This window comes from Phaethon aethereus, assembly GCF_964289735.1.
Source record: "Phaethon aethereus genome assembly, chromosome: 9".
NCBI lineage: Eukaryota > Metazoa > Chordata > Aves > Phaethontiformes > Phaethontidae > Phaethon > Phaethon aethereus.
The window spans coordinates 25,142,831-25,287,009 of record NC_138585.1 but is presented as its reverse complement, the minus strand read 5'-3'; the positions used below and the strand labels follow the sequence as shown (position 1 = coordinate 25,287,009).

Below are 144,179 nucleotides of genomic sequence, written 5' to 3'. Positions count from 1 at the left end.
AAGGATTACATGAAATAAATAATCTTTTCATATATTTAAATGACCCGTTTAATCCCAGGATTCATCATTTCAAACTCTTGCTGTAAAAACTGCTGGTTTATGGTTTTAATTTCCTTGAAACGTCCTTTTTTCCTAACAGCAAGAATGTGCTAAAATGTTTATCGAGTCTTGCTCTATTCCCTGAGAAATTTGAAGTATAATTACATTTCATAATTATCTGCCTTTGCCTATAACAGCATTGTTCACCCTCTGGACCTGTTGTTCTGTTGCTATTCTATCTCACGCAGTGAAATTCTCTTCAGCTTACTTAAACGATATTAATCCCATCAAAAGTGACTCAGATAATGTCATCAGCTATGACACAGTGTTCTCAAAATGTCTTGCTTATGCTGTGGTATAATGTCCTCTTAGGTGTAATCAAATTATGTCAAGAGGATTTTGTTAGCGTGAATGGAACCAGAGCTTTTAGGTACAAGGTAGTTTAATTTTAGCCTAAGCCCTGACTGCCGGTTTAGACGACTGTTTGTCTTTGCTGCCTTGCTCAGCGTGCCGTGAGCTCCTTCCTCTCCGAACCCAAGGTGCCGGTGGCCGGAACGAGGGGTCAGGGCAGGGAGCAGCGGCCGCAGCCGCCTCCCGCGGGGACAGCGCTGCCCTGGCTGGGCAGGGAGGCTCCGGCGGGACCTGCGAACGCTGTCCTGCTTCGGGAAGGTTTGGTGCGCTGCTCCGAAAGCCCTGACCGTCTGTCCCCACTCGCAAAATCAGTTATTCTGCACAAAGGGGAGTAATAGCATTTTGGCTTATATTTGACTCTAATAGTCCAAGTTTTGACATTGTCTTACTAATGGGAATAGGCCCACTGACTTCAGTGAGAGAATATCACGCCGTGCAACCAACGGTGTGAGTAAGAGAGCCGTAATTTGGTCATCTGTTAGTTTTATTAGCATACTAAATAATAATGCAGTAACCTGTTATTTATGTAGTACTGAGTGCATTAACTGCAAGATATATTGCCTCTAGTTGCTTCATTATCTAAGGTGCAAAAGAAAACTGTTACATTTGTTGGATTATCTTCTTCAAACTTTATTACTTTTGTAGTTCGCAAGAGCTTACACCATGCCTATGTCAGCAATAATTCTTCACGTTTTTTCTAGGTCTCTACTTTTTTCAAAATGCTGTGGACGCGTAATAACAGCAATAGTCGCGCTTACTAAATCATGAATTTAACCTAAAATATTATTGAAAGAATGTCTTCATTTTAACAAAGTCTTTGTCGTCTTTTCTGTAGGCAGCTTTTGTTTAAAAGCATTTCAGAAAGGAAATACTTACACATTTGTGAGAAATTAGACCTGTTTAAACTTTGCTTTGCAAATGAAAGCTGTCTTCTGCTGGTTGTCTTTAGATGAATCCACTTAAAAAAGAAAAGAGGCCTTGAAATCTAGATGTGATCTAGATAGATATCCCCAGAATTTGAGGCGAATCTGGAGGTTGAGTTCTTCCCTGTCCATGGTACGGTTATTCTTTGTAAGTGAAATGAGTCTGTACCCCATGTGTTCACTTCTCAAAGACAACCATGATTTCTACTTATGGGAGCAAGTTTTTGAATTTGCATTGAAGGCAAACAAAAGTTCTCAGTGTATGATAGACTCTTGTCCATCTCCTTTTTGAAACACAAGTTTTTATTCACCTAAAATGAGCGAGATCTACATGAACTTCTGTGGGTTGCATTTCAAAATAATGTACCCAAACTGAAGTTAGCTTTCGTTATTGTTAATTGCCTCCCACAGAAGTTCAAGTGGGTTTTGAATTGTGTGAAGAAGGTACGAGAATATCTGAAGTGTTCTGGTATTTAAAAAAAAATGATTGACAAATTGCATTTGTACATCAGGAGCCCTAACATTTCTTCATCAATCATGTAGACTTACTCTTTATTGTGCTTTTCAGAAATGGAACTTAGTTTTCGACTGTGAATCTACTATTGCTTCATCATCTAAGACAATTCATAATTCTTTCCCTCCAGAATAGTTTATTAAAATGATGGAAAACAGTCAAACACTTAGCATATTATGACTATGAATAGGGAAAAACTATTAATATTTGATGATAATATTTCTGCAGTAGACCAAAGAAAGTTCTCTGCAAAGTGAAATAAAATGCATAATAGCTGAGCCTGCAAAGGAAACGCCCCGAACGCAGTATGTAATTGTCTTATTTTTAGTAATTTGTTGAATTGTGTGATTACTATAGCAAATAATGTACACGGCAAACTTGAATGCTCCATAAATCATTTTTAGACGCAAAATATGTGATCTTTAGGTAGGAGGGAAAGGTGGGAAATGTCCAGAGAAGGACTGGGACGACAGGAGGGTGGGTCCTGTGTGGCTGCGGCAGGGATGCCCACAGCACGCGGGGCTTCCCAAAGAGGCAATGAAAAGAGTTCAAACTTCCACGCAGGACCTCTTTCCCCCACAGACGTGGCCTTTTCCTGAAAGCTTCTCACGGCTCTCATGGGAAAATCATCACACCTGCTCAGGGCAGCTGTGGTCTGCAGCGATGGCAGGCACAGTAAGAACGTGTCAGCGTTCCCACGAGCAAGGTCTATTTTATAGCATTTCTAGCATAGCCAAAAGGGTCGGTTGTAGCTTGAAACCTAGCACTAAAGTTTCTACCAGTGCATTTTGTTTTCTATTATTGTCTTCGAGGTGATAAGTTCATGGAAGATTGTTTTTGGGGTAGAGAGGAATAAAAGTGCGGAGAACGAAAAAGGTATTACTGTTAAGTTCGAGGAAAACAAGTAGAAGAGTACAAGGACGTTTACTTGTAAGATAAAGCTGTACAAATCTACTTCATTAAAAAGTTTGAAGAGAGAAAATGCAAAAAAGTTAGAGCAGAAAATACAGCCTGATTCAGAAAGGTCCATACACGGGTGTCTGTGCAAACATGCCCCTGCCCAGTGGCGAGAGGCTGGGAGGAACCATCCCGGTCGCCTTCGACAGAGTCACATCACACCTTGCGCAGTTTTCCTGCTCAGGAAAGGCATTTTCCCTTGTAGATTTTCTCCACTCAGACTAATAACGTCCCAACTTTCTCCAGGAGAATTATTTCAGTCGTCGGCAAAGACTCTCAATTTGCCAATTCGGCTGCCGATCTCGTAGCAGAAGCAAGTCAGGCAGTGGAGCAGAAACACAAAAGTGTCCTCGTGAAGGAGTCTGGTGACAGCTTTTGTACGTATAAGGTCTGTAGCTTGGGTAAAAATTCAAATTTACTTGTAAAAATATTTTCTCCCAGATTTAGTTTCCCCAGAGGGTCACCTTTTCCATGTCTTTTCTCTTTATTATTTAAGAATAGCCAGTAGGAGACTGCCTTTAATCTTTAATTTCTTTTAATCTGTTTTGCAGTCATTTTAGCCAAAATTTCTAGTGTAGCATATAAAACCTAAGGCTGTTTCATGATTGAGTAGAGAATGTGTTAGAAGAGGGTTAATAAAATACCCAATGTTTTTCAGACTTTGTGTCATTTACAGAAGACAACTTTGGCAGCTATAATAGCGGAATGATTAAAGAACTCTATAACAAGCATATCAAATAATTGCTGATTTGACAATACCAAGAAAAAATTCACCATATTTAGGAGAAAAGCAGTAGGATTTACCACTACCAAAACCAATGAGTCAGCATAACAAGCCTGCACAGATCTCTTGATCACATAACCCAATGTTCCTGTAAGTAAACGTGTCCTCTGAGGTCAGCATTTGTTCTCGTGATGCTGCTTTAAACTGCAAGTTCAACCTTTATGTGAGGTTGAGTTTAGGTTTACATTACTAATTTGTTCACCAATTTTCCAGCCTGCTCAAATTGCTTGGCTGCTAGCTTGCCCCTCACCAACGGGCCAGGAGAACTGCGCAACTCTTCAGAGCAGCGACTGCCCGGGGAGCCTCTCTGCAAGATTCGTGGGGAACCGTGGAGGATCTTCAGCACTGGAAATGACGTGTTATCGATGTTCACCTGCACGTATTAGAGGTGCCTGGGGAGAGCCAGGAGGTGTGATGGATTTTGTTATAGGGGCTAAGCGCAGGTCCTCACTCGTGTACATAAGGGATTTGAAGCTGTTCTGCAATAACATGTGAAAACTGTTGGGGTCAGTTGTTATTTGGTGGGCTTATGTGTGGCTTTTTTCCTTTTTCTTTCCCCCTTATTTTTAGTGGTCACTGATGTGTGCAGTTATTTATTAACTCTGTAGGAGTTATTAGGGAAAAAAGTGAGAAAGGGCTAGAGTATCTCACGGCAGGCTACTTACCCAGTGCTCAGGAGTTACCAAGGGACAGTGGTGGAAAGATTTTTTCTTTCTTCTTTTGCCAGTGGAAAATACCATCAAACGAGAAGTAGAAAGTTCCCACAGGAGGGAGAAGGAAGTTGTCTGGAAAAGGCTGATGGAGACAGAGGGATGTGCTATAACACCTAGAGAAACTAAACCAACTTGTCACCATCAAATGTGCATGGTTTTCATTCATTCCCTTAGAAATCTTTATCTCTGCTCTTAAATTAGACAATAGTTTTGTTGTGGGTGGTTTTGCCGCTAGGCTGTTGGATCAGCCAAGCAAAATGGCATTTGCTGTTCTGATTGCCTTCGGAGGTTAATTCTTTTCAGTCACTTTCTAATAAGTATAAATTTTGAAGAGAAGGCAAACTCTGACTTGATATATACATATTTTTAGATACACTCACATTGGAATCAGTTCTTTTGATTGTGCTCCCTTCTGCAAAGGAAGGCTCTAATACAGCTACGTACCGTCTCTGACTGTGGGCACATGTTCTCAACGATCCCTCCATCCCCTGGAGGCCCATGACACTGATTTCTGCTAAGCCAAGCTCAGCTAGACTTCACTTTAGTCTCTGCTAATCAGTTAACCTATTTGGGAAGTCAGACCTTCACCTGTAGAGGGAAATAACCATTGCGGTTAACCGCATGTTAATTTTGGCATAACCAAAGCAGTCACTGCTGGAAAGTTAATAGGAATTCGGTCTCTTGCATGGACCTCCCCCTGAGCAAAGGTGTCTCCAGTTTTAAGCTGCAATTTGTACTTCAATGCTATGTTGGGTGAGCATATCACCATTAACTTGTGTAAACTCGCATGAAAGTCAGGAGAAGATTTTTCTTTTTAAAGATGTGTCATATGCTGCAGTATCATGGTGAAGGTTATTGCTGAAGGAAATAGAAGGTCTTCACCAGTGTGTAAATAAACCAGATGCTTCTGACTTTCAGTGCTATTTTAATACTATCTAAAGCAGAAAAAAAAAACCACCTGACAATTCAGGTTTTGCCCATTATTTCTCAAAATCAGACAAATGCCTAATTAAAAATAACAGATACTGTAAATCTGCTGTGCAATAGCAGAAGACTGTCCACTGAGGACATCACAGGCAATACAACAAATGCTTGAAACCCATTTTTTTGTTTGTTTGAACACAACCGTAGACAAATCAAAATAAAAAGGCATTTTGCCATTTACTTCTTCAAGTATTAGTGGTAAAATCCTGGAAAGTATAACTCAACTCTCAAGCTAATGTCAGTTGTAAAGTTCCATTATTATTGTCTCACAGTATTTTTACCTTCCTCAAAATAAAAATGTGTTACGGACACAGAGACATTGAACTTGAGTAAAGATCCTGGACCCAGTCAGTAGGAAAGTTATCTGACATCAGTAATGCTGAGGTTTCACCATCTCCGTTTGTGGTGGTACTTGCACAAATGCAGGACAATAGCATTGAAATTTTGTTTGTTCTTTCTGCACGCATTTATGATTATACAATTAACTGTGTAAGAAATAAGATAATAATGCATGCAATTTTTTTAGGATTTTAACATTTTATTTCACATTTATTGAGGTTTCTAGAGTTGTATGAGAGAAATATGGAGCAGGAAATCGTCCTGACAGAAACGTTATCTGCGCCGCTTTCCCTTTGTTTGCACCACAGACCACTGTAGTAGGGGCCTGAAAACCAGGTGGCTAATCACAGAATCACAGAATCACAGAATCACTAGGTTGGAAAGGACCTTTAAGATCATCAAGTCCAACCATTAATCCAGAACCACCATGTCCCCTAAACCATGTCCTGAAGCGCCACATCCACACGTTTTTTGAACATTTCCAGGGATGGCGACTCCACCACCTCCCTGGGCAGCCTGTTCCAATGCCTGACCACCCTCTCAGTGAAGAAATTTTTCCTAATATCCAATCTAAACCTCCCCTGGCGCAACTTGAGGCCATTTCCTCTTGTCCTATCACTAGTTACTTGGGAGAAGAGACCAACACCCTCATCGCCACAACCCCCTTTCAGGTAGTTGTAGAGAGCGATAAGGTCTCCCCTCAGCCTCCTCTTCTCCAGACTAAACAACCCCAGTTCCCTCAGCCGCTCCTCATAAGACATGTGCTCCAGACCCCTCACCAGCTCCGTTGCCCTTCTCTGGACACGCTCCAGCACCTCAACGTCCGTCTTGTAGTGAGGGGCCCAAAACTGAACACAGTATTCAAGGTGCGGCCTCACCAGTGCCGAGTACAGGGGCACAATCACTTCCCTACTCCTGCTGGCCACACTATTCCTGATACAGGCCAGGATGCTGTTGGCCTTCTTGGCCACCTGGGCACACTGCTGGCTCATGTGCAGCCGGGTGTCAACCAGCACCCCCAGGTCCCTTTCCGCCGGGCTGCTCTCCAGCCACTCCTCCCCAAGCCTGTAGCATTGCATGGGGTTGTTGTGGCCAAAGTGCAGGACCCTGCACTTGGCCTTGTTAAACCTCATACAGTTGACCTCTGCCCATCGATCCAGCCTGTCCAGATCCCTCTGCATAGCCCTCCTACCCTCCAGCAGATCAACACTCCCACCCAGCTTGGTGTCATCTGCAAACTTACTGAGGGAGCACTCAATTCCCTCATCCAGATCATCTATAAAGATATTGAACAAGACTGGTCCCAGAACCGAGCCCTGGGGAACACCACTCGTGACCGGCCGCCAGCCGGATTTAACGCCATTCACCACAACTCTCTGGGCTCGGCCATCCAGCCAGTTCCTCACCCAGCGAAGAGTAAACCTGTCTAAGCCACGAGCCGCCAGTTTCTCCCGGAGATGCTGTGGGAGACGCTGTCAAAGGCTTTACTAAAGTCCAGGTAGACAACGTCCACAGCCTTTCCCTCATCCACTAGGCGGGTCATCTGGTCATAGAAGGAGATCAGGTTGGTCAAGCAGGACCTGCCTTTCATGAACCCATGCTGGCTGGGCCTGATCCTTTGGCTGTTCTGCAGATGCCCTGTGAGCACTCTCAAAACCAACCGCTCCATAATCTTCCCTGGAACAGAGGTCAGGCTGACAGGCCTGTAGTTCCCAGGATCCTCCTTCCGGCCTTTCTTGTAGACGGGCATCACATTGGCAAGCCTCCAGTCTTCTGGGACCTCCCCTAAAAATTGAATTTTTAGGGACCTCCCTAAAAAATGAAATTGAATTTTAGGAATTAATTTGATCTTATGCTGAATCCCCCAAAATATTTGCATATTTGATTTCAGAGTGGGAGAGTGGTCATAACCTTATTAGTGGTTTCAATTTTTAATTGAAATTAAATTGTCGTATTTTCTTCTCTGCACTTTTTAAAGGGATTTTATTATATTCTTTTCCTTCTTTCCCATTTCTATCTTGTAGTAATACTTTATTGGTTTCATTAATAAGTTATGGGATGTTGCATTTATTACATTATTTTCCCTTTTCCTTAACTCCTTAATTTTTGTCTTTAAAAGTGGGTGCAGTGGGAGGACTTTTGCAGAGGGATCTGGACAGGCTGGATCAATGGGCAGAGGTCAACTGTATGAGGTTTAAGAAGGCCAAGTGCCGGGTTCTGCACTTCGGCCACAACAACCCCAGGCAACGCTACAGGCTTGGGGAGGAGTGGCTGGAGAGCTGCCCGGTGGAAAGGGACCTGGGGGTGCTGGTTGACAGCCGGCTGAACATGAGCCGGCAGTGTGCCCAGGTGGCCAAGGAGGCCAACAGCGACCTGGGCTGTATCAGCAATAGTGTGGCCAGCAGGAGCAGGGCAGGGATCGTGCCCCTGTACTCAGCACTGGTGAGCCCGCACCTCGAATCCTGTGTTCAGTGTTGGGCCCCTCACTACAAGAAGGACGTTGAGGTGCTGGAGCGTGTCCAGAGAAGGGCAACAGAGCTGGTGAGGGGTCTGGAGCACAAGTCTGATGAGGGGCGACTGAGGGAACTGGGGTTGTTCAGTCTGGAGAAGAGGAGGCTGAGGGGAGACCTCATCGCTCTCTACAACTACCTGAAAGGGGGTTGTGGTGAGGTGGGTGTTGGTCTCTTCTCCCAACTAACTAGTGATAGGACGAGAGGAAATGGCCTCAAGTTGCACCAGGGGAGGTTTAGATTGGATATTAGGAAAAATTTCTTCACCGAGAGGGTGGTCAAGCATTGGCACAGGCTGCCCAGGGAGGTGGTGGAGTCACCATCCCTGGAAATGTTCAAAAAACGTGTGGACGTGGCACTTCAGGACATGTGAAGTGGGTTTAGTGGATGTGGTGGTGTTGGGTTGATGGTTGGACTTGACGATCTTAAAGGTCTTTTCAGCCTTAATGATTCTGTGATTCTGTGACTTTCAGAGCTGGTAGATCTTCTTAGGGTAAAACTGCTAAGAACAGAGGTGTTGGCAGGGACTAGTGACATTCAAAATACACGGGTGTTTTAGTGGTTTGGGGTAGGCTTGCATCTAACATGGGCTATGAAGTGAACAGCACTCCTGCTGCTGGATGGCAATTTTGGGGATGATCTAGGAGATTTCCAGCTCCTCATTTCCACAGGACTGCCAGGACAGTAAGACGAGGAAACAGTTTCATGAAATTTGGTTGGGTCCGAAACACTTGACATCAAATGCCAAATTTCTGAATTTTTCTCCAAACACAACTCTCGGAGGTGGTCTCTAATCTGAACTGTACTGTCCTGAATCCAGAGTCATTCGAGTGGCTGAGTGATGCCTTTAACATATTATTCTCCCAACTTCCCATCTTGAAGTTATCTCCAACTCAGCTGTAATATACGCAGCCCTGCTAAGCTGTTAAATAAGAAAGAAGCTGCAGAGCACTAAAAATACTTAAATTGCTGCCTTTTCAGGTTCTCTCGCTGCTGTCTAATGGGCCTTCAAACGCCCTTCATTGTTTCTCCAAGCGCATTGTGCTGCGAGCCCTTGCAGATAGATTCCTTCTGCTTCCAGAGCTCGTCTCGGTACCCTGCCTGAGATCAAAATGAATGCTTATTTCGAACTAATAAACAGGCTGCATTTTCTGACAGGCTGTATTCACTAGAGTAATATCATAATGTATTTCTTTTCTTTTGATGTGTTTGTTTCCCAAGTTGTCAATTAGCGGGAGAGAAAGTGTCACTCTCCCCACCATCCTTATTTCTGTGACCAGATCTTTTTTGGTATATCATTTGTCAAAATGTCAGCCACGGAAGCTTGCTGGGGGTTTTTATGTGTCTGGAAATATTCTTAAAAGATGTTCTTTCATTATCTAGTGTACATTTAAACCAAATGCTTTTGAAGTAATGTTGTTAGGCTTTGGAAACTTCTGAAGTTGACAACAAAAAAGATGACTGGGAAGTTGAAGTTCTTTAGTTTCAACAATAATGGGTTGGGGTTTTTTTTCCTATTGTTAAAATATGAGACTTGGAATTTTTTAACAAAACAAGTTTTCCTATTTTCTACAGTACTACATGGAAAATTTCCCCCCCCACCCTGTTTGCAGCTATGGGGGCACAGGGCAGTGCTGCTCCTCTTCTCGTGGCCTCAGGGATGAGGTTTCCCAGCCACATCCCTCCTGGCTGTCCCGGGAGCCGCAGGCATGGAGGGATATAGGAGCCTCCACCGAGGCTCAACCTCCTCCTCTCGCATATTCTGTGCTCTTTCAGTAGGATGGCAAGAAAAGCTTTAATTGTACCTGAAAGTTAAACCAAATAACCACTTGGTCACCTTGTACTAAAAGCTCGTCTTATTCCATGGGTCCTGTTAAAATAAAGTGTTTATAAGCTACCTATAAAGTAAATAAGAGTAAAAGCATGATACTTGGGGACTGAGGGACTGAGGTTTCTCAGCAGCGTTTTCTCAGAGGGCACCACAGGTCTCTCCACCCTTCGGCTGCAGCGTGTTTGGAAACTGCTGCGGATTTGCTGCAGCACAACCGTATTTTCATTTAGAGCAGCACTATCTCCAGTGAACACCTAAGCATGATGATGATGTTCTCAGACACATTTTGCAGTAAGTGAAACAAACTGAAGGGTTTTTTGTAATGTTTTATTTTTAAAAAATTAAAAAACAATCATACAGTATCAGGCTATAGGAAACGTAGTATTTATTTTGTCATCATTCTTGAAGGTAATTGCCAAAATATTAAGAATATAATATTTTAAGCCCTGCTATTACAGATATACTGATTTTGTGATTATTTAAAATTATCTCAAGAAACCACAGGAAGCAGACTGCTTATATCCATACATCGACACAGCTGAGCAGATGGCTGGACAGGTATGTATGTGCATACAGGGCACATAGGTAGCTGCAGGTTTTCTAAGCATAAATGTCCATAAAACCAAATGTGCACAATCTCTAAACATGTTCACTTCTTGCAGACTTGCCATAGTATGAAAATAGTATTCTTCATAGATGCTGGAAAGCATGTTAAAATATGTTATATTTTATTACATGCTTCTATATTAAAACAGAGAAAAAATGCTATATTCTGTCAAGTAACTAAGTATTTTCCTGTTGACACAATCAGTTCTGCATAATATGTAGATGTACGTCCATGTATGTAAATATTTGTCATAATAGACACATTCTGTATTAGGTATATACTCTATATGAATGTGAAAGCCACATTTCTAGGAGCTGAAAATATTTCCTCTCTGGGGTGTTTTTTCTACGCAACCACAGCAGCAAAAAGAATATTATGATTCACTACCCAATAGGTAGAGGAACTTTGGCTCAGTCTATGTTAGAAATATATACCCTCAAAGTTTGACATTTTCAATGCGTAGTCATTAAAGAAAAGCTTCCTTTGGTGTTGCTCCCCCTTCATTTAAGGAAAAAACAATTTCCTTTTTGACCCATATATGTACTTGTGTTCTCATAAATATGCTTTATGATATGATGGAAAGTATATTCCCTGTCTATCATCTATTAGTAATAAATTAAAAAAATCTCCTAGGAATTATCTAGCACTAGGAAGAGAATTCCAGCGTTTGTTCTTCTCTTCTAAGGAAATATTGAATAGAAGGAAAGTATGAATTGCCTCTCCAGAACTGTAATGGCAGACTCAATAAGAAATGCATTAAAATGCATTATGAGAGGCAAAAAGCCTGACCCAAAATTCTTCTCATAAGATATTAATGAATGGTTCTATTTTCTAGGTACTGCGAGAGTATTTAAATAATCGCTCTGGTCATGCATGTGGCGCTGCCGGCAAAAGCCTGCACTGGCTGATGGCAATATTCGGGTTTTGAAAGTTATAAAAGCAGAAGAATGGCTGCAGAAATTTAAAAAACTTAAGCTTGTTGGCAGTCAGTATGACAGGGTGTAAGATGCAGCCCGTAAGGGGGATGCTGATCTGAAAAATGTTTTCAGTATAGAGATGAGAAACAACAAACTTTAAGAAACAGTCAGAACAGTCCGCTGCTAGAAAAGATACAGGCATCTTCTGCCGGTAGATTTTCTCAGGGTAATTCCAGCAATTTCAGTGAAGTCCTACCTGACTTACACCCTATGAGAAAATCCAAGCCCCCAAAAAGCAGAGAAGACGCAGAGATATTTTTATCGATCCCGTGAAAGACACACGTTTAGCTGCTCTTATATTAACACTGGGGGAATTTAACCTGCTGGGGCTTTGGGGAATCTCTTTTGGTGAATGTTTGCTGCCTTTTCTCACCAACCCTTCCGAACTCCTCTTTGCAGCGCCGGTCACCTCTGCCAGTGCAGGGAAGGAAAGGAAAAGGGTTTTCCACGATACTCAGTCATTTACCATGGCAACAAGTATATAACGGCATGTCAGCGTAGTTGTGTAGTGCTGGTGTGGAGTAATAATACTGATACATTTGTGTATCAGCGTGGGATATATGTGTACGTGCATGTACGTATATGCGTAATTTTTTAAAATTATTTGCAAATTAGTTTTTTAACGGGACCATCAAAGCAAAATCAAATGCACTGAGACTTAGATTGTCTCGTTAGTTTGAACTATGCAAATGTTCGTTTTCTCTCATGGACACATTATCCAGTGCTATAAATTATTCTAGCCTGTTGAATGCCTCCGTGCTGCAGTTGATTTGGGGGTTAGGTCGTTACCCGTGGCTGGAGGATCCACACCAGATGTCGATGACATGAGGAGATCGCCCTTAGCCCCGTGCTTGTCCGCTCCCGCTCCTGGGGCCTTCACGTAGTCGCGAGAAAAAGCACTAACCAGCCTATTTTTCATCTTGGAGAATAAAGAAAAAAAAAGTCTGAGGTGTTCTTCAAGCTCCCTGTTATAAAACAATATACAGGGGCTCACAGCCTGCTTCATCTTAACACGTAACTTTTGCTTGACGTGAGCCTGGCTAAATCACGTTTACAAGCTTGTCCTTGGGTGTAAAAATCACCGGGTCAGGTAAAATATTTTAACTAGGGATATTTTTATAACTGCAAATCAACATTCCTCACACTCTCGTGCACTTTTTACAGCCTTCAGTTATAAAGGCAGATTTTTCTGACTGAAATGTCACCCAGTTCTACCATACTTGAGCAATGTTAGCATACTTGATTCATATTTAAAGCACGCTATGAAATATTGCGTGAGCACAGAGGTATTGCCCCAGCGAAGTAAGGCCCGTGAACTAGCAGTCTCTTGAGTTTTTCATGCACAATAGAACCGACATAAAGATGCTCAAAAAAAGGATTTAACTGAACTTTGTGGTCCCAGATGCTCCTGAGTCTCGTCTCACTTAACCCTCCTAGAAGTATTATTTATCATGAATTTTTAGTTTCAATAAGATGACCCTTCTTTATGACCATCTTGGTAACGTCCCCTAGTTCAGAATCAATTTCATTTCAGATTATTTTGTTAAAACCCTTTCTTTTTGCCTTGTTTGCTAGGTGTTGCCATGCAGAACATGGCGAGACGGAGAGAGCCTGCAAGAAGCTGAGCATCCCCGGGAACCCCGACAGTGAGGAACCAGCACACCCTTCCTCGGTGGCAACCAGCCTCACCCCGAGGCCGGCTCCAGCACTGTCATTCATTAATGTCATGGTTTTCTGGTGAACTTCCCACTGAATAGAGGGAAAATGAGGTTAATCTATGGAGAAACAGCTCTCAAAATGAACCAAACCTTTGGGTTATTTCAGCAGCAGAACTTTTTCTCCGTGTTCCCGTTGCAAAGTTTGGAGACTTTGAAGTAAGATCTGTGTGTTAATGCTGCAGTTAATGGAGAAACGCACAGGGAATAACTTGTCCTTGGGAGTGTCCCATAGGCTGAGGCACGTTCATGTCAGTGGGAGAAAAGGAAGACGCCTACAGAGGGAATGAATGGTGGTATCTCCAGCTGTATTCAGTGTATGTTTTAAAAAAGAATATGTAGCCTTGCCTGTTACAGGCTCAGTGCCAAAATACGCCGTGAACCGAGACTCTAGTCAGCGGCTTCATTTCAGGTCTTTCCATCCTTCCAGGTATCTTGCCCTTACGTGCAACTCTACTCTCTGATTTTCCTAGATGAATCCCGATGCGGAAAGATTCATGAGTAATTTTATAATCACTTTTTCACTTCTTTCTATATGCACACTAGGTAAGAAAATATTTACTCTTCATTTGGGATATGACAGTGAAAGAAATGGGATGGGATGTGTGATGAAAAAGGATATTTTAAAATAAAAATTTAAAAAAACCCTTTATATGTGCTCCAAGTCTGCAAGTGCCATATGAATTATATATCGCTCAGATCTGTATAGTTTGAGACTATTTGGAGAAAAAGAAATTGCTGTTTACTAGTTTATACATTATGAATACAGAAATTCAACTCTCTGTTCTGAATCCATTTGGAGACAAGTATTAATAAGGAAGATTGTTACCTGCATCTGTCCTGAAGTAAGAAATCATTTAATGCAAGCACTTCAAACAAGGTAATTAATAATTTAGAACATTCAAAGTCATGCAGCGCTGATATTAAAAAAATTCAGACCATACCACAGTTTTTAACATGTTAATTTTTGATTTATGGGATTTTTTAAAAAATTACTATTATTTCTGTAACCATATGTTCTTTTGAGTGATACCATAAACATGGAGGATTTGACGATATATTTGCAAGTATACATATTCCGAAATGGAATGTTTAGGATCTGTTGGCAGAAGCTCTCTGTAAGTGCTAAGACACTTGTTCCCCTCCCGCATCACCAGGGACTGTTTGCGTGATCAGAGGGAGGCGGAAAAGAGAGACACAAGCAGGCGTAATTCTGAAAAAAGTGCTAATCAAATTAAACAGTATGTCCTCATTTTCTTTTTAGTCGTCATTGCTGATTTATTTTATCTTGAGGTTTCTGAATCCTCGCAGGGAAGCGGAGCATCCTGAGGGGGTCTGTCGCCCGGCGGCAGTAACCCACAGCAGAGGCGGTAGCGGGACGCTGGCTCGCTCCGCTCCCGGGAGGGCGCGATCCCTCCTGCCCGCTGCCCAGCGTCCTGCCGAGCGGGGTGGCTTTCCAGCTGTGGGCGATCTCTGCGGGCGATGGGGGCATGGAGGAGGCAGGTGGGTCCGGTCAGTGACCATGGGGTAGGCTGGGCAAAGTCCATCATAGACAAGTTGACTTTTCAGATGTACACTGGAATAGCGATATTAGATTCAGGGGTTTTTTTGGGTTGGTTTTTTGGGGTTTTTTTTTTCAAAACTAACTTTAATTTAAAACTGTACAAACATCCTACAGTATTATATCCCAGATCTCTATAGTGGTTATATCAAAAAACAAAAGGACAAAGTCACTGAAATCATCCCTATGGAAAAAAAAAAAGTTATTTCACCAAAGAGAATTCTATTTTGATTTATAAGGTGCAGTTACACAAGAGTTGCGGGAGAAATGGGACAAGGATAACAAGGAGGAGGTAGTTATCCAAGAGTTCAAAGTTAGCTAGCTGATCAAAGGTTAAATACAAGAAAAGAAATTACTCTATTCAAGTTAAAGATAGAACACTGTAACCTAAATAGATGTTTAGCTTCAATTAAAACTCTTGGAAAAGGTTTTTGTGCTGTAGGTAAGTTCTCAAAGTCAGGCAAACTTTGGGTTTTATTGCTTGAAACGTTATATGGGAAGAGAGTGAGAGATTAGGCTATCACTGGAGGATGGGATATCTCAATTTTCATTTGAAAATGTTTCTAGATATAAAAGGTAGAGGGCAGAACCGATTAGATCCATTTAAAATCGCAGGGTGTAGAGGTGGCATGAAAATATTTCGTTTTCTAAAGTTAGAGATGGAATAGGTAGAACCCGTAAAAGCATTTTCTCAAGCCTGATAGCAGCGCTGAGCGCTGAACAGAAGGCAAAGGCTGGCAGTGAAAATGAGAAAGGGAGGAGCTGAGGGAGAGATTAGCTCAATTGTGAGAGGTATTTCATTAAAGGAATCAGATGGAAACTTGTAGAGGAAGCAAGAGCCGCCCGGTATGAAAAATAACAAAACATGCTTCCCGAGCATCACTGCCTGCCGCCACAGAAAATGAGTCCGGGAATGCTGGAGAGCAACAAATTAGTCTGAGAGCTTGTATATGCAGCACGGGAAATTTTGTTTTCCTTTCATTCGTTATTTAATACAGGGGAAACGTGTAATTCTGAAACATCAGAAAAACCTTTGACTGACACCCTGCTGTAAGAAAGCGTTTGGCTGTGGTTTAGACTTTGGACGTCGGGGCTTTGCCGGCCCCGGGACGGGGCTGCCCGGTGCGTCCCGACACGCGGCGTCTGCCCAACACCGAACCGGTGTTCCACTCTCGCTCTCCGCAGAGGTGGGGGGATACGGGGGACCCCGCAGCCGGGGGGACGAGGGGTGGGAGCGGAGCTGCAGGGGACCACCGGCAGTTGGAAAGAAGAGGTAGCGGGGCTGAGACGGGCCAGGAGGAGAGGGGAAAGCTCTCCCATTGCTTGCCAGCGAAGGGTCTCCACTTAGAGTCGCCCACGGACTGTTCTCCTTTTTTAAAAGAATGAATCATCAATGGGCAACAGAAAAATACCCAACCCTGCAGCCCGAAGTCGTGGGTGTGAGGAATTCAGAGTCTGCTGCTGTCCCAAGCCAGCAATCAGAACCTGTCTCAAGCCAAGAGGCAGGAAAAAATAGGAGCACCGCAGGCGCGCAGCCTTTCCCGTACCGCAGAAACGGCGGATTACGTGTGCATCAAAGGCAGTTTCTGAACTCACTGCGAGGTGCTAGAGAATCATTTTAATGAGCGTTGTTATTTCTCCTAGGGGTTGGCAAACACTGCTATAACGTTGTTACCCAAGGAGATATTATTTAGTGGTGTTAATACAGGAGGAAAACCTTTCCCTGTACCTGTCTCTGATTAACTTCACCCTTCGGCAACGTCTGGGTGAGCGATGCTGGCCGAGTCCCTGCTCGGCACCGCTCATCCCCGGCAAGAGGCAACGGGGAGGGAGCAGAGCTCGTTAATCCCGCAACTGAACAGCAAACCCAGCTGCGTTTCTGAGCAGGACAGATCCTCCTGGAGCTGTTTCTTCTGCCTGTTCTAATGCAAACGCCCCAGCACAAATGAGAAGATGTAGGTGTCGGGATGTCGCGAGGAATTGTGTAGATCAAATAAGAGACAACAGAGAGGAGAAAAGAGATGTTGCCGCTGTTATCTGAAATGAATGTGCTGAGTTGGAGGCAGAAAGTGTCGCTACAGGTAACGTGTATTATATATATATCTGACTGTAAATATGTTTAAGAGATGCTGCTTATTTTCTCTTGAGCCTGTTAAAAATAATAACCAATAGAATTAAATAGGTTAGTGAAAGCAATAACAAAATGAACAAAGCGAAATGATTGGGCTTGAGAAAGAGCCCAACTCCCTCAGATTTCCATTTGCTGGCTTCATGGCAAACATTACAATCGCGAGTCAGTGTGTCACTCTCCATTACATTCATATTCATCAGAAAATAACACAAGCCACCAAAATTCTGTAACTTGCAGGTAGCAGCTCTTCTGGATTCAAAACGTTGGATTGTGCTCCTCAGTCCTAGACTTTTGCCCAAATATCAAAACCAGATAAGAGATTTTTTTTTTTTAAGCGTCTGTTTAAGAGTGAATTGAACTGTCCTCGTGACACCTCGTACAGAAGCGATCCCCAAATGGAGGGAATTGGAAGGCTGTTGGACCAGCTGCTGTACACATCCGATGTAATTCCAACTCCCCCAGCTGTGTCCCGACTAGCCCCAGGTTTGGATATCCAGATCTGCGTAGAAGTTGAACATTTTCTATGTTACACGGCAGATCCTCCAGCTCAACTCTTCCCATGCCAGCGAAGAAAGCCACGGTCCTGGAGGGACTCATCTAGAGCAGATTCTTTGCCCTCCTCCATCCCCATGGTATTTTTAAGAGTCAATTTATGGTAAATAATGTTTTTACCAAATACCTTTTGGCCCTCCTGGATGAATGTCACTTTTATTTGCCTTTCCTGCACCAAGGGCTCAATGCAAATTGCTTTAATTTTTTAAAATAGCTGGAATATATTAGCATCAGCTGCTTTATGGCCTGACCCTGAATGTAGGGTTTATAGCAGTGGGAGTAAACAGTGCACTATATCCGCCTGAAAGGTCTCATGAGATTATTAAAGGGGAACCACTGGTCAGAGAGCAATTCTAAATTGCTTATTACATAATTATAATCATGTGCATAATGCCTCATATGCATTAAAAATTCAACTGAAAGACTCTGAATTTGAGAATAACCATATAATGTTTAAAAAAATCTTATTTTACAGAATAGAATTTAAAATACCAATAATTTAAAGAATATATATAGTATATGTATGTAACTATATACACTTATACATGCATTTATTAATTATATATAAGTAGCATCTATCAAATATGTATTTAAACACTTAACCTTTCCACGTAGGATAATTTGATGTGTTAAGTCCCATTGGATTAATTTTTAAAGTTTCAATTTCCATTCATCATCATTCAAAAATTCGTAACAATTCATATTGCAATGTATTCATATACTAACAACAGCGAAAACACCATCAGGCTTGACTGAATCCTCAGAACAACGTGAGATCAGTACTTTCAGCAAATGTAAAGCAGAATGTACAATCTCTTCTTTACGGGTGTAGCTTAGTAAAATTCCTGTTTCCGCTCCAGAAAACCCAAGAAGTTAATCAAAAACCCTCCAATTTTTATAAAATAGAATAAAAATGTTTCTCTTAGTTGCCTGTCGCTGGAGTTGGGAGAAACTTTAAAACATAGGACCATGCTAGTTTGCTCGCCACCTCGAGAGAATAAAATGTGAGGAAGGCAGGAAGGGCTCCTCGTCCCAAAGGGGAGGCAGAGGCCAGTTCCTTGTGCCGCAGCAGTGGAGACGTTTGAGAAATCCGCCCCGGGGTGGGGAAACCACTGACTTTTCACAAGCCAAGACCACGCTCCCACCATGTTGCCAGATGTTGCCATCCAGCAACCCCCAGGCTCCTAGGAAAAATCCAATTAACTGCGCGTGTGTGGCAGCTTCATTAGAGCAAGCACAGCCAAGCGTGACACGGTTTTGTCTTTTACATTAGAGGAATAGTAATTTCAGGGCCATCAATGTCTCTTTAGTACAACGATGCCTGCTCCTGTTCAACAGAGGTATTCTAGCCCCAGACAGCCCATCAACGCACTCGTGTAGGTTGTACCCGAGAGAAGTCCTTCAGAGTAAGCGCGTGTATCGTTTGGAAACCCTTTGGAGTCACGCTGAAGGCAAATGTGAGCTGATTCTTTATAATTTCCCACACCAATTAGTGGTAGTTTTCCTGTAAGATGGCATAAGTGGGCACATCTTTTCAACTTTGAAAGAGCTGCTTTCAAAATGCAGTAGTTTCATGGAGTAATGTCTGGTCTTGTTCAATATCTTTATCGATGATCTGAATGAGGGGATCGAGTGCTCCCTCAGTAAGTTTGCAGATGACACCAAGTTGGGTGGGAGTGTTGATCTGCTGGAGAGCAGGAAGGTTCTGCAGAGGGATCTGGACAGGCTGGATCGATGGGCAGAGGCCAACTGTATGAGGTTTAATAAGGCCAAGTGCAGGGTCCTGCACTTCGGCCACAACAACCCCACGCAACGCTACAGGCTTGGGGAGGAGTGGCTGGAGAGCTGCCCGGCAGAAAAGGACCTGGGGGTGCTGGTTGGCAGCCGGCTGCACATGAGCCAGCAGTGTGCCCAGGTGGCCAAGAAGGCCAACAGCATCCTGGCCTGTATCAGCAACACTGTGGCCAGCAGGAGTAGGGAAGTGATCGTGGCCCTGGACTCGGCCCTGGTGAGGCCGCACCTCAAATCCTGTGTTCAGTGTTGGGCTCCTCACTACGAGGACATGGAGGTGCTGGAGCGTGTCCAGAGACGGGCAACGGAGCTGGTGAGGGGGCTGGAGCACAAGTCTGATGAGGGGCGACTGAGGGAACTGGGGGTGTTCAGTCTGGAGAAGAGGAGGCTGAGGGGAGACATCATTGCTCTCTACAACTACCTGAAAGGGGTTGTAGTGAGGTGGGAGTTGGCCTATTCTCCCAGCTAACTAGTGATAGGACGAGAGGAAATGGCCTCAAGTTGTGCCAGGGGAGGTTTAGATGGGATATTAGGAAAAATTTCTTTACGGAGAGGGTGGTCAAGCATTGGCCCAGGCTGCCCAGGGAGGTGGTGGAGTCACCATCACTGGAAGTGTTCAAAAAATATGTAGAGATGACACTTCAGGACATGGTTTAGTGGGCATGGTGGTGTTGGATTGATGGTTTGACCTGATGATCTTAAAGGTCTTTTCCAACCTTTATGATGCTGTGATTCTGTGAATAAACTGAGGGGTGAGACCTTGTATTGAACAGCTAGCTCACTGCTGATATCCTCAGCCACAACATGAGATGGGAGGAAGGACATCACATGGCAGCATCTTCCAAAAGGCAAAAAAATGTGAGCATCCCAACTACATTTTAGTGCATGAGAACAGAAATAGTTATAAAATCCACTATTTATAGAGCATATGCTATAACAAAGCTATCACTGAGATCTGTATCTTCTGTCATCTTCCCAGATAGCAGTAATACCAGGTGTGATACTGCAGGAATTAACCCTGCAGCCTGTAGATCTGGGTTCTGACCCAGAAGCATCCTGGAAACACTGGTATTTCATTGTCATCTCCATGGGTTTTTGAGTCAGAATCTGTTTAAGGTAAATCACCCTCTCGTTATTCCAGGGCCTCCTCTAAAAATGTCCTCCAGCTACTCATCTGGCAAGGATGTAATTTACAGAGCTGTCACCTCGATAGTGCTCATCACGTCATGGTTGCTAGAAAGAAAGCTCCCAGCTATCTCCAGGATTGTGCTTCATGAGTTGTATTACTGAAGGATTCTTGGATCCTTCCACTTCCCAAGCATGAGGAAGGTAATTAGATCTGAACACTACACACTGCTACAACCACGTAACTGTATTTAAAATACAAAGATAAACGAATAAATTGTGGAGGAGACTGCGGAGAGGTCTGATACACTGGCTATCTGAGAAAAAGGAAGGGAAAGGAGTGAAATGAAAACCCAATTTTGCAGTTTCTCTGCTGTCTCTCTCTTTAAGACCGAAAGTAGCATTTAGCAGTGGACACAGAGGCCAGGTAGGAGTTCACCAAAAAATCCCACCCTGGCCATAAAACCCGAACATGCCAACGTGCCACATTTTGTCAGAGCACAGTTTCCTTCAAGTAAGCTGTGTGGGCTTGGTGCGCAAGGGCAAACACTGCAGTTGCCTGGCTGGCTGATGAATTAATAATAATTGGATATGAAATGCTTCTGTGCTGCGAGGTATTGAAGGTCGTGCTACCTGTCACTGGAAATGTAATTTCCTCTCGATCTGTGGTGGTTATGGACCTGGCCTCCATCAGTCCCGTCGCTGGCTGGCCGGTGGCCTGTGCTCAGGCTAATCAGGGGAGCTGGAGCACAGCTCAGGCTTGTAGAGCACCTTCGCTGGTGCAGCGATAAATAACCACAACATTAACTATTCGTTATGTGGATAAAGCAATACTTGATTTTCTTTAAAACAGTTGAGATTATCTGTCTGCTAGGACTGGAAAAGCTGTCATCTGGAGGGGTACTCATCGGGCATTCTCTCTGTATCTGCTGCTCTCATAGCAATAACACTCACCTTAGTTCCTCTTGCAGAAGTACGTTCGCCAAAGCTGGAGGGATCTCAACCACCATTAGCTTTTAAGTGCAATTTCTGTACGTTACTAAGTTTCCCAAGTCTTTTGCATGTTGAAGTTAGAGCAACTGAGTGCCAAAGTCCGTGTTTGATTCCAGCTTCTAATTACACAGCTAGGAGAGACAGTTTCATAAAGTTCATTAACCTGTTACTTGACCTTGATTTAATCTCCAGGCTGTGTTCTTCGTCTGCAACAACGGATTCAAGGGTCATTTTTGCTCTGGTAAATGAAGCTGGACCCGTGCTGGGACCCATGCCAGGGGCAGGAGGCACAGGTTTTAAAAAACAGACCTAATCTTTCAGGAGTCGATCCAGAGTCCACAGAAAGAAACTCACTGATTCCCATGAGGTTTGCATCAGCTCTGGGATGAGCTACTTAAAACCTGAACATGTTTTCAAGAAAAAAGAGTATACCCATAAGGTCTTGTTTGCATCTGGCTGTTCTCTGGTATAGTTCCCCTGAAACCTGAACATTATTAAAATTTTTTAAAAAGCTTCGATAAAGAGGAACACCACTTAGTAGTGATGAAATAAACTACATGCATTTACATATGCAAGTGTATATATTCATATACATGCATATAGGATGTATATCTATGTGTATAATGATGTATATATGTGTATATAAAATGCTCATATGTATATATACACCTATGTATAAATACACACGCACTCCCTCTCTCAATCAATCAACCTTTCTATATCAAAGTCGAGTTCAGCTGTATATATATGACATGAAGAACCCTGCTGAAAATGGTCAAAGTTAAACTTCCAGTTTATTAAAGAATTAAAACTGCAAGAAGCGAGCTTTCCTTTTCTTTGGCACCCAAATGATGATGCAGGTGCAAAATGGGTACGAGCTACGGCACCCAGCATCCTGCCGCTGGCCGTGCCCAGTCCCGGTTCCAGACAGGGAGGCGTGCGGGGCGGTGTTTGGAATGCACCCTCCTCATTTCCAGCAGCCTGTTGGCTCTTTGACACCATTTAGCTGCCTACCAGGGCTAACCCACAACAATATGCTATTCATAATGTATCTCTGGTATTTTAATACTAGGAAAAGTTTAGCTGAAACTTTTACTACACCAATCAAATTTATGACTTTTCACAAGTACTGTTTTCTTTGAATTTATTTTTTAAGAATGCCCAGGACAACAGCCAATAAAATTCAGAAAAAGTATAACGAAAGCAGAACTTTATGGCTTTCAGGGAAGATGTAGTACCTTCAGTGAGAACACTCTGGTGCAATGGGCAGCAGGATTACGTGCTGGGTAATCCAACACTTCGGGGTCTTGTTATGCTATTTTACAAGTAATGTTTTTTAAGTGCTAGGAAGTCAAACTACACAGAGCGTGATAGTCCTACCCTCAAGTAGTATGTTTGCTGTTGCTCACATTGTTAGCTTCTTTGGTGTCCAGCTAAGGACAGCGATGCTGCACAGGTATTTCAGAAGCGAGCTGTGGGCCAGGCTCTGCTGGGCTGCACGTGCTTGTACAAGCTGCAGGAGGTGATGCAAAGTGGTAGGACATGACGTGAGAAGGAACAGGTCTAAGGCTCGGCAACCTGCGCCTCCCCTCTCTGCAGCCATGGGACATGTCATTGCAGCTGCTTACTTACGTAGCTGGTCATCATGGCTCTGGAGAAACAGAGGGGGTTTGGTTTTTGTTCCTTCAGACAAAAATGTTTGTCAAAATGGTAACTTCAGTATTAAATGATCATTTTCTCTGGATTGCCAGTTTCATTATTATTTTACAGGGAAGTTTCAGTAATTTCAGCCCTATAATTACACTGACCCACCTATGAGATGTTGGCTACTTACAACATTACTACAAAATCTGAAAGCAGAGAGAATCCTTAAAATGAATTTTAAGCACAGTCACTAGAGATTACTACTACCTCTGACAGCAGTGATCAAATTTAATTGTAAACATGTTTTATCAATCTGTTTAGATCACATATGCTGTGCTCTTGGGATACAAAGAGTCTTTAACATGAATTAATATTATAGTAAGCGTACAACAACATTTCCTTCAGTGAAATAAACACTCAGAGACCAACAGCCATTAGTTAACTTAGAGGTTTAATTTTACAACTTTAGATCAACACGGGGGGAACACAAATGTCTGGCTAAAGAAGTCATACAAAAAACTCCCTTCAAATGACTTTTGGAAGTATCTTATTATTTTATAGCTCAACCACTTGAAACATCATTTCATGCTAAATCAGTAATCTGAAAACATTTAGTTCTACTTTGTCTGGCCTTAAATTCTTTTCCATAGTAGTGACTTACGTAGACATAATTACAATTAAGATTAAAGTTAAATATAGGCAGAATTATGGCCCCAAATACATGCAGGTAACACCAGCTGTATTTTTTTTTTACAAAATTTGGCATGCATGAAGTCAGCCAGAAACTCTACTCTGAGAAAACCTGGAGTTTTACATTCAGTTCTCGTTTCTGAAGGATGAAGTTACACTGAAGTGCCACCCTGCCTAAAATACAGATTTTGCATCACCTAGAGATCTTGTAACCTTCAACAATACTGAAATGTGACTGCTTTATACACATAATACCTTAATATGAGCTGACTGTAACTAGTATAGTTTTATAGTAAAAAGTATTCTAAGATGACAAAGAGGGACTTTGAAAATTGAAAAATTGAAAGCTAATTTTGAAACAATGAGAACATCCAGCAGTATGGCCAATGTTATTATGCAGGCATTTTAGCTCCATTGCACAGTGTAGTCTTTGCCCAATTCCAGTTGAAGCTTGGTGATTATCAGGAGCTGTGGGGGAAAAAAACCAACAGACAAAATGAACAATTAGTAACTCTGCCCTGAAGATCCACTGCATTATCTTTGTTCAATAGAGAATATAGTGGCTTCTCATCTTAGGTTACAAAAATTCATTCCTCTTTCTTTACTTTTGTGTTTGTATCATTATAAATATAGTTTAACCAGCATAGATTTGGGATGTCTGATCATGAGGCTCTGATCCCTTCATTCAGAGGTTCTTTTAGAACTGTGGTTCCTTTTACTTAAAAAAAAAAAAAAAAAAAAAAAGAAAGAGGAGTTTTAAAAAGGCAGCAAAACTTGGAACACATTGTAATTCAACTGTGCATATGAATTCCCTTTTTTCCGTTGGAAAGGCAACAGCAGAATGAAATATTTCCATTCTCTTTTACATTTTTAATTCACCTTTTTTGATTATGTACAAAACTTATATAGTTCTGGCCTTCCATGAAAGAGTGAAAGAGCTAAGACTTAACAGAATACTGAATTTCAAAGGAAGGATAGTAAGATGCCAGGAACAGAAGAGGTTAGGCAGTCTCCCTCCACCAGAAAATTGGCAAGACTGAACATCTCAGCACTTCCGTTCACATTGGAAAAAGCTCCATAGGAGTGCCGTCTCGCATGGCAATACAGTTACACACACCAATTGCAGCTGCCTTTAGGAGTGCTTGACTAGATTGTCCGGGGAGGGGGGAGCCAGGAATGCCCTGGACAGGCAAAACCCATCCAGATGGAAACCCTGGTGTTCTGAAGCTGGTGGAAGGCATGCCGATAACTTTAGAAGAAGTGGGATTTGAGTTGTACCTGTAGGAAAGCTGTGCTGCAATGCCTACAGCCAGAATGTGATATGACAGAGTAAGAAATGATGGTAGGCAAACAAGGCTGGGAAATTAAAATGTTGTCACACAAGACTGACAACAATGGGGTCATGTAGAGACTATCAAAATACTTATGGCTGCTTTTCCTTCCTTCAGGTCTCACAGATTGCAAGTAAACTGTCAGGAAGAGTGGAAGCCAAGCACAAAACAAAACCCAACACTTTTCCAGTCAGAAGCAGTTTGGGTTCCTCAACAGTGATTTCTACGCTTAAAAGCTCTACCACACACTGCACAATATTTACTAGACATTAAACAGTGTATTAGGTAATCATAACCTGACAGTAGCTTATGTATCTTGCTGAAATATATTTTGAAGATGGTATTACAACTGAGAGCTGAATCTCCAAAGGTTTAAGAGCACATATGCAGTGGTGAAGGTGGCATTACTCTGCAAATGGTATCTCACCTTTTTGGCGTTATTGTAGTCCACGGTGTGAGACGATGAGATTGACCTGCCATTCTGTGATATGGTCACCTGCTTAACGCTGGTGGGCACACCCAGGACTTTAATTTCAGTAAACATTAAGTTGTTTGGATCAGTGTAACCACGATGCAAAACTGTGATACCTAAAACATTCTGAAAGGAAAAGGAATGGGGTCTAAAGAATGGGGGCAATGAACACATCCTAGCATGCCTGGAAAACTGGGACTCAAGTTTATGACTCATAACCACAAACATATCTCTGGTTTGTCATCGATGGGAGAGCACAAGTAGAGCTCATAAATGAGGCGGGTCCTGTTCCCCGCCCTTTGCCATTTTAGAGATTTGTTTATTTTGTGGTTGCCAGTGACTGTGTATTCGGCTGCTTCCTCCCAGAAGTAACATTGCACACATAAATACGTTCTACAATGAGTAGGGGCAAATGCACTACTAACAGAAATGCCCTCCTTCTGGCTCCATGAACTTTTCTTTCTTTCTGGAGCAGCGACGTAGCTTGGACAACAAGGTACAGAACAGCAAAGAGGACCCTGAATGTGCAAAATGGATTAGGAACAATTTCAAGTGCTCATTCTTGAGAAGAAACCCAAATTCGTTGCTCGGCAGAGGTATTTCTCTTTAGCTGTAAGCCAGGGTCAACACCTTTTGTCCTTAAAGCTTCCTGTCTGCAACCTCCATATCCCTTCTCACCAGCAAGGGCCGGTTTTCTCCACATGGTTCTTCTGACCCATCAACATGCTCCAGATGGTCTGCATTGATATGTGCTTTCATTCATTTATGAAATAAACTTGTACTTTCAGAATTATGTCAGAAATTACAATGCCATAAACGTACACCCTATTTAACAATATGTTGAAATTGGTATCTTCAGAATCATTCTTAAAGTTTTCTTAACACAGTTTAATCATATTAGTTGTAATCTATTCAAGGATGAGCACAAATTAATGTTAGGGGAGGATACGTAGACATTAGGAAGTCCCAAATTAAAATAACTATAGTTAATAGTATGATAATGATCACCTAAAGTGATTGCTCAGAAACTGTGAGATAACATTACATACCTGATTAGCAGTAAATGATGTTAGCAGATACACACCATCTTCATATGCATCTGTTAAAAAGAAAGAATAAAATATATTCACTATTCACCTTAGCTAACACATTATTAAAATTTTCCATTTAATAATTGTGTCCATATACTATACATACACAAATATATGGTATGTCTAGCTAGACATAAATAAAGTTCTGTATTTCCAGAAGACATATGCTTTTAGACATAAAATACCTTCATTATAGACCTGCATGCTCTTTAAATAAGGACAAAATGAGAACATTTTAGAGGTAAAATACAAAAGGCGGCAAAGAAACAGCATTAGGAAGATCAAGGGTGTTACGACCAGCACTGAAGAAAGCATGGGAGTCGTTTCCCACATCCACCTCTGTTCACTGTCCAATTACACATGGCCATGATAGACATTGATGCTTCTTTGAAATCACTGGTGTATATTTGAGCAGTCCTATTACTCAGCACTAAATGCACTCAGAGTAGTGCTGATAATCATGGGCATTGTAGCTTCTTGCCTTTCTATAACAACGAAAAAAGATCACAGTCATGCTGGTGAGATGCACCTTGTAATCTGTGCTAATTTCATTTATCATCAGACTTCCACAAACGTAGCCATCATTTCTGAATTCCAGTGGTGTATTAGAAGCACCTCAAAACACGCCAGCAGCACCCTGCAAACATCCCTACACATCATTAGGCAAAATAACACCATCTTCTGCATTACTTGCAGTAATCTCAGGTGATAGCTTATTGTTATTACGTGGGTAACACACTCTGGATGGAAAGGATAAATGACATTTAAGTATCTCTTATCTGAAGGCGATTTAAATGTATTAATGTTGAGGAAATTGGTTAAAGCTTCCCACATAATCTATGGCTATGGTTCCCACAGGCCTGAGGAGAAATCTTTGTTATCTGTGTTGCCTTAGATCCAGGGCACAATTTCATGTCTACAACATACTAATTCTATAAATCATACCATTCTGTGGTTTAAATCAGGAAAAATCATTATACTATAGTGCTAATATGAAGGTTTTACTTCAGTTTTGTCTCTGAAGGCATGTTCAGATATGTCCTCCGGAAACGTGATTGTTTTGGCGAGAGTCCATCATTTCCATCTGCTCCTAATGCTCCTCCTCGAACAGCCCATGCGACACTGAGGACTTCTAAGGCAGAAGCAACCACCAGCACTTCTTTTCCAAAGCGATGGCTAAAAGCCATGCAGCTTCTTACAGCTTGGAGTTTCCACTTTGACAGCTACATTATTGTTAAAAACTGCAGACAGAAAAGCTCATAAGCAGCTACTGAGCATTATTTCATTTTCAAGGTTTTCAAGGACTGCTGTCATTTGTTCCATCTCTCCTCAATTCATATCCTTGGGTTTTGTTTTGTCTGTTTTAATCTGGGCTTTGAATACCTCCAAGGGTGGAGGCTCCACAGCTTCTCTGGGCAACCTGTTGCAGTGTTCAACCATACTCACAGCAAAAAAGGATTTTATGAAGGCAAGAAGCACCATACATACCAATGCGAACCCCATCATCCCAATAAAGCTGTCCTTCTGCAAACAGAGTGTCATTCAAAGCCACCGTAAGTCCCATTGGGTTTTTTCGGCTATGTAAAACAAAATAATACTTCCTCAATTTCCTCAGCTAATCACATTTCGTTTTATCAATGTTAGGATTTTTCAAGAAGTACTGTATGCCACTCAACTGATCTCCCATAGTCATCTTCCTGGGCCCATACTATTAAATTTAAAGGACACCATTAGGAGGAAACCAAAAAAGAAAACACAGCCATGAAGCTCCAGTGCTATCATATATGTAGCTTCTCTGAGGACTGGTAGTATTTATGTGTAATTGTGTGAAACTAAATTTTAATTTTTGCGTTAATCTTACCTATAAAAAGTTCTGTTAGCCGGTCTTTGCCAAGCAAGGATGTATCCGCCCCGGATATGCAGGTTGATATGTTCCAAAGGAGCTGGTAAAAGTTTGAATTGCCCTCTCAAACCAATGTCTTCGTCCTATTTATGAAAAGTAAGAAAGTCTTCTACTGAATTGCTCTCACTTTACAGGTTTTTTTCGGAATGAAATGATTGGTTTTTTCTTGACAAATTAATTAGGAGTTGTTACTTGCAGGAGTAACTGCACAACACTTTTAAGAGAAAGTCTGAAATTATGTGTTTGTAAAAGGCTGGCTTGACGATAGGTGACAGCAGCTGAACCAAAGGGGCCAGTCAGGTGAAATACAAACTTGTGATTAATGAAGTGATTTTTGATGCCTGCTCTTCCTATAACCAAATCTTTTCTTATTTTCTGTGAAAGATGATGTGTTTAAACCTGTTTTGTCTTTCTCTCTTCCAGCATTCCTTACAAAGACAGTATGTATAGTATTTGAGGGTTAAAAGATTCAATGGAAGGACTTCAAATTAAAGATTTTATTTCACCTTTTAATTTACCCTAACTGTGGTTATATTATTATACATTATTATACAGGAATCAAGGATTTTTTTGTCAGCTAAGATGTTACATCACCAAGAACTGATACGGAGTGCAAGTTGGTAAAAGGGGGTTTGTAAAAGAGGGTACACACACCACCACTCTCAGCACACCCTGCTGCTGTCTGAACAGCACTGTGAAGAAGACATATAAAATATAATTTTTAAAATTACTTACTGTGTAGTAATCATACCAGCGGGCTTTGGGGAAGTAAGCATTCACTGTTACAGCATTCTGGAATTAAACATGCATGTTTTAGGTACCTTAAATTCAAAAGTGAAGCTTAGCTAAAATGACTTTAATATTTTCATAAGTGCTTAAAAAAGTAACCTGTTGCATCACAGGACTGATGAGCAGTGCAGGTCCCCAAAGGAACTGCTCATATATTTCCCAGGTTGTTCTGTCTTCCACAAACCTGCAAGGTGAGACAATAACGATTAGACATTGGGTGCTGAACTTTTCCAAAGTGTTCCTTTTTTAAGACATTTTTGCCAGTAACTGAATCTAGTATTCCTAGTATCTACTATTTCCTCATCTTTATTCTAGTATTAATAATTCATAGATCAATTAATGCTTGCCAGGAATGCATGAAGATCCGAATGTAAACCATTAGAGGAATGCAAGTTATAACTTAGCTTTCTTTTTTGACGTTTCTTTGCATTTACTTTTCAATATATTTAGATCACAAAACTCAGAAGGTCCGTTGTGCTTGGCCAGTATTAGCAATAGTAAGATTAGGTAGTGGACAGACTGGGAATCACTTTCTAATTTACACCAATTTTTTTTTAGACAGTGTCTTTGAAAAAAAAATTCAATACATGCAAACAACTCAGTGTTCCTCAGCAAAGAAATGCACATAAATACTAGATCACATCTTTTAATAAAAGGAGTTAAAGCTTTTGCAAGTACTGCCCCTCCTGGCCAAGAACAAAGAGGGTTTTGTGTGTCTAACAACATTTAAAAAAAAAAAAAATACCCTATGTCAGGTAGGATACACACAGAAGAAGCCATTTTTCCCTGCAAAACTCTCATGATTTGTTGTGCAGAATTCCTTCTTTTTCCAGCTACTTTTGCAACATTTGTTTTTTTGATTCTATGTATGCCCAGAATCAGATGAAACTTTTTTGTGGCTTGCTCATAAATAGGTTAAGGATGAGCTTTAAGTATTGCTCCTAGATAAGCAAATATTCAATTTTGCATAGTGGAAAGTGGAAAATTAACACTGTTCAAACGAGATGGTATTGAAAGCTCATATTGTCAATCATCTGATGCTTTTTTTTACAAAAATTACTGTAAATAAAATAAAATTTTATTGTTACGAGGATCATTACTAAGTAGTTTTAGTGGAAATTCCTGATAAGGAGAACAAGGAGTCACACATACTCATGGAGTATGGGGCGGATCACCGTGCTGCCATGGGCATGGGCGTCATACATTAACGTGTAGAGATAGGGTAACAGGGTGTATCTTATGTTCAGCACGTTCCTGGAAATCTCCTCAAATGTTGAGTTCCATGAAACAGGATCTTGCCTCTGAAAGAGAAAAGACCATTGTTACTCAAGCCGTATTGTTTTGTTCAGATAAGCTAAAAAAACCCAACCCCAGAAAACAAAAAAACAAAGAACAGGTCAAAGAATTTGCTAATGTCTGCAAGAGACTTCACATTTAGCATCTGTTTTCTTTCATTTTATGTTTCTCTCCAGACTTCGTATAACCGATTAGTATTAGTAATTACCAAACGTGCATCAAAATCAGCATAGCAAGACAAAGCCGTGGAAATTTCTCCACCCAACTAGAGCACCTTCATTTATTTATTCTTCAATTAAGGGGTAAGTGACACTAAAAACAGTAAGTATCACTGTCAGCCCTAAAAGGGGAACTAGAAAGAGGGAAGGTGAGAAAAACCTGGGGAGACCCGTGTAAAAAGTGCTTAACACAAAGCGTCCCCAGGGCGTGACATATCCCAATGTACATAATTTATTATCCCTCTTTTCTGCAGGGCAGCACTGGGGACTTGCAAGAAGAGACCAAAGCTCTAATGACTGGTGTCAGGGAGCACTTCCAAACTTTATTAAGTGTATTGATCAATACCTTGGCAAATTGGGTAAGACTGGAAGCAACAAGATAATCCTGAATCTGCATTTTTAAAGGGTGTAAAAGTCCTATCAAAAGGTGTGCCGCTGCAAGATAAAGCACGCAGTTTTTGAAAAGGAGACTTTAATCCATTAGATATATGCCATATAAATAGCTCTACTCTGTGAGACCTGAAGCTTTAACTGGAATAGAAGTGCTGTTTCCATTTTTTTTTTATTTTTCCAGTTATCTTGTTTTACAGCTTTCTACAATATAGTCCTTAGCCAGCACAGACCTGTATTTAGGCAATTATTGGCCTTTACTCTTAAAAGAAGTACAGTATCTGATGGTGGCAACTGTGCAAAGCACAGAAATTGCCGTGTCTTCCTCCAGAATCTTATTACACCGTTCCATTTTCTCATTTGTTGTCTAATTATGGACAATTAGGACTGCGAGCACCAAGGTCAGCTTTGCTCCTTCAAGGCTGTTTGCCATAAAAGCGCTCTATTTTAGTCTTGCTGGGGTAGTGTGTTTAAATAAAAATGGCACACAGGGAAAAATATGTAGGAGTGTGATTCAGTCACAGCAAACTCAGAACATGCTTCCTTCAAGTGGCCCAAATCCCAGAGCAGCCCCTCTGTGGGCATAAAACCTCCCAGGTGAGGGGGAGGCTTACAGCAGAGCTTACACATAAATAAAGACAGAAAATTTTTGTTCGATAAAGGGCCAAGCATGATCTTTTCTTGTCCATTTTGCTTGGAGTATTTTTTTTTGAAGCAGGCCAGCTTGTACGAAGTTCTGCCTGGACCCTACATGTGTGTTGCAAAAGCCCAGCCATTAACAACCATGAAAAATTGCGACTCACCCTTGTTCCTTTCTGATTGTGATTCCTCGAGTACGGGTAAAATGCGCCCAGCTGCATCCAGCGAAGACACAGCTCATACTCCGAGTCTTTGAAGAAGCCACAGATATTGGCTCCCGTCTGAAATTTAAAAAATTATCCAATTGGAATACTATAAAATCATGTACAGCATCAAGATAATTAAATATAAGGTAATAACTCATTGGCTTACATAAGATATTCCAAAGAGACTGAACTCCATCATACCTGAAAGGAAAAATAATTCAACGTTACTACCTGGGTTTTTTTTCTCTTTTTGGTATGCTATTGGTTGCATAGATAATATGTATTGTAACGCTGAATGAGAAGAAAAAAGCCAACTCAAGACAAACCCCGTGATTTCTCTAATGTGTCATGTTTTTCTTTTTCAGAAACAAATGAGAGCTGGTTGGTCTCGAGCAAAGAAAGAAATGAGTGGTAGGCCACAGGGCAGGAAGGTGGCTGGTCCCAAGGGAATAAAAGAGGTCCCAGCACTCGGTGCAGAAGCAAAGAAGAAGAAGTAAAAAAGACATTGACCATGAGTTCTGGTTGCTGATCTAAAGGGCTTATTTCAGCTAAAAACACACAAATACTAAAAACAAGTAAATGAAAGAACAGAAATAACTGCACACAGTAAATTGAATACAGATCCTTTTCCTTCTACATACCAATAACAGATTTAGCTAGCTGATCCCAAGCTGCAGTGTTATCACCGAGCCAGTGTCCTGCCCATCTTCCACTACTGGGATATGTGGAACGGGTGATAATGATCCCACGCTCCTTGGTGGCACTCTGCAAACCGCTGACATTAAAAATAGACAAAAAAAACCCCCCGATTACACAAGAAACATTACATGAGAAGTTATTACATAAGATCTTCTATGGAAATAAACGTAAGGGCTTATGTTTTTATAGCAAAGTGCAGCATTGTTGTATGCAGGAATATGCATGCATCCAATCCAGACATGCCTTGTACAGCAATTCACTATGATTCACACAGCAACTCAGCAGTGTCAGCCAACTTGTAGCTGCAAAGAGAACTGGCAAAACAAGGAGGTGCTAAAATAAAGATTTCCAGCTCACACTAATTACTGTGTGGGAAAATATGAATGTAGCCCAAGCTGCACATTTTCTAAGGGCTCCACGACATGGTCCAGGGCACATCATTCCTTTCTTAAAGTACCTGAAAACTTACAGCAACAGTTGAAAATAATTTAGAATGGCTCATACCAAAAAGATCATAAGTGGAAATATAAAGGTACCAGGAAATGTTGGACTCTAGTTGCCAAAAAGGTATTGGGAAAAAAAAAAGTAAGTAAAAGTCATGAACGTGTTGTCACTTCAGAAACACCAAGATGACATTATAACAATATGAAATGACCAACATGGATTTGTCTAGAAGCAAACATAATAAATCAGTCGTTTTCTGCTCAGGGCAGGTAACAGGCCTCAGAGCTAAGGGGTGCCTGCCAATGTTTGTGACTACCTTGGCATTAGTTGACTGTTTGGTGTGATCACATTTGTCTTCCTCATAAGCAGAAGAGATTTCTACCAGAGGTTAGTAACCATTTGAGAATGGTGGGACGTAATTCTCTTTAAAATTACCAATATGCGTAAAATAAATAGGCAATAAAATATTCAAATGCCTATAGGGCAGGAAACACACAGGCACATGGGTTTGGGGAATAGAAGGAAACTGCTAGCAGCAGGCAAGGACTGCCATGGACTTTTCAAGATGCTCTGGTACTAAAACTCAATGGCCTTGCTAAGAATCACAGCTGTTTGGAAAGGAGACTGCAGCTAGCCAGTGACTCTGGAGAATAGCTCCTGAGGCCCCCAAGGTGTGGGTGTGAATGAGCTGGATGGAGAACCAATTCAGCAATTAACCCCATTCCACAAATAATTAAAAAAAAAAATTAATATTCTTAAATAAATCCTTGGCCATTGCCACAAAGTACCTGCAAAGGCAATCAAGTAAGCTTTAGGGAAAAAAAAAAATAAAAACCCCTGAGTTCAGGAGAATTTATGCTTCCGAGTTGCTCCACCAAGGATATGAGCACCTTTCTCTCTAGCACATGCTGTTGGCCTATGCTATGCGACTGGCATGGATGCACCACTGCTCCACTTTCTTAGAACAATTCCTTTGCCTAAAATAATAACACATTGCCCAAATATACATATCTCCCTATATATTTATATATATAAACATAATTGCTTAAACCGCTGCTCCAATATGGCACTATTTATTTATTTATTTTTCTATAGGATTTGCAGCTTTAGTGACACTATAATTAGAGCAAAACTACACAAGTCATATTACTGTCGTAATTAAACATCACCAATGTGCTGGAATTGTTTCTTCCAAGACAAACAGTAAGTTTTCTAGTATCTTTTATTTCTTTGTAACGTACTATCACACACTTTCAGCCTCTGCTTGGTTTACCCTACTTCAACAGGGCTTGGGAAATTGCAGCTGAAGTTTCAAATGTGAAGAAAGCGTGTGCGTGCCGCGCATAGAACTGCTCAAGGATGAGCACGGCCCAAGCGTTTGGCTGACTCGAGGGGCCAGCTCTCTGCTCCAGCAATGAGCCAAAGCTGTATCCATGAAAAGCAATTACTCATGTCACAAAGCCCAAAGCTACCTCCAAACGATTACGGTATTCACTGTATTTTCAAGTCTATGCAAAAGCCTCATTATGAAAGAGTATCATTAAGCCAATATCCAGAAGCTCCCTCCATCTAATGGCTGGAGAACCAAAATTACATTAAGTTACATAAAAAATTGTTGTTCACTTTTAAGTTATAGAAACCATCTTCCAGTTTCAATGGTTTAGTACTAGAATAAATTATTATTACGACATGTCTTCAGCTGCACAAGTACTCCATCAGTTAGTACCAAAGAATAAATTGGGAGCTGATATATAAAATCTATTTCTTTTTAAGCTACCATTTTTCTATAGATTTCAAGTACAATAGTATCTGTAGAAGCTGTGCAGTTTCTCGTAGTCATTCTTGTTACAGTACCTCTCAAAACAGAAGGAAATCCTTCACTACATTTCAGTTCATACTTAATACACAGAAAAGATGGTAATATTCCTCTCAGTGTTAAATTACTGTCTACTTACAATGCCCAAATGGCGTGTGGTTTGGCTGACAGCAGAGGTATCAGACATTCCTCCCTGTCCTGTCAGCAATTTCGTTCCCGCGTTGACGGGCAGCGCTGCAATGGCACGCTGCCAAATACAACATCCACTCAGCCCAAAATTCAAGCAGCCTTGATATTTTCTTTCTTTATGGTAATATCAAAGTTACCAAGGGCTTTAAGGTCGTTAAGACCTATAAAGAAACACTGTTCCTTGCTTACTCATTGAATTGGAAATGAAACAGCACAGATATATCATCATGAGATCAGACGTTATCTAAAGCAGGCTGGGGTACTCTTCAGTAAGGAACAGATAACGATGTTAGCCTTGGAACCAAGAAAACAAATTCTTAAAAGTAAAGCCTTATGCACATGGTTTGCATCTGAAAAGTCACTGTTTCCCCTTCTCACTACTACTAAATTTGTTTTCAGTAGAGGAAACATTTGAGCCCTTCTTAAACTAACAACTATTAAAAAACTAGATTCATTTTCCCTCATCGGGTGTATGGCATAAGGCAAAAACAACACCAACATGAGGTGTAAACCAGGCTATCCCAGCAAAACCTAGAAACGAAAAGTATTTCATATTTTATTTATAGCAATTACGTGAGACTATCATTGAGTAACTACTTTTCCCAACAGCCGATCACAATGTTCAGACCTGTTCTCCATTCTGCCTTGGGAACGAATACCCGGGCGGTGTCTTTGGATTGCCTGCTCTCATTTACAATGCAGAGCATCGCCCCAGGACGGCCTTGGTGCCTGTCTCATTACAGAAATCTCCGCTGAAAAGGCAACAGGTTGTGTTTGAATGTGTTGGGACAAGGAAATGCTCAGTGGTGAGTAATTACCTCCAAATTAAACTAGGTGAGGCATAGCACCATGGCCATCTTATTTCATAATCCAGGTCAGCAATTAATCTTGAACAACACAACATTTATATGGATGAAGTCCTTAGAACTGGTATACCAAGAATTGCTCCCCAGCTAGGTGAACCATAAGTTTCTTCAGTACCAGACTTGGGTAAGTGGTCTTTAAATTGTACCTTGAAAATTGTGTCTGCTCAGGTCAGGGGATTCTAAAGCTGGTAAGCTCAAAATAAAGACTTTGCAAAAGTGCAGCTGCAGGTGTAGACATGCATGAGTGGGTGCATTTTTTTCTTCTAGCTGGCTCCAATTGCAGAAGGTATTTATTGCAGTGAAACCATGGAAGCACAGCTTCAGCTCAGACCCATGCAGATCCACCTCACCTCCTCCACACCCTTTCCAGCAGCTCAGATCCACACCACTCTGCCTGCACCACAGGCGAGACCACTGTGCTAACTGAGCAGTAACGTGGCTGAAATAATACCAACTGCAAGAGCCATAGCACTGCTGCTCAAACTTTTGAAAATGAAGCTCCACTTCCAACTGAACTGAAGAATCAAAGATATTAGAACAAAAAGAAAGATTTCTCAGGAATGTTAAATAAACTGATGAAAGTTTTGGCCATAAGAATGTAGACACAGCATATTAATTTGCTACGTATTTTGGAGACAACAAGAAAGTATCCAGACTTCACTTACTCTAGGGTAGGTTTTGTTTGTGACCATCCATAAAGACTGTGGACATCATAGTGTTTAACTGGGGTACCATCTGGAAGATATTGTTGACCTTCCATGCATGGAGTTTTGACAGTTAATCCATCTGACTGGTATCCCAAATCTAACAGAATTGGGAACAAAAAAAAAAACAGAATGGGAACAAAACCATTTAATTTTTAATAATGAACATTCAATAATGATTTGAGTTACTTGTTCTTAATTTTCACAATCTCTTTGGCATTCACTTGCTTTTAAGCATGTATACTGTCATTTATTTATTTATAATTATAAAAATAACATTTCAAAAATGGAATATTTTTAATATTCTTATGTAGGCATCTGGGTCTGTTAATGCTTTAATAGCTTAGTTACAGATGCTCATACTGAAGAGGCTCAAAGAGTAAACAGAGTATCTCCAAATTCAGAAGATATTGCAAATATTTGTAAACACTGTCATATCATCCATATAAACAGAAAAATGGATGTGTTGGAGTATGGCCTGTGTCTGAATATTAACTTCCTGACAATTCCTGAGAAACTATTCATAACTGAAGACAACAGTAAGCAACAGGAGTATGCTAATAAACCATTAATAAATAGTTACTAATTCATAATACTTTACACTGTCCTACTTTACACCAGTACTTAAATAAAGCCAAGCTAGGAAAGCTAAGTATTTCAAGTATTTGGATGTACAGATAAATGGTAATGAGAGGAGACACAAGGATATTTTCTGAACTTTTAATTAATTGCATGATTCATCTTAAAAACCTGTGAAACAGAGAACTACATTCTCTACCATGCCTAAAGCAAAGCATTTAGATTTAAAATAGGTATCAAAATCCATATGTAAGCAAGTAACTGAAAATAACTATTTTTAAAAAGTGCCATACAGTTACTGTTCCCACTGAAATATGGGGATGAAGTGTGCCCATAATCTCAGGAAAAAAAGGTCACTTTCAGTTCAGAGTTTTGGTTTTATACACCTAACTTTAGGCATTTATGCTACATGTACCATATAAGAAATTAACGTAGTAACCAGAATGACCCAAAACTGTTTTAAGACTTACAGGGTATATATGGTGGCATATTTAGGAGGTCATTTCTACAACCATCAATGGCGCCATTCAGAAAAGCTGCAGGTTCATTCATGTCCTAAAAACATAGAGCAAAACCTGACTGTATTTGCTTTAAACCTACAAAACACACTAAATTCTAAATTACAAACAAACAGCACCAACAAAGTCCTCAGAAGCCCTTGCAGCTGTAATCCCAGCCTGCTGTTCCGTGTTTTCTTGACATGTTCACAAGTGTCATGCTGCAGGGGCAGGGAACCTCACAGTGCTTCAGGGCAAGAACAGCGAGTCTGGGCTCTGTTTCCCCTTTGCAAACAGCGTCACGGTGGAGGAAGAAAGCCATGATATACTGTGCAAGTGTACAACCTAGAGTCCAAGTGGTGCCTTTGGCTGGGGGCTCAGGTTCTGCCTGGTACTCCGCTTGCTTTCCCTCCAGCCTAGTTTTTTATTTTACTTAATGGCAATTTAACACAAGATACCTTCTGAGCGTCAATAGCAGTATGTATACTGTGAAATGTGTTGCTCTCTGCTAGTGTCTGGAAGTTAAAAAAAAAAATCCAGAAATCAAGTGCACTTCTACACTTACGAGCCACAGGCCATCAAATTTGACACTTCTCGAGGGGTTGGTGGGATTGTTGTAGAACTCCAGGATTTCTCTCTTCCACCACCCCACTGTGGAATTGCGGAAGAAATCTGGGAAAGCAGCATGTGCTCCGTAGATCTGTAAAAACAGGAGGAAAACAAAACAGATACAGGACTGAAAGCATCCCGCTGTTTAAATGCTGGAATTTGTTTAAAAATAATAATAATTTTTTAAAAATTACTTGTTCACTAACATTTTTGGCTCTGTTAGGAATGCTAGACCGTTTCTTGTCTTATTCCTCCCACTAGATTTATCAACTAGTTTGCTACTATATTCCATAATGAATGTTCTTTGCCGTCTATATTTGAGTCCATAACCAAATCACATCAACATTTACCTGTATTTGGGTTTGCTCAGGCAGTGACTCATTTACTTGTACATTGGGAAGAAATGGCCAGACCTAATAGGACAAAGGACATTTTAAAAAAATCAAACCACAGTGAATTTATGAGCATCAGCAACAGACAGATATAACCATTCTTCCCTGATACTTATGTGAATGACAAAACAAACTGAAAACTATTCATTTTGTAGTATTTATGCAATGTGTCGTTTACAGCTCGGCATGAATATGCCATTAGTAAACTTTCCCGCTACAGAGCACTGAAGTCTAGGTTGACATGTTGCTCACTTGGATACAGCATGCCTCTACTGTCATCAGCTTTTTAAGAACAGTACCTTGGAATATATGATGTCATTGGTATTGGGCCATTTTATGAAGACATCATCCTGCACACCTCTTGTGAAGGTAGGATAATTGGTTTCATTTCCAGAGATAGCTGGATCCTACAAGTAAAAACACTTTTACCCTTATGTTCAAAAAACAAGTTTAGAAATGCCGTTGAATATATCCTTCATTCTGCAATGATATATTGAAATTTTAAAGGCAGTATTCAAAACTGACCAGGATAATGATAAATCTCATTCCTTCTTCTTTTAATCTGTTAATCAGAGCTGGTAATCCAGCAAAGCGTGTGCCAATGGTGAAGTCCAGTTGCCTTTCCATATGGTCAATATCTGCATATTGGACATCCTGCAATTCACAAAAACAATTAATGTAAAATGATTTTTTTTCTTTTTGACAAATACATATTTATTGAAAATCTGGCAAAATAAGTAAACTACTGAACTTTTGAACTGTAAAATTGGAAGCAGCTGTAACTTTAAGCTACAGCTAGTAAATGAATATTACACAAGCTATCAGCAAGTCCAATACAAAATAAACCTTGCACTATTGCATCTAGTCTGAGGGTAGAAATTAATACATGATAAAGAAAAAAGTCCTGGATTTGTACATACATGCATGTACACAGAAACTGCACATATGTTAATACATCTATAAGGAAACAGTGGAAACAGTTGTTCTGTATTGAAATAGTGATTTAAAATGAAGACTTGCATTCAATTCACAGTATAAATTTGTTAGATGTGCTATTTCAACTTTCCCAACAACAACCTGTGCCAAATCATAGCTGACTTGACACAGAGCAATATACCATTGAAATGGTGCTGCTTTGTTGTCTTTCCTGCTTGTTTTTCTTGTTGATCAGTGCTCCTTCATAGCCAGCACGGTGAGAGCCCATGACTGACTAAGGCATCTGGGTGCTGCTTTGATATGAAAGATAAAGAAAATAAAGCAGTCTATGGCCTACACTTAACATGGCCCAGAGCATGCAGAGATATTCAGCTCTGGCATAAAACATAGTTTGCTCTACTCTACCACGGTGGTGGTGGGTTTTCTGTTGGTTTTTGATTTTGTGTTTAAATGGTCTTAGTCAATACTATGAAGTCAAACGTTCAGGCATGAGCTCAATTATTAACTGCTACCAGCGTACATAGGGAATCCTAGCTGCCTTCATGTCCTCCACTAGCTGGGCGATTTCCGAGTCGTTCCTGTATCCATAGCGGCACAACTGAAATCCTAAAGACCAGTAGGGTGGCATGACTGGTCGTCCAATCAGCTAAAAATAAGAAAGAATATTTGTGGTGAGGAGGTGAAAACAAAACAAACCAACTAAGCAAACAAAAACCAGCATTAGATTGTAACAGAGTAAGAATCCTACTGCAGTGTACTCCTGAACAACAAGTTCTGGTGTTGGCCCCAAAACCATGTAGAAGTCAAGAATTCCTCCAGTGGTGCGGTATGTCAGGGCAGGGGTTGGCTGGAACGTCACATCTGGGAATGGAGGAAGTGAAATGAGATGCCACTATTGCAAAACACCAACCAACCATAAAATAAAACACATTGAGAAAATAAAGTGAAGGTTTTCTTACCCATTGCATTGCTGTTAAGCAAGAGAACTCCATGGGCATTGCCATCTTCTTCAAGAGCCATGTAAAATGGCTGATAACCATAAGAATTCAACTTATACTGCAAACAAAATAAAATACATTTTACTGGGGAAACATCACAAGCATTCACTTATTTACATTTATTAATAAATTTAATAAAAGATGAGACACACAACTGCCAAACATATAATAAATGAACTCCAAAATTATATACTTAAACCCTACATTCCTACAAAACATACCTACAGAAGATTGCTTTCAACTTCACAATTTGACTCAGTCTTGTCCAGACTGACCAGGCAGGAAGGAAAGCAAAGGTATTGCTGTCTTTAAAACTTGCTAATGAGAAAGTGCTTCCCCAGGACAAAACTTTCCCTTCTTTTCAAACAGTAGCAGGTGTCTATATAATCACAGGAGATGCAGGTGTCATTCTGTTACTTTTCATTTACTCAAAAATATATTCAAACCTGAACTGGAAATTAGAGTTATAATTAACCACCACTATTTCATTGATCATTCCCTGCAAACTGCAAACTTTGTGCTATCTTGTAGGAAATAACAGAAGTATACACAAAGACATAAGATTTCTGATTTACCTCTCTAAGTATTAAATTAATCCCAAAGTAGTCAGAGTTGTTCTGATTCATGTCTAGCTTTCAGAATAATTAGCTGAGAAGAATAAAAAAAGGAGGAATGTGCTGTTATTCCTGAACCATTTCTTTTCCAACCTCTGACTCGGGGCCTGAGCTCCACACATTGGTCTTGCTGGTCACAAAGAATAGGTTTAGAGAAGACCATTGCTGTTAAGACACCATCCAAATTATAAGGCACAATAAATACGATCAAACCCGATAGGTGTGTGTGGAATAATTGCTGAGGGGCAATTTGGAAATTTACCCTCTAAGAACAGCATTGAAACCGGGTGGAACGTAGCACTAGTGTACAACGAGTCTGTACCATGGAGATTCCCTAGACAACCTTGGATGTTGGCAACATCAGGGGCACCTGGTGTGCTGACTCTGGGAGAGGTTGCATGGAGGGTGGAGCGGAGTGGAGACCTCGCGGCCACGCTCTGTGAACAGGGGAATTTAAGGGTACACAGTGTGTACATTGATAAGCTGCGCATGCGATGCCCTGGGTCAGTGACCTGTCAACTTTGATAAAGTGCTGTACTTGGAGTGAACTTTGCTAATTATAATATCATTATAATATTAAAACGCACGCCCCTCTCAAAAGTTACCACCTTCCCAAGGTGCGACCACTCCTCAATGAGCGTGCGCACTGAATTTTTCCTACTCTGTACCTTTAACACGAAGCGAGAGAATACTGCACCAATCCTGATAAAGGTATGTATGACTAGAGTCACTCAAGCTCCACCTGCAAAGTAAAACACTATAAAATAGTGTTTTAAGAGCTGGATGTTAGGGAAGATACCATCGTCGTGTACTACTCTAACTTTTGGGATCAGCCGACGGGCTGAGCCTCTCTTCCCCCCCATCGGGACGCTGTTGGGTAGGATTCGAACACTTGCTCATACCAAGTGCTTCCCCAGGAAACTTAGAAATTTCTATAGAGTCACTTTACGTCTTTTAACGTGTTTATAGCCAAGTAGTGTTACTCATATTTTTGGCATTTGCACGTGCTTTGTAGGCAGTGAATTTATCACCGGCAATCCAAAGAACTTGTGTATCTGTTGCTTCAATAAATCGCACTATTGATTGACTCAGCCGTGTGTGTGTGTCCATGAACGCGACCGTACCTCTGAGTGCGGCCGTGTGAGTTCAGGAGGTGTCCGGCAGAGCAGGTAGTGTGATGTTAGTAGTGCATCCGGACCCGTGATAGTCCAATGAAGGTGTTGGGCGTGACCGGACTACTAACACTGACTTTGGGCATCATTCAGAACCTAAGCTCAGCTGCCTCCAGTCTGTCTGATACCTGAGGATCGACTGGAAAGCAAGGGGGTTTAGTTTCTGCCAAATTGCTCTGCCTCTTAACGCAACAGTGTGTCCCGTACCAGCATACATCCACTGGAGTTTAAAGTCCTGCTGAACACCTCCGCACATTAAGCTTATTGGTCCAAAAGCCACATTAGCTTCTACTTACAGTAGGAGGCTGGTCCCTTGTGAACATTCCCCAGGTGTGCCAGCTCATGTTATGCCGAAACATGGTGTGCTCAGTTTCTCCCAATCCATAGATATACTGGGATGCTAGGCGGGTAGAAATCTGAATGAACATGTCACTGAACATGAAGGTGGGCAGCTGTGAATCCCAGCTACAATGGAAAGAGGAAAATAGAAACAAGAATATATCATCTTCAGTGTTGTATTTAGATGGCAGACATGTTTTTTAGGCTGCTCTTTTTCTCTGAAAATCTCACTTTTCACTAAAGGTAGAATAAAACTGTCATGGTTATCGAGGAAACTTAAAAGCACATGAAATGGGGATGTCTAAGAATTTGATACACAGTTTAGAGACACAAAGTCCTCTGTGTCTCTCAGAGAGATATATATTATGCACAGGCATCATGCACAGCAGGTTACACCTTATTTTGGCAATTTAGTAAGAAAATGTGTTTCAGGAAAGTATCATCATATTTTCCTCCCAGACTGATCCTTGGTGCCACATGGAATATAGTAAATAAGGTGCTTTTTACAGTTCATGGGACTTTTGGTGCAGATTACACTGAAACTGTATTCATAGGTCTCACTTGTAAATCAGCATCTTCACAGTCAGAAACCAAACTGCAACCTGATGGTGCTCTGCCAAAGAATTACATCGTTCCAGGAGGCTGAATTGCAGTTTGAATGATTACTCTGGTTGGCAAGAAGGAACTCAGCTTGCAATTAAGTTTTGAGTACTTTAAAAAATGACATAAAAATGTTTTTTGGAATAAAAAACATAACACATGCAATGGCTAACATCATTGTTCTCTGTTTTCTACCTCTGACTTAAGCTTAATCAAGGAAAGAAATTAAGCTCCTTTCAGCCTTATTAGCTGTCATGTTACCAAAATCCATCTGCAAGTTAGTTGAGACATTACATTCTTCTATTTTTTTTTTCCTAAGCATTCCCAAAATGGAACCAAATGATCAGTCTTTAATTATCAGTGTTGTGGTCACCTAAGGAAAACCTTAGGAAGTGTAGAAAATCATTGTGCCTCCCAGAGACTTGGGAACTACACAAGAAATGGCCTTTGGAGTTAGGTCTATGTTCCGCACTTCAACATGTACAGGACTTTTTGCAAGTGTCAAACTATAAAGTAACAGGGGAGAATCCTTAGATAATTAGGAGAAAAAAATCAGCTATTGCTCAGGGCACCTTCTCTGTCGTCTCCCTGGTCAGTGTTCTCAGACAATGCAATGGTTAAACCATCTCTGCTGGAGCAGCAGATGACATTTGGCAGACAGACCCATTTCATGGAAAGGATACAAAAGCCATTCTTACGGTATCTAAAACATAGTACACAAGAAAATGGTTTGGTTTGAAAAGAGCTAACAAAAACAACTGAAATAAAATAAAATTACTATGGCTTACATAACTGTTCCTGTGCTTTTGCGCCGAACTTGTATACCAAATGGTTTTTTCTGAAGTGATACTTCATAGAGTCGTTCCTTGTCTGTGCTTGTTGGGGAGCTTGGGAGATTTAGTGGTACCGGAACCTCGTATCGTGCGTTTTGATAATCATAAATCTATGAAGTAAAAATCAATTTATTTCAATGAATGAGTTGTTTGAAATCTTACCTATCGTAATAGAAATATGAATTGGATAGAAAAAAAAAATTGCTGAGATGAGTATTTTCTTTCAGTTTGTATTCTTTAACCAATTCTTTCACAATATTTGTTTTTGGGAAAAAAAACACCAAACCTTAAGGATTTATTTTGGATCAGGAATGGCTTGTTTAATTCTTTATATGAATTTGAAGTATATACCTATATTTAAAATAAAATGTAGGTTTATATATGTATGGTAAATATCTTTCTGTTTCGTCTTTTAGCCAACTTAGAGAATTTTTTTTAAAGTTTTTTGTATTCTGAAAGCTGACAGAAGTTATTTTTTGATGCCTTACCATTTTAAGGCATCACACTTATTTCAATATTATTAAATGCACAATAATAAGTTATAGACTAAACAATAGTGTATTAAAAATTTTAGAAGTAGAATGATTAATGTAAAAATAAACTGTACAGTCATGATAATGCTTATAGATAATAAAGATATATATAAGATATATATCTTATATATATCTTATATAATAAGATATATATATATCCTATATAATATATATATCCTATATAATATATATAATATCCTATATAATAAGATATATAGATAATTTTATTAATAAAATGTCTTCAGTTGCAAGTTTCTAGTTGACATTAGACATCTACATCTACATTATACCTTTGATTCATATCAGTTCATTGTAAAACTGAGTGCAAAATTCCAGGACAAAAAAGATGCAAACTAAGAGCAATAACAATTAATTGGTTAGAAGGAGAAACCTATTTAAGCAATGATGCCACTGTCTGTGTAATATAAAGTTGACTATAAAAAGCCCTTATAATTTCCATAAACAAGACTATTTTTAACAATGGGACATTACATACTTGTAGAAATTCTGGAATGACATTACCTTAAATTGCAGCATGTGGTTGAGATGATATTTCACCTCCAAGCGTAGTGTACTAATTGGTGAAGTGAAATTCTCATTAGCTCTGGTCTTGGCACTGTTTAAGGTGAGGTTGGCTGCCAAACCAGACAAGGTGTATTCTACTTCGCCTACAGAGTAAGCATTGTTGCAGCTGTAATAACAGGGTGGAATATCCAGGTTTGATGTTACCTGCTGCAAATATAGAAATAAGTTACAGGTTAGTGAGCTACACTGGCCTGCTGTATTTTCTGTTAGTTATGAGCATGGAATCCAAAGCTCCCGTTTTCATCAGGTATCTGTCAAATACAGAATTTGGGGAAAAACTTAATGCAACTAGTGAACAATAAAGAAGTAATGCAGAATCCATTGATAGTTACCCTAAATCAGATATAATCAATCCAGTTAAGGATGTACAAATAGTTTATTCAGGAAACTGAATCCTTGTACAATGCAGGTGGATTTAATTTCTCTCTATCTGTGATCTTCAGCTCAATCCCACAACATGGGAATTGGGAAAATTCCCAACATGAGAAAACCCACAACAGTCTTGGCCTGTTGAAATTCTTAAAGCTTCCTCCTTTTTAATTTCATTGTTCTCTGGTTTCTGGCTGCCTTCAGGGGAATGTGCCCAAAACCCATTAGGTATTCAGGCAACATCAGATGAGACCTTTCCATTGGCTTTATTCACACAAACTATCCTTAAAATATCCACTGAGAATTACATCCTATTTATCTAAGATCTCCTGACAGCAAGATCAAAATTACTTGCAGTTTCCTGCTACAGTTGAACACAAACACTCAGACGAGGTATTCTGAGGTTAGATGAGCCGATGTAGGCTAATGCATTACCCTTCCACCTCTGGATGCTTACCATCAATCCTGCCTCGTTGCTCAAATGAAACTATGCCTGCTCCACACATCTCAATTGCTAATGAATATTTATTTATCTGTCGTCACCAAAATCAAAGTGCTTTTTAACTAGAGCAGGTGTTCAAAACAGTCCATGACAGTACCAGAGATCGATTTCACATGAAAAGTCATTTCCAAGTGTCCAAAATTACAAAAGATATTCCCAATAGTGCAACAAAAACAGGACAGTTCTTCAACCGCTTCAGCTGTTGCTGGTTCAAGAGTCGCTAGCAGAGAATTTGGGTTTTCATGCCTAGGAGATATGTCCAAGCTGTAAAATTCAAATTTATAGGACCATGGAATAATTTAGTTGGAGGGACCCTCTGAAGTTCAACCCTGCCAAAGCACGCTGCTCCCGTATGTTTATGGCCATGGGCTATTCATAAATGAAACCATGTGGTAAAGAACTGCATGTCGGAGATTATGATTTGGAAACATCTCCTTGACATGGGTATAAACAATTAAGTTCACATATGAACCAAAATTTCAGGGGAATGCAAGGATTTCTTCTCAGCTGAGATCCAGAGGAATCGGTTTGACTTAAAATGTGTTTCAGTGACTATGAAGGTGAGAAAAAGGGCATAAACCTTGCAGGCCACAGTGCCAGTGAAGCAGAGGAGGTAGCTGAAGATGCAGATCTCAAGCCTATCCTCTCTTTTCATAACTCTAATATCATTTCTTTCCATCTTTTAAGAAAAACCACATTTTTCCTCAATTTCTGATATATTTTGGAAGAGCTTACATGGTTGCCAACTAGCTTAGTGTTAGTGAGGTTGTGGTGGTGCATTTTTCGCCCCCCTCCCTGCTTGATAAGCCTCTCTTGGGGCAGAGAGTTTGGCAGTTAAGAGCTGCTTGACTGTACAAGCACTCTTGCGTAGCTAAGGTGGGGAATGGTATTGACCATTCCAGGAATTCAGTTATGGGAGTAACTCATCATCCCCAGACAGCCTTGGAACATATCTAACCGTGACTTGGTGTATCAGTACCTGCATCACCGAGATTTCAAGCATTCTAGCAATTACAAATGATTTGTAGCAAGGATGGAAATTTACTGATGCCTAAAGTCAATCGTCTCCCAGTCCTATAAATAGTGGTCTCCAGTGAGACCCTTTTGAGCTGTCCTGCACCGCAATGGGCTGCGACCAATTTGATCCATGAGTAAATCATTCCAGTCTAATTGTAACTTGGTTTCGCTTTGTATCTTTTTCATGTCAAATAAGCAATAGAGTGGATCTTGCCATTGAATTCTGTTAAGTCATACCTTTTTACAAATTTCTATTAAAATCATCGGCTTTCTGATACCTTTGGTGGTGATTCTTTAAGTGGTCTAAATTACTCATTCGTGATGGAGGTAAATAAAATCTGCTGGTATAAGCCAGCTGATGTCTATGCCCCCATTTTATTTAAATCTGAAAAATCTGCCAGATTACTTTTTCCACTGTAACAACTATAAAGAGAAAGCTATGATCCTGGAAACATTTCTACCTCATTAGTTTAAAGAAATAATTTTTGCTTACTTCCCAGACACATCCAAGTTGTTCACATTTTTCTTGTGTTGGATTGGGCCTGGGATAACAATTAAACCTTTCATTGACACTCAGTTTTTGAGTCCATTTTACTGTGTAAGATTTCCCCAGTTCAAGCTGAAGTCCTGTTATATGAGCAACCTATAAATATTAAACAATAAACAGTTATTAAATCCCACATCACATCCATCTTTCCTTCAGTCAGCAGAGATGCTGGTCCTCAAGAACAGTACATTTTGCTATGTGACAACTAACCAAAAAACCTGTCCTGTAACATTTGATATAGTCTCACCTTTACAAACACACACCTGATATTCTTGCAGATAAAATCTGAAAAATTAGGAATCTAAAAAGATTGAGTCAATCCCACAGCTTTCTTAGAAGCAAACAGGAATAAAGATGAGGGCACAGCTCCTTCACATCTTGAAATATGAATGCAAGAGGTAAGACAACGATAAAATATTTTTATTTTGATTCGGTAACTGAGATGATAACATAACAGGTAACTCAGTGCTTGTAATAATTAAAGAGGGTGTGCAATGCAAGTTCAAAGTAATGTCAGCACTATCCTAGTGTGGGAAAGCACTTTCATGAAAGCTTCCCACTAGGAGCAATATATTTTCTTGCTTTGCACATAAATGCACTGTGTTGCTGCTTTCCTGTACTCATCCTGTGAAAAACTCTGTATGAAGTGATAAAGGAGGTCTAAACAATGTGCTTGTTTTTGTTTTAAAAATCAATGCATAAATACTCATTTAAAATGTATTTGTTACCCTCCTCCAATATAAAACGAAATCACAAATCTATTGTCTTAGAAATTAAATGTTACTACATGAACAACTGCATAACTAAACTTTCTGTTGCACTGAGGGTCTGAGAGCAAAACTTAGATGCACTTTCTATGCAGCTGAGTTGTATGCAATTGTATTTTTGTTCTGTAATAAAATACATGATCTATTCTGTTCAAATGATATTAGAACTGAGTACTGTCCTTTGCAATATAAAAAATAAAGGTAATGTAATTTCAGAGATATTTACTTCCCATTTTCCTGCTAGTGTTTTACCTTTTCTAAAGGGTAATATGTGATATTAGGCAGAGAATTTTCCACAACGTTGTTTTGAGATACAGTAACTGTTATTATTTCCCGGAGTGCTCCCAATATCTTGATTTCTTCAAATTTCAAGTTGCTTGGATCACCGTAATTGCTGTTTATAGCAGACATTTGTAGAACATTCTGAAAAATAACATAGTGATCACATTCTTATTAAAAAATCTGCCAAAATTCCTCCCAATTTAAACATTTTTTCTAACTAGATCTTCATACCGTAACATAAAGTAAGCCAATACCTTTTTATTGCCTTGTTTGTTGTTACCACAGTAATATTTTGCTACCATCTATATATAATACGTTTCATAATTGTGTTTCAGCTTCCCTTTTTTCCTTGTTTCAGAAATAGGAAAAAGCTGACACGTGTCTGTGACAGGGAAGATAGATAACCTCTACCTTGACTGTGGTCTTGCCAGGTTCTAATAAGCGAAGGTTCCTATTCAGTTTTCCTGATATAAAAGTACCAGTTCCTATTAAATTCCAGTACTTGTAAGTAAATTAATAACAGTGGAATGTGACATGGCTGTGACATGAATGTGACATGACATGGCTGTCACATGAAAGTATATATTAATTTTTAATTCAACACAATTACACTCAACTGATGATTTGGCTACAAGAGTTTCGAACTCTGGTAGTAACTGAAGTTGCTTATCTACAAATTATTATATGATTACATGTGATTAAAAAAATAACTAATGTGTGTGCTTCCACTTCCTATTCCTTTGCTTCCATTCCTGCGTTCCTATGCATTCTCTCTAAGTTGTTGCCCTGTTGTTTCACCATGGCAAGGGAAAGAATAACTTTAGCAGACATTATTATGATACAAAAATTATATTATCACATTACTTGGAATCCATGTCATATGATAGCGCCACTCAATATTGGGTAGAAACACTATCTGCACTCCACTCTGACATAAATTCTCACTACCAAGGCAGTTTCCATTTAAAAAAATTAAAACCTAAAACTTAGTCATAAAGTAGATTCTCTGGGTTCAGACAAGGCATAGGTCTTCCTCTCACTCTCTGGGAACATTCAGCTATATTTTTACAGTGTACAAAGGTGGGGTTTTTTTCAAATTTCCAGTATTTCAAGAATCACAAACACTACATTCATCTCCTTTCTGACCCTGGTTTAACTGCCACTGATGCTTTATATATTGCTCACTCTTGCTGAGTATACATTGCTGATGAGTTTGTTATGTGAAAGGAAACAGGAGTTCTTTAGGTACTTATATTAACTAGGTGAAGAAAAGACAAAGAGCAGATTTTCATCCCAGTTAAATTACAGTAATTGCATCTCAGTAAATCTTATAGGAGAATAAAGAGGGAGAAAAGAATGCCCTTTGAAGATATTGCCGATAAAAATTGAAAATGAAAATAAGATCACTTAAAGTGAAATACTTACATTAGAAACTGTAAACTCATAGTAAATGTAGGCTTTATTCTCAACTGTACCTAAAAGGTAAAGAAAGAAGTTACACTTGCAGTGCAGAAAGGAACAGCATTAAAAACAGGACTGTGCCACTGCTGGAGACGAATAAATTAGTAATTATTATCATTATTGCATTGAGAGACTGCACTGAGCAACTCAAATATTTACTAATGTTTCTTTGAGCAACTTAAGATTCTGTATTTCTTTTTTCTTAGGCCAGGCTCCCAGGAGATCTAATTTTCCAAATTCTCCAAAAATTTTTTAAATCAGCTTTTCTAAAATGTACTAATTTTTTATTTCACTGTTATTCCTTCTTAGCTTCTCTTAAATGTAGATGTATGGCTCAGAGTTAAGCCTGTAAAATACCTTAAATAAGAGCTTTTCACGCAAACATTACAATATTTTGTATCATCTCTGCCGCAGAACCATAACAGAGGAAATAACACACGACCAGCAAAAAGAAATACAGACGGTGAGTCAATTTAGCACTTATTTTCTATGTATGAAAAGAAAAATACTGTCATTGCAAGCAAATTGCAAATAATTTCACTGAAAAGACTGAAACCCGTAAGTTCTGGGCAGGAAATCAAGTCACAAGATGTTTTATTGTTTTGTTTCTTAACAGAATTGAGTACAATAATAGCTTTGTTATTTTAGTCCTTGACAAAGAAGTACATATAGCTGTCATATCAGCAACCACCCAAGGCTTTCAATATTTATGGCAGCAATAATCAGCCAAATCACTGCTCTATTTCTTAAAAGCATCCCAAACTTCCACCAAATTTAAAAAAATAGAGGCTTGAAAATTTTCTGGGATATATGATTGGAATATTTAAGATAATAAATGGGAGTTCTGTAAGTTGAATGCATAATCTAGAGGACAAGGTAGCTACACAATTAGGAAATGGGAATGAAATGTTGAACCCTAAGAGATGCTTTCATGGAAGTTGAGTCAGAGCCCTTGGCCCTGCACGAGTGAAAAAAATACATTGTGACTAAGGATAAAGGTAGCTTTTAGCAACTGGAGGATAAGTCAGAGAAACAGGACCGCTTAAGGATCTAGAAGAAGGTGGTTAGTTGTATCAGAAGACAGAGCTAATGCACCAATTCAGATACCGCCTGTGACAGTGCTGAGGTTAATTCACGTGGGAAAATCTCTGCCATCTTCTGAACATCTAAAGATCTCTCCTGAAAATATGTGTGCACAGTCAGACACCTTGTGTGTAAAATACCTCCATGAATCACTATCTGCAGGATGTCTACCTAATTTTCAGGATTATAACTTAAACATGCACATAATAGTATAATGTTATTTATTTTTACCTCAGTGGTACTATTACTCCAACGTCATTTCTATCTGTACATTCCTACTGTTGCAGTTTTGTCTAACCTACATTTTATTCCAGTGTAGCTAAAGAAAGCTCTGACACTTTTGGTACCTTGAATCCTGTGTTCAGTTTTGGGCCCCTCACTACAAGAAGGACATTGAGGTGCTGGAGTGTGCCCAGAGAAGGGCAACGAAGCTGGTGAGGGGTCTGGAGCACAAGTCTGATGAGGAGCGGCTGAGGGAACTGGGGGTGTTCAGTCTGGAGAAGAGGAGGCTGAGGGGAGCCCTCATCGCTCTCTACAACTCCTGAAAGGGGGTTGTGGTGAGGTGGGTGTTGGTCTCTTCTCCCAAGTAACCAGTGATAGGACAAGAGGAAATGGCCTCAAGTTGCACCAGGGGAGGTTCAGATTGGGTATTAGGAAAAATTTCTTCACTGAGAGGGTGGTCAAGCATTGGCACAGGCTGCCCAGGGAGGTGGTGGAGTCACCATCTCTGGAAGTGTTCAAAAAACGTGTGGATGTGGCACTTTGGGACATGGTTTAGGGGGCATGGTGGCATTGGGTTAATGATTGGACTTGATGATCTTGAAGGTCCTTTCCAACCTTAATAATTTTGTGATTTTACCGGTGACAGCAGTCTATGGATACAGTAGGGCATGAATTAGAGAAGATCGAGTCTACTTGAAATACAACAGCATGAACTGGCATAACAACATAAACCAAAGTCTGTAGGTCTGCATGAGATGGTTCATTGCAAATAAAACAATAAAATCTGTGAAATACAAGTCCTTAAATCATTTTAATACAAACCTGAGTATTTTGTAAAAGTTCTTCAAAAAATCATTTCAGATTAACCCCTTGAACTGCTTCCTGACTTCTCTATAAAGTCTATGACAAAGGACAAAGGCTGCAAAAACAGCCTACAGGATTTAAGTACCCCAAACCCTTTTCGTTTAATGGAGACAGGATGCCTAAAGAAATCCTCAGAAATACCACAGAAAATCCCACCGTTCAACAAATTTCAGTTTTCAAAATTTCCTTCATCTCAAGATTAAAATGAAGAATGTATCTGTGGATACATAATGGCGAGGTTCTTTCCATTGCTCTAGAATGGACTCTGCTTTCTTTAGGCATGCATGTATTCCAAAAACTATCTTTACCAAAAGCCAAAATAAACTTAATTTTATACAAAGGGTTTCTGTTGTGGTTGTTTGTTGGTTGTTTGGGGTTTTTTTAAATTTTAACTTCATCTGAACTATGTTATGACCTTAATTATGTTATGACCCTAAGCAAAAAAGGTATGTATGCTGTAAATTGTTTGACAGAAAAGAACTGGTGAGGTAACTAGTATCGATGCTAGTCCATCACAAGAGTTGAGGTTGACAGGCCTTGGCATAACAATCGTGACTGTCCCAAGGGGAAGTAAGTTCTCCAGCAGCTTTACTAACAACAAGGTTGGCAACGTGACAAATATAGCCCGTACACACTTACTTGCGTGCTTATGCACCAGTATGCTGTGGAAACAAGATGGCATAAAAAACGTTGGCTCCTACACCGTACTTTTGGGTTAACAAAATTTCCACTGTTTTCACAAGCAATTTAAATAATTCCAGAGAGTTAATAACACTACTGGTTTTTTGTCTTCTACCAATTCCTGGTGTCAAACACTAATTATGTGCATTCTTGCACCTGTTGAAACTAATTTGGGTATATACAAGAATAAATATCTATCTTGACAGCATGGCTTAACAGTCAGCATGCTATGCACCAGACCTGTACATATTTAAGGCTATAGTGAAACCTGAATGGGAAAAAAATAAATTAATAATAGTTACACTTTTCCACTTAAAAGTGGTGGAAAATCTATTGACATACGAGCAAGTATTAAGAGTGTGTTACAACAACATCTTCTTGTTCCATGAAATCAGCAGGAAGATTGAAACTTGTACTTGTTTCTCTGTTGATAACTGCTCACCTGTAGATTCTCCGTCATCCCAGAACAAGTCCCCAGAAGCGGCATTGTTGTCATCCAGGGCAATTAGAAGTCCCATTGGATTCTTGCGGCTGTGGAAAGAGAGACTTTCTGTCTTACATGTATGCCAAATAGCTAAACAGTCTTAGTACATGCTTCATGTTCATGTTAAGAATGTGGCACTGAACAGGGTTGCAATGCTTTGAGAGTTGCCTTAGATTAGTCTTTGGTTGCCTTTCATTTTCAAGTAAATGGATTAAAATACATGGTAAGTTTAAAAAATGCTATGCAATTAAACTTGCAATTAATTCTTGAACTTGTAATATAAACAGTTGTGGAAGAGAGGTGTGGCTCACAGTTATCATATTATATTCCCATATTTCAAGGCAAAAATGCAGCATACAATAGGCTGCTACTGATTTGTAAACTGAAAGCCCTGCGCCCAGTCTTGAAAAGACCCCCCATGAACGCATTCCATACTGAAGCATACCTTGCAACTGTTGTGTTAGCTGGTTGTTGAGTAGGGTAAATATATCCTCCTCTCAAATGGAGTCCCAGTTTGTCTGCTGGCAGGTACATACTGGTCCATTGTTTCCTCACTGAGATTTTTGCCCCCTTGTAGGCAGGGATGTAAAAGAGAATGGTTATAGAATCCTATAGTCACAGAATCCTAGAAGCAAAGAACCCTAGAATCAAAGACCCATAGAACCTTTGTGTTGGAAGGGACATTTCAAGGCCATCTAGTCCAACCCCCTGCAATAAGCAAGGACATCTTCAACTCGATCAGGTTGCTCAGAGCCCCGTCCAACCTGACCTGGAATGTTGCCAGGAGGGGCATCTACCACCTCTCTGGGTGACCAGAGATTATGTTGCATTACTCGCCGTGTGAACGTTTTTGTAAATTCTGAGGTTCACCTTAATGCTTCCTTTTAGAAAAGGCTTAAGTTATGTGCCAATGGGCACATGGAGCTAAAACAACTGCGTATCAATATGACCTAATGTTATAAATCAACATCTCTCACTATTTGGTTTTGGATCAGTCAATGCAGAGAGCAAGTCCTGTGGGGACTCTGTGTTGAATATGGGAATCTAATGTGAACAATGTCCTTGTTTACCCATCAAAAGGATTATCAAAGCAACAGGAAACTTATTTATAGAAATTACATTAGTAAACAATAATTGCAAACTCTTGTGTATTATAATTAAAATTTTTTATTTTATTTCAAAGATGGTCTTTGCTAAAGTCTCCATTCTGTCTGTCTCCACATCTCCTGCGCTATGATCCACACCTCTGTGCCTTTTTCTTGAGGTGTTGATTCGTGCACTTACCCCACCGCCCTTCATCCCCTGTCTCATCATTTCCTTCCTGTGGGCTTTATTTTAGGAGTTTGTCACCAAGCAGGGCTGACAATTATTTCATCACATAGCCATTTAGAAAATCTCCTCACAGTATCCTCTGCATTTACTAACCGTATCATACTCATACCATACTGCATCAGGAATATATGCTTTAATCCTGTCCACACCCTGAAAGGTGAACAAAGAAAAAACTTTCATATTTTAAGGCAACTTAATCAAATAAACTAAGTAAGTTTTACGGTAAAACTAAAGTTCACAGTGAGAAAAGCATTGATACTTCTCCTCTTCACTGTTTTCTGTCACGGTTTTTATGACGACATCCAGAAAGGAAGATAGCAACCCAATCATTATTTACGAGATTCTGCCATAGAATAAGCCACAACCTAGTTGTTTTCTTGTTGCACCACAGACAAGCTGAAATGCAGCAAGAGAAGCTGATTCTGAAGGAAATTCTGAGGTGATACTAAGTTGTGGTAAATCAGAATATCGGACCAGATGTCTTTGACTCCCTAGAAGACTGGAAAATAGGAGTGGGATGTAATAGCACAAAGCGCATGATTTTCCATTTCGACCGAAATAAAAATATGCTGTGGACTCTCTCACTGGAAGCAATAAATGAAGCAGGGGTGCAGAAAGAAAAAAGAAAGAGAACCCAGGCTTGTTAGGAATCCATCAGCAGCCGTAAGTCAGTAACATGATGTACCCACGAAAAAATAAACATAGCCTAAGGATCTAGCAAAACCCATGTTTGCAGTGGAGATAGAGCTGTGTTAACACTAATAAACAAGGCCCTCTGCAATCACTTTGCCAGTAGAGTTTACAGGTCTGGTCAAGACAGAAGAGTTCAGACTAGAACAGGACCAGAGCAAATTTCCTGGGATCCTCAGGGAAATGGCAGAGCTGACTTTTGTGTTTCAGCTTGTTCAGCATAAAAAAGGAGGGGGAGTGTGATTTCAGCAGGAAATGCATAAGTAGTAGAGAAGCCATAACCTGGCAGCTGAATAACAAACTTGTCACAAGACAGAACAGCTCAGAACTGGAACGTGGTTTCTAATCAGAGCAATAAACGAGCAACAGGGATAGTGTAACTTGGGGATTTTATTCTGCAGTCCCCTGCTAGAGGAAAGAGCTTGAACTGGTGACTCAGCGTGTCCCTGTGCCCCAGGAAGTGGCTATGACATAGGTACCAAAATAGCCAAACCTACCGGGTCAAGTACAGGGGAAATAAGCAGCCCAGGACCCCACAGGAACTGCCTATCGACACTCCACGTCACTTCGTCAGAGTAGAACCTGGGCACATGGGAAGGATAGAGCAGTAACTGGTTTATTATGAACTACACCACTGTCAGCCATCCCAGTATTTCAGGGTACTGATTGTCTAAAATCAGGACTGAAGGCTGTCATATCGAAATTACCTTGGGGATTTTTTTCCTAATCTGAGGCAATCTGAAGATGAGAAGGTAAGGTCTTACTAGTTTAGTTAGTATTTTCTACACAAGTGTGAAAGTGTAGGTGTGCATCTGTTCTTGACACAGCTTATTCAAGAGTTTCCAGGCAAGGAAACATGTATTCTAATACATATATGTGAAGGTGGAGAATAATTTGATTAGCTGACAACAACATCTCATAGTAGCTTGTAAGAATGACTGACAATAACATATACATATATGCAGAATTTACAGATGGTTTCTGATTACTCTTCTGATTACTCCAAAATGGTGTTTCATGAATTGAGAAGTTGTCTATAGAAATTCCATTGTGCATTTTCACAGACCACGGGTGCTTAGAAAGTCCCTAACATTTAATGATTTTTTTATTCCTCATAAAACTGTCACAAAGGTTGATGAGTAAACTTACTCATGCAAAACTGGACGTACAACTGTGTCTCCTTGAGTATGAGCTTTATAAAAGAGTGTATACAGGTAGGGCAGCAAAGTGTAGCGAATGTTCAAGTAATACTTGGAGGTTTTCACCAAGACTGAATCAGGTCCAAACACAGCTGGATCCTGAGGCTGAAAACAAATATCAGATTATTATCATTGTCATCATGCAGAAAACACTCTGCCAAACATGTGAAAAGTGGCTGCTGTTTCAGAGAGGCAGAAATTCAGAGGTGCACACCTGCACGTTTGCCTTCTGGGTGTGTGACCTGAGGTCCCGATCCTCCAGGCTCCCAGTGTTTTGCACTGCATGGCCCTCCTTGCCCATCTGCAAGGAGGGTGCACCAGGGTTAGCCCCGGTTTTGTCCTGGGGTGCAGTCAGGTGCATGCTAAAGGGCTCCCAAGAGTCTGTCTGATGGGTCACACAGCAGTGAGTGCCCTTGGTAACAGGCACAACCAAAGGTGATAAAGCTGTTGCCAAATAGCGTAGCCTCAAATATATTCAATTAACCCTTACGTAGTGGAACCTTTTGGATCTAGGATTTCATAAAGGGAGCTTAAGATGCTGCCATTTTCAAACTGCTCAGCTACATGATCATCAGTGAAAGTAACGATTACTAGTGATACTATTAAAGGGAACGTGGTAGTGTAACACAAAGCATTTTGTAAGAAAAGCACAACTTACTATGAATCCTTCACAATTGTGATTCCTAGAAAATGGGTAAAATGCTCCTACTTGCATCCATCGTCTGCAAAGTTCTTCTGTGGTGTTGTCAAAGAAACCACAAATATCTGCTCCAATCTTTAAATAAAAAAGAACATGTTGGATGTGCAGAATGTTGCACCTCTAATCTCTACACAAAAATTCTAGTTTTCAGAGATGCATTAATTCAACCTTCGTTGCTAGCCAGAAGGACCAAGCCATTCAACAAATTTGTACCTTTCTTCTTTCAAATTAAACTGTGTTGTACAAAAAATTAAACTGGTTACTAGCTAACACTACTCATCGTTCTATTTCCTCCAAACCTTTACCTTCCTGTTTGATGCTAGCATGCATACATTAAGAACAAAGCCCAAAAGTCATACGAATTTAAATGGAATTAATGGAACAGAATTTGTCTATTTCCCTTATAAATGGATATCTCAATTTCATTTGAAATTATAAGGAAAACATCAAAGTGTTTCACATCAATCACTAGTGTTTAAAAATTACTAGAAGTAACAGGTAGCTTGGGATATATAAGATAATATGTTTGTTAACCACATTTATCTCACCATGCACACACAGCCACAGCAATCAAAATAAGTGGCATAAACCGAAAATGAATAATTGGAAAAAATGTTACAACCAGATTCCTAAAGGGGATCAACTTGGAGCTGAAAATGTAAGATGGTTATCTAGATAACTTTTGATTAGATAATACATTATCACAGAGGTAGAGTTACTGTTTATCCATATATTTTGAAAGGATGTCACAAACTAATGTCACACATAAGGAATTCCAAAGAGGTTGAAGTCCAGCATTCCAGGTATTGCCCATTTCAAGTGATCCCATGTCGCTGCATTATCTCCCAGCCAGTGTCCTGTGTAGTTTCCTGATCCAACAAAAGTAGACCTTGAAATAAGGAAGCTTCGTTTTCCAGGAAACAGTGCTTTGATAACTCTTAAAAGAAAATGAGACTGGAATTATGGAAAGAAAAAAAGACGATTCAGACATCAATAGCTTTATATAAGGCACATTTACATTGTCTGATTTACAATAATTATTTATCCTAGGGATGTGGATTCCTTTACAGGTAACCAGGTGTCTTCTAGCAAAGTTCAAGACATTAATTTTAAATAATCTTTCTACACAGTTTTGACAACCAATGTGCGTTTTTTACTACCAATTTTAGTTAATGGATTTTGCCATAGCTGCATTGGCTTAAATATAATACAGTATTTTCCAGGAACTGGGTTTCTTTACAAGCGAAATTTCTTGCTGTTTTGGAAAATGCAGGCCATGTATTCTTCTGAAACCTTTTTGTAAAGATTTTAGGACGCATTCCTTACTTCTGTGTTGATATGGCCATGGAATATCCATAAAGACTGTGGACATCATAATGTTTCCCCCACTTCTGCACTGCATCCATACAAAGTGTCTTGGAAAACATGAGCTTATCAAGAATACCTTCAACAAAGGAATACAAATATCACTTTTGAAGTACATTTTGATTATGAATACTTGCAATTTTCTCTTTAATGCACATTCATGACATTCAAGCCCTTTTTTCTCCATAATGTTTGCACGAAGACCAGTATTACTACTACAAAAACAAAATGCTACTTTTCGCTGCTGGTTTGATTCATCTCTGCTCTGTGACCTATTCAGCTCTTTCTTAAGCTTTGTGCCCGTGCAAGGAATAACTGCACAGCTGCGCTCTAAATTTCTGAATCATTATCCGACAACACGTTGGCAATAGTTACTTAAATGTACTACTTAATACAAGCAATGAACTCCATTTCAGTTCTGCATACATCTTGAAAACTACCAATAGTGAAAGAAGATCATTATATTATCAGACCTAATTAAGGCAATGACAATATTCAGTAGTAATTTGAAAAGAGAAAAAAGCCGGTTATATTATACCTTTGACTAGGGCCAAAGTATACTGGTATTTTCTGTCAAGGGTAATGTTCAAACCCCACCCATAAAAACTACACTAAAATCAATTTTGCATCCTTGTAGCCAATTGCACAGTAATTCATAAACTTTTTGATATTTTGCTTTCTGGTTAAAGTACATGAACTTACTGGGAGTGAAAGGAGGATAGTTTAAGTCATTCTGCGCACAACCATTTTTTGAGCCCTTAATGAAGTTGGATACTTCATTCATATCCTGAAAAGATAAGATGCAGATTGTAATAAAGTTAAGTCAAGTACGTTTTCCTAACAAAGTCTTACATTCTATTCCATTATTTTTTAAGGAAAAATTACATAGAACTAGTACTGTGCAATTAGGCAAGAATGATATAACTCAGATACTTACCTGGTCAATTCTTGTATCAATACAGGTCTCAGTGTTGGACAGACTTCTGTATACAGATGAGCGTCATGTCGCACGAACTACATCTTATCCCTCCGCAGAAAAAAACTGCAAGAGGTGCTCGTGTGTACATTGTCCCTACCTATGACCAACTCCACACATCTCTTAAGGAAATGTTTTTGGTATGTGTTTGGAGAGAAATGCAGAACGAACAAATGTACATTGCTACTTTCTGACAAAATACACAAGGTGACTAAATATTCTTAAACATCACCTTTATAATGCTTTGCAAGCCATTATACTGTCAAACCTTGCTGTCTGCTTCCATGAATATTTTATCTGGCAGTGCTGTAGGTGTATTTCTAGGTGCATCCCTGAATGTGCTGCAGGAAAAACATGCATGGAAGAAGAAAGCAAATTCATCATGGAAGGCACTGTAGTGACCAGTTGTTCCACTCAAATTATTTGCTCTGTGTAAGAGAGCTGTGCAGTCTTAAATTTCATGGCTTGACTTGATGGAACCACAGAGTCAGCAAAAATAAGTGAGAAATACTCATTCTACCACATAGCAGCTGAAAGACTGTATTTTGCCATAAAGGTTAATTTAAAATTGTTACAGCTTTTTAAAATGCATGGCAAAAGAATAAAGAGAAGGTGGTGCTGAGACAGAGATTGAGAAGTTTAATTACAGATTTTGTCCAGACACCCACTATTAGAAGCTTTATTACAGAATATTCCTGTAAAAAACTAATCTGGTCAGTCAAAATGGTTATTATTCTCATCTGATTTCCATGAACTCTGCCTAAAATACACCATGCCAGACTATATTTTAGTCCTTTTGTGGGAGAACCTGTCTCATGAGCCTGATTTTTCCATGGAAATTCCATGGACTAATTGGAGCATAGATACATGGATTATATGTATTTTACCCTGTATTCAGGACCTGTTTAGGACACATTCACTGAGCTGGTATGCAGGTCTCCAAATATTGCCATTCTGAGGACAGGAGTGTGCTAGTATTTACCTTTAGCAATGGTTCATCAATTGAAGCATTTTCAAGTGTCACTGAACATCCAAAAAAACAGCACACTGATCAATTAAATGCCATTAATGATTCAAATTAAAATTTAAAATTCAAATCTGAATTGCAAATTCAACACCAGAAGACATACACATCCTGCACTGATTTGAGGTTAGTAATAGTAAATATCCCTTTCAAATTCAATGCAAATTGAATTTGATAAACATCTATCCTTGTCTATTTTTAAAAACAAAAATAAAAATGAAAGTTCTGAATTACTTACAATCCAGATCCCATCATATGGCACTATATTATAAAACAGTTTGCATTCTTCCACCCACCAGCTAGTGCAGTCTGGGTTAGTGAAGTCTGGGAACACAGTTTCCCCTGGCCACACCTGCAATATTAAAAGGGAAATAATTAATTAAACTTTTAATTATATTTTAATTATATTTTTATTTTTAATTATATTTATATTTATTATATTTTAATTCTATTTTTAGTTATATTTTTAAATATAAATAGGTTCATAGAATTATAGAGCAAGGTTGGAAGGGACCCTGAAAGATCATCTGGTCCCACCTTTCACAGGAAAGGGAACCCAGATGAGATCATCCAGCACCCTGTCCAATTGCATCTTGAAAACCGCCAGTGATGGGGACTCTACCATGTCCCTGGGGAGGTTGTTCCAATGATTGATTGTTCTCAGTGGAAAAAATGTCCGGTGCAACTTGTACCCATTGTCCCTTGCCTTCTCCATGAGGGTCCTTGCAAAGAGAGAGCCTCTGTCCTCTTTGTAGCTGCCCTTTAATTACTGGAATACTGTGATGAAGTCCCCCATGAGTCTTTTTTTTAGGGAGAGAAAAACTTCAGTCTTTCCTAACAGAGCAGGTTCTCCAGCCATTTGATCATCTTTGTGGCCCTCCTTTGGACGCTTTTCAGTCTGTCCACGTCTTTTTGAATTGTGGGGACCAGAACTGGACACAGGACTCCAGGGGCAGCCTGACAAACGCTGAGTAGAGTGGGATGATCACATCTCTCCCTCTGTTAGTAATGCCCCTGTGGATAAAGCCCTGGGTCCATTTTGCCTTCATTGCTGCAGTAGTAAACCGCTGACTCATGTTCAGCTTGTTGTCCACCAAGACCCCCATAGTTAGCCATCAAAAGCAGTGCTAATATAGTGCTCTGATGAAAGCTTTTGAACGACAAACTGCTAGGGTGACAATAGCTCACATGCAGAAAGAAGGCAAAAAGAGCATGAGCTTCTTAACTTCAGAGTTTTCAACTGTTTTTATTTAAGTCATACAAGGAACAGTACCCAACAGAAAAATTTCTCAATAGAAGTTAAAATTATAAACTAAAAGGAAAATGTGGGAGCTGGCTCTTCAGTCACTGTTGAAAATAAATAGGAACTGGCTGATGAATTGTTCTTTGAGCCTTCAAACAACCTTAATTTTCCTTTTTGTTTAATGTAGAAAATTGGGGAAAAAAGTCAAGAAGGTTGAAAAGTATCATATTCTAAGTGAAACCTTATAAACTTAGTTCTCACTGGCAGGCAATTTTACTGAAAGAAACAACTTAGAAAATTAGAGTTTAAAAGGAGCCCCCTGACCTAAATTAAACCATAACAGTGACAACAGACCAAGTTCAAATTCATAAAAATGCAATTACCTCCCCAAGTAACGCTGTTACTCCATCTGATTCATTAACCCAGACTTTTTTGCTCTCTCCCCTAACATAACTTCCATATGGGCTACCGTCAGCTAGATTTTGTATGCTAATAGCAGGATCCTAAAAAAAATTTAGAAAGCAAAAGATAAGAAGAAATCAGGATCTAATCTATCAATTATTATAGGCTACTAGAATGTTAGGCAATAAATGTAATAATGACATAGAATATTATTATATAAAGTATAATAATAAATAATTATAATGAGATTATTTACAAAGGAAAAAAGAAACAAATACATGCTTACCAATATGATAATATATTTTTGTCCATAGTCATGCATATAAGCTGCAAAATTAGGGAGATCATGAAACTTCACTTTGTCATAAGTAAAATCTTTCTTTTCCTCCATATAGTCAATATCAGTGATCTGAGCATCCTGAAAGATGTAAAGTTTTTGCATATCAGTCCAACACAATTTCTTCTGACAATTCCCCTTTGTCCTGTAGTGAAATTACTGTTGGGACTTTGCTGCAGCCTGAGAGAAAGCATGCTGTCAGGACCATTTGCAAACAATGTGCATCTCATCTCATACTTAAAGCCCTAATTAATAGTACTAACACATCTTTCGTGCCTAAAAAGAGCTGCATTAACATTAACAGAATGTAAATGAATGTGTATATTGGCATGCTTTCTAATTAGCCCCTGGACTTGTGGCTATTTCATTGCATTTGCCTGGCTTCAGGAGCTATCCCTTTAAATCCAAACATTTCTTCTTCAACTCTCAGCTTAATATTAGGGTATTTTTATTCTATTTAAACCATCAAGCTAATGTAATCTGAAATCTAATTTTAAAAGTTAATTTTACTTTACCTTTGGCTGTCAATTAAGAATAATATATGGTTCCATAATTGTCCACAGAACAATTAAAAAAATAAACTCATGGATTAGGTAACATGAGAAGATAAGTGGATATAGTTGGAAAGTATAACTGAAAAAGTACTACAATAAAGTGCTCAAATACAACTTACTGCAATTAAACCCCACCATGTCCCACATTCTGATAATGGGTCCATTTCTGTGTACTAGAAATTTACTAATTTAAACTGCTGTGAAATGAACCAGTTGAGGAACACTGTGGTCAGGATCTTTTGGGTCATTTCTCCTGCAGAGCTCTGCCTCCACAGGGTTGCTGCCCTCGTCAAACCTCATACTTACATAAGGGAGTCCGATCGCCCTGTTCCTCTCCACAACTTTCTTCACCTCATCCAGAGACCCATAATTCCAGCGGCTGAGCTGGAAGCCCAGGCTCCAGTAGGAGGGTAATGCTGGCAGTCCCACAAACTGCAAGTTGAGAGCAAAAATACCATGCACCGTCAGTGGACACTGCATGTGTCACCTCGGTGCCCATTCCCCCACATCCATACTCCTCAAATCTATTTGAATCATAAAAACTAAACTTGACTGTGTGACATGAGCAGCCTACTACCAAATGCAATATTTTTCTTTTTTTTTTTTTTAATTTAAGAAATAGAAATATTTTGGGCAATGCCCATACTTTAAGGTGTCATTGAAATGTAAGCAGAGCACAGGAAGTACAAAAGATATGTGTGATATCTTATGGCCATAAAATCATGACATACCTGTAAGTACATTATCTACTCTATAATATTGCCATATGAACAAGGATTTATCCTTATAACCAGAGTAGGCCCCAGCAAGGAAGCATAAGTTATTCCATATAGACCATCTCTAGTTCCAGTGAGCACTGTGTAGATCAGTCAGGCCATACATACGGATGAATTTAGCAGCTACAGATTTCTTGGGCCTCAAGCTGCTGCATGGCCTCTGCTCCTGCATCTCCAGCAAAAGCAGTGCTTAAGTTTCAGCTTCCCATAACAGGCCAGCTAAAAACATCTACACCCCAGCTTAACCCCAGCTAGCTATTACTAGTGACAGCGGTCACATTAGGGACACACCGACAGTTATTCTTAAATACGTACTGAGTCGTATTTTCAGTTAATAGATAACATAGAGAAGACACACAGTTACATAAAGAGGTGAAAAAAACCCTCACCAGAACCCAAAAAAATCCCAAGCACTTTTAAAAATCTGTTCAATGCATACTCTCTCTAGCTAAATGTACCTTCAGGTACTCCTGGACTACTTGTTCTGGGTTGTTACCCAAGAAGATATAGAAATCAAGGATCCCACCAATGGTTCTGTAGGTCACTGCTGGAGCAGGCTGCACCACAAACTCTGCCGGACGAGAGTGCACAAAACCAATTCTGAGGAACAGCTAATTCTAAAATAACTTTGTAATTTTCTAATTGATGATTAGAAAATTTACTTAAGAAAAAAATCACAAAACAAAAATACCAAAGGAACCCAAAACCGTTACTTGAACTTGCAATGAAGGGGAAATGTATTCAGATGACTCTTTTAAATGTCCAAATTTCCATTCCTTTACATCACACAGAAAAGAGAATCAGAAGAAATACAGTGGCTCAAACTTTTATCTTTAAATTTTTAGTACAACTTTCCAGCCTCAAGAGTTGTGAAGAATTCTGTAAAGCATACGTATGCATACTTATCTAAAGAGAATAAAGGGCATTTACTTTCAAGTATAGCTCTCTTCAAGTTTAGGCTCTGATTCAGTGTCCTGCACATCTGCACAAAGCTGCACAGCCTTCAAATAGGTTTCTGACCCTCAGATTTCCAGCGCGATCTTCATGTTAATTGTGAGCTACTTACCCCTTACATTGCATACACTAAACACTACATTTTTGATCCAAATCCCACAGATCATTTAAAAAGATATTTAACTGCAGTGCTCAGAACTACAGAGAAACCTTTCTTACCCATGGCATTGCTGTTCATTAGGAAAACACCAAAAGAGGCTCCAGTGCTGTCTTCCAAACACAGGAAGAAAGTTTGAACTCCGTATAGGTTATGCATTGCCTTAAAGGGTGAAAAAAAAGAAAAAGTAAGCTGATTAAAATCCAATAACAGTATCTGTTCTGGGATATTTCAAAATATATCACAGGTAGAACTTGGAAGTTCTCAAAATATAGCAAACAACAAAAATTAACATCCTAACACCTTCCCACAGTTCTGTTTTCTCTTTCCTGGCATTCTTCTCCTTTATGGGAATATTTTCCATTAAAATGAACGTTTCCCCAAACATATAGATAACATAAGCAAACAGATATGATGGATCTTCAGGCAAATCTGCATATATTGCAGTACTATTTCTGGGTAATATATATGCATATCAAGCTAACAATAGAACTTGAAGAGTGTTTTCATCACCTTTCACCATAGATTAGATTTTACATCTAATCTGTGTTTCTATTAATTCTTCAAGATAATCATTTTTATGCTTAATCTATGGAAATAAGAGAGTGCCTTGCTTCTTTTTTATTTCCTTTCTAATGTTTTTTTCCATTATTATTAACAACAAAACTCTTAGAAATTTTAACACTCATTGTAATAGTTGTGCTTCTTCCCCTGCAACGGACAACTCAGAACAAATTCACAAGAAACAGAACTTGAGCAAATTGAAATTAGCCTAACTTGATTCTGTTCGCTGTTAGTCTAACTTAATGAGTTATTTATTTTTATTGATAGACTCAGAGCCATTCAGGTAAGAACTGTCTTCAAACCAGGGAAGATAGTGAGAGGGTGTCACAGGCAAGTGGTACAAATCCGAAGTTATTACTTAATTACATACAATGGTCTCTCTCCCTAGTTTCTGTTAGTATAGCTCTTATTTCCGCAAAACAAGTGCACGAACAAAGGAAAGCATATGGGTGGTTGTTTTATGAAACTGAGGTAATAGTTATAGTTAACCTTACAATTATCAACAAATGGGTGCCCTGGAAATCGTTTCATAAAGAGACAGCCATCCAGACTAGAGAAACAAATAACTGCTGACAGACGTATTTTATCCTGTAAAGAGGCAGCTGTTAAAGAGAAATTTCCCATCATTTGCCAAGCTACAAGGATGTTAACTGAAGAAGCATGTGTCATCCGTGCGGAATGCTGTGCACAGCAATGCATTAGGACATATTGTTATTTATTTTGTTTATCAGTAGAAATTGAGGACTCCCATATATTAATGTTTATCAACTGGTTTTCAACTGCATGTCAACACAAGAATCAGAAATCAGGGCACTTTGGTCAGTACCATCTAGCTTTTAGTAATAACATGCAGTGCCTGAGAAGTCTTCGGGGAAAAACTCAATGGATATTCTTAATGTGTCTACTGCATAACAGGCTTGGATTCCAGAAGTCATCTGCAAAGAATGAGGCGTAACAAAACCAGTCCTTACCCCAGAGGGGCCAATATCCCTGCTGAACATGGGCCAGGTTTTCCAGTTAACATCGTGCCGGTACCGCTTATGCACGTGCTCTCCCACACCATAAATGTTGCTGCTAGGTACTTTGATTGATAGCTGCAGAAACTGGTCAGCGTACTGCAGTGGTCCTATGGTAGTATCAAACCTGATGAAACAAGTTAAAAAAAAAAAAAAGTATTTCACTAAGAATTGTTGCAATAATAGTTTCTACTCCTTTTAGTTGGACCTGGGTAGCAGGTTCAGGTCTTCATCCAGAGACCTGAAGGAGAGGGAGGCGAGGTGGTGTGGGGCTGGAGCAGAGCAACCCTTGCACAGACAACAAGATGAGCAGTGCCTGTTGATCCTACAGAAACCTCCCCAACAAGAGGCCCATCTATTTGCAGGGGTACATGTGCACACCCCTCTTCCACCAACGCTTCCCACCCTGCATCTGTTGCGCTGAATCCTGACTCCACTCTCTGTGGCCACTCACGGTAACGGGGCAGATGGAAAATTGCCGTGGGTGGACAGAAACACAAAAATAGTCCACTCCATCATATTTTGCAAATCAATTGCAGCTTTTGCTTGCCAGTGAAAATGCACAAGACCCGCTCTTGAGCCCTGCTAGGCCAGTGGCTACATGGAAAGGCAGACTATGGCTCTGGGCTAGCTCTCAAATAAACCGAGCCTAGATGAGTGCAGGTTAGGGTGATAATGTGATCCTTTGCATGGTTGAAATCGCATTTGATGGTTATCACAGCTCCTGTGGCAAATTCTGCATAAAGCAACTGCTAAGCTTTTTTAAGGAACATGAAGCTGGTGGTGTCGAAAATAGATACAGAGACTATTGTATCTATCTGTACAAAGAGAAAGGGATGGAGATCAATAATCCTCCCTTACATCTCTTAGCAAAACACACGGGAAAAGTCAGTTTCATTACTAAAGTTTCGTCTGTTCATTTAATTTTGCACCTTTCACCACTTCCTTTCAATCCAGACGAACAGTTCATCTTCCAAACCAGGATTACGAGAGCTTTAAATCCTTAAGCAAGACCTGATTTCACTCCTTGTTTCTATCGGAAGGACTCAGGAAACGGCAGGGAAATCCAAGTGGTGCTGAGGCAGAGAACAGTGGGGGGCAGCCCGAATCCTGCCGCGAGGTGCACCGGGGAGCAGCTCCCCACAAGGCAATGGACGCATTGATTTGCTCTCCTCCCTTTTGCTCCGATGAGCTGCCGCAGCTGTAACAGTGAAGCCGCCTCTAGACTCCCTTGAGCCGCAGAACTTCAGGTTGTGACTTCACCTGCAGTCCCCGATGCTGCAAAAAGGCTTCTTAGGCACCTTCACTCCTGATGGATGGAGGGGACCATGCGTAGGGATCTTTTTCTACAGCCAGGTGGGTGCCCACACCACCACCAAAATGTGGTCATTTTCTACCACATGACAAGAATGCTGGGATTTCGGTCATGTTTATCTGAGAGTTAAACCAGATTCAAAGCAGAGACAAATTACAATGAAGCCGATCCTCAGATTTGAAGGTTATCTTCAGCTTCATTAAATCAAGAGCTTACAGGGATCTTCAGAAATGCAGTCTTTCCACGAAAGCAGAGAAAATTACTTCGAGACGGCAAACTGCCTTGATATATATTAGCATCATATGCAATTTCAAAGGAATATTTTAGGTGGTTTTAATTAGAAATTCAGTTTACAGCTGTATTTACATGTGATATTTGTGACATTTAACAGTCATGATATTCATACACAGGAGAGTCATGTAACTTTCTCTTGACCGTACGTAAACAAGCCACATCAATTTGAAGACTCTCTATCACCTCAGATGTATTAGTACACCATAACTACATGTATCACTATGAGTATGTCATTATCAGTAAATACTTTTACGCACACAGAGGTCCTGAAACTATACAGTAAATACACAATGCATTAGCCATTACAAGCACTGCACAAACAAGCAACAAAAACAGGAGTTTTGGGCTTGCTACAACCTTAATCTGCTCCTTTACCTTTTCTATTTTATTTTTTTTAGGTTAAAAACGCTAACATTTGAGAGAGGCTTCATAGGTCAAATCCTCATTCTATGTTTTTCTGTCCACTTGTAATGACTCCAAGGACTATCTTGCCCGTCTGCTCACAGACTGTACTGAAACTAGCTTCCTAGGGAAGGAAAGTTTGTATTTCCGATGAAATTATGGCAGTCTTTCAGGTTGTCTTGCAAACGATGATGGTAATTGCTCTGTCAGAACTCTGACTCTTTTTGGGGGATCAAGTGGAACAAATGACGATTGAAGCTCATAGGCTTTATAACTGTCTCGATAATTAGGGTTTTTGTCATGACCTACAATAACACACGGGTCCCCACTCCTCCTTTTCCAAAGAGGCCTCCCTTTTCTTTGGTTGTTCAAGGGTTGGGGAAAAGCACTCATCCTGTGTAAACAAACTGATCAAGGGTTTGTCTCTGAGGGGCTGCCCTTATCCCATGCTCGCAACAGCTTTCTTGGAGATACTCAGAGTCAAGCATCATGGTAATCTTTTTCTTTAGAGACAGAAAGTGCAACCACTTTTATCAAATTCAACAAAAGCCTAAGGAAAATATAGACAATCTGCCAGAACACTGTTTCAACACGGTTCTACCGAACTAGATCTCTTATTCCTCCTCCATCTACCTGTTTCATCAGTCAGGCACTACTGAATACCGTCCGTCTTTTGCGCTCTCTATAATTGCAAATCAATCATTATAGAGGATTCTAAGCAAGAAAACAATACTAATAAGAGCACAAAAATAATTGCTAATTAATTAAACTTGAAGCATTGACAATTCAACTGGCCTAGCACTCTGACCGGTAATCATTCTTGGACTGATTTAATAAGCATGTTCATCCTGACACTTCCCCCTTCAAACGGGTCTTCGAGCCAGGCCGTTCGGTTTGTAGGTTCCTTTTATTTATTCATTTTTAGAACCTAAATGGGATGAAAGCAAGCAACATACAAGCGTGTCCAATACTTTACATACAGCATGACACCAGCTTATCCGTGGCTTGCACCAGCTGTTCTTGCACATCATAGGTCTAAAGGGAAACCTGGTTTTGGTGATTCAGGGCTTCAGCATGATTGTGGCGAATAAGAGAAAAGATGCAATGAAGAGTGTTCCCAGGCAATTTGAAGCACTGGCAAGGAGTCCTGCAGATAATAATAATTCCCTGAATGGATGGAACAAAGTAGCTGTAAGGACTTCCCTAGGACTGGGGGGAAGAGAACAGAGCGCCAGACCTGAAACCTTTTAGACAGAGCTCTGCATTTCACAGAATTTGATTCCAAAGGCCTCGCAAGAGTCTTAGCAGAACATCCATCAGTCAAAAGAAGAGCAGTAGATTACATGCCCAAGAGGGCACATCACATAGGCCATCTTGGACATACATTGCTTGTGTGGCAACTTGGGCTTTCAGAGAAAACCAAGGACATCCTTGTTGTTCAGGAAAACGACCAATGTTACTTACAGCACTCGGCCGTTGCTCACTCTGGTCACCACGATGCCAAAGGGGTTCTGTTTCACATCCACTTTGTAGTTTAAATTGGATGCTGTGGATCCACTGAAAGATCGCACGTGCTCATGAGGGACTTCAAATCTTTGTGTTTTGGGATCAGTGATCTGCACATATTTAAACAACAGAAGTGTCAGGCCTTTAAAAACTAATGTCTAATTCAATCTTTTTCCAGTGTTAACTTATAGTTCTGACTTAGGATATTCCCACTCATACCTCAGTCTCCTCTTCTGCCTTCATTGTTATTAAATTCCAACTTTCACTACTCCTTTTCAGCCATTTTCCTCATAATATTTGATTGTCTCTTTCCCTGTTTTATCAGGAACCCACCACAAGAGAAATGTCTCCCGCAGAAGAAGTCCTGCTCAACCCCAAAACCCATCGATACTCCACATTCACAGCACAGGCTGTTGAGTTTTCCATAGAAAACAGAAATCATTGGAATAGGTAATGTTGTCTGTCAAAATGATTGAGAGATACGTCCAGGCCATAAATAAAAAGTAAGTAAATACATTTATTCACTGAATTTTCCTATGATGAGGAAAAAAGTAGGTAATAGAAAAGCTGAGCTTTGCAAAGGTCTCAGTAATTTTTCATGCCAAAATCCCACTGTGCTAAACCCTCATTAACCTCATGCACTGCAACAGCACAGAGGACAAAGGAAGGAGTAGCGGAGCACTTCAGTGGGAGTCATGAAAGTGCATCAGAGGGATTAACCCAGCCCTCCTAACCTCATTGCACGTAACAGCCAGCCCAAAACTTGCACAGAACATGAACCTTACAACAGCATAGAAAAAAGATTAACCTTGAACCGGAAGCGATTTGGTGTCTGATACTCTCCCGTGAGGAGGACAGTATTGATATCCTTTCCAAAGAGGGACGGTGATGGCAGCCTTGTTAATGTAGTCTCAAATCCTTGGGAAAAAACACATGTTGCAATGTTGTTGTCTTGAATCGGACATGGGCACATGCGTAAATTGGGGAGCTCAGCCCACAGCTTACCTGCCTGAGTTGATCTTGTCGACCCATCCACTTTGTATCCATGGTTTGAAGAGAAAAAACACCAGGGCACACTGGTATTGTTCTTGGGACTCCAGCAGCAGCCACGCAGGGTGCAGGTGCTCTGATTCAAGGACATGAGGAGCACAAATGAGCTGGTTTTACACAAATAGATCCTCTATACTAAAACAGTTAAAATGCACATGGAGTGTATTTTACCCTAAACACCAGAAACCTTAATAATATCTGCAATCAGATCAACTGCTACTCTGAAAATCTAGCAGGTGAATTCAATGGCACAGAACACACTAAATAGAAAGGATTTTTTTCTGGATTCAGAGTAGAAATGTGCTTATTAGACATTCATTTTTTCTTAAAATTACAAGATCCACAGGCAAAATGAATATTTAAAAAGAATTACTAAAACATTTGAGCTGTGACAGATGCAGTATAGTCTGACCAAAAGTCACACACTGGAGAGCGAGGTAAAAGTTATAATTGGCTTAACTTCTGGTAAACATCTGGTTGTTAAATATCTACATATGCATAATTGATCATCATGTATAATATCTACATTTTAATGTAATTTTCCAATATTAGAAATGTTCAGATTGTTTTTTCAGAACCTCAAATTGAGATTAATCAACTTTTTTTCAAAAAAAATCCCAACAAATAAACCTATTGTTCAAAACATATATCTCAGCATAGAGGCACGAGCCTCTACACTACCTTTCAGTAGTCCAATAAGCTATAGTACCTTTGCTTTCCTGTTAGGATTTAACTTATTCACGTGCTGTTTACGTGAGTTTTATGTTTGAAGATAAGATTTAGGTAATACAACACTAAGTTTCCACACCTTTTCTCACATTAAAAACCCAACTCATTACTTAGGGCAAAGGGCAGTAGTAATACAACAATCTTTACTGAGAGCAAAGGGCAGTGTCCATAAGTGATCTCAGGTATCCAAATCCAACATGCAGATTTTTAAGACCTTTCCCTCCACCTGCCCACTGACAGAAGCTGTTTCTGCCTTCACCTGATTGCACTCAAATGTTTTTGGTGTTTAAGCCATGCTTATTTAAAATATTCTGCAGCTTGAAACAGGTGTAGGTGGTCCAAAATCTCTATTGCTGTCATCCTGGGTGGCACTTGGTTTTTGGTTACAGAACCCAACCTGGTTGGTGCAGGTCAAATGCTTTTTCAGCCTCTGAACAGAGCAAAAATAAGCCAGCTCCAGCCCAGAAATCATGAAAGTGCTGAAGGAACGCTCAGAGGGAGTTCACAGAGCCACAGGCTTGGGAAGTCTTAGTGCAGTAGCAATTGCATGGAGCACAGAAATCTCTGCAAAACCACCCAAGATAAAACCCAGATTCACCAAATAGATAAATGTTGGTCTCTGTCATGGACTCACCACATCAGAAAACATGTATGCTGTCATTTTCATTAGGTTCCAAGCAAAAAGCACAGCTGGAGGAGAGATGTAGTGACTCATTTTCCTCCACATCGATCCACAAATCAGTGCACATTCTAAGGCTGCGAAAAACCCATCCTCACTTTCCACCTTCCCAACTCCCACCATGAGATCTTCCTATTTCCCATTTCATAAACTATTTCAGAACAAATCAAAAGAAGCACCATACCCTCCAAGACTGCAGAGATTACAGCTTTGCTCCCTTACTTCATTTACTCCATACATAGGGGAATGTCCTAAATACCTAAGAATAGAGCTGCTACTTCCATCCTCTTACCCCTTCCTAGACTGGTGACTATCCCATGTAACACAGAATAGCTTCAACAATAGATTTTCCTAAAGCCTGATAGTTCAAACATCTGCATTCCCAACTTCATAAACATGCTTTTCGTTTTCCCCAGCTACTTCTCATGAATACTTGTTGACTATTTTCAGCAGTTACTTTACAGTACAGTGATATTCTTCTAGATAGATCTAATTCTAGTGGATTTATAAGTTATTTAGCTCTGTATTTTCATGGCACATTGAGCTTGCTACATAAGGAAGTAAATACAGAAGTGCAAGATAAGTTACGCCTGACACAGGGAAAGGAGCAGAGTTCACCCAAAGACACTGTAGAGGCTGTTATAAAAGCTACCATCTAGTGTAAATAAAAATGCGAGATGATCACAGCCTCTGAGCTATAAAACCAGCATAATAGATACCAATACCCAATAAAGCCAAAGAGAAAGTCAAAGCTTAATTAGAAATAACCCTGGATACAAGGAGACAGTTTATGTTGGGGTACAATATGAGATGGTTACTGAACACTGAACTGACCACCAAGGATTAAAAGAATGGCTTGTCTATGTGCTGAACTAAAATGTTTCTCTTATGTGCACCCAGACAAACCTCTGCCAGCAGGATATTTGGGAAAAAAACCCACACAAACAAACATAAACAAACAACACACCCTTCACCCAAGCTTTCAGAGGTATCAGTCCAATAATGGACTACACTAGCTCTGCTCATGGTAGTTCATTTTTTACTGGTGCGTTTTTCTTGTCCAATCAAACTTCATGGCAATTTACCACAGCAGTGAATAGTTAATAAATATCTACTTTCTTTCAGCATATCTGTCTCTGTCAGCCTTGGGATCAGTTAATAAATATCTATTTGCTTTCCATACTTCTATCCCCTGCAATCCTACTCATTTTCTGGATTTGTCTAGGATGGCTTCAGTGAATAAAGAAATCAAGACAGACGCTAACCTGCTATATGAGCTTAGGTGAATTTTCCCAGATGAAAATCACTACTGGAAACCACTACAGAAGAGTTATGTTTTTCTAAGCAGGTACCTGTCGTTTTACAGCTCTGCTGGTTGCTGTATTAGAATAGGCTAAACAAGGACAAGCAAAATGCTTCTGGGAGAAAATTTATACAAGAATGCATGGACACACTGGGGTCATTGCTGGAATTAGACTGGGAATTTCCTCAGAGATTGGTTAATAATTTTTCTATACCTCTGTGAATGACACAAACATCACACATCATAATAAATTTACTATTTTTTCTCCTAAGCTGCCCCCTCAAACCAAAGAAAGATGTCAGGCACCCATCAGTTTCCATCAGAAAATGACAACATCCATTGTAAAGATTAAAAATAATAATGATAATAAAAATGATAATAATAGCCTTTCAAGACCAACCACTACAAAAATGTTCTGAACATGAGGCCATTGAAAAATTAAGATTATACTTTTCACTGGGAACCTTAACTCATAGATTCTTAAGCCAAAAGGTAACTTTTAAACTCTGCACTTTGCCAGGTAAGAGACACCACAACAAAGAAAGAGACTGAGATTCAAATTCATTCTGAAAGGAAACTGTGACTATGTCTCTCTAAAAGTCTTACGCATCTGGGTAAAATGCATCTTTGCCTGCTATTTCTGAACTATTATAAATGTTAGTACTTAACCATCAAACAAAGAGAAACTGTTCAGACAAAGTTGTTAAAAGTAAAGAATGGCGGTTTTTAACTGCTTGATATCTGACGAATTTTGTTTCCACCTATTCCAAAACCAAACTGCTCAGGAGTATTTTGGCAGTGGGCTTCAACCCTTGACAGCAAACTGCTACAATGGCTAGAAAAATCAGACCTTTTGTCAATGGGCTGAAATGCGTTATACAGGAGTTACACTTCCCTGCAAAGTGTTCAGGCAATCACAAACTAAAAATGGTTAAGAAAAAAATTGATATACTAGAGACAAGTAAAATTTTTGTTATTAAGCATATAAAGCCTACTTTTCTAATTTTTTCTAGAATGTTTTCAGACCTTTGTTGCTATTTGATCCGGGATGCAGTCAATTCTTTCTTCTATTAATATGTTTGGACATTCTGGTGAAAATGCTGTTAGGGAAATAAATTAATGGATTGTTAACAAGATTTCCAAAATGTAGGAATAACTAGATTACCTCTTAACTCACTAACTGCTTCTGCTTGCTGTTTCTCAACATCTTGAAACTCTGACTATTAATACAGATTTAAATGAGTGTAAATTATTGCTAGTGTAACTTATTTTTACCTTTGAAAAATTGCACAAAACTATTTCAGATAAGGATAAGACAACTTCACTTTGTTTTTGAACATATGGGTGACATTGATAATTTTATTTCTTAAGGCATACATTAATCCCGTTTTCAGTAAGTCCTGTAGCTCAACATGCATTGCTTCTTGTGAAAATACATGCCAAATTAAAATAGAAAATAGGAAGGACTTTTCTTTTCTGAAATGGTACTACTGTGCTGCTGGTCTCATGGATGCTCCTTCCCCTGAAGTACTGTTCTTCCACAGGACCTGAATTAGAGCATCAGGAAAAAGCACCTTAAAGCTCCATTAAGACGTTCCGTTAGATTCCAGGTTTGTCGGACCAAACTTAAGGTGACCTCTTGGCAACTTCATCTGACAAAAGGCTGCCCGATGGTTGTTTTCGGTTCCTCCCGACACTCAGAGTCACTTTACATGTATTTTGGAACACTGTGTAAATGTGGAATGAGAACTACAAAGTGTAGAAATCTTGTCTCAGGCTGAGATGCACACAAACACACAGACTCGCCTATTTGCATTATCTGCAGTATTCACCCTTGCACTTTTTGCTCAGGCAGACTCGTTCTCATCTTGAGACTGAAACAGGCAGAAAATATGCAGATATTTATCTGTATGGGCAGCTTTACTACAACACCAAAGTGTTTGTTGTGTATTAGCAATTATTTTATTTTACTGCCATTTTCACCTCCAAGCTTTCTGCTTCAATCCCCGTGTGTAAATGGGGTTACTCACACAAAATGGAATTGTCTGCAAAGCAGGGTGATCTATATCACATCACATAAGACAAGTGGTTTCTAATGTAACAAAATACATTAGCTGGAAACACTGTAGGTTTTTATGGTTATAATGTATGTTCCGCACAATCTGGCTGTTCCCACAGTGTCCCCCTGATCTTTTCTTTTTTTCAAGTTTGTCTTTTTTATATTAAAAACTTTTGAAATCCAGTTCTATGTTTAAAGAACAAGTCCAGTCTTGGGAGGAGGGGATAAAAGCTTTTTCATTACAATAAATTTTGACTCACTCTATTTGTTATGTTCATAACTAGTAACTTTAGTCATATGACCTGTAGGAAGGACTGACCATGATTCACCTTTGGGTAATGATAAGAACATAACAATAACACTGGGAGTCAGTACTTTACAGTGTCTTTTTTTTTTTTTAATTTTATTTTAACAGCACTTACAATGATTTTATTTTCTCATTTGAACGTCCATGTTTTTGAAAAGTCTGAATCAAACAGTGACAGAAAGGATGCCAGTTGTTAGTTCCTGAAGCTCTGGGGCATTTACAACAATCTCAGCAAGCAGAGAGGAGCAGTTCCCACTCAGGGTTTTTGCTCGGTTCCTACAGCAGCAATACAAAGTACTTACTTGTAGTTTTGATTCCAGATTGTCCTGATGCTAAAAGCCCAATGAGGACACAGGCTATGATCGCCACCAGGCAGAAGAGGACGATCAAGGTGATTTCCAGCCCACTGAACTCCTTCTTGCCCATCTAGACCCAGAGAAACATCATTGGTTAAAGGAAAACACAAGTAACAGCTTTGAAAACTCTAAATTGCATTACAGAATCACAGAATCACTAAGGTTGGAAAGGACCTTCAAGATCATCAAGTCCAACCATTAATCCAGTGCCACCATGTCCCCTAAACCATGTCCTGAAGCGTCACATCTACACGTTTTTTGAACACTTACAGAGATGGTGACTCCACCACCTCCCTGGGCAGCCTGTTGCAATACTTGACCAGCCTCTCGGTGAAGAATTTTTTCCTAATATCCAATCTAAACCTCCCCTGGCACAACTTGAGGCCATTTCCTCTCATCCTATCACTAGTTAGTTGGGAGAAGAGACCAATACTCACCTCGCCACAACCCCCTTTCAGGTAGTTGTAGAGAGCGATGAGGTCTCCTCTCAACCTCTTCTCCAGACTAAACACCCCCAGTTCCCTCAGCCACTCCTCATCAGACTTGTGCTCCAGACAATTCAATAAATGATTTAATAAATTAGCAAAATTTGTAAATGATTCAGGTTTTAAACCATGTCCCCTAATCCCAAGGTTTACATAAAACTCTCCTTAAGGACTATGTGCAATAAATCTCCTACTCAGGATAATTCACACAGCTCAGATTACGGCATTATTACACTAGTGGGCAATCACTGAGGAATGTATTTTGTGCCCTGCAAACCACTTCACACACAAAGAACAATTTTCTCCCAAGATTCACTATGGAGTTTCTTACACATTACTGAAATTCCTGAAACAGAAAACAAACACAATCCTCTTTCACTTTTTTTCCTTTTTTTTTTCCTGCAAGTTTTCTTTCCTTCCTTAGAACAAACACAAACTGTAACCTGTTTTATACAGGACAATGTTGGTTGACTGTTAAAAGCATACTTGACAAAAACCTCTAATGAGCTCTGACAGCATGCTCACGACACGTGGGAAAGACAAGAGATAGGTAACAGGGAAATTACTTATTTGTAAAGAGGGAGAATATATCATGCGTATCAGCCCATGGCACACTGGTAGCTTTTGAAATCACAACTGAAGTGAGGGAGCATATGTTGATGGAGACGGTGCCTTAAAATGCTGTCTAAAAGTTGTCTTTTCCCCGCTATTGCTTTTCTGTGAGGCACAGTGGGGCAAGGCGTGCTGCGCCAAGGGGGCTGTGCTGGCTGCAGAGCCAGCTGCTCAGCCCCGTGCAAACACCGAACCGTTAACGCTGAACTGCGCACCAGCAATAAAACGCGTTAACACTAATCTCCAGCATCCAGATCAGTATACATTGGCAGCAGCTACTGCATTTTACATTTGGTTAAGAACACTTAATCTTAGAAAACAGCCTGTATGTACAGAGAAATTGGTTCTTTTTGGTGAAAGCAAGAAAGTGTGGGAATACATGTGCGTTGCACTGGCATATCAAAACATTGCACATGTTTTTGTGAAGACCCAAAGGAACAAAAATACTTTAGAAGAAGGGTTTTGTGTGTGTGTGTGAAGTAGCAGTTTAAGTCTAGTGTATATTCTTGCCGCCCACTTATTCCAGGCATAACCCATCACCCCACTGAAACCCCTATTCATGGAAATCCCGCAGCCACCGGGATGAACGAAGAGTAAAAACAATACTGGCCCATCAACAGTCCCCAGAACAGTAAAGCTAAGTGCTCTCCAGTATGGTGAGTAATGAAGGACTTTTTGTAGATAACATAGTGCTATTCATATTTTCTCCATTGATATAAAAACTTATAGCTATTTTTAATACTATGATTATTGTTACTCCCCCCGGGAATATTGTATTTAAAGTCTGCAACTACACTGTATATTGAAAAGCATACATCTTAAGGCCTGTTCTTTATGTTGAGGAAATGATACTCCAGCAGTTCCTCTCCTGAGTTCCCTTTACCATTGCCTGAATACATGTCTACTAGGAGTCCCAAAAAGTAGAGTTGGGGTTGTTCAGCCTGGAGAAGAGAAGACTCCAGCGAGACCTTATTGCAACCTGCCAGGACTGAAAGGGGGCTTAGAAGAAAGATAGGGACAAACCTTTTAACAGGGCCTGTAGCAATAGGACAAGGGATAATGGTTTTAAACTAAAAGAGGACAGATTCAGGCTAGATCTAAAGAAGAAATTTTTCACAATGAGGTTGGTGAGACAATGGCCCAGGTTGCCCAGAGAGGTGGTAAATGCCCCGTCCCTGCAAACATCCTGGGTCACCTTGGACGGTGCTCTGAGCAACCTAGTCTAGTTGCAGATGTCCCTGCTCATTGCAGGGAGGTTGAACTAGATGACCTTTAAAGTTGCCTTCCAATGCAAACTATTCTATGATTCTATGATTTTTCTGAAAACTAGAATTTAATTAAAGTATGTTATCAGGTTATCAGGCTCTTCTCTCCTCCATTCCCCCATCCCTGCCGCCCTCCAACTATAGCACCACATTTCAGTTCTTTCCTTGTCATGGTCCCCCCCAAGACCTAAGACTTTAGAAATAAATCTCTATAATTTATAAATTTACGTTCTGTTCTGTGATCTGTACTCAGCAGTAGTATAAAGGTCTCCAGAAACTTGGATACAATAAAATGAATGACATACCTTAAAGTACCTCTGATTTCTTCATCTCCTGCTCTTGATTGTAAAGCTCAACATCAAAATGAATGCTTTATCCTTTGCTGTTATCAGTTCATTGCACTGTTTGCTAACCAATCTACCAATGGCAGGCACATACATGATTACAGGCAGATTGCAGAAACTCTTTGAAATAAACATAGTTACTGTGATTATTGCAGCCAAGGAATGACTAGTTAATTAATAATATTTTGGTTCAATATGACAGATCTCATTCTGCAAATGAGAGAAAACCAGCCATAATATGCCAATAAGCTTATCCATGTTGCACGACTTAACAGTTTTTCTTTTCTTCTTTTTCCATATCTTTGTGAGTAGAACCTTCATGGAACTTTTGCATTCTTTGTCTATCATTTCTGCTTTAAGCACCACAAGAAGTCATTAAATATTCCCAAATGAGGAGAAGAGTTATTAAAATAGTTGCAGGAGACAATTGGATTTATGACCGTTAAAACTTTTTTAGGCATTAATTCTAAAGTATTAATTTTAATACTCATATAAACAGATTTCATGGGATACTAACAATAAACATCAAAAGCAGAAGAAAAAGATGAAAGATTGACATGGAAACCATAGAACAGGGAAGAGGCTTCAATCATAGTCTTAATATGAAACCTTCATACATAACTAGTTTTGTCTTTTCTCACAGAAAAGACAAAGATAGAATCTTAACATAAAATCTTTATTTTCCAAAGGAAAACTTTCAATTCATACTGTTAAAGTATTTACAAGTTATTTTTCAGTAATGTAGAAATGGTTGAAAAATGCCACCAGTGTTTTTTGAACTCTTCACAAATTTATTGAATTTCCTCAATATCTCACTTCCAGCTGTGAAGCACAGGAATGACATGTGTCCTCTCTGAGCACAGAGGAAACAGTCCTCTTTTCCTTAGTGCTTAAAAGAAAGAAAATCAATTTTACATATAAAGCACTGGCGTTCTCCTATAACCATCCATCTTTACACAAATCAATGCCACTACTCCCAGTGACTCCATTTTTGAAATGCAGACTGTTATTTAGCTACCTCACCCTCTCCATTTCATTGTAACACCATGCGTGTCCACTTGTGTGCAAGTGAGCTCTGGAAATGTAATTCTAACGTCCCTTTCAATATTGCTCAACATGCTGCTTTTTGAGTGCATATTGAGAAATAATGCTTTTGCATGGATTATGAAGATATCAATGGTTTGGGAGGCCTGGGGGTTTTGTTTGATGTATATCAGTTTTCCAAGGTTTGTATTTTCACTTAACTGTTCCAGGAAAGTACTCAGTCTGGCAAATCATGTGGCCATGTGTTTCATTTAAGCAGGTCTGCCATCACCCTGCCATCAATATAACCATTTGCTTAAGTGCTTTGCTGAACTCATGGTGCTACAAACTTATATTATCAATCACCTAGTGAACATTTTCTATGCAATTTCAGAGCGTAAAAGCACTGAACAAAAAGGTCTCACAAGAGGGTTAACCAGCAGGTTTCCTAGATGAGTATATTTTCATTAGTCTACAAAGGATATCAACATGAGGGCTTTCAGGTCAAGATGTGATATTGAACTCCAAGAAGGAGGAATGGGGAAAGCTCTTCAGCTGGGGACACTGAAAGACCATAAAGGCAACCAAGAACTCTATTAAATCAAGAGCTGGAACAGCATGGTCTCTGCTGTGTCCTGTTTGGGCTTCCAGGAATTAAGAGCAGATTCATTTCTGAGAGCTAGTAAGCAGAATTATTAGAAGCCCAGGAGTATAGGCTAGACCTTAGACAATAGTGTAGGAAGACAAGCTGGGAAATTAGGTACTGTTAAAAATGTAGTAATTTTAAGAGAGACATATATCTCTTAGTTTTTAACAGGTCCTCATATAATTAAATCACATACAACTTGAGAAACTTGTTAGCTGGTCATAGTTAGCTCCCTGGTTGTGTTCATTCAGACAGTTGTGCTAATAATTGAATTTTCAGCTAAGGCATCATGTTAGGAAAAAGAAATAGCTTACACTTTTTCTATGGTTTCATGAGATTTGTTTTTTCACTCTTTCAGTACCAAACATTTACTTTAAGTTACAGCTTGGAGCCCTCAATACATGCAAGAAGCTGCTTGCAGATTACCAGTTCAGTCAGGAACATAATCATTAACCGTCATGGAAGGAGATCACAGATCTCAGATCCAACGGGATCACACTCCTCTACTCCCCACATGTCATGTTTGCATGGCTGAAACCGATGTGCAATCACAGCTCAGCAAATTGGGAGCTCTTCAGTGCAGCTCTGGTCATATTCAAGGAAGGAAGAAGGCTGAGCAGTTTTTAGAGACAGCAATGGGGAAACCTGTGCTCAAAGACACATCTCTCAAGCCTGGGAAAAAGATTGATTTACCTTCTGCACATGACAAGGCAGCTGCCAGCTGAGGTCTCCTCCTTCTCTGAAATACTAGATGCAGCCCAGAACAAGTTCCTTCAGAAGAGGAAGGAGATATCAGCCCTTATCACCTTTCTGTGTACAGAAACGCAAGTGACTGTTCAGCGTTGTGAGCCATAGGTCTGCGCTCCACTCCCAGGTCAGCTACTCATTATCTGACTGTCAGCTGCCAATCATCATGCACTCATCATCCGCTTGCTTCATGAGACAAAAACAGGCAACGATGGGAAAGCTTCAGTGAGAGCTGCAAGAAGATTCTGGTTTAATGACTTATGTAGATTAGATCTGAACAGATTTGCATTACTCTGCTGTGAACAGAATATTGCAGGGCCTCAACGAAACATATATGTCACTGTGAGGTCCCATTAAGTGAAGTATGGTTTGATTAGTAAAATGTAGAGCTTTTTACCTAAAGAACAGAAGAGAGTCCAGCCTCTCCAAGGAGTCACTGGATTGTTATCCCAGGGAGCCTTACACCCTTGAAGTTTCTGGCTGCTATGCCCTGCTGAACAAATGCTCTGTGGTCTGTGACCTGAGGTGCTGGTCCCCAGTCACCTGCTCTGGTGGGAGCACGCCATGGCTCCCCCACACTCAGGCTCCTCTCCCAGGTATGGGGACGTGAGGACCATGCACCAGTTCCTCCCTGGCAGTATGGGCCATATATTTATATCTAAGTATATCTGCATCTTTCTGAACATTACAGATCCTGCATACATTGAGTAATAACTTACTTTTCCTGAGACAAAACAAATATCCTAGTTGAGAAAATGTTAAATAACTGGGTCAAATCAACATTTTGGTGCGAGTCTCAGATTCTATGTGATAGGATTGAACAGGTTGTTGGCGGGACACCCAATCCATTTCTGCTGTAACTCTGCTGCTGTAAGTCGCTTTATACTGGTGATGAATTTGCTCCCAAGAATTTCAGGATGTGTTGGCAAACTAATGAGGCAGATGCACGCAAGCAGAAAGCTGGTCCAAATTCAGCACAGCTCTGAGAGGGCTCCTGGGAACAGCTTGATAAAATCCCACCATCAAATAATAAGCAGATCATATGGATGTTACTCCTACCCCCAAAATCTTCCTCTTTGACACCTAAATCACAGGATTTTTTTCCAGTATTCAACTAAAAAAAAAAAAAAAATCAAACAACACTTTCAAAAATAGAAGTACAATTCCTCGTCATACTGAAAAAGATCATGTTTTAGAAACTTCATTAGAACAATCCAGCCCATAGAGAGAGCTAAGAGAAACTGGAACTACACTTTTCCCATTTTTATATTCACCTGGAGAGAAGGATGGATGTTTTCAGGATTATTCTTCTATTTTACATAAACAGTGAATAAAATACACAGTGCTGAAACAGAGATTGGAGACTAGGACTCCTTGATTTGAAAAGAGTATTTCAGCTGAAGTCATTGCATGTTCTCTCTGGCTTGATCAGCACTGAATTATTAAACCACCCTGGCACTGCTAAACAAGAGCAAAGGAAAATTTAGGTTGAAAACTCTTCCCCTTTATTTTGTATAGATTGTACCTTATTTTCTTTATCACATGAGCTAATAAAAACCTGGATAAAGTCCTCAGACCTTTGCAGAACACCTCCAAGCAACATAAGGTGTGATGAGTTTCATGGAATTCGATGTGAAGAAGCTTCAGTACACACACCTTAAGCAGTTCTTTAGCACTCTCCAAGACTGCAGTGAACATCTGGAATGAGCAATGTGATCTGCTGCACCACCACCCTCCAGGGCTCTACCAGCTACCTGAGCTTGGTAAGGAGATGGACTGCAAAGAAAACACCTTCAGAAAATTCATTAATAGCTATAACAAAGTAAATGCTTGCCACACCATGACCATGAGCATCTTTTTCCTCTTTTAAGTTTCAGTAACCAGTGTTCAGAATAGAGCTTTGAAAACCAGTGTGAGGCAGCTTTTTTTATTAAAATTTCTAGACAGAAACCTTACCAGAGCTCCCTGGGAAATTTTTATCGCAGCTCCAAATCTGAGTGTGAAGGCACATTGCTGTTCAGCTTTGCAACATGTTATAAGCTGCTGAAAAGGACACAGAAGATACCTATGTTTAGGGAAAAAACTCAACCGTGAAACAATTTTAAGGAGAAATTGAACAAGAAAACTCCTCATGAAAAAATAAGAATAAAAAAATATGTACCTGCCCTGGAGTCTCCTTCAGACACCAAACTGAGACAACTGCAAAACTGGACAAGCAAGAAAAAGAACTGGGAAGCCTCACAAATGCATTGCAAACATTTTTTCCTCCAAAGAGACTCTGGAGAGCGTGAATTTTAATTCATTCAAAGCTGTCTCTTTTTCCCAAAGCACCTCACAATTCAAGATAGTTACTGTGAGCTCAGTCTCAGACAAAAGTAGTTTTCATTTTATAGCAATTGACAGCCAAAGGATTTTGATTTTGTTTACCAACCAGATACAGAAATAACGTCAATTGAAAAATTTCATTGTCATAGAAAAGTAGATGTTTGAAGTTCATTTTCAAAGTATGTGTAGTTCTTCTAAAAGAAATGCAACTAGGCATTGTATAAACACTACTTTTTTGTGGATAAAGAGCTTTCTGCATGTCTAAATCATAGGGCTTTATCCACATTCTTCAAATAACACTTTCAAGCCAACAAAGTAAGGCAGATGTAATGAACATAGCCTAAAATTGAATCTCAGTGTTATTTATGAATTTTTATTAGATCAAGTTAGAGACTGGTACAAGCCATGACAGTGATTGCAAAGATAAGAATTCCAACTGAACATACACTGTATAGAAAGAGAAAGAAATTTTGCAGCTCTTAGTGTAAATGAGGAAATTGCTTGTTGTGAATCTCTAAAATATAACAGTCATTGATGAAAGGCTTACTGTAGTCAGTGCAGTACACATTTCTCAGGTGTTTGTGATGATTCAGTTATTAAGATCTGAAATCAGAGAAAAATGTTATAACAAAGCTTCTAAAAAAAACACAAACCCTCTCATTCTTTTTTATAGCTAGTAAACATAAAAAGCAGAAACTGAGAAGGCATGTGAAGTAGAAGGAACAAGTGTCATGATGTTTTGAACCATAATCATGAATATAAATCACTTGATTATGTCTGTAAATTAAAAACTGCTGTTCTTCAAGATAGCAAATAGTAGGTCTTAGTAAAGCCAAATATTATGTATTGCCTATATTTATTATCTACCTTTTCAGCTGAGAAAGGAATTACATAATTGCCTGAAAAAAAGAAATTTTTCTTTGGCCATTCACGCATCAAGATGTGGAAATAGCAAAATGTGTTTCACGCCATTACTTGAGGAAAATCTATTGTCTGCTTTTTTATTTTTTAAGCTGTAATGAGATAGCATTAGGGATATTAAAAAATGTAAAGTGTCCTACAAGCAAGTGATTTGAACCTGTAACATGTAGCTGACAATGTTAACTTTAGGATAAACTTCACTCCCTAACAACGAAGGGGGAAAAGGAGAATTAATATTTGCTTCCAGCTAATTGCTAGCTCCTGGTAGTTCATAAAGTTCACAAAGTATACAACCAGTAAACTCTCAGCTACACCCTCATAGCTCTGCTCTGCCATTCCAAGGATGCTCCAAAGAGGATAGTATGGTCCATGCCCTTAAGGAAACTTTGGGCTGCTGCAGCACATTCATATTGAAGCCCACTGAGGGCGCCTGCAGTCCTATAAGGTCCAACAGCTGCCTCTGTGCCACCCCCCTTAAACTTCTTTGTGTCTCCCCTCCTTCACTTTGACCTTCTTAAGAGTCAGACAGTCTCTTTAGCAGCGACCCTGACCTTCCTGCTCCGCTTCAGGCAACGTGAAGAGCACAGAAATGCATTCTTGATTTGCAGTTTGATGAAACACCCGTCAGAGCAAAGCTGAAAAAAACCCCAAACAGAGAGAAGTTTAATTCATTAGTACTTGTTCCTCCTCAAATATCTGAATTCACAGTTTGAGTCAGCTAACAAAATTACTTTAACAGAACGCAGATGTTTTTTCAAGAAACTTCAGAAAATGAAGGCATTATTGACTTGGCAGTGGGTTAAATCTGAATTGTTCACAAGGCATGTCATAAACTGACAGACCAAGCCCACTATGGGTGTTTATTCTGGAGTGTTATTGCTGGGAATGACTCCTAGGTTTTACTCTCGTGTCTTTGTTCTCTCACGTTCCTCAGCTTTATTTTTTTTTAATGTTCCTTCTTATCTGAAATGTATCAGCAGAAAGGAATCTTCACTTCTGCTACTAGATCTAGAGACATCAGACATGGACACGTCAAGGTTAACATTCAAGTTACAGTTAATTGCTTTGAATAAAAAAATTGTATTGCTTCATATGAAACATAATTGGTGGAAAAATGAAGAACTGGTTTCAGGAAACAAAAATTTGTATATCAGGTATTAAACTTCTTCAAAAAAAGCATCCTCCCCATCCTTTGATTCCTTACAAAAGAGGGAAAATTGTCTTTTAAACCTTCCAAAGCCTGTTATTAATTTTTTGCCTTCTAGAAATTGATAAATTCACATATGTATTTGCTTTACTAAAGCATGTACAGTTAAATAATTCAACCGCAGACAAAAGAGAGTCTCGGATTTAAGAGCCCAAATCACCCCAGTCTGTATTTAGATTGTCAAAATGCACACTAGCATAAAATAGATACTTGTGCGACAACCTATTTGTGACAGTTTGAAGACACATATGCACAGACCACTAGGAAGCCCAAGAGTCTGCCAACTCCAAAGATACTTGAGTCATACATCACGCAGATCCAAAATAGCTTTTGATATATTTTCTAATGCTATTTAAAAAAACAAAAAAACCACCCAAACAAAAAAAACAACAAACAAACCAAACTGGGGGCTTTTTCTAACTGTCTTGGCTTGTGAAGTTACATACACGCATTTTTTAATAAAAAAATGCAATTTTTTTTAAAAAAAGATACCAAGTATTTTAACGGGAAATTATGGACCTGCAATACTGACAATAACCTAAAGGCAATAAAAAACTCCAGTTAGTAAATAACACTCAAAACACACTTTATTAAGTCCTAACTTCATTATCCACAATTCTTAACCTATTACATTTTTTTTCATGTCATGTTGAACAAAAGCTGAAATGACAGATTGTCTCCCAGCTTTTGGAGTGAGGAACAGATAATTCTGAAAGTAGTTGCTTAATGAAATCACTGTTTTGACCCTTTCAATTTTTTGTCAAAGCTTGTCTGCTTACTGTTTTTATGACTTTCCTTGTCCTTGCTGCAGATGGTCCGCCCGCCAATGCCTGTGCTTCTTGCTGCTACTGAGCAGGAAACACAGCAAAGCCACCATTATTAAATACTGATTCCTCGCCAGATTTTTACTTCTTTAGACATTTTACTACAGGGTATTATTCAGGTTTGCATTTCTTTCCAGTAAAAATAATAGATATTCATTGTAATAAACAAAAGGATTAAAGTCTTAGGAGCTTTTTTAAGAAAGGGTGAATATTTAATATTCACACATTTTTAATAATAACTGAAAGATGTGAATAATATCAGTGACAAGAATCTAATTTTCTTACACCTCTGTCTCTGTATGGTAATTTAGTTACCATTCAGCAGACAGGCTGGTCTGCATAAGTGATGCTAGGGCTCATGCAGGCAGTATGGATCAGCTCATATTTATGCCATTCAAGCCGTGAGAACCCTCAAAGTTCAAAAACATATGATCTCTGTTACATTAGTCTACTCCACGTCATTTAACCTACACAGTGACTTCTACACTGTAGCCTTGCACCTAGTGCTAACGTTTGTATTGCTACTGTGCAGCACTAAAATCCTGAAATGTTAAATAATCCCCATAGATGCTTGTTTTACACACGCATTCTTCACAAATCCTTAAAGATTCTGATCATACAGTTTTCAACGTTTTCTCTCTAAACACAACAGCTGGAAGATTTAAAAAACAAACAAACAAACAAACAAAAAACACTTGGTATTTTTAGTCACTTTTAATCTCAAGGGGGAGTCTGAATTAAAACATCAAATAGTGCCAGACTTTGAACAAAGCTTTGGGGGCCAGAAAGGCTGCAAATAGTGTTGTGTAGGTGCCACACATCACACTTTCTACACATGGTGATGCAGAGGGAGTTGTACTTACACCCAGTGCAGAGAAAGCTCACCTTTGCCCTTGTGCAAATCTGTATGCAGTGACCAATTTTGCCTAACTGAACTGCTTTCTACTCACTGAAGGACACGTGTGTTTGGTAGCAGGTTATTACTCATTTTCCCTCTTCCAGATGTCCAGATTAGAAAATGCGATCTTGTTCTTCAGCCCGTTGGACCCTCCTCTGCCAGCCCCACGGGTACACTTACCCTTCCCTCACCCTAAGCGAGTCCAGGGACAGAAGCAGCAAGCAATGCAAAGGTACCTGCTGCGGAGCATTGGCTGGGCTCCCGTTCTCTGTCGATAATGTTTATTTCTTGGCACTCTGCTCACATCACGGCTACAGCAAACACCACAAAAGCCCAGTCAAGGTACAGTAGCTGAAAATTGTTACAAGCGCCTCCAAAAATCACCAGGTACAGCTTTTACGTGTTCAGGGAAGACACAAACACCCCTTCCCTCTACACCTTAAGGCATTAACACCATCATTCATTAAGCAGAAGACTCATGTATCTTGCAGCTCATTTGCGGTTCTTTAATACCACTGTCACCGCAAGGCTCAGCACCATAAATTTTTGCATTGCTCTATCCCATTAATATAGGTCGGTTTTTTTACCTTGTCCTTAAGATGTGTTTACGCTCTCCACATGACAAATCTCCCCGCACAAGTGTATTACCTTGCGGCCACTCTATTTCCATTCTAAGACACGCTCTCATACAATATCCTCTCCTTTAACCACCACCGCAAAATCCTTGACTCAAGCTCTTGCCATTGCTTAATATTGTCAAACAGGGAGGAAAATACCTTAGGGCCTCAGTCTGCGGTAGAAAGTTACTAGGACCAGGCAATCCTCTCCCCTTTGATGGCTACCAGGAGAGCAAAGCTCCCAGTCTAGCCAGCACCTAAACCATTTGGCAACTTGAGTGACCCCGTGGTGCACAGGAGGGTCTGAACAGAGTCATGGTCTGCAGATCCCACAAGATCAGCAGTAGACAACGGCTCTTGAGAGAGGAAAAGGCAGGGGTGACGCGGAGGGAGAATGGAAAGACAGGAGCAGTGAACTAGCCAAACTGAGGAAACAAACTCCATCCCATCATTTTTGTAGTCTGAAGTTGGTGTCTCTACAGGATGCAAAAGTGCCCATGGAGCATACTGATAACCTTTTTTGCCTGAGAGCAGGATCACTTTTACAATAGGTGCTTAGGCAGCTCCCCTAAGGAGCCACGGTTGCTACACTGCCAGCAGAAGAAAGGAGTGTCTGCGACATCCTCGGCAAACAGGAAACTGTGGGTTATGCTAGGGCCAAGATTACTTTCATAGTGACGAGCGTACACGCAGCACCCTAAGAAATAGCCCTTAAATTAACAAAACAACAGCAGCGGCTCAGCAGAGCCTTAGTAAATTACTTATCCTTACAGTTAATATTGAACTGCATTATTAAGGAAATATTGATAAAGAAGCAACCTTTTACTAACTTGTCATTGAACAATGCATTGCTCACTCTAGGAAAAAATTGCTCTAAGGATTGTATATCTTGGCTGCAAGAATGACCTTGTACTGTCTATAAAGTTTACTAGAGTTGAATAAAGAATTCCATTTCAGTTGATAATACACTTTTGTGAACACATATAATTAACCTAAATTAATTTTTTAATGAATAAATAAATTGGAAATTAAAGCAAATTAAGTCGTTACTATAGTAATATAAAAGTTCGCATAACAGCCCTAATTTATCGTGAAAGAAATACGGAAGTTAATGAATTCAGTACATGAATTCTTTTCACAAAGGAGTAACTTTACCTAATTTTAGCCTGTGAGGGTTTTTTTGTGACTCTTACTGAAATCCTATTTCCTGTAATGAAGGGCCCCACAGTTGGGCAATTTTATCAGAAAGATTTTCAGAATTGGGAATGCAATATGACATTTTTGTCCCTGAAGCATCACCAGGAAGATCTCCCAATGCTAATGCATTTATATTTTTTCATATCTAGTAGTTTCATGATATTGCTGTGTCATAGGGAAGATGAAAAGAAAAGGTAAGGTGGTCTTTAAAAATAAGTATAGGGTCATACCTATATGTAGTGTGAGATGAATCAAGTCTTCTGTAAATTTTTTTCAATATAATTTTATGTGTGAAGGAAAAATGTAAGCTTCAGAATACAGGGGTGACTTTTAGTACTTGTTCTTCTGGTTCAAGTTCTGTACAGCACTATTATCCCAAAGCTGTATTCCAGTAAAATTTATCTCAAACCAAACCACTGACTGCAACATAGGACACTCCCTTGCACTATAATAACTTTGCCATTGTCTTACATGACATTGTCAGAAACAAGGCAAAGAACAGGGATCTCCCAATGGAACCATTTTATGAAAAGAAAGACTATTCTCAAAGGAAAGTACTACTTGGAGTAATTGTGTTAATTCTGAATTCTGAAAGATAATGCTTTTAAAAGACAGATCATATCCATTCAAAATGGTTCTACCTGTTAAATAATCTGTAGATTATTAAAAACCTACATAACTAAACTTAAAATAAAAAATCAGTTTTCACAAGGGCATATAGAAGTGCACCTAGTTTATTAACAACAGTTTAATAATGAGTAATGGCAGAAAAAAATACAAGCTCTGCAAATATAGTCGATAAATTTCTTATTTTTTAAATCCAGAAATTCCTCAAAATCTTTCCAAAGATACTAGTTTCAGAGTTGTGGTTGTAAGGATCACTGTATCCCCCAGAGGGATCTAAGGAAATCTTCCACTTAGTTTATTAGAAAATAATAGTCTCCTTTGTTTAGGGTCTTCCCTTCCCCAAGAACCACGCTACCAGGATCTGCAGATGGTGCTGTACCTCAGTCTGACTTTCTTTTCTCCCTGTGCTCCTCCACCTTTGCTTCCTCCCCTTTTATTCCAGTCCAACGATCACTACTGAAATCCTTACAGTCTCATTGCTGTAAACACCAGCTCATGTCTAGACTCTCTCAATTATAAAGGACTAGAAGGTCAGGAAAACATCCTCTCTGCAGCCTTACTGATATTTCTCCTGGAAAGGATACATAAAACTGAGATTGTAGGTGGATAAAAACCCCTCTTAATTACACAGCCACAGTGGAATCACAGTGCAGTTACAACAGGAATGCATGTCCAGTAGTGATGGAGAGATATGCATTACAGACTGTTAGATCTAATTTAGTATTAAATAAGGACCTTGTTAAATGAAAGATTTTTCTCCGTGAATTGGAAGAAGTGCAGCTGGTGACACATGTCCAAAGGGAATGGAAGGCAATCTCAGTGGCAAAATAGTAAGTAAAATGCCAAAACTGTTGTGGTACTATTGACAGAAAAATTATTATTCACCCACAAGAAAACATTGAAAATGACTTGCGCATTTGTGGCCATAAGTGTTCAGGTGGAGATACAGAGGTGATAAATATGAGAGAGACAGACAGGAAGAGAATATTGTGGCAAAAAAGTGTCTTAGATAGACATAGATGTCTCAAAGAGTTGATGAAGAGGGTTATGTAATGCCATTAAAAAGTGGAAAAATAATAAAGCAAAGGGCAATCGGATACTGTTAGACAATGATGACTCATGGATATAAGGAACTTTTGGTCCCCTTTTGCTGGAAAAGATCTACTTTATTTAGAGCATCTAATTTAAAATATAATGGTTTTCTGGTATATGTATTTGTACCAGGTTGAAGCAATACAGCGTTAGAAACTTTAAAACAACATTGCATAACTTAAGTTTTACTGTCTGGGTCAAAAACTTGAGGTATTGTCAAAGCAATATTACTTCCTAGGTGATTATTGCAATTAGAATGAGGTAAATTCTCAAAACTAAAAGTCTAGAAACTTGTGCAACAAATCAGAAAAAGGTAAAACTAGCTCAGGAATGATATACAGGCTTGTGGAGACATTTTTGCTACCATAAGATAAAGTACTCTTGAACATATGAACCAAGGTCACTTTAGAAAGTGGAAAATATTACAGTATCCTTTGTTTGAATTCTGGCATTACGCAGAAAGTTTGTTTTCATGCAAGATATCACCCTGCTCCTGATGAAATATTATGCTAATATCTGAAGAGACCTATTTTTGTAAAATGGTCTTAGAATGTTGCCTATATTCCTTGAGGGCTATATTTCAGGAAACATATGACACTATACTAATCTTTTCTTTGGACTGCTATCTGTTTTCAGCAAAACTTCCAAAATACACTGGCAGCCCATCAGGTAACAATGATTTAAGAAAAAATAAAATCATGAAGATTAAACATGAGTAAATCGCTATGTAAATTAACCTATGTATAGCTTTATCAAAAGCAAACATTTCCAAAATTTTTATTCATTCAATTCACATGTATTCAATAGCAAAATGTTATGTGTCTTCAGAGGTTTGACTACATAATATGAAATTTCTGTGATTTGTTATGCAAAAAATAGACAAAATACTTGATTGGGCTTATTTAAGAAAAACATACCAAAGCAAGAATTACCTTCTAACTTAGAAGCAAACCACTTAGGATCTTCCAAGTTGATCACCCATGCCTGATGGCAGCCAACATAAGACTGGCCCTGAAACAAAGAATTTATGGATAAAATTATGGTCCCAAATACATGTAGGTAACACCAACTGCATATTGTTTTACAAAATCTAGCATGCATGAAGTCAGCCAGAAATTCTACTCTGAGAAAACACGGAGTTTTACACTCAGTTCTCAATTCCAAAAGATGAAGTTACAATGAAGTTACACTGAAGTTACAGATTTTTGCATCACATGGAGACATTAAAATGTAACGGCTTTATATGCATAATGCCTTAACATGAACTGATTGTACTAGTATAGTTTTATGGTTAAAAGTATTTTAAGATGCCAAAGGGGCAGTATGAAAGTTGAAAGACAGTTTTGAAACAATGAGAAAACCCAGCTGTATGGCCAATGTTATTTTGCAGGTATTTTAGCTCCATTGCACAGTGTAGTCTTTGCCTAATTCAAGTTGAAGCTTGGTGATTGTCAGGAGCTGTGAAAAAAACTGAACAAAATAAACAACTAGTAACTCTGTCCTGAAGATCCACTGTTTTTTCTCTGTCCAATAGGGAGTGTGGCTTCTCATTTTAGGCTACAAAAATTTATTCCTCTTCCTTTGCTTTTGTGTTTGTATCACTACAAACATGGGATAGGATATAGCATAGGATTTCTGATCAAGATGCTCTGATCCCTTCCCTTCATTCAGAGGCTCTTTTAAAGTTGACATTCCTGTTACTCAAAAAAAAAAAAAAAAAAAGGCAAGAAGGAAACTAGGCAGCAAAACTTGTAATTCAACTGTGCATATGAATTCCCTTTTTTCCATTGGAAAGGCAACAGCAGAATGAAATATTTCCATTCACTTTTACATTTTTAATTCACCTTTTTTGATTATGTACAAAACTTATATAGTTCTGGCCTTCCATGAAAGAGTGAAAGAGCTAAGACTTAACAGAATACTGAATTTCAAAGGAAGGATAGTAAGATGCCAGGAACAGAAGAGGTTAGGCAGTCTCCCTCTACCAGAAAATTGGCAAGAATGAACATCTCAGCACTTCCGTTCACATTGGAAAGAAGCTCCATAGGAGTGCCGTCTCGCATGGCAATACAGTTACACACATTAATTGCAGCTGCCTTTAGGAGTGCTTGACCAAACTGTCCAGGGAGGTGGGAGCAGGGAATGCCCCAGAAAGGCAAAACCCATCCAGATGGAAACCAGTGCTGATAACTGTAGAAGAAGTGGGATTATTAAAATTTCAGTTCAAGAATTGAGTCCACATACTATACAGAAATATATGATATGTCTAGCTGCACATAAAGTCTTGTATTTCTAGAAGACATAATTTTTTAGACATAAAATACCTTCATAATAGACCTGCATGCTACTTAAATGAAGCCAAAATAAGAATATTGTAGAGGTAAGAGACAAAAGAAGGCAAAGAAACAAATTAGGAAGATTAAGGGTTTTAAGACCAACAAGAGAAAAATGTTTGTCACTGAAGAAGGCACGGGAGTCATTTCCCACCTCCACCTCTATTGACTGTGCAATTACACGTGACCATGACAGAAATCGTTGTATATTTGAGCAGTCCTATTACTCAGCACTAAATGCACTCAGAGCAGTGCTGATAATCATGGGCATTGTAGCTTCTTGCCTTTCTATAACAACGAAAAAAGATCACAGTCATGCTGGTGAGATGCACCTTGTAATCTGTGCTAATTTCATTTATCATCAGACTTCCACAAACGTAGCCATCATTTCTGAATTCCAGTGCTAACAGGCAGTGGTGTATTAGAAGCACCTCAAAACATGCTGGCAGCACCCTGCAAACATCCCTACACATCATTAGGCAAAATAACACCATCTTCTGCATTACTTGCAGTAATCTCAGGTGATAGCTTATTGTTATTACGTGGGTAACACACTCTGGATGGAAAGGATAAATGACATTTAAGTATCTCTTATCTGAAGGCGATTTAAATGTATTAATGTTGAGGAAATTGGTTAAAGCTTCCCACATAATCTATGGCTATGGTTCCCACAGGCCTGAGGAGAAATCTTTGTTATCTGTGTTGCCTTAGGTCCAGGGCACAATTTCATGTCTACAACATACTAATTCTATAAATCATACCATTCTGTGGTTTAAATCAGGAAAAATCATTATACTATAGTGCTAATATGAAGGTTTTACTTCAGTTTTGTCTCTGAAGACATGTTCAGATATGTCCTCCGGAAACGTGATTGTTTTGGCGAGTGTCCATCATTTCCATCTGCTCCTAATGCTCCTCCTCGAACAGCCCACGCGACACTGAGGACTTCTAAGGCAGAAGCAACCACCAGCACTTCTTTTCCAAAGCGATGGCTAAAAGCCATGCAGCTTCTTACAGCTTGGAGTTTCCACTTTGACAGCTACATTATTGTTAAAAACTGCAGACAGAAAAGCTCATAAGCAGCTACTGAGCATTATTTCATTTTCAAGGTTTTCAGGGACTGCTGTCATTTGTTTCATCTCTCCCTAATTCATACCCTTGTTTCGTCTGTTTTGATTTGGGCTTTGAATAACTCAATATCTGCAGCTAATCACATTTCATATTTATCAGTGTTAGAATTTTTTAAGAAATACTGTATGCCACTCAACTGATCTCCCATAGTCATCTTCGTGGGCCCATACTATTAAATTTAAAGGAGATCATTAGGAGGAAACCGAAAAGAAAAAACAGCTATAAAGCTCCACTGTTATCATACATGTAGATTTTCTGAGTATTGTTGGTATTTATATGTAATTGTGTGAAAGTAAATTTTAAATTTTCTGTTAATCTTACCTGTAAAAAGTTGCATTAGCAAGTTCTTGCCAAGCAAGGATGTACCCACCTTGGATATGCAGGTTGATACATTCCAAAGGAGCTGGTTTGAATTGTCCCCTAAAGCCAATATCTTCATCCTGTTTATGAAAAATAAGAAAGTCTTCTATTTAATTGCCCTTGCTTTACAGGTTTTTTTAGAACAAAGTTATCATGTTTTACTCTACAGATTAATTAGGAGTTGTTCTTGCAAATCCTTGTTACCGCAGGAGTAACTACCTAATGGCTTTAGAAGTGCTGTTCAACTGAGACTTGATACTGTAGGTTCATATTCTCAATCTCATGTTTTTTTGTTGAAAGGAAAATTGCTGTAACTAAGAGCAAACTCTATTGTTAGGAGTCTTATAACTACAGAAATTTTAGTGAAAATTCCTGGTAAGGAGAACAAAGGAGTCACACATACTCATGGAGTATGGAGCAGATCAGTGCTGCCATGGGCATGGACATCATACATTAATGTGCCTGAGGTTACATAGGGTAAGAGACTGTATCTTATGTTCAGTATGTTCAGCACGTTCCTGGAAATCTCCTCAAATGTTGAGTTCCATGAAACAGGATCTTGCCTCTGAAAGAGAAAAGACCATTGTTACTCAAGCCGTATTGTTTTGTTCAGATAAGCTAAAAAAACCCAACCCCAGAAAACAAAAAAACAAAGAACAGGTCAAAGAATTTGCTAATGTCTGCAAGAGACTTCACATTTAGCATCTGTTTTCTTTCATTTTATGTTTCTCTCCAGACTTCGTATAACCGATTAGTATTAGTAATTACCAAACGTGCATCAAAATCAGCATAGCAAGACAAAGCCGAGGAAATTTCTCCACCCAACTAGAGCACCTTCATTTATTTATTCTTCAATTAAGGGGTAAGTGACACTAAAAACAGTAAGTATCACTGTCAGCCCTAAAAGGGGAACTAGAAAGAGGGAAGGTGAGAAAAACCTGGGGAGACCCGTGTAAAAAGTGCTTAACACAAAGCGTCCCCAAGGCGTGACATATCCCAATGTACATAATTTATTATCCCTCTTTTCTGCAGGGCAGCACTGGGGACTTGCAAGAAGAGACCAAAGCTCTAATGACTGGTGTCAGGGAGCACTTCCAAACTTTATTAAGTGTATTGATCAATACCTTGGCAAATTGGGTAAGACTGGAAGCAACAAGATAACCCTGAATCTGCATTTTTAAAGGCTGTAAAAGTCCTATCAAAAGGTGTGCCGCTGCAAGATAAAGCACGCAGTTTTTGAAAAGGAGACTTTAATCCATTAGATATATGCCATATAAATAGCTCTACTCTGTGAGACCTGAAGCTTTAACTGGAATAGAAGTGCTGTTTCCATTTTTTTTTTATTTTTCCAGTTATCTTGTTTTACAGCTTTCTACAATATAGTCCTTAGCCAGCACAGACCTGCATTTAGGCAATTATTGGCCTTTACTCTTAAAAGAAGTACAGCATCTGATAGTGGCAACTGTGCAAAGCACAGAAATTGCCGTGTCTTCCTCCAGAATCTTATTACACCGTTCCATTTTCTCATTTGTTGTCTAATTATGGACAATTAGGACTGCGAGCACCAAGGTCAGCTTTGCTCCTTCAAGGCTGTTTGCCATAAAAGCGCTCTATTTTAGTCTTGCTGGGGTAGTGTGTTTAAATAAAAATGGCACACAGGGAAAAATATGTAGGAGTGTGATTCAGTCACAGCAAACTCAGAACATGCTTCCTTCAAGTGGCCCAAATCCCAGAGCAGCCCCTCTGTGGGCATAAAACCTCCCAGGTGAGGGGGAGGCTTACAGCAGAGCTCACACATAAATAAAGACAGAAACTTTTTGTTTGATAAAGGGCCAAGCATGACCTTTTCTTGTCCATTTTGCTTGGAGTGTATTTTTTTTTGAAGCAGGCCAGCTTGTACGAAGTTCTGGCTGGACCCTACATGTGTGTAGCAAAAGCCCAGCCATTAACAACCATGAAAAATTGCGACTCACCCTTGTTCCTTTCTGATTGTGATTCCTCGAGTACGGGTAAAATGCACCCAGCTGCATCCAGCGAAGACACAGCTCATACTCCGAGTCTTCGAAGAAGCCACAGATATTGGCTCCCGTCTGAAATTTAAAAAATTATCCAATTGGAATACTATAAAATCATGTACAGCATCAAGATAATTAAATATAAGGTAATAACTAATTAGCTTACATAAGATATTCCAAAGAGACTGAAATTCATCGTAACTGAAAGGAAAAATAACTCATTAATTTTTCTCCTTCTTTGGTATGTTAAGGGTTACACAGATAACACATATTCAAGAATTAACCCCATTCCTCAGATAATTTTTTAAAAATTAATTTTCTTATATAAAGCCCTGGCCATTGCCACAAAATACCTGCAAAGGCAATCAAGTAAGCGTTAGGGGGAAAAAAAAATAAAAACCCCTGAGTTCAGGAGAATTTATGCTTCCAAGTTGCTCCGCCAAGGATACGGGCACATTTCTCTCCAGCACATGCTGTTGGCCTATGCTATGTGACTGGCATGGATGCACCACTGCTCCACTTTCTTAGAACAATTCCTTTGCAGCCGTGCACACATGCTGTGAATCATTACAGCAAAACATTGAACCACAATACTAGTTAGAAAGCTACACTGATTAAATCACACTGCTTTCCAATGCTAGCTCCACAACAATTGCCTAAACAGCTGCTCCAATATGGCACTATTTATTTATTTATTTTTCTATAGGATTTGCAGCTTTAGTGACACTATAATTACAGCAAAACTACACAAGTCATATTACTGTCGTAATTAAACATCACCAATGTGCTGGAATTGTTTCTTCCAAGACAAACAGTAAGTTTTCTAGTATCTTTTATTTCTTTGTAACGTACTATCACACACTTTCAGCCTCTGCTTGGTTTACCCTACTTCAACAGTCCTTGGGAAATTGCAGCTGAAGTTTCAAATGTGAAGAAAGCGTGTGCGTGCCGCGCATAGAACTGCTCAAGGATGAGCACGGCCCAAGCGTTTGGCTGACTCGAGGGGCCAGCTCTCTGCTCCAGCAATGAGCCAAAGCTGTATCCATGAAAAGCAATTACTCATGTCACAAAGCCCAAAGTTACCTCCAAACGATTACGGTATTCACTGTATTTTCAAGTCTATGCAAAAGCCTCATTATGAAAGAGTATCATTAAGCCAATATCCAGAAGCTCCCTCCATCTAATGGCTGGAGAACCAAAATTACATTAAGTTACATAAAAAATTGTTGTTCACTTTTAAGTTATAGAAACCATCTTCCAGTTTCAATGGTTTAGTACTAGAATAAATTATTATTTATTATTATAAATGTCTTCAGCTGCACAAGTACTCCATCAGTTAGTACCAAAGAATAAATTGGGAGCTGATATATAAATTTTATTTCTTTTTAAGCTAACATTTTAAATAATAATAAAAATTCTATAGATTTCAAGTACAATAGTATCTGTATAAGCTGTGCAGTTTCTCATAGTCATTCTTGTTACAATACCTCTCAAAACAGAAGGAAATCCTTCACTACATTTCAGTTCATACTTAATACACAGAAAAGATGGTAATATTCCTCTCAGTGTTAAATTACTGTCTACTTACAATGCCCAAATGGCGTGTGGTTTGGCTGACAGCAGAGGTATCAGACATTCCTCCCTGTCCTGTCAGCAATTTTGTTCCTGCGTTGACGGGCAGCGCTGCAATGGCACGCTGCCAAATACAACATCCACTCAGCCCAAAATTCAAGCAGCCTTGATATTTTCTTTCTTTATGGTAATATCAAAGTTACCAAGGGCTTTAAGGTCGTTAAGACCTATAAAGAAACACTGTTCCTTGCTTACTCATTGAATTGGAAATGAAACAGCACAGATATATCATCATGAGATCAGACGTTATCTAAAGCAGGCTGGGGTACTCTTCAGTAAGGAACAGATAACGATGTTAGCCTTGGAACCAAGAAAACAGGTTCTTAAAAGTAAAGCCTTATGCACACGGTTTGAATCTGAAAAGTCACTGTTTCCCCTTCTCACTACTACTAAATTTGTTTTCAGTAGAGGAAACATTTGAGCCCTTCTTAAACTAACAACTATTAAAAAACTAGATTCATTTTCCCTCATCAGGTGTATGGCATAAGGCAAAAACAATACCAACATGAGGTGTAAACCAGGCTATCCCAGCAAAACCTAGAAACGAAAAGTATTTCATATTTTAATTACAGTAATTACATGAGACTATCATTGAGTAACTACTTTTCCCAACAGCCGATCACAATGTTCAGACCTGTTCTCCATTCTGCCTTGGGAACAAATACCCGGGCGGTGTCTTTGGATTGCCTGCTCTCATTTACAATGCAGAGCATTGCCCCAGGACGGCCTTGGTGCCTGTCTCGTTACAGAAATCTCCGCTGAAAAGGCAACAGGTTGTGTTTGAATGTGTTGGGACAAGGAAATGCTCAGTGGTGAGTAATTACCTCCAAATTAAACTAGGTGAGGAATAGCACCGTGGCCATCTTATTTCATAATCCAGGTCAGCAATTAAGCTTGAACAACATAACATTTATATGGATGAAGTCCTTAGAACTGGTATACCAAGAATTGCTCCCCAGCTAGGTGAACCATAAGTTTCTTCAGTACCAGACTTGGGTAAGTGGTCTTTAAAATGTACCTTGAAAATTGTGTCTGCTCAGGTCAGGGGATTCTAAAGCTGGTAAGCTCAAAATAAAGACTTTTCCTGCTTGTCCTGCAGCAAAAGTGCAGCTGCAGGTGTAGACATGCATGAGTGGGTGCATTTTTTCCTTCTAGCTGGCTCCAATTGCAAAAGGTATTTATTGCAGTGAAACCATGGAAGCACAGCTTCAGCTCAGACCTGTGCAGACCCACTTCACTTTCTCTTCTGCATCCTCTCCAGCAGCCCAGCTTCGCACCACAGGCGAGACCACTGTGCTAGCTGAGCAGTAACGTGGCTGAAATAATACCAACTGCAAGAGCCATAGCACTGCTGCTCAAACTTTTGAACATGAAGCTCCACTTCCAGCTGAATTGAAGAATTGAAGATATTAGAACAAAAAGAAAGATTTCGCAGGAATGTTAAATGAAATGATGAAAGTTTTGGCCGTAAGAAAGTAGACACAGAATATTCATTTGCTATATATTTTGAAAATACCAAGACTATAGAAAAATAGTATATGTTAATTTAGAAGATATTGCAAATTTTTTAATTTCTGCCACATTACCCATATGAAGAAAAATCTTGGTCGGTCAGGGGTAAGGTCCATGTCTGAATATTAACTTCCTCAGTATTCCTGAGAAACCGTTCATAGTAACTGAATACAACAGTAAGCAACAAGAGAGCTATCAAAAAATAATTGCTTATTATTACTACTTTACATGAGTACTTAAGTAAAGCCAAGATAAGAGAGCAAAGTATTTCAAGTATTTTACTCTATAGATAAATGTTAATGAGAGGATAATAAAGGGAGGTACCGAAAACCCATTAAGTATTCAGGCAACATCAGATGAGACCTTTCCATTGGTTTTATTCATACAAATTACCCCTAAAGTATTCACTGAGAATTACATCCTATTTATCTAAGATCTCCTGACAGCAAGATCAAAATTACTTGCAGTTTCCTGCTACAGTTGAACACAAACACTCAGACGAGGTATTCTGAGGTTAGATGAGCCGATGTAGGCTAATGCATTACCCTTCCACCTCTGGATGCTTACCATCAATCCTGCCTCGTTGCTCAAATGAAACTATGCCTGCTCCACACATCTCAATGGCTAATGAATATTTATTTATCTGTTGTCACCAAAATCAAAGTGCCTTTCAACTAGAGCAGGTGTTCAAAACAGTCCATGGCAGGACCAGAGATTGATTTCACATGAAAAGTCATTTCCAAGTGTCCAAAATTACAAAAGATATTCCCAATAGTGCAACAAAAACAGGACAGTTCTTCAACCGCTTCAGCTGTTGCTGGTTCAAGAGTCGCTAGCAGAGAATTTGGGTTTTCATGCCTAGGAGATATGTCCAAGCTGTAAAATTCAAATTTATAGGACCATGGAATAATTTAGTTGGAGGGACCCTCTGAAGTTCAACCCTGCCAAAGCACGCTGCTCCCGTATGTTTATGGCCATGGGCTATTCATAAATGAAACCATGTGGTAAAGAACTGCATGTCGGAGATTATGATTTGGAAACATCTCCTTGACATGGGTATAAACAATTAAGTTCACATATGAACCAAAATTTCAGGGGAATGCAAGGATTTCTTCTCAGCTGAGATCCAGAGGAATCAGTTTGACTTAAAATGTGTTTCAGTGACTATGAAGGTGAGAAAAAGGGCATAAACCTTGCAGGCCACAGTGCCAGTGAAGCAGAGGAGGTAGCTGAAAATGCTACCTCTGCTTTTTCATAACTCTAATATTATTTCTTTCCATCTTTTAAGAAAAAACACATTTTTCCTCAATTTCTGATATATTTTGGAAGAGCTTACATGGTTGCCAACTACCTTAGTTTTACTGAGGTCAATAAAAAACACTAGTATAGGCCAGCTAATGTCTCTGCCCTGTTTTCTTTGAATCTGGCAAAACTTCCAGATCACGTTTTCCCTTGTAACAACTATAAAGAGAAAGCTATGATTCTGGAAATGTTTCTGTCTCATTAGTTTAAAGAAATCACTACAGACACAGCCAAGTTGTTTATATTTTTCTTCTGTTAGATCAGGATCTTCTGTTGGATCAAATTAAACCTTTCATTGATATTCATACCAAAAATATGTTATCATATTATTTGGAATCCATGTCATAGCGTTAGTCAATATTGGATAGAAACACTATCTGGACTCCACCCTGACATAAATTCTCACTACCAAGGCAGTTTCCATTTCAAAAAAATTAAAAACCTAAAACTTACTCATGAAGTAGACCCTCTGGGTTCAGATAAGGCATAGGTCTTCCTCTCACTCTCTGGGAACATTCAGCTATATTTTTACAGTGTACAAAGGTGGGGTTTTTTTCAAATTTCCAGTGTTTCAAGAATCACAAACACTACATTCATCTCCTTTCTGACCCTGGTTTAACTGCCACTGATGCTTTATATATTGCTCACTCTTGCTGAGTATACATTGCTGATGAGTTTGTTATGTGAAAGGAAGTAGGAGTTCTTTAGGTATTTATATTAACTAGGAGAAGAAAAGACAAAGAGCAGATTTTCATCCCAGTTAAATTACAGTAATTGCAACATGATTCTTCTTTTGACTTAGTCAACTATTTTGCATGTCAGTAAATCTTATAGCAGAATAAGGAGGAAGAAAAGAATGCCCTTTGAAGATATTACTTATAAAAATTGAAAATTAAAATAAGACCATTTAAAGTGAAATACTTACTTTGGAAACTGTAAACTCGTAGTAAATGCAGGCTTTACTCTCAACTGTACATAAAAGGTAAAGAAAGAAGTTACACTTGCACTGCAGAAAGGAACAGCATTAAAAACAGGACTGAGCCACTGCTAGAGACCAATATATTGCTAATTATTATCATTACTTTATTCAGAAGCTGCACTAAACAGACTCTGTATAAACTGCAAAATAATATAAAATTGTACTTTTCAATGAGGGAAAAAATAATTTTTTATATTTAACATGCTGCCAACTCAAATATTTATCTATTTTATACAGTTGTACTGATGGATTCACCCTGTTGTCAAGTCTTGATTCTTATTTTGTATTCTTTAAAAGCTCACAATTTAAGATTCATTATCTTATCCCTTGAGGTAGAGGATTTCCTATTTCTAATAGAAAAGAATGACAGCCTTTTCTTTTTTCCTGTTCATTAGGAATATGGGAGGTTATTTGCCATTGTAACAGCCTTTTACATTTTCAAAATCTCTTTAGCATTTCCTCTCTTCTCTTAAAGTTTAGATAACACAATTCTCCCATGAGGCATGTTTTCTAGACGCGCAACTCTTCCTGCTGCTCTCTTCGGGTCTCCTATTTGCCTAAATCTGTGCACAGAAGTGAAATTTGTAAACAGATTGATCTCTAGGTAAGACCCACCAAAGTTAAAAGGAAATATTATCATTGCTTTTCTGCCATAACCCTGATAACAGCTTTTCTGGCCAGAAATCCACTCTCCACAGCAATGAAGGAATGTAAATTACACATAAATTTATGCATATTGAGGTTAAGTATATGTCATAGTAACTTGACTTGGTTTGCTCTTTCTGTACATTTTCTTCCTGAGGACAAAGACAAGCTCATGAGTTAGCCACATTAAGCATTCACTACAATTTCCCTCTGAAATATTTCAGTTTTGCTCTTACCCTTGTTTCTTTGAGGAACTGACAGTTCTCTCACACTTCTTTTTTCTTAGGCCAGTCTCCCAGAAGATCCAAATTTTCCAAATTTTTTGAAAAAATCATTGATATAAGGTTTTCTAGAATTTACTATTATTTTTATTTCACTGTTATTCCTTCTTAGCTTCTCTTAAATGTAGACGTATGGTTGAAAGTTAATCCTTTAAAATACCCTAAATTAGCACTTTTCATGCAAAAATGACCATAATATTAATAATATATGCCATGGAACCATAAGAGAGGAAATAACACACAGCCAGGAAAAAGAAATGCAAAAGCTGAGTCAAGCAATCTGGCACTTTTTTCCATGTGTGAAAAATATACAGTCATCGCAAGAAAATTGTAAACGGTTTCCCTGAAAAGACTGCAACCTGTAAGTTTTGGGCAGCAAATAAAATCATAAGATGTTGTATTGTTTTGTTTCTCAACAGAATTGAGTACAATAATAGCTTCATTATTTTAGGCCTTGACAAAGGAGTACATATAGCTGTCACCCATACATACAGCAACCACCCAAGGCCTTCAATATTTATGGCAGCAATAATCAGCCAAATCACAGCTTTATTGCTTCAAAGCATCCCTAACTTTAAAAAAATTTAAAAAAACAGAGGCTTGAAAATTTTCCTGGTAGATATGCTTGGTATACTTAAAATAACAAAAGGGAGTTATACACATCGAATGCACAAAGTTTTCTCAGTTTTTTCTTTTCTTTCCAATTAATTTTCCAACATTGCCACAACTTTATCTCTGGAGAACAAGTATGTTACTTTTTGGCATTCTCTGTAGTTGCCCCACTAACAGACTGCACAGTAACCTCCACCAGTGTCTTCTCCTGCAGGGCGCAGAAACACTTTAGACTACAGGTTTCTGAGCTGAGATTTCTGATGTGCAAGTCCTGCTAGGAAATATCTGATGGGAAGTTTGGTACTTCAAGAAGACTGGTGAGTGAAGCCGAAGGCTTTGACAGAGGTGCTCTGGTCAAGGGAGTTGAGTGTTTCCTAGCACTGTCCCCTCCAGGTGACTATCCTGACCTTCTCCTGGGGTGAAACCTGGCAGTGTCAGCTGAGGCACAAGAATTGAAACATAATCACTTTTTCCCTTCTGCTGCTGTTGTTAGGACAGTGACCTCCAGCAGAGGACAAGGTAGCTATGCAATTAGGAAAGGGGGGATGAAGTTTGGATTCCCAAGAGTTGCTTGCTTTAATGGAATTTTAGTCAGAGCCTTGGTCCCCGCACAAGTGAAAAAATAGATTGTGACTAAGGATAAAGGTAGCTTTTGGTAACTGGAGGATAAGTCAGAGAAACAGGACCGCTTAAGGATCTAGAAGAAGATGGTTAGTTGTATCAGAAGACAGAAGACAGAGTTAATGCACCAATTCAGATACCGCCTGTGACAGTGCTGAGGTTAATTCACGTGAGAAAATCTCTGCCATCTTCTGAACATCTAAAGATCTCTTCTGAAAATATGTGTGCGCAGTCAGACACCTTGTGTATAAAATACATCCATGAATCACTGTCTGCAGGATGACTACCTAATTTTCAGGATTATAACTTAAATATGCACATAATATTGTAATGATAATATTTATTTTTACCTCAGTGGTAATATTACTCCAGCTTCATGTCTATCTGTACATTCTTACTGTTGCAGTTTTGTCTAACCTACATTTTATTCCAGTGTAGCTAAAGAAAGCTCTGACACTTTTGCCGGTGACAGAAGTCTATGGATACAGTAGGGCATGAATTAGAGAAGATCAAGTCTACTTGAAGTACAACAGCATTAACTGGCATAACGCCATCAGCCAAAGTCTTTAGCTCTGCATGCTATGTTTCATTGAGCCATTCAGCACATTTGTACCTTTGTTCTTCCAAATTCAAATGTGTGTTAATATGATTACTTGCTAACACTGCGCATCATCTTCTTTCTTCCAAACTTTTACCTTCCTGTTTGATGCTAACATGCATACATTAGGAATAAAGCCCAAAAGTCATATGAATTTAAATCATGGAATGGAATTTGGCTATTTCCCTTATAAATGGATGTCCCTATTTCATTTGAAATTATAAGGAAAACATCAAAATGTTTTCAGGCAAATCTGCATATATTGCAGTACTATTTCTGGGTAATATATATGCATATCAAGCTAACAATAGAACTTGAAGAGTGTTTTCATCACCTTTCACCATAGATTAGATTTTACATCTAATCTGTGTTTCTATTAATTCTTCAAGATAATCATTTTTATGCTTAATCTATGGAAATAAGAGAGTGCCTTGTTACTTTTTTATTTCCTTTCTAATGTTTTTTTCCATTATTATTAGCAACAAAACTCTTAGAAATTTTAACACTCGTCGTTATAGTTGTGCTTCTTCGCCTGCAAAGAAAAGCTCAGAACAAATTATCAAGAGACAGAACTTGAGCAAATTGAAATTAGCCTAACTTGATTCTGTTCACTGTTAGTTTAACTTAATGAGTTTATACTCAATAGAGCCATTCAGGTGAAAACCATCTTCAAACCTCAACATATTAATTATTAAAAAGAAGCAGTTTATAAGAGGAATATTTAGTAGAGAAAGCAAATAAATGAGATTATTTCTATAATACAGCTTTTTTATAGTGAGACAAATGTGAGCTAATTTAGATTTTGGTCCTGAAAACAAATATGAGCTTCATGACATTTCACTGGTCCAAATCATACTCTGCATTGCCTTCTTTATTAATTATATCTTGACAGTGCATAATTAGTTTCTCCTGTCAAATTCCCCCATAGTTATCAAATTTACGAAGAAAACAAAAAATACACTCAAAACACAGAAAAGGTAGAAGACTCAGAAGACACGAGAAATAGAAGTGGGGAAGGGGGGATATGTGTGTTTATTTCAGTGGCACACAGGGCTGCTAAGATATAATTACAGTTGTTGTATCTCCAGCTGGTTCTAGACAAGGTTCAGGTCCTGTTCAGCCCCTGAGTGTCCCACCAGCAGAGCCAGGAACAGCCACGTTACCAGAGGAGGAGGCTGAACAGAACCAATTTTTATGATTGTTCTACAGCTGTGCTTTAATGTCTCCACTTTCTTAGTCAGGACCTTTCTCTCTGTCACCCCACCTTGCTAACTAATGGGGGAGGACAGACAGGTACCACAAATACAGGAGGGAGAGCTTCAGGAGATACAGAACTCCATGGCTCCCTTACAGAAGTGAGCATCTTTAGATGCCTAATTAATTTTAACAACTTAGCTCATAACTATGTCCAACACTAACGTTGTCCTTCCCAGTGAGCTCAGTCAGACAGTGCTCACCTTGCCACACATCAACCCAACATTGCAACCCCTTCTCAGAAAAAACTCCCAGAGAAGGCATCTGAAGGGAAGGGGTACGAATTCCAACTTATTAATTAATTACACACATTGGTCTCTCCCTCTATTTTCTGTTAGTATAGCTCCTATTTCAGTGAAACACTGAAGTGCCCTCAGAAAGTAAAGCAAAAGGATTCGTGCTTTGTGAAACTGAGGTAATAGTGACAAATGGTGTTTATTTGAGGCTCATTAGCTAGTTATGAATAAATTACTTTTGAAACTGAAATAAAAAACAAACCAAAAATATTCATTAACAAATGTTCTTTCATTCATGCTCTACATAAATTTCTTTCTCCAAAGTTGTATAATGTGTTGATTATGTACTAGACATGTAGGGTTTTCAATGGTTTTTGCCTAGCATTAGCTCAAGTAACAGCTTACAGGTTTTAGCAAATATTTCCCCAGTCAAAGCAAAAGATATCCATGAACATTACAATAAGATTTGGTTGTTTACATCCCCAAAGTACAGAAAAGACTGTATCTGGGAATGAAAAGTCGGAAAAATCAACAAGCAGAAATTAGTATTGCTGTTCAAATCTGCACTTCACCTGATTTTGACCCACATATAGTCAGTGTATCTCTGTTAGCAAATCACTACAGTGAGGAACTGACACAGTGACACTGTGTACCTGTATGTGCCACTGTTAAGAGAATTTGGATCAAAGCCTAAGGAAGTCTCCATGTAGATGTAAGAGTCTTCTCTTATAATTATCAAAAAATGGGTGCCCTGGAAATCGTTTCATAAAGAGACAGCCATCCAGACTAGAGAAACAAATAACTGCTGACAGACGTATTTTATCCTGTAAAGAGGCAGCTGTTAAAGAGAAATTTCCCATCATTTGCCAAGCTACAAGGATGTTAACTGAAGAAGCATGTGTCATCCGTGCGGAATGCTGTGCACAGCAATGCATTAGGACATATTGTTATTTATTTTGTTTATCAGTAGAAATTGAGGACTCCCATATATTAATGTTTATCAACTGGTTTTCAACTGCATGTCAACACAAGAATCAGAAATCAGGGCACTTTGGTCAGTACCATCTAGCTTTTAGTAATAACATGCAGTGCCTGAGAAGTCTTCGGGGAAAAACTCAATGGATATTCTTAATGTGTCTACTGCATAACAGGCTTGGATTCCAGAAGTCATCTGCAAAGAATGAGGCGTAACAAAACCAGTCCTTACCCCAGAGGGGCCAATATCCCTGCTGAACATGGGCCAGGTTTTCCAGTTAACATCGTGCCGGTACCGCTTATGCACGTGCTCTCCCACACCATAAATGTTGCTGCTAGGTACTTTGATTGATAGCTGCAGAAACTGGTCAGCGTACTGCAGTGGTCCTATGGTAGTATCAAACCTGATGAAACAAGTTAAAAAAAAAAAAAAGTATTTCACTAAGAATTGTTGCAATAATAGTTTCTACTCCTTTTAGTTGGACCTGGGTAGCAGGTTCAGGTCTTCATCCAGAGACCTGAAGGAGAGGGAGGCGAGGTGGTGTGGGGCTGGAGCAGAGCAACCCTTGCACAGACAACGAGATGAGCAGTGCCTGTTGATCCTACAGAAACCTCCCCAACAAGAGGCCCATCTATTTGCAGGGGTACATGTGCACACCCCTCTTCCACCAACGCTTCCCACCCTGCATCTGTTGCGCTGAATCCTGACTCCACTCTCTGTGGCCACTCACGGTAACGGGGCAGATGGAAAATTGCCGTGGGTGGACAGAAACACAAAAATAGTCCACTCCATCATATTTTGCAAATCAATTGCAGCTTTTGCTTGCCAGTGAAAATGCACAAGACCCGCTCTTGAGCCCTGCTAGGCCAGTGGCTACATGGAAAGGCAGACTATGGTTCTGGGCTAGCTCTACAGGTGGGTGCCCACACCACCACCAAAATGTGGTCATTTTCTACCACGTGACAAGAATGCTGGGATTTCGGTCATGTTTATCTGAGAATTAAACCAGATTCAAAGCAGAGACAAATTACAATGAAGCCGATCCTCAGATTTGAAGGTTACCTTCAGCTTCATTAAATCAAGAGCTTACAGGGATCTTCAGAAATGCAGTCTTTCCACGAAAGCAGAGAAAATTACTTCGAGACGGCAAACTGCCTTGATATATATTAGCATCATATGCAATTTCAAAGGAATATGCTTTTATCTACTCACTTTAGGTGGTTTTAATTAGAAATTCATTTTACAGCTGTATTTACATGTGATATTTGTGGCATTTAACAGTCATGATATTCATACACAGGAGAGTCATGTAACTTTCTCTTGACCGTACGCAAACAAGCCACATCAATTTGAAGACTCTCTATCACCTCAGATGTATTAGTACACCATAACTACATGTATCACTATGAGTATGTCATTATCAGTAAATACTTTTATGCACACAGAGGTCCTGAAACTATACAGTAAATACACAATGCATTAGCCATTACAAGCACTGCACAAACAAGCAACAAAAACAGGAGTTTTGGGCTTGCTACAACCTTAATCTGCTCCTTTACCTTTTCTATTTTATTTTTTTTAGGTTAAAAACGCTAACATTTGAGAGAGGCTTCATAGGTCAAATCCTCATTCTATGTTTTTCTGTCCACTTGTAATGACTCCAAGGACTATCTTGCCCGTCTGCTCACAGACTGTACTGAAACTAGCTTCCTAGGGAAGGAAAGTTTGTATTTCCGATGAAATTATGGCAGTCTTTCAGGTTGTCTTGCAAACGATGATGGTAATTGCTCTGTCAGAACTCTGACTCTTTTTGGGGGATCAAGTGGAACAAATGACGATTGAAGCTCATAAGGCTTCATAACTGTCTTGATAATTAGGGTTTTTGTCATGACCTACAATAACACACGGGTCCCCACTCCTCCTTTTCCAAAGAGGCCTCCCTTTTCTTTGGTTGTTTAAGGGTTGGGGAAAAGCACTCATCCTGTGTAAACAAATTGATCAAGGGTTTGTCTCTGAGGGGCTGCCCTTATCCCATGCTCGCAACAGCTTTCTTGGAGATACTCAGAGTCAAGCATCATGGTAATCTTTTTCTTTAGAGACAGAAAGTGCAACCACTTTTATCAAATTAAACAAAAGCCTAAGGAAAATATAGACAATCTGCCAGAACACTGTTTCAACACGGTTCTACCGAACTAGATTTCTTATTCCTCCTCCATCTACCTGTTTCATCAGTCAGGCGCTACTGAATACCGTCCGTCTTTTGCGCTCTCTATAATTGCAAATCAATCATTATAGAGGATTCTAAGCAAGAAAACAATACTAATAAGAGCACAAAAATAATTGCTAATTAATTAAACTTGAAGCATTGACAATTCAACTGACCTAGCACTCTGACCGGTAATCATTCTTGGACTGATTTAATAAGCATGTTCATCCTGACACTTCCCCCTTCAAACGGGTCTTCGAGCCAGGCCGTTCGGTTTGTAGGTTCCTTTTATTTATTCATTTTTAGATCCTAAATGGGATGAAAGCAAGCAACATACAAGCGTGTCCAATACTTTACATACAGCATGACACCAGCTTCAGCTTATCCGTGGCTTGCACCAGCTGTTCTTGCACATCATAGGTCTAAAGGGAAACCTGGTTTTGGTGATTCAGGGCTTCAGCATGATTGTGGCGAATAAGAGAAAAGATGCAATGAAGAGTGTTCCCAGGCAATTTGAAGCACTGGCAAGGAGTCCTGCAGATAATAATAATTCCCTGAATGGATGGAACAAAGTAGCTGTAAGGACTTCCCTAGGACTGGGGGGAAGAGAACAGAGCGCCAGACCTGAAACCTTTTAGACAGAGCTCTGCATTTCACAGAATTTGATTCCAAAGGCCTCGCAAGAGTCTTAGCAGAACATCCATCAGTCAAAAGAAGAGCAGTAGATTACATGCCCAAGAGGGCACATCACATAGGCCTTCTTGGACATACATTGCTTGTGTGGCAACTTGGGCTTTCAGAGAAAACCAAGGACATCCTTGTTGTTCAGGAAAACGACCAATGTTACTTACAGCACTCGGCCGTTGCTCACTCTGGTCACCACGATGCCAAAGGGGTTCTGTTTCACATCCACTTTGTAGTTTAAATTGGATGCTGTGGATCCACTGAAAGATCGCACGTGCTCATGAGGGACTTCAAATCTTTGTGTTTTAGGATCAGTGATCGATCCACTCATATTTAAACAGAACTGTTGGAGTTTTAAAAACTACTGTAAACGTGTAGTTCTGATTTAGGATATTCCCAGCCCTGTAGCTCAATATGCATTGATTCTTGTGAAAATACACGCCAAATTAAAATAGAAAATAGGAAGGACTTTTCTGAAATGGTACTATTGTGCTGCTGGTCTCATGGATGCTCCTTCCCCTGAAGTACTGTTCTTCCACAGGACCTGAATTAGAGCATCAGGAAAAAGCACCTTAAAGCTCCATTAAGACGTTCCGTTAGATTCCAGGTTTGTCGGACCAAACTTAAGGTGACCTCTTGGCAACTTCATCTGACAAAAGGCTGCCCGATGGTTGTTTTCGGTTCCTCCCGACACTCAGAGTCACTTTACATGTATTTTGGAACACTGTGTAAATGTGGAATGAGAACTACAAAGTGTAGAAATCTTGTCTCAGGCTGAGATGCACACAAACACACAGACTCGCCTATTTGCATTATCTGCAGTATTCACCCTTGCACTTTTTGCTCAGGCAGACTCGTTCTCATCTTGAGACTGAAACAGGCAGAAAATATGCAGATATTTATCTGTATGGGCAGCTTTACTACAACACCAAAGTGTTTGTTGTGTATTAGCAATTATTTTATTTTACTGCCATTTTCACCTCCAAGCTTTCTGCTTCAATCCCCGTGTGTAAATGGGGTTACTCACGCAAAATGGAATTGTCTGCAAAGCAGGGTGATCTATATCACATCACATAAGACAAGTGGTTTCTAATATATCAATACAGGTTTCTATGGTTATAGTGGTTTTTTCCACACAGTATGTCTGCTCCCACATGGTCTCCCTGATCCCTGTTCTTTTTTTCAGTGTTGTCTTTATTATTTTAAAAAGTATTATAATCAAATAAAATAAACAGAATAAAAATCAGTCTTTGGAGGAAGGGATAAAAGGTTTTTTTATGACCATAAGTTCCTAGACATGCTCTTTGTTTTTTACTTTTAAAACAGATAATGTTATTCATGCTATCTGTAGGAAGGAATGATGATGGTTCATCTTTGGGTAATGATAAGAATATAACATTGATTTTGCAAAGGACAGCAGAGAAATGGTTGTGGTTTTTACATTTTTCCTCTCCCTTCACTTGAACATCCTCGTTCTTGAAAAGTCAGAATCAAACAGTGACAGAAATGGTGCCAGTGGTTAGTTCCTGAAGCTCTGGGGCATTTACAACAATCTCAGCAAGCAGAGAGGAGCAGTTCCCACTCAGGGTTTTTGCTCGGTTCCTACAGCAGCAATAGAAAGTACTTACTTGTAGTTTTGACTCCAGAATGTCCTGATGCTAAAAACCCAATGAGGACACAGGCTATGATCGCCACCAGGCAGAAGAGGACGATCAAGGTGATTTCCAGCCCACTGAACTCCTTCTTGCCCATCTAGACCCAGATAAACATCATTGATTAACGGAAAACACAAGTAACAGCTTTGAAAACTCTAAACTGGATTACTAATTTAGTAAATTAGCAAACTTTGTAAATTATTCGAGTTTTAAACCATGTCCCCTCATCCCAAGGTTTACATAAAATGCTCCTTAAGGACTATGTGCAATAAATCTCCTACTCAGTATAATTCACACAGCTCAGATTACGGCATTATTACACTAGTGGGCAATCACTGAGGAATGTATTTTGTGCCCTGCAAACCACTTCACACACAAAGAACAATTTTCTCCCAAGATTCACTATGGAGTTTCTTACACATTACTGAAATTCCTGAAACAGAAAACAAACACAATCCTCTTTCACTTTTTTTCCTTTTTTTTTTCCTGCAAGTTTTCTTTCCTTCCTTAGAACAAACACAAACTGTAACCTGTTTTATAAAGGACAATGTTGGTTGACTGTTAAAAACATACTTGACAAAAACCTCTAATGAGCTCTGACAGCATGCTCACGACACGTGGGAAAGACAAGAGATAGGTAACAGGGAAATTACTTATTTGTAAAGAGGGAGAATATATCATGCGTATCAGCCCATGGCACACTGGTAGCTTTTGAAATCACAACCGAAGTGAGGGAGCATATGTTGATGGAGACGGTGCCTTAAAATGCTGTCTAAAAGTTGTCTTTTCCCCGCTATTGCTTTTCTGTGAGGCACAGTGGGGCAAGGCGTGCTGCGCCAAGGGGGCTGTGCTGGCTGCAGAGCCAGCTGCTCAGCCCCGTGCAAACACCGAACCGTTAACGCTGAACTGCGCACCAGCAATAAAACGCGTTAACACTAATCTCCAGCATCCAGATCAGTATACATTGGCAGCAGCTACTGCATTTTACATTTGGTTAAGAACACTTAACCTTAGAAAACAGCCTGTATGTACAGAGAAATTGGTTCTTTTTGGTGAAAGCAAGAAAGTGTGGGAATACATGTGCGTTGCACTGGCATATCAAAACATTGCACATGTTTTTGTGAAGACCCAAAGGAACGAAAAATACTTTAGAAGAAGGGTTTTGTGTGTGTGTGTGAAGTAGCAGTTTAAGTCTAGTGTATATTCTTGTCTCCCACTTATTCCAGGCATAACCCATCACCCCACTGAAACCCCTATTCATGGAAATCCCGCAGCCACCGGGATGAACGAAGAGTAAAAACAATACTGGCCCATCAACAGTCCCCAAAATAGTAAAGCTAGAACTTGGACAGCTAAGTGCTATCCAGTATGATGAGTAATGAAGGAATTTTTGGAAATAACATAGTGCTATTTATGTTTTCTCCATTAATATAAAAATTTCTAGTAATTTTTAATATTATGAATATTGTTACTCCTCCAGGGAATATTGTATTTAAAGTCTGCAGCTACACTGTATATTGAAAAGCATACATCTTAAGGCCTGTTCTTTACGTTGAGGAAATGATACTCCAGCAGTTCCTCTCCTGAGTTCCCTTTATCATTGCCTGAATACATGTCTACTAGGAGCCTTAAAACATAACTTGGATTCAATACAAGGAATGACATACCTCTAAGTCCCTCTGTTTCCTCCATCTGCTGCCCTTGATTGTAAAGCTCAACATCAAAACCGACGGTTTATGCTTTGCTGTTATCAGTTGATTGCATCGTTTGCTACCAATGGTAGGCACATACAGGATTACAGGCTGGTCGCGATCCCAGAGGTGGAGGTGAGGCAGACCAGCCTCTTCCCTGCTTCTTTCTTCTTGCCCTTTCTGAAGATAGGAGTGACATTTGCTTTTCTCTTCGGGCACAACTCCAAAGCGAGAGCCCATCCTGTAGATTTTGTGACCCCCTTCTGTCACATCACCCCAGCCGTGGCCGGCTGACCCATCCTGTCTGTCACTCCCTGGCAGAGCTACTGGCTACTCCCTCCCTCCCTCCCCGTCACTCTTAGCTTAAAGCCGTCCTCTTGGCAAAACGCTCTGTGGCACATCACCACCAAACCCGAGAGGGTTAATGGCGGTACGGATCCAGCCGAGGCCCGCTTCGCACACGCTGCTGCGCTCCGGGCCTGGCTCCGGCGTAGGCCTCTCCCCCGCCCCGGCCGGGGGCCGCTGCAAGAACTCACTAAACGTTCCCAAATGAGGAAAGGACCTGTTAGAAAAAATAGTTGTGAGACAATCAAATTTATGACAAAGAAATGAACGGTAAGTTATTAATTTTAATAGTTATATCAACAGATTTAATGGTGTTCTAAAAATAAATGTCAAAAGCATGAGGAAAAGATGAAAGATTACTGTGGAAAAGAGTTTACAGGGAAGACGTTTCAGTCATAATTGAAATATGAAATCTTAATATGTAACTGGGTTTTGTCTTTTTCTCACGACAGATCTAAACTTAAATATTTATTGTCCAAAGGATAGATCTGGAATAACTACATATGCCATCTCCATTAGCATAGTCCCCTCCATCTCATTTAACCTACACAGCAACCTCTAAACAACTACAACAACTGCACCTTCGCCTTTAGCCTTGCACCTAGTGCTAATGTTTGTTTTGCTCCTGTGAAGGATTAAAATCCTGAAATGTTAAATAATCCCCTTACATGCTTGTTTTACACACGCATTCTTCACAAATGCTTAAACATTCTGATCATACAGTTTTCAATGTTTTCTCTCTAAACACAACAGCTGGAAGCTTTTTTAAAAAAACAAAAAGAAAAAAAAACCCTGATATTATTACTGTCACTTATAGGGAGAGTTGTACTTACACCCAGTGCAGAGAAAGCTCATCTTTGCCCTTGTGCAAATCTGTATGCAGTGACCAATTTTGCCTAACTGAATTGCTTTCTACTCACTGAAGGTCACGTGTGTTTGGTAGCAGGTTATTACTCATTTTCCCTCTTCCAGATGTCCAGATTAGAAAATGCGATCTTGTTCTTCAGCCCGTTGGACCCTCCTCTGCCAGCCCCACAGGTACACTTACCCTTCCCTCACCCTAAGCGAGTCCAGGGACAGAAGCAGCAAGCAATGCAAAGGTACCTGCTGCGGAGCATTGGCTGGGCTCCCGTTCTCTGTCGATAATGTTTATTTCTTGGCACTCTGCTCACATCACGGCTATGGCAAACACCACAAAAGCCCAGTCAAGGTACAGTAGCTGAAAATTGTTACAAGCGCCTCCAAAAATCACCAGGTACAGCTTTTACGTGTTCAGGGAAGACACAAACACCCCTTCCCTCTACACCTTGAGGCATTAACACCATCATTCATTAAGCAGAAGACTCATGTATCTTGCAGCTCATTTGCGGTTCTTTAATACCACTGTCACCACCGCAAGGCTCAGCACCATAAATTTTTGCATTGCTCTATCCCATTAATATAGGTTGGTTTTTTTACCTTGTCCTTAAGATGTGTTTACGCTCTCCACATGACAAATCTCCCCGCACAAGTGTATTACCTTGCGGCAACTCTATTTCCATTCTAAGACACGCTCTCATACCATCTCCTCTCCTTTAACCACCACCGCAAAATCCTTGACTCAAGCTCTTGCCATTGCTTAATATTGTCAAACAGGGAGGAAAATACCTTAGGGCCTCAGTCTGCGGTAGAAAGTTACTAGGACCAGGCAATCCTCTCCCCTTTGATGGCTACCAGGAGAGCAAAGCTCCCAGTCTAGCCAGCACCTAAACCATTTGGCAACTTGAGTGACCCCGTGGTGCACAGGAGGGTCTGAACAGAGTCATGGTCTGCGGAGAACTGGATCCCACAAGATCAGCAGTAGACAACGGCTCTTGAGAGAGGAAAAGGCAGGGGTGACGCGGAGGGAGAATGGAAAGACAGGAGCAGTGATCTAGCCAAACTGAGGAAACAAACTCCATCCCATCATTTTTGTAGTCTGAAGTTGGTGTCTCTACAGCATGCAAAAGCAGCCATAGAGCATATAATGATAAGTTTTATAGCTTTTTTTTTTGTTTTATAACTTAATGATAACTTTTTTTCCCCTGAGAGCAGGATAACTTATGACAGGTGCTTAGGCAGCTCCCCTAAGGAGCCGCGGTTGCTACACTGCCAGCAGAAGAAAGGAGTGTCTGCAACATCCTCGGCAAACAGGAAAATTGTGGGTTATGCTAGGGCCAAGATTACTTTCATAGTGACGAGCGTACAAGAAGCACCCTAAGAAATACCTCTTAAATTAACAAAACAACAGCAGCGGCTCTGTGGGACCTTAGTTATCCTTACAGTTAATACTTCTTCTTTATCAATACTTCCTTAAAAACATGGTTCAATCTTTTATTAACTCTACAGATTTAACAATACATCACTTTCCTTCTTCTAGATGTCCAGATTAGAAAATGTGATCCTTTCCTTCAGCCCATTGGATCTTCCTCTGCAAGCTCCCTGGGTACATTCACAGAAAACTTTGCTCCAAGGAAGGAATAGCTTTACTAGTGGTGTAACCTTGTTGTGGAGACACTCTTGCTACCATCAGATAAATTACTCTTGAATATATGAACCAAAATCCTTTTATAAAGTGGAGGATATTACATTATCCTTTGGTTCAACTTGTTTGTTCAAGAAGCTTGTTTTTATGCTAGATACCACACCATTCCCAATGATTATTATGCTAATATCTGAAGAGACATATTTCTGTGAAATGGTCCTAGAATGTTGCCTAAAATCCTTAAGGGTTTATTTCAGGAAATAAATATTTATTTATTTATTTAAACTAAAATAAATAAATATATATTCTTTTTTTCCTTTGAACTGCTATCACTTTTCAGTAGAACTTCCAAAATATCCTAGAAACCCTTCAGGTTAAAATGATTTAAAAAAAAAGAAAGAGTAAATCACCATTTAAATTAGCCTATTTATAGCTTTTTATCAAAATCAAACATTGACCAAATTTTCATTCATTCAATTCACATTGAAACTGATATTAAGCCCGTGAGAACTAACCCTTGAACCAAGCTTTGAAGAGAAATCCTCAGATACCCCTCTTCCCAACTTTAACACAAAAAACATAAAGGAGATTTAAAACGTGCATTTATGGGAATGAAGACTCCTACGTAGCACCAGCACTGTACTTGCTCCAAACAGTTGGTGGCTGTGGAAAAAAGACTCCTCTATATTGTTTGAATCTTTGATTAAGCTGCAGGTTTTGCACAAGCAGTGTAAAAATACTTTTGAAAGAAAAGGTATCATTAGTATATTTGCCCCATGGCATTGGCTATTTCAAACATGCTTCACTGTAAAATTACATTCTCTGCATTTGTCTGCTATTCCTGTACTTTCCTATCTGCTACTTTTATTTTCATGGACTGGATCCATAATATCAGTTAGTTTGTCTCCTCATTATTACTCAAAGGAGCATAAAGGGCATACCAACACTTCTAGGTATGTGATGTTTGGGCGGGGGGGGGGGGGCATATCCTGCTTTGGGCTTCAGTGGATACAGTCCTGAAAAAACAAGATCCTGTGTTGGTTCAGTATAAACATATTAGTTACAGTCTTCACTTGAAAAAAATATTCTTCCTTTTGGTTTTGTGTGTTATTCAGAATAAGATAGCAACTGCACTCTTTTTGCATGAAAAAGAAAACCCAAACCCCACACATTCTCCTCTTCAAGTCACACTTTCAAATCCATGGATAGATAGAAGAAAAAGGTTGCAATACCTTGAAATGAAACTTCTGTGACAGCAAACCATAGGCTGTTTTATTCAGTCCTTGTGATTTTTAAGAAACAACTTGGTATAAAAACTACAGTTACTGGTTCTGCCAATACTTGGTAGTAACACAGAAATATGCCAACAATTTTATGTCCTTACCTATTAGTAGTGCCCCAGGAAGATAAATGTAAAAGCCTTCAAAGCCTCCTCTCTTTCTTCGCTGCAGATAGCATCTTGAGGAAAACATAACTAGTGATTAGTGTGGATCAGACAAAGATTAATTCCTGTGCTGTAAATTTAAAATCCCCAGACCCAAATTGTCAAATTCAGGTACATATGAAAGGCAAATTGCATGAAGAAAATACAGTGAGAGAAGTTATAATGAAATGGGATTGAAGGGAAATCTAATTATATGGATTAAAAACAGAGGACAAAGGTATACCATCATTCTAAAGAGAGGCCTGCTATATATAGTAGAGTTTGGTACCTCTCCTGCAAATACAGGATAGCTTTAAATGAGAAAAATCCGTAATATAACCAAATAGGAATGAATTACTGCACAACTTTCCCATTCTCTAATGAGAATTCAAATTCTGATTTGGATCACAAATATATAGAAAGGTTATTAAGTTAACCCACATCTCCCTTAACCTTTCAAATCGATTAAAATAATGGGGTAGGAGTATATTTTTGTTGACAGCAAAGACCCAGAGGATCTCAACCCAGAGGGTTACTCAACCAGATGTGATTGTCACAGGTATGAACTGTGATTTAAAAAGAGTCTGAAGACCGTTTTATTGTTTATACCAAACAAGCCCCATCCCTGTACTTTCCTGGTGACCACCTAGGAGTGAACACATCTGGCTTTCGGGGGTGTTTGGTTTGGTTTGTTAAAATAAGTTCCTAGAATGCCAGAATTCTTTCCCATACAACAACAGTCTTCCTGTATCACCTACAGGACAGCACTCAAATCACCAGCACTATTAGCACCCTTCACATCACAGTGAAGGTCACGCTGGAACACGACTCCATGGCTGCCACAACAATCTTCAGTTGCTGCAGCTGCCTCCCTGTTGAGGGGCTAGCTGACTCAGCAAGGGTGACCACAGGGAGGACCTGATCATACGTTTCTATCACCCAGTAGTGAAAACAGGTCACTGGAAGGAACAACGTAGCACACTGAATGTTGTTCCCCAAAACTGCAGCACATGAGTAATAATTCAAAAGGATTTCATGCAGCTGTATTCTAAACATCCACAAAAGTCTTCTAATTTAAGACATTGAAAAACTGCGGTGTGCCACGGGTAGAGAACTCAAAGCTGTATATCAACATGTGGGTCCTACAGCAGCAAGAATCCTGTTGGGTTGAACGGTCTATTTGAGACTGCTGAGCACCTGAGTGTCTTCCCCTTTAGTGTCTTCTTATTTCAGGAGAAACCTGGAGCTCAAGGATCTCACACCTGGTCACCTGTTGGCCAAGAGACAATGTGGAGCATGCCTAGTTTGTGGGTGTTTATATGCATGCTGATTGGCTGGCCAGGCAAATTGTGCTATCTGATTGGCTGGGAACCAGGTGTGTTTCAATTTGCTGGTGACCTACAGCTTCTACAGACCAGAAGCCCAGACACAAGGTCTGGGGAGTTTGGCTGTTATCAAGGTTTTAGGGAATCACGTAGCCAGCAACACCAGCTTCGTTCACCCAAGAAGAGGGAGATACATGTCCAGCACCTACAGAGGTTTAAGCACATCCACGTTTTTGCTATTGGAGTCAACGGGGAGAAAGATTTAGAGATACTTTCTAAACCCCTAAGGGAAATGCGTAACCATGGAATAAGGTGAAGTAAGCAATGAGAATAAAAAGAGTTGTGTTGTACAGATTGTGAAAGAAAGCTTCAAAAGCGAAAAAAAAAAAAAAAGCCAGTTATGTTAAGTATCTTTCACCTCTAAAGTGTATTGCTTAAACAAGAACCAGAAAGAAAGGACAAGAAAATATTTAATATTTCATCTGATCTAGTTATTTACTGAGTTGATGTTTGAGAAGACTATTGGGAAGGAAAATTATTGCATTCACTTGTAATTTCTGACTCGGCACTTGTTTTATCCAGGATTGCAAGTCAGGAACCAGAAGCTGAGCCCCCAGAGGCTGGCAACATAATCACAAATGAGATTATTTCTGAGGCACTCTGGTGACTTGTGCTTATATATCGCCTCTTCCTGAAAAGATGATAAGGTAAGTGGTTCCTGTCACCTGTGCTGCCACTAGTCCGTGGTGCCCTTGCTCAGGCACAGTGCTCCTGATACTGCACGAGGCTTCTTGGTTTTCAGAGCTGCTGTCACTCCTTTCCATGGCCCAGGGCTTACTGGTGCAGCTTAGTCTATACAGAAGCAACCTAGTGTCAGGAGTGTTCTGGTGTGATGTGAGGCTGAGACATGTCACTAACCTTCTGCCTGTCATTGTCCCTACCTCTTGCACAAAGAGGGCTTAGCCTTGTCTTCAGATTTACTATTTGCCCCAGGTAAGGATTCAGACATTTCTCGTACCTTCAGCTCTCACTGTTCGGATTGGAGGTCTCAGATGACTAACAGCTTTCAGAAAGCTGCTTTTCACACACCCAGGGAGCAGCCACACTTCGTAGTATCACACCTGCAGGCACAGCTCTTGCTGTGGAGTTGAGTGACCTGGCCCTGAACTAGTGACATTGATGGATCTTTTCTTTTTCTTTAGTTGCTGCTTTCTCATCCCTTTCTTCCTTCCACAGTAAAAGGAGCAAGTGAAAAATTGGCTTCCTCAGGGTGAGATGAAATCAGCACATCGAATTTGCTGGCGCCTTGTTCAGCTGAACCCCACCAGTGTGCATGGCACTTGGAGAAAAAGTGCTTGTAGCCTCTCCTGCCAGCACCCCTCCCGAAATGCTGCGGCTGCTGGGGGGAACTGCACAACCAAATCAATTCAAAGGGAAATGATAACATTTGAAAACATTTGAATACTCGATCATTTGTTTTGAAACCACTTTAATGAAAGAAGCAAAGAAAAAACAAATTTATAATTTCTATTTTGCAGCAGCCCAGCAGGCTGAGATTTGGCACCTGCACATGACAGAAAGCACGGCAGAGGGACCGGATGCCTGAACCATGCCTTGGGAAAGCTGGTTTGAAAATCGGGGACAGTTCAGGTGCTGTTTCCACCTTCAGCCTGTGCGGTCACTGCCAAAAGGCATCAGTTAGCCCAAATGACAATGACATCATAAGTACTTGGACAGGAGGAATTTGACCAAGACCAACTACTCTGGTCACAGAGAAAGAACCAGAACAACTTTTTGACCAATTCTAAACTAAATTTAAATTCCAAAAAGGTGTTAAAAGGCCCAGTTAACATGAATATTGCTCTGAAAGTGGAAAGCATTATGTAATTGCAAATTATTTTCAGACAATGCACTGTTGGTTTCTAACATGTAATTTCTCCTATCTGAAGACTAACATAGACATTTTTTTCTAATTTTCTAAAATAAATCCTACCCCAAAGAATGAATCATAGAATCACTAAGGTTGGAAAGGACCTTCAAGATCATCAAGTCCAACCATTAATCCAGCACCACCGTGTCCCCTAAACCATGTCCCGAAGTGCCATCTCTACATATTTTTTGAACACCTCCAGTGATGGTGACTCCACCACCTCCCTGGGCAGCCTGTGCCAATGCTTGACCACCCTCTCAGTGAAGAAATTTTTCCTAATATCCAATCTAAACCTCCCCTGGCATAACTTGAGGCCATTTCCTCTTGTCCTATCACTAGTTACTTGGGAGAAGAGACCAACACCCTCATCGCCACAACCCCCTTTCAGGTAGTTGTAGAGAGCGATGAGGTCTCTCCTCAGCCTCCTCTTCTCCAGACTGAACAACCCCAGTTCCCTCAGCTGCTCCCCATCAGACTTGTGCTCCAGACGCCTCACCAGCTCCGTTGCCCTTCTCTGGACACGCTCCAGCACCTCAATGTCCTTCTTGTAGTGAGGGGCCCAACACTGAACACAGGATTCAAGGTAGGGCCTCACCAGTGCCGAGTACAGGGGCACGATCCCTGCCCTGCTCCTGCTGGCCACACTATTGCTGATACAGGCCAGGACGCTGTTGGCCTTCTTGGCCACCTGGGCACACTGCCGGCTCATGTTCAGCCAGCTGTCAACCAGCACCCCCAGGTCCCTTTCCACCGGGAAGCTCTCCAGCCACTCCTCCCCAAGCCTGTAGCGTTGCGTGGGGTTGTTGTGGCCGAAGTGCAGGACCCTGCACTTGGCCTTGTTAAACCTCATACAGTTGGCCTCTGCCCATCGATCCAGCCAGTAAAAGCTGGTTAAATGCACTGTCAGAGAGGAGACAGAGCATGCCTGATCCATATACATTTCCTGAGTTTACCTTGCATGTGCCAACAGTTAAGGTGGAGAATCATTTGGGTCATGGGACAAAACTACCTCCTGTTTTTTCTCATGTGAAATGACATACAGGAGACAGTAATAAACCTTTTCCTCAGCAACTCCCACCTTCGTTGCTTTTCTTTTACATGGGTGTTCCCCTTGGCCCTACGCATAATTTCAGCTTGTACAGTGGTAATCTCTTTGGTCTTTTATACGCACTTAATCCAGGACTCTGTGGCCACAGATGGTTTGTTTATGTTGTTCTGGACAATGAGTTCAAGCTCTGGAGAAATGCTCTTCATGTGTTTTTTTTCTGTCATCCTTCCCTGGCAGCAGCAAGGGGACAACTTGGAGTTTATAGGCCCGAAGTTTTGTTGCTGGTTGATCTGAAAGACATGTAGCAGCACGAATGCTCAGGCTTGTTTAAGGCACAAATTATACTGCAAATAAGTCTTGCAGATGTTTGAAATTATTCTTTCACCTTGTTATTAAAGTTGCTGTAGTCTGACCTAAGTAGTCATAGTCAACCATGTCTGGCGGGATGGGACTGTTATCCTCGAAGTCTGTAACTGCCTTTCCACTGTTAGCTCCAATGTCTTTAAATTTGGTCTCTGCTCCTTAATGAGGAATGGTTGATGAGGAATATCGTTTGTCCTATCTGAGAGCTGGCAGAACCTCCTCAAGGATGGTTGTTGTCACAATGTGCAGGAGCTACATCTTCTGGCTCTACCAGAAGGTCTCATGTCATTGCAGCAATTGCTGGAGAAGGAAGAGTTTCCTCACCCTTGACTGCTTGTGCATGCGGTTTGCAACATAATCCCACTTCTTCCCCTGAAGGAGTTGCTGTTGGTAGCAAGATGAGTAACTAAGCTTTGCTTAGAAACTTGGAGGAACACCAAGTCTGTTTCTCAGTTATCATTTTAAGCATTTGAAAATAAGGAAAAACAGCAGATGCAAACAGATAAGCACACTCTATTGCCTAAGGTTTTAGAGTTACTTCTGTTGATTAGTATGTTGCTGCTTGGTCAGCTATTGCTACAACTGATGAGCTAGTTCCATCTTTCAGGTATATACTTTTAGTGTTCAGAAAAGAATGTGCAGCTTAGTTGACAACACTGCTGGAGATCTATTTTGTTAGTTACCATAACTCTTCAATAGCTATTGGGGATGTTTGTCCCTGCCAGAATGAATAAATTAATTAATATAAAATTCATACAGTTGCATTTCTAAATATCTGGAGATATTTAGAGAAATAGTTTGAACGAGGAAGATGCAAAGCTACTACTTTTATTAATAATGCAAGAAATTGTGACATTCAATAACTTGTAAACAGTTACTTAGAACATCCAAATGATCTGTAGTACTGTATGGGTTTTACATTAATATTATTTTCTTGAAAGCTTTAATATTCTGGATATTCAGCCAATCAAGTTCTCTCAAATTACTACTATAAACTCAGATAAAAAATTAACAAATGTGTAAACTTTGCATGAACTAAAGGGGGTTTTTTTAATCTCTATTTTGTATATGGCTGTGCATTCTTCTGTTCAATACATGCTTTGCATTACAATATATTCTTTATTCTAGTCACTGAAATATAACCTTCATGATCAATACAGCATCTGTCTTTTAGTCGCTCTGCTACTTACTGACTGACTGCTTACTTACCCTCACTGGAAATTCTGATCACACACAAATTCACATCATCTACTCAGGTTTTCCAACCCTGCAGACGGGAAATTCTATTGAATAATACTAAACACTGTTACAAAAGAGACAAAAACAACTGAAACCTGACCTTTAGGATTGCAAGCTTTTAAAACACAGCTAGTAATTTTGAGCATTTTTTTCCTATGTAACACTTGTGAATTTTTACTTTTTCATCAGTAACATGGACAACCTGGCACAACATGATAAAATGGTAAGCGAGTTCACCAAGAAATCATTTCAGTGATTTTTCTGAATGCTGCAAACTGCTTTACTGGCTGTAACGAAACTTATTTCATTGAAAGGATTCTTCTTACATCCTGTTGCTATGAATTGCTGTGCAGTAGTCAGACCTCACTTTGCTGGGTCTTTGTGTGTCCGCAGGGATGTGCCCACACAAAATCATGCGAGGAACCATGCCCTAGAAAAGCAATAATCTGAAGAATGTCTTTCTGCTTGTAAGCCTAGCGTTAAGCGGTTATTGTTTCTCAAACACAAAAAGAGGAAATGCATCACATCTTTGTTCCTCTTTTTAAGGACTATTCTGCAGTTTCCAGTTCAAATTCGCTTGTACAAAATATTTCAAATAAAACATGATTATCCGTAATACCTTCTAGCCTAATTTCCTTCAGCGTTTACTGAAGATAGAAGCTGACATTCACAGTAACTGAGGACTAAGTTTAGCCTCCAAACATGCATGTTGCATGCAGTTTTATCTATTCCCTGCAGACATGTATTTGCCTCGACTTCGAGGGATGGAATCTGTTCAGTCTGGCTAAGATGTACACGCCGTTTCTACGATACTGGAACAAAGAAGATGGTCTGTGGCAGCCCCTCCAGGCTACGGTGCAGATCAGTAGGTGCAGCACTGCTGGTGCCTGCCAGCCATGCTCCCCCATCCCTTGGCACCGCAGGCGCCTGGGCTAGCCCTAGTCCTTCTCTTTGGCACCTAGAGAACATACTGTTGCTTCACAGATATATCCCATAGGGTATCTCACAGGTATATCCCATAGGGTATCTCACAGGTGGGACAGCTAATGCAGAAATGTTGGCCCAAATACTAATTTCACCAAAGGTGAGAGGGAATAATTTTCACATTGATTTAATTTTAGGTTGAAGAACAGAGATTTTTCATCTCCGACTATTGCACTAGAACACAATGTAGACATTATTCCAAACCCCTAAAGACAGGCTAAGCTATTAATCAGATCCAAAACATTCTTCTCTTTTTAATTTCTTTTCACTCCAGCTGGCAGCACTCTATTTTGAATAGAAGCCCCCACCCTCTCTCTTACCATCTTTGTTGGTGGACATTTCCCAGCATTTCTGCAGAGCCACCGTGGCCACAGTGTCACTGGTCCCCACTCGAGCTTCTCCCTCCCCGCTCCCCATTTCTGTACCTCTGCTCTTTGGCAGTACTCAGGCCCACAGTATTTCTGCATCTGGCTCTTGAGAGAGCAAGATGTGACTAGATGTGACTTTAGAGCAGATGTGACTAATTCCCAGCTTTTATGTTATGCTTTCCATGCACTGATTTGTGCTTTAAAAAAGGTGTTAACAGCATTCTATAAGTGAGGAGAGGGAGATGTGCGAAAGCTACAGGACTTTTCCAAGTGGTTGATATAGCCTGAGACCTAGATCTCCAAAATCCAAGTACCTCTCCCCTGCTTGGGCCAAGCTGCTGTCTTACTGTTTTCCTTCCTGCAAAACATCTTTATTCCTATTTGCAGACTTAAAGCAAAGTGATGATCTATTTACTACAAGAAAGCTGGGACAGTAAATAAATCTTCCATGCCATACTGCTGCCTCTGAAATGAGAAACTAAAGATGACACATCTCTCATTACTTTGTGTTGTTTCTTATATAATTTATGAATCTATGTTGCATGTGTTTTGAGTCGTAAATGTGATCTGCATCTGTATTTGACATAAGGCATGCAAAGGTCAGTTCCCAGTAACACTGTTAGTTGTTTGTGTGCAGAGTTACAGTAAATAACATTTAATGTGAGATATGTAGTGCCGTAATAAACATGACAGTGGGTTAAGGTTACTTATACTGAGGGTGCTGAGACTATTGGCAATGAGCTGCATGGATAAGGAGCTACATCAAGCACTAGGGACTAGGGTTCACAGGTTCTTTGTAGAATCCCAACTTCTTACTATTGCTAAAAAAGACACTTAAGGTAAACCACTACAATAAAATTATTTCGATATTTCTTTTACAATAAATTCTAAGAAGAGCTCCATCTAGGTAAAATAATACCTGGTCTTCACTCCATTAAAGCCACTCAGAAGCAGCTCCAGGTAATCCAAGCCAACTAATCCAACGAAAATGCGGACGTATCTCATACAATGGTAAATACGAACACAATGTCTCCAGCCAGAGCAATTTTTCACCAGATTCAGAGATTGGTCTCAGCATTCCAACCGCCTCCTTAAACCCAAACAGGAGCACTAAGCAAGAGCCTGATCTTTTCTTTTAGGGTGTACTTGTGTATCAAGGAATGTGGGATACCAACCACTGCAGGATGAAATATTGTCTCTCTGTAAGGCCTCTGACATAGCAAAGAGCCTCACTAGGCTTTTGAACTCTAGAAATCATAGGAATCAATGCTAACTCTTAAACCAGAACTAAAATGCTACTTTTTAATTTCAGAAAAACACTGTAGGTAAATTCTGCTTCAAATTACACTCATGTGAACCTATAGCATCTCAAGGGCTGATCCTGCAGTTTCTGATATTTCCTGAGGTCTGTTGGGAATCTCCTCTTTATAGAGCTGTGCCAGTGCCCAGCAATGGTACTATTTATTTCCCATGCCACACAATATGTGTTTCAGGTCAGCTGAAAGTGAAAATATCTATATGTGACTTCGCCACTGCCGCTTAAAATATCGGCAACTTTATCAGTACTTGATAAAGGTATAGCCCAGATCTTCGCCGGTGCTAACCTTTCAGCAAGTGCACAAGTCTAGAGTTTGTGTATTTTGGGATTTCATTGCAAACATTTAGCTCAGTCTATAATATATTATAAATATTTCTCAACACGGACAGCAGCACTGTATATTTCCACCATGCCTCCATGGTACAGAGGTAAGCATTCTACAGAGAGGTAAACTACAAACACAATATTAAAGGATTTAGTTAAATCCCCACAGCAAATCAGTATCAAGGGCTGGGAGGAAGGCAGGAGTGCCCAAGCTGCCAGCTCCTCTCTTACTCGACCCGCTCGATTGCAAGCGCTTGTCTATCCTTTTTATGTAATTGCAGAAAACCCATTGCAGCAATTTCTGGTGTTGTCTACACTTGCTATTCTGGTAATAGTATCCACCAGGAAAGGAATATGATCTTCCAAAAGTAACATCTCTCCTTAATACACCCAGCTCCAGTCATCCATCTTTCAGCCATAACACAGGACCAAATTCAATGTAACTTTTGGTCACAGTTTTCAAAACTGACTGTAATGACTTGTGATGGTATGTCACATTTCATGAGATCTTTAGAAGATGGATAAACAGCAATTTGTACCAACTTACCCATCAAAAAACCTAGTCAGGCCCCCGCCCCCCCTAATATTTAAATTTTAAAATCTTGGCTTCTGATCTTAGTTTTATATTGTCAGCCCATTACTTTAGCCTTCTTTGCAAAGCATGTGGTAATAACCTAGAGGCATCAAATCCAATCTATACGCATCGCTTTGAATATATTTTTTATTTTCTCTGCCATCCTCCAAAATAAGGCCATCAGCCAGGCTCATTGCTGAAGATATACTACATCTCTTCTGAGTTTGAAAAAACCCACAAAATTAATAGAAATGGATTAATGCATTTTTTTAGAACTTCTCTGGTAGTAGTTTCTCCTTTCCTGACCTTCCTGAGCCTGTATTTAATCCACTTTAGTACTTTTCTCAAATTAAAGATTTTTTCTTCAAAAAACAACTTGTTATTGATGTAAAAAGCAATTGATAGCCTCCTCTGAAAAGCTTGCTTGAGGATTTTTGGATGTATCCTGTCTCCCAAACACAGTAAACTGCAATCTTTCTTATTGCTCTGCTATGTGCATATCCAGACTACTGTGAGGGTTCTGGAGCAGACAGTAAACACTACTTTTCTTTTTCTTTTACTTCCAAACAAGAGGGAATAGTCTTTAAGAGCCTGCACTTGGCTCCCACTCTTCTACTCAAGAAGTAGTTGTAGAAGTACTTGTTCTTTTCAGTTCTATTTAAAAAAATGTTTTCTAGGGTTTTTGCTCAAAAAAAGGAATAGAAACTTTGGTTCCTATTTTAAAAAAAATATCTGGTTTGGGACACCCAGATTAAGGGGTGATGAAGACATCTAGTGACTTCAGAGTTAGATTTTTAATGAGCTAGGAATTACATGAAAATAGCCACCAACATTGCATGGGCTACCAGTTGGCTTTCAGCTTTCAGTTACTCACCAGTCACTCAAGCAGCAGAGAACTTAAAAGGCTTAAAATATGACTAATTTCTCCTTGAAGAAGCTAGATGTTGCCTCCTGACAAATATACAACACTTGCTCGTTTATCCTCAATATCTGAATTAGTGTTTAAATTTTTTTGTAATCAAGTCACTGTGCTCAGTTAGGTGACCCTGACCGACCCAGAGAGCTCCTCTGCTCTTTGGGCCAGCTCCAGCTACTGTCTGCAATGACTCCAACATTTTACCAGTGTCTCCCTCTTCCAGAATTCAACAAATCATCCGACACAAACACTGCCGTGTCTTCACTCCTCGCCTCATGCCCGTCTGCTCAGATTCTGCAGTATTTTCTGTAATCAGTGACCGTCATCTTCTGTCCAGCTTTACGTTCCCAGCGTCAGACCCTTCTCTACTGATCTATGCTTTTAGCACTTTCATTCACTAGATTTAAGGATTTTTGTGATGTTTACATTGTAATAAACTATGGTTATAAAGATATACATTTCTAAATCAATGTTGTGGTTGATTTAGCAGGGGCCTGATCCTCTGAAGTCATTAAGAATGTGGGAAAATTTCCAGTGACTTCCTTATATGTCAGATCACAGGCACAGATGTATTTTTTTCCCTTCCTTATCCAATGGAAATTTCACTTTACAAATGTAGATTGCATCTTAAGCTCAGCAGTTTCATTTCAAGATAACCAGTGAATTTACACCTCTATCAAATCCATTCTGTGCCCAGGAGTCATGTACCACGGCAGTCAGTGAGCAGCTGAATCCAAGTCCACCACAGCGAACAGCAACCAGCTGCGGGAGCTTTGGGATATAGTTTAAATGAACAACGTCACGATATTCAAACAAAACTAACCGAAACCACCTACGGTCCATCAGAAGCAATATTCTTCAAGCACAATCGCAAAAGCCAACAATTTCAAACACTGAGAATATTTTCTACATGGGAAATATGATGCTAAGGGATTCATGTCATGGTGAGTGAGGTGTGCATTTATTCAGACACTGGACATGGATACGTGCTATGAATCCATGGGCCCATGAGTTGGCTTTCTAAGCTTTTTTGAGCTTAGGCTACTAAAAAATGCACCGTTATTTAAGACAGTCACTGTAAAAATTAATACTGCTATTTTTGCCTGAGGGATAATGGGGATATCAATCTATCAGATATGGTAATGGGCACTGCTTTTAAGAAGGATATATTTGAAGTTAAGATTGCTTTTACTAGTACTTACCTGTAAAGGAACACATACAACTGATTCACGCTTGAGCACTGACTCCGTATCATAAATAATGCCAACGCTAATGTGTGAATCGTCCCAGAAACGTGATACACTTTAAACCTTCAAATATTAGCATACTCACACAATAGCTGATTCAAATGTTAGTTCTCCTAAACAGTATAGAGCTAGAAGGTAATATGCAATTTGAGAGGTACCAAACTTCCTGACTACCAGCTGCATAGCTCTAGAGTTTGGGACTTCCTGAACATTTGAGTTTTCTTTACTCATTACAAGGAGTTGCAAAATTAAGAAATGCAAGCAACTTTTCATCTGGAAGGTTTCAGGATTGCACCTTTTTTCAAACACCTATTTATCTCCAGTAGTACATGTCCCTGGCTGGGCTCTCTCTGCCCAGCCCACCACAGCACCAGGAAACTTGGAAAACATTGTGCGGAGAATCGTAATTTTAAGTTTTTCTTGTTCCCTGATTTTCCTTGTTCCCCGATTCAGCTGTGAAAAAAAACAGGCAAATGTAAAGAGATCCACCCACTCCAAGCACATTAATTACAGGTACTGAAAATCAATGAATAATGAAGGTCAGAAAGAAATTCAATGCATTAACAGCTTAACAATGTTCATTCTTTTAATGTTTACCACACCTGCAAGCGAAGGTTGCACATCCTTTGTCTTTGCAGTGGCTAATTTGAGCATACTAAGACCATGACTTTGCCAGGAATTGTTTATTTATGGATTATGCTGCCATACCTGTCCTATAAACGTACAGATTTTCATTCTGCATCCACATTTTATGTTTCATGCACAAATAAACAGATGAAAATCTGTTTGTACGCACTACTTCAAGGACCATTATAATATTCAGGACTGCAGATACCGCACAATACCTAAAAAAAAAATTAGGCTATTGATACCATTCTCCTGGTATTGCAGTTTTTTCCTGTGGAAAAAAAAATGGATGTGTAAAAAAGTCAAACTACAGAAAAACCATCTTATTTCTGGTGTTAACAAATCCCAGCAGTCAAGGACCTGCCCATACACAGATAAATGCTAGCATGCCAACTGAAGAAACATGTTTGGAGTTTTTTCCCTTTCTCTCTGTGATCGGTCTCCCAATTTTACTGTTACTTCATTAATTTGGTTACACATAGTATAACTTTTGATTTTAGTGTTGCACATCACTGGAAAAGCAATTTTCTTGAGGTTCTACTATTCCCACTCTTCCATTTTCCCGGAGCTATTACTTTTAGTAATGACAAGGTGGACAGCAACAAAGATTATGAACTCAGTTGTAGTTTGCATTTGGAATAACGTAATAACAGAAGGGAGTAAATTGTCTGATATTCATTCAAAAGGATTATGCATTCACAAGCCCCTGTTGATTACACCCACACTTCTTGGCAATGGAAGCCCAGTTTTGGAACTTTAAGCCCTTTGCCAGCAATACTTCTGTTATTCTTTCCTTCAATATTTCATTCCTTTATTTATTATCCATCCTTTATTTCTTCCTTAAAGTAGTTAATCACTGAAGTTACAGAACATGTAATATCCTTTATTAGAAAAATTGATAGAGATAGACAAAGTTTTTGAGCGCAGATAACAAAACTTTCATGTGCGTGAGGTTTTTTTCCTCCATAATACCAGCAAGATTGAAGATACTACTTTTTCCCTGCAAGCAAAATTTACACAAAGGCACATAAAAATTAGCGTGTTTCTTGTAATAAAAGAGGGGAAAAAATGGTTCTGTTTCTATTAATGGAAAGTCTTGTTAAAAAAAGGTTTTCTGCTAAATTGGTATTATTTTCAGAAAGCTTCTCTACGATTCAAAAAGGAGTTTTCTAAAGCTGAAAAATGTGTTTTCTTAAGATAAAAACAATGTTGATGAAAACAATTTTGATTTGCAGTAACATTGAAGGCATCACATTTTTTTCTGCTACCAAATAATCATTAAAAAATCAGTTTGAGGATTTTTTTTTCCAATTAAAAGGAGATATTTTTCAGTGGAAAATTTTTTAACATGAAAAATCTTCAGCAACAAAACCACTATCTTAACTGTTCAGAACTTAATCCTTTTCCATCAGAGCCTAACACTGTCACCTGAATATCCAGAGCTGTCAGTGATTTACCACCATAAGTCAGTATTTTGATAAGTTAATAATTAGTTTAATAATAATAATTTAACTTCTTGTTTGTTTCATTATTACATAATTCTTAAAATCCCTTCACTACAGAAAGAAATACCAGTAACATACTTTTTCCATTTTTTTATATATATGCAATGTTCCGTTAAATAGAGTATCTGGACATCTAGTAACACACATTATACTCATCATATTTTTATGAGATAGGAAATTTTCGCTGCCTTCCCCATGGAAATAGGAAATTGAGAACAGAAGCTTAGTTCCAGTTAAATTCTCATTCATTTTTAATGCCTAAATGTTTAGATAAAACACAATCACTCAAAGCTCCAGGTAAGATTAACGGGTGGGACAGACCTCTCCCTGGGAGTGTTTTGCTCTGCTTAATACACAAACCTCTTAAGATCACTTTCCTTTCCCATGTGCTACTTGTTGGGGAACAAATGGCATCTCATTAAAGCAGGAAAGGCCTGTACCGAAAGACTTACAGAGAGAAGAGGAGGAAAAATAAAGACTTTGCCAGAGGAAAATTTGGTAGGTGTCTCTTATATTCCAAACAAGACCTTGGTGGTCAATACCTGCTTATTTGTTAATAAAACATACTACACAGAGCTTTATCCTTATTATTACTGTGAAAATATCTCTTTTTTTAATTATTTTTATACCGTTTTCTTTTATAGGAGTTTACCACATCTTTAGCAATAAAGCAGTGAAATTTCAGGTCCCCATTGATGAAAGAACTTATCACCTGCTTACCCAGAAGCTATAGGTCGCTGCTGTCTTTGAGTTGAGTTCGCTGATTCAGTTTTGAACCAAAGGCTGTGGGTCCCAGGGCTTACACACCTCCTGAAAACATGACCTCCATGGACAGAGAGTGCAAAATTTGGGGAGAGGCTGAACAGCAAGGGAGTGCCTCATGGCTCGGGAGAGACGCCAAGAAAGAATAAGCAGATGTTCCCATCTAAATGCCGACAACAGTCGTAATGAGCATCTTTGTGCTCTGTCCTGGCCATAAAACTGCCACGGCTTCCCTGAGGGTTGCTGTCTCTGCTCGGGGTCTTCCTTTACAACCATCAAAACCGCAGCTTCACAAGCTCAGCCACTGCATCCAAAGAGCCACATCTAATATTACACCTTTTTTCTCGTTTTGGTTCTTTTTTGTTAACATCACTACTTGGCTCCAAAGCTGCTCAGTCATTAAGTGCTTTACAACGGGTAATTATTCTTTGGAACCGGCCTTTGAGACATCTTGTTTTCACATGAATTGTAGGAGCTTAATTCCTGTAAATTTGTGGTGTATCCTAGTAGAGTGCCACTGTCCTTTTCACTTAACAATTACTTTAAGAGTTGGTTTAAGTGGGATTTGGTAAATGGAGAGTTGCTTAGGGAATTCTGTATTCACCTTGTTTGGGTTTTTTTTCAACACACAAGGACAGGAGCAGGTTTTAGGTGGGTGTAGAAGCTCGTGCAGAAGTTGGATAGGAGCCTGGGGAACCCTTGTTCTTGTGAGTAAACAGCTGGTCCACAGGCCAGGCGATGCACACGCTGCCAAAGATCATCACACAGCAATGGCTTCAGCTCGTTTCATTCCCATGGGAAGAAAATCACCAGCTGGGTGCAAATGGAGAAGATAGATTGCCACATACAAGGTGGAACGCCCCACCAGCCCCAAGCAGCCCAAGCACTTTTCTGCGCTGACACCAGCTCACACTAGCTGAGGAGCCAGGCTTATTCATCTTTAGTTTTAAATTTATTTAACAAAACACTAATGGCTTCATGGAAAGCCCTCCAGAGAAACTGCTACACCAGTGGGTACCAAACATCTTTGAATCATCTCATGATTGATGGCCCATCATGATGGTGGATGCCCCATCCCTAGAAACATCCCAGATCAGGCTGGACGGGGCTCTGAGCAACCTGATCTGGTTGAAGATGTCCCTGCTCACTGCAGGGGGGTCGGACTAGATGCCTTGAAAGATCCCAACCCAAAATATTCTACGATCTCCCCAGTGCAGGGATAGACGCACTGCTGAGCTGAGAGCAATGGAGCTGCAGTGATTGACGCCAGTGGAACCTTAGGCACCTACGTGCTTCAGGATATGTAATTTATTTGGACATCTACCTATAGCGACAACATGATTTTGTTTGTCTGATCCCCAAACCACACCGTGGCTTTCCTAAATATGAAGTGGCATGGCAAAATTCAACTATATAGAAGACAGGGTTGCTTTATTGTTTCTTTAGAGCAACAGTGCCAGTAGCCCAGGTTTATTATAGATTAAATCCATCCTGTGAGGAAGAGATTGCTACAGAGTATAAGGAGATTTGCGAACTTCATTATTCCTTTACTGGCTTCAGTTTGTGGGCTTGTGTGAATGGCTGCTTCCCTGAGGATATGGACATCTAGGCATCTTCTTCAACAAGTGACATCGGAAAAACTTATTTCCCCGAAGTCTCCAGAGGCCCAGCAGAGCAGCGGCCCCTCTGAGCTTTGTGATACACTGTGCTCAAATTCTGATGCTTCTTCTTGAAAAAAATTAGCCATTTGAAGATGACGTTCCTGTGTGTCCCCCAGAGACTCTGTATTCGAGTGGTTAACTTGACATTAGGCCTGCATGAATTAATTAAAAACCAATCATTTTTTTCTACTCCCTTTCTGGTTTTCTTCATTCAGGCAAATATGCTGAAATCACAAAACAGCAAAAGGATTGCTGTAACTAGAATATAGTATATGAATTCAGCATATTTTCTGCATAAAAATACGACATTTGGATGGAAATGACCTATTTTCTTGAACAGGCAGCTATATATCACAGGAAGTTTCACTGTAACATTTATGTAAGAGAGATTGGGAAGCACTTTCCCATAAGGTGCCCATTTCCTCCAGACGAAATAATAAGGCAAAGCACAATCAAGAAACTTAGAAGAATATTTCGCTCAATATCATATGTTTCAAGCCACCGGGTATCTGTTTTGATTTCCGTGACTATTTCACATTTATTTGTCTTCTGCCCTTAAGGAAGCAAAGGACTTAGAAAGAAATAATCCATTCTTCCCCTTGCTGTTCTCTGATCACATTACCGTTTGCAGTCAGAGTGGGACACGGGCTCTGCCAGACGGGAGCCAAAACCATCACGACAAACCCACGTCACCGTCACCTGCATTTATTCCAGCACAACCCACGTGGCAATTCAGCGACCGGCCGCCGCTCACGGAGGTCGTTACTTCGCAGCTTCGCCTTCGAACGGCGGGGCTTTACGGTGCGTTATTGCAGGGGCTGAGCCAGCTCCAGCTCAAATCAGGGGCAAAACTCAGAGTAACGATCAGCAGCACGAAATCAAAACCCTTGCCAACAGCCAGCAACTGCATGAAGGTCTCATCGACAGAAAGATGCTATAATCATAGAATACATAACTAGTAAATTATTTTTAGGTTCGCTTTTATTACAAAATTACAGTTTTAGTTAATAGTTGCACAACTACAAGATTGTGTTAACGTCAGTGCTTAATGAAACACTCTGATGTGATTAAGTCAAGTGCAAAATTCACCCTGATACGAATGGGTTTCCAGCTTAGAAATTCTTTGAGCTTATCATGAGTTAAGGTATAGCTTGTTCTGAGGATGAAGCGAAATTATTTAAAATCAATTATAACATAAAAGACACGTCCTGAACAAGATGTTCACTGAGTTAAGATTCTTGATTTACAGCCCAACATCCTAACCCTAAATGGAAATCCATACATCACTGAGTCAAAGTAATCAGACTTCAGATAACTTACGCTAGAGCAGGAAATTCACCTTTTTCTCCTCTGTTCAGTAGCTGTTAGCATTAGCTGGGACATTAGCAGCACCCAGAATAATTAACTAGCGTGGCTGTTTCACCCTCGAATCTGTGGGAGCATAGGAGAGGTTTCCAAAGCACAAACAGTCAACAACCACCTTCCTTTGCTTTTCAAACCAGCCCTGAGACATTTTGGCCACCAGCTGATCTCGCAAATGTAGAACAGCTGTGGAGCAGCTAATGACTTACTCGGAGTGCTCCGGAATAGCAAAAACCTTCCAGGCTTGTGCTCAACCACTAAGCAACGCTCCTTTCTACACAGAAAAGATGATAACTTAAGACATTTGTGCCACTATGATATTAATGGAAGCAGCTTTTTTGGGGGGTTTAAAGAAAAGGACACACTGTTGAGATGTTCTTTCCCATAGTTGCATGAATATTTATATAGAGAAATATAAATTTATATAAATGTATACATATCTATAGATACACATATTATACATTATAGGCATATACATACATACATATATACACACAGTGTTATATACACATACACAGATTTGTATATACATATATATAAAGATATATATACACACAAATGCACACACAGCTTGCTGCTTTTTAGCTAGCTCTAGTTACAAATTCTCCCTCCCCCACAGAGCCAAGATGATCCGAGTTGCCTCTGCTGAACTCCCCACGGTTGCTTTTCCATTCCGAATTAAATATAATACTCATTATTCTGCCATTCTGGTTCCTGAGAAACTTGGCAACCTTTCTGAATGACTTCAGATGCAGCAATTTCTCCTGCATTGCCTCTACTAACCTATTCTAGGAGATGCAATATGCTGCTAGGATTAAGTGTCCAAAATGCTAATATATCTGAGAAGTGCCTCCGCTGACCGCACTGAGAATGTAGGTCTTATGGTATCTGTTTTTAGCTTCGTAACCAAAATGCCTGTGTTTTTAACAACAGTCCAAAGCAAGCCACATACCTGAATCTCCCAGAACTTTCCAAAAACTGACTTCTACACTTCAACGTGCTAGCATAGACGTGTATACACACATACATACACACACACACAGTATATATGTATATACTGTACATACTTAGCATCAGCGTTCTATATATATATAACATATATTAGCCCGCCCTGTTCCAGTAGAAGTAACGACATAGGAAGCGGTTGCTACTACTTTGTGTCTCAGCAACTGATGTCAGGTTTTTGCAAAGGGAACACCTCCGCTGCACCCCTGAGGCGTACCTGTTAGAGATCCATCTCATCAGCGTTTTGTGCTCTGAAGGCTTTAACAGGCTTTGGCTGGCTTGGAGGGGCTGGCACAGCGCAAGGCGACTAATACCACCGCGGCTAACCTCGGGAGGCTGCTTACAAAGCTGAGTTACAGGTAGGCAATCCAGTCGATACATCTTACAGAATGAAGTCTTGAGGTGCAAAACACCACTCTCTAGAAAAACCCAACAGAGATAACCATATTTTCAATTGGTCTCCATCTCACGCACGTGTTCCACGGGCAAAGCGACGTGTTAAAAACTTATTGTCAGCCAAATGAGTATCTGTGCATGCAGACAGGTAAAAGCAACGCTGAGAATGCCATCGATCTGGAGGCCGGTTGAGAACTTGGGCCAAATGCAGGAAAAATGGGATTCTGTGAGATCTTTGTTTACCTGCTCTAAAAAGAGAGGTTTCAACCGTCTCTAACCCAGCGAGGCGCTTGGCTTTCAGGTGCCGTTCGCATTGTTAGCCTTGGCCCATGTCCCACGTGTCACGGTTTGACCCATCTCCCAGCAATGCCAACGCCATTCCTTCCCCCGGCATCGCTGGCTCTAGTACCACGGCCCCTCATTGCTCACCGGAGAAATATGTATGTGTATTTTTATGTTTATATATTCAAATTAGACACATCCACATGTCTGTCTTTGTTGGTTTAAAACCGAAGGGAAGAATTAAACACAGATTGAACGATAACTGATTCTTTGCCTTAATCAGTGCCTTTAATTATTCTCAGTGAGGGCTGCAGAACAGGGAGCCAATAGCTATGACTGGCCCTTTCTTTGAAGAAAACACTAACATAAACTGGATCTAAAAAATACCTTTACTTGCCATATTTCTTTGCTTGCCAATACTATCCTCTTTCCAAAGCAGCCAGGTTTTTGGATCACTGCAAGAAAACATAACAGAAGTGATGCCACAAAAAACGATGCTCTCTAATTAAGAAGAATGCATTAGCTATACATCTTTTTCAGCAGTGCTTTTATGAAGACTGATCAGATGTGCCCTTGCATGGCAGTTTAACAGCACCAGAGAAATTCTGGATGAGTTTTTGAAAGAACACAGAAACAAACTTTTAAATGGCTAGCATCCATTACTGACATCCAGGTTTTTAAAGTCAATCTTTCACAGAAACACTACAACATCATTTTTCTAAGTGCTCAGCACTCCCCTGCTCCCTGGGGTACCGGGGGGAGGTACCTCCAGTGGTGCAGCACCCCGGGTACCCGATTGCTCAGGGTGAGAGCTAATGGTGGACAGATTAGCTGCCACATCTGACCCTGTAATCTCAGTAATGGGAATTTCTTACACCTTCCTTTGAGTCAGACTGTCCTGGGCACTCTCAGGAACAAGAGGATACAGCAGAGCGAACGTATTTCAACTCTAAGCCTGAATGGCAATTTCTACACTCTTTTGAGAACAGCTCCTTCATTTTCTGAAGAAAAGAAAGAATTAAATTTGAAAGCCCTATTAAAAAGGATTGTTTGATGAGAATTTTCACATTGCAATGTTTTCCTCTCTCCAGTCATACTCTGAATAAAATCAAACCAAACGATCTTGGAACAAAAAAACCCCAAACAAACCAACCCCAAAACATTCATTAGCCTTGATTTTGCAAAGCCTCCAAAGTTCAATGACAGACTTCAGTTCAAGGATTATTCAGAAAATGGACATTATATGTACATATAATAACTAAGAGACCAAGTACAAAACTAGAAGTTTACAGAGCTTTCTAGAAAAGTCATCTCAGTTTAGAACAGTTACTGTTGTGATAGACTGACTTCATTTTAAACAAGTATGGTCTGGAAATTATTAACAAATACATTCCTACAGTTAAATTTAACATGTAAACCAGCTGCTCTCTCCAGAAAAGCACAGTAAAGCTGAGGAAAGCAAGAAAAAAATGCATTTTCTCATAATCAGTATACTAATGCCACTTAACATTTGGGAAAAGTCATTAACTTCAGAAGAGATGGTCCCTGTAGGGCAAAGACTCCCAAACTTTTCTCCAGCTTTTTTTTTTGTTTGTTTGTTTGATTGTTTGATTGTTTTGTTTAGGATTACTGACACAGAAGCCCCCATCAGCAACGGTGCCAGGTGCCCCCGTCAGCAGAAGGGATGGCAGCGCCGTCAGAAGCAGCAGCACGTCTCAGGTCTTTGCCAGTCCAATAGTGATTTATCACAATTCAGGAACTCCTGCTTCAATTTATTCAAGCCCTACTGCAAAATCTCATCGCTACAGAGAACATCCCTTACTGGCACAGCGCTACAACAACACGCCAAACTGCCATGCCACGTGCCACGGACAGGAATATTCCTCCACGTTAGTGGTATCTGTTTGAATTCCCCAATATAGAGATTTGACCCTCGGGTAACCAAAAACTTTTCTTCAGAATTCATAGAACATACAGGATATTCTTGAGAGATTTAGAACATTCTCGTAGAAAAATAGAGATGTTAGAAAAAGTAAATGAACATTAAAGATTCAGTATATGACATATGACTGAGTTAATATTTTATATTGTGCTATGCCCTCTGTTATTATCTATTCTTTTTAAGGCACCCAACATCTTAGTATTGCATATACATACACCTTCATAATCTCTAAAAATAACGCCACACTTAAGATTAACATCCTTAACATTCAAAAATATAAAGACTGATGCCACATCTACTCTACAGAGACTTCCCAGTACTACTTGTGGGACAGGGAATTCCCACGGCAATGCCAGCGATTCCATTCCTCCAGCAAAATGAGCCACCTGACACTATTCCCGAAACCACCGTGATACAGACCAATTTAACAGAAAAAAATGCCACAAGGAGGGCGTGTTTCCAAATACTTTCAGAGCAATCAAAGGTAACCTACAGTGTTTCACCCCAGTAGCCTCCCAGGGAACACCATGTGTAGCAAAGCTAACGCCTTCATCAGTAACCCCCCTAACGCCTCCAACAACCTGAACAAAAATGAAAATAGAAGTACCTAATTTTAAAAGTCAGAATCTATAAGGCTCAAGAAAAGACATTTTAAAAAATTATATGAAGCACAGTTGTCAGTGCCTGTTAATATGTTTGCTTTTAAAGAAAAAGATAATACTAATAAAATATTTCCAAATAATTTGCAACTGTCGCATTAATAATCTTGTTGGCAGGGTCGCTACCTATGACATTACGTCTAAACTCTGGTACCAATTTCCACATTTCTTGAATCTGCTGAGACACAGTCACATTTGTCCTTACACGAATGCTCTTATTTTAAAATAATAAGCACTAAAGATTGCTTGGTTAATTTGTGAATGAGAACAATTAGAAAAATTACTGAATTGATAGCAAAACCATTTTACCTATACTGTTACTCATTTTATTCTGAAATAATCATGTGGAGTACTTGTCTCAAAATACTTGAATCCATTTAATATATGTTGTAATTTTCTGAGATCAGACTTTACTCTTCATTCGAGTCTGTTGATTAAAACTGAGCAGTAAGGTGGTATTTCATCACTGGCTTCAAGGAAGCAGAATTAGGCCTCCGGTCCACAGCCACACAAGGGTTTGTTCCAAGCGCATTCCACTTCTTCCACCAGCTCGAACAGGCTTTGGGTTGGGGCATAGCTACGTTTGCCAGAATAAACCAGAAATTTTTCAAGAAGTGGGAAAAAAGATGTATTTCCATTCACATCAGCATTACAAAGTATTAAAAAAAGCATATTTTTGTACAAAGAGCTGTTGTTAGTATGAAAAAGTTGTGAAACTACATACTGGATGAATTTACCCTACATTTCTCCCATAGAAACAACAGCGTTGTCCTGTATAACTCATACATAAATTCGCTGTGAAACTCAGTTACGAGGAACTCAGATTTAGAATCAAGTCTTGGAAAACTCGGAAAATAGGAATATGCACTGCGCAGCAGCCTCATTTCCGAGTGTACATAAATCCATGCTGAAAAAGCAAATGCCTTTGGAAGAAGCGCAATTCTGGAACGAGTTGACAGCTGGAGCATTGCCAGAAGTCGTACTCTTTGGTTGAGTAACGTAGATAAGTAATGAACTTCCAAACTTAGGGCCAAATTCTGCACGCTTGTTTCACGTGAACGTTTCTGTTATACCTAAAGCCAATTCATCACGTCTTACTCGTGTGAACAGTTCATGTGAAGCAGATACTTGAAAAGAGTAGAAGTAGCAATAGCACTCAGGAGTTGCTGCTCGCACCCATCAGTACTTTGGAAACGTAGAGCATTGCGTATTGACATTTTGCAGAGACCTTTCTGTCCTGTTGCTGTAAATGTTCACAGCAGAGAACACAAGTTGTCCATAACTGCACATTTCTAGCTTAAAACCAGATCAGCTGTGATGACATGCTCAAAAGTGGTTTTGTCTGGAAAGGTCTCTGACAAAATCTTGAGCTACCGCAGCTTCACTCAAGGCCACTGAATCTCGTAATAATGACCTGGCTGTAATATTCGCCTAACTAGGGCAGCTAGACAAGCAGGTCCTGGCTTGCTGCGACAGACATTCAGGGATGGATCGCTTTCCAGAAGTCAGATTATTATTCATACCATTAAAATTAACATCTTTCTCTCACTATTAATACAGTCAAGAGATCCATGAAGCAATTTCCAAGTCCCAAACAAATCTTTTAAACCAGATAGAATACGATGGTGACATTAATGACAATATCCAGAAAATACAGAAGAGCACTGATAATTAAGCACTGTTATTATCCTTTCTGTTTTTCCATTTTCATTATCGGCAATGACTGGGACTTACCTGGCCTTTTTTTCTTTTCCACCTGTAGGAAGAATTTCAATATAGTCAATGAGTGAATAAAACAAACACACGATGAAAGATTTACTGCCAAGTTCTAAGCACCACCACAAGCTGAACTGCTGGAGCCGATACCAGCTACTTGTTGTACAATAATGAAATAAGCTAAAAAAATATTTATTTATTTCAAATATTATCCCATCAAACAGCTCCCATGTAAATGCAGATCATTTGACTTTATTTGATTCCTTCCCAATATTATTAATGCTACCTATAATACTGCTGATAAGGATATAATTATCATTAATACTCCCTATTAATTAGGAGTAACACAGGTTGAGGCATGTAAAGAGTCACCCGTCACAGATCAGAGATGATGGATCCACTTTTGTTTCCTGCAGTGGAAAGTAATGCTGCCACCCACTCAGCCTCAGCCCAACACAATGAAATAGCAAAATAGAAGTCATCATAGCACACATTAGCTATCACAGTTAAATATTGTCAACACTTCCAGAGCGAACCATCCCCAAATGATTCCAGTACACAAGGAAAAGGAAGTTTCCTACACAAGGAAAGAAAAATAACTCAATGTAAATCAAAAATTATCTCTTTTAATACAAAATTCCATTCTCATAGAACAAATTTATTTCCACTGAATAAATAGATTTCCTCACCATTCACGGATGAGATTACTACCTATAGTTATGTTGAAATTCTCTCGCCTTTCTGCAGTTTAATTGAAATATAAACATTATTTGCAACTGGCTTTACTATATTTGGACACAAGTGTGAACATCTGGGGGTTTGATGACATTGCCAAATGTATACAGCACCACTCTCACTAGGGGTTGTACTTTAACCCGATTTACACACCTCCATGCATTACTGCATGTAGTCTTACCAATGTAATTACTATGATTATCATAAGAAGGATCTGGCCTTTGCACTTTGATGTTTATTACTTTTAACATGTGCATGCTCTTCTACTATCCATTTAAAAAAAAACAAAAAAACCCCACAAATTAACAAACCCCAATGGATTAGTGCTGAAGGCAGTAGTAACAAAACGCTATCAACTCAACAGAGGAATCTGGGAAATTCAAATGTGTAACATTTTTACTAATATTATGGAGCTGATGATAGATTTACAGACATTTGGAGCTGTGTCTCCATCTCAAAACACATACAGCTACTACCAAGGCTCAGGAAATCACTTCTGTCGCACCCAGATGCCTCTCCAAGACAGATTGACAAAAAACGCTTGCAATAAGCATACTCGCTGAAGCTATAAATAGCGACACTTGGGGCGAAAACAAGTACTCATGGTTTCATCTCCATTAAAATGAATTGTGCTGGGTGAAATCACGTTGTTCCCCAAGAGGAAGGAAAGATAGCTGGGTCTGAGGGGACACCACGCTGTGTAGCTACAACAGCCTCTGCCCCACTCCCTAAGGGTAACGGAGACCCTTAGGTCCCCAGGGAATAGCTTTTTAACGCAGTGGGGGGGGGAAGTAATCGCAATACACCTGGATAAATTACCGTTACCGCTGTTCCTTTAAGAAAAATTATATTTATAGATATATTTGATATTTCTGCATAAAACTCTGTCTGTGAAGGTTTTTAAGGTAGTGCCTCGGCGACACAGGCGCGCGGCTACGGGCTCTTCCCTTGGCGGCCCCGCCTGCCCC

At 39.6% G+C, this 144,179-nt stretch overlaps 1 protein-coding gene across 1 annotated transcript; it reads right to left on the bottom strand.

Annotated features, from left to right (window-relative positions):
- Positions 1-24,196: 24,196 nt before the first annotated feature.
- SI (sucrase-isomaltase) lies at positions 24,197-77,313 on the bottom strand (the record flags this gene model as incomplete). The annotated part of the gene is made up of 46 exons (XM_082003742.1): positions 77,046-77,313; positions 75,404-75,477; positions 71,425-71,742; positions 70,575-70,726; positions 67,055-67,226; positions 65,582-65,681; positions 64,867-64,979; positions 63,939-64,064; positions 63,028-63,159; positions 62,723-62,842; positions 61,335-61,448; positions 59,799-59,883; positions 59,058-59,175; positions 58,497-58,668; positions 57,690-57,806; positions 56,982-57,136; positions 56,330-56,414; positions 55,236-55,292; positions 54,256-54,380; positions 53,769-53,857; positions 50,441-50,490; positions 48,986-49,156; positions 47,913-48,062; positions 45,469-45,678; positions 44,369-44,523; positions 42,938-43,106; positions 40,817-40,913; positions 40,606-40,718; positions 40,378-40,503; positions 39,447-39,575; positions 39,221-39,328; positions 38,880-38,942; positions 38,486-38,620; positions 37,894-37,978; positions 36,806-36,944; positions 32,768-32,901; positions 32,293-32,327; positions 32,085-32,201; positions 30,530-30,678; positions 29,477-29,561; positions 29,324-29,380; positions 28,547-28,671; positions 28,174-28,262; positions 26,644-26,693; positions 25,550-25,720; positions 24,197-24,259 (listed from the first exon to the last, which is right to left on the bottom strand). The coding sequence occupies exons 1-46, from the start codon at positions 77,167-77,169 to the stop codon at positions 24,197-24,199; spliced, it is 5,523 nt and encodes a 1,840-aa protein (XP_081859868.1). The 5' UTR covers positions 77,170-77,313.
- Positions 77,314-144,179: the final 66,866 nt, after the last annotated feature.